The 129,578-nt window shown below is 37.6% G+C and overlaps 1 protein-coding gene across 4 annotated transcripts; it reads right to left on the bottom strand.

Annotated features, from left to right (window-relative positions):
• Window positions 1-24,726: 24,726 nt before the first annotated feature.
• Window positions 24,727-98,393, bottom strand: LOC119806703 (solute carrier organic anion transporter family member 1A5-like). 4 transcript variants are annotated; one of them, XM_038318606.1, is made up of 15 exons: window positions 98,331-98,393; window positions 83,699-83,808; window positions 80,241-80,382; window positions 77,063-77,195; window positions 64,921-65,027; window positions 60,405-60,551; window positions 56,564-56,662; window positions 53,232-53,453; window positions 48,873-49,037; window positions 43,752-43,953; window positions 41,973-42,138; window positions 36,726-36,898; window positions 33,540-33,604; window positions 32,377-32,494; window positions 24,727-25,795 (listed from the first exon to the last, which is right to left on the bottom strand). In XM_038318606.1, exons 2-15 carry the CDS (start codon window positions 83,756-83,758, stop codon window positions 25,576-25,578), a joined length of 2,019 nt encoding a protein of 672 aa, XP_038174534.1. In that variant the 5' UTR covers window positions 83,759-83,808; window positions 98,331-98,393; the 3' UTR covers window positions 24,727-25,575. The 4 variants fall into 4 exon arrangements, with proteins under 4 accessions (XP_038174534.1, XP_038174536.1, XP_038174535.1 ...); XM_038318608.1 differs by having other exon boundaries at window positions 43,752-43,785; XM_038318607.1 differs by having other exon boundaries at window positions 83,699-83,804; window positions 98,331-98,391.
• Window positions 98,394-129,578: the final 31,185 nt, after the last annotated feature.

Raw genomic sequence — 129,578 nt, 5'->3', positions numbered from 1 at the left:
AAGGCAGTCCATTGCCATCGGGAAATGCAATGGGGGGCCTCTCAAAGGTCCCCATGGCGAATGTGGTCCAGTCATTTTCCATTACTACACAGAACTTGCCTCATCAGGAAAATTAGAAAGCCCCACGCCTGCTGTTAAAAGCAAAAATGGTCTGAAAGATGAGTTATGTGTATTTTGGCAAACTTCTATAAGTGATCAAAGACCAAAGTTAAGAGTGTGTATAAATGGTATTTTCATTACTGGTCTGCTGGACACAGGTGCGGATGTATCATTACTCCAGAATCTTGGCATCTGTATTGGCCTCTTCAGGAAGTAAATGTTCAGTTCCTGGGAACTGGAACCCTATCTCAAGTAAGGCAAAGCAAGAGATGGGTTAAATGCATAGGGGCAGAAGGACAAATAGGAAAATTAAGGCCATATATAGCTAATATTGCAGTGAATTTATGAGGCCGTGAACTATTGCAGCAATGGAATATCCAAATTAACATTCCTGCTACATCTAGAGCCTATATTTCTGAGGAAAATATTAAAAGATATTACAGACGGCAAAAACCAGCCATTTGGGCTGTACAAGAACACAAAGCAATTGACGCCCCTTCAGAGACACCAACAGCCCTGCCTCTAAAATGGTTGACTGAGAAACCAATATGGACAAAGCAATGGCCTTTAGCTGAGGAAAAGTTGCAGGCTTTAGAACAGCAGGTACAAGAGCAACTGGATGCTCAACATATAGAAGAATCTATCAGCACTTGGAATTCTCCTGTATTTGTTGTTAAGAAAAAATCTGGTAAATGGAGAACAGTGACAGATCTTAGGGCTATCAACAAGGTTATTCTACTTATTGGCCCACTGCAATCTGGAATTCCTCTGCCCTCTCTATTACCAAAATGATGGCCTCTCATAGTTATTTATTTAATGGATTGTTTCTTCACTATACCTTTACAAGAAAAAGATAGAAAAAAGTTTGCCTTCACCATGCCTACTTACAATAACTCTCAACCTACCAGGAGATACCAGTGGACCGTCTTCCCACAGGGCATGTTTAACTCTCCCACCCTGTGCCAATACTTTGTAAATCAACCATTACAAATGATGAGCAAGCAATTTCCAAAGTCTATAATTTTTCATTATATGGACAACATCCTGTTATCTGATTCAAACATGAATACCTTAGAAAAACTGAAGAAGTAAAAATAATTTTACCTAAATGGGGATTGCAGATTGCCCCTGAAAAAATTCAGAGAGGAGATTAAGTTGATTATCTACGTTATAAAATAGGTTTGCAAAAATTTAAGACACAAAAGGCACAAATTAGGAGAGATAGACTATGGACTCTTAATGACTTTCAAAGGTTGTTGGGAGACATTTCCAGCCTTTGACAGGCTGTTGGGATAACACCTGATATGATAATTCATTTAAATAAAAACTTAGATGGTGAAAAAACTTAAACAGTCCCAGAGAATTAATAGCTGAAGCATAAAAAGAACTGACAATGGTTGAAGAAAAATTATAGGAGGCACATGAGCATAGGGTGAATCCAGAACTCAGTTGTATTCTCATCATATTGCCTTCAAAAATTTCTCCTACAGGAATTTTAATGCAAAGAGATGATATTATCTTAGAGTGGATCTTTCTACCACATAAACCAATAAGAAAATAAAAATTTATGTGGAAAAAGTTTCTGAATTAATTATAAAAGGTAAATTGAGTCTTCGTCAACTAGCAAGCATGGATCCAGCAGAAATTATAGTGCTTTTCACTGCTGATGAGATTAAAAATTATGGGAAGACAATGAACCATGGCAAAGAGCTTGTGCTAACTTTTTGGGATAAATTAATAACAACTATCCAAAAAGCAAGAGGCTTAACTTTATAAAGAGAACTTCCTGGATTCTTCCTTGAATCATCCGTGATGCTCCAATAACTGGAGCCCGTACATTTTATAATGATGCTAGTAAAGCAGGGAAGGCAGGTTACAAATCAGAAGACTTGAGTAAGGTGGAACAAAGTCCTTATGATTCTGTCTAAAAGGCAGAATTATATGCAATTCTTATGGTGCTAAGAGACTTTAAAGAAGCTCTTAATATAGTTACTGACTCACAATATGGAGAAAGAGTTATTTTGCATATTGAAACTGCTGAATTTATACCTGATGATACAGAGCTAACATCATTATTTATCCAGGTACAAGTTATGATCAGGAACAGGCTTTGCCCTATGTATATAACACACATCTGATCCCATAGGGGTCTGCCAGGTCCTCTAGCACAAGGTAATGCAGATATTGATCAATTGTTAATTGGTAGTATACTGCAGGCCTCTAAATTTTATAAAATACATCACATCAAGAGCAGAGGTTTGAAGAAAGAGTTTTCTATTACATGGCAACAAGCTAAGGAGATTGTAAAGAAATGCCCTACCTGCTCTTTCTATAACCAAATACCACTGCCTGCAGGGGCTAATCCAAAGGGTATTCAAAGGAATGAAATCTAGCAGATTGATGTGTTCCACTTTGCAGAATTTGGCAAATTAAAATATGTACACCACACCATTGACACTTATTCAGGTTTTTAATGGGCAACTGCTTTAAGTTCAGAAAAAGCTGATTCAGTAATCCCTCATTTATTAGAAGTTATGGCCATCATGGGTATACCTATACAAATAAAGACGGATAATGGTCCAGCTTATGTCTCTAGAAAAATGAAACGATTTTTTGCCTATTATAATATCAAGCTTGTTACAGGTATACCCTACAATCCTACGGGTCGAGCAGTCATAGAAAGATCAAATAGAACTATACAGGATATGTTAAACAAACAGAAAGGCATGGAAAATACCCCCAGAAATAGGTTACATAATGCTTTATTAACCTTGAATTAACTCAATGCTAATGAGAAGGGGACAATGGCTACAGAAAGACATTGGATAATGGAAAAGTCTGCTGAATTAAATCAACCAATTTATTTCAAGGATGTGCTGACCTCTCAATGGAAGCCAGGGGATTGCTGCGTTGGGGAAGGGGTTTTGCTCTTGTCTACACAGGAGAAGGAAAAATGTGGATACCATCAAAATTAATAAAGGTTCTGTATGAAGAAGAGAAGCCCCTTGGAAAAGAAAAATAACAATTCATACACAAGGATGATGATCATACTGATGGTAAGAGAAACATAGGTAGGGGGCAGGGTTCTTTTATTATCTCCACAGGAAAACACTCATCTTCAAAGAATTTAAGGGACTCTGGATATTTAAATACTGATGCATGAAAACCAGTTACGACCCACTAAGGATCAGCAATAATACTAAATAAGCTCCGTGAGTATGAAAACAATTTTTAATGTGTCTCAATGTACTTTTTTTTGTTTTTTGAGAAAGGGTTTCTCTGCAGCTTTAGAGCCTGTCCTGAGGCTAGCTCTTGTAGACCACGCTGGTCTCGAACTCTCAGAGATCTGCCTACCTCTGCCTCCCGAGTGCTGGGATTAAAGGATTGCGCCACCACCACCAGGCCTTTTCAATGTACATTTCTTTATAAATATTTAGAGCTGGTTTTTGGAGTTGGACTCTGGCCCAGTCCCTCTTCAATTCCAAGCCTGTTGATAAGAGATATCTCAGAGTTTCTGTCTCAGGTCAGGATTCATGTTATGGGACAAAATAATAATAATAATAATGATGATGATGATGATGATGATGATGATGATGATGATATATTTGATAAACTTTCTTTGCCTTCCCTCATATTTGTGTCTGTCTTTAATACACCTTTCATTGAATATATATATATACATGTCTGTATATGTCTTTGTAGATAATGTTTACCTTTTCCGTAACAAACAACAAATTTTTCTTCAGTAATCTTTGAAGTTTCCAGGATAAAGATGGGGCCTCACAACCTGAACTCCAGCTGGTTTTTATGACGTCATGATTTTAATAGCGCTAAAATTAGATCTGTTTTTTGGTACCAACTGCACAGGACACATTTGAATGGTGCACATTTTTGACAACATTTTGGCCGGATCTCCTCAAAACATTCAGAGACTAGATATATTTTTCTTAGATCAAATGTTACCCTGGGTATTTTACCATCATTTGCTTTCACAGAACCCCCTGAGAAGAACGTCACCCTCATGTCAGCTGGAAGCAATCTTAGAGGACGACACCCCCTCTCCCAACAGAGTCTGCCCTCAGGTTTAGGGACACTAATTGGTGGTTGGTATAGGGTCGAGGGGATGGGGAAGGTATTATATGGACTCAGGGGTGTATATATTGAAAAAAAGGAGGGATTAGCTGGTCTGATAGGATGATTGATATTTGTGAGTTATTGTTATTAGAAAACTGTATTGGTGCTGATACTTGTATATTGATATATTGAACATTGTATGAGAGTATGCTTCTACCTCTGTTTAAAACAATTGTTTTATTGAGATATTTACCATATTGCAATGTACATTTCTACCTCTGATATTATTTATGTAATGACATTGTTTACATTTGGAAATCATTGTCTTCATTTATTGCACAGTTGTTTATTCTCTTGGTCTTCAGGTTAGATAGGTATTGATAATTATATGTTTGTCATATTTATATTTAGGATAATCAGGTTTTTAGATACGTAGAGACTATATTTAGTATAAATAGTATAATCTTCTACCTCATTGAAGAGCTGTAGAACATGGCCTATAATCTAACCTAGAGTTTTGTAATTATGAGACACAATCACTCCTGGCAACACTGCTCTACTCCTGAGAGAATGTTGAGCGAGCACCAAAGGCACTCCACTGGAAACTTGTCTTCTTCTTGGCAGAACTGGGCTTTGGGCAAAGAAAAGCCCATACCCCGACTACTGACAAAGATACAGAATATCCATAAATGGATAAAACAGGATTGTCTTATCTTGCCAAGATAGGGTAGGATAGTTCTAGTAGAGATTACTTGCCTTTGAAAAATGGTATGTCGGTTGTGTTAGGACTTAGCCAAAGTTGGTTGCCTCAACATTGCTAACGAGACTTTGTGTGATTGCCCAGGTAGTCAGTTGTCTCTGTCATCTGTTGCACATTTTGGAAGTTTCTCATTTGTACTTCCTGATTGCTTAAGTAATATTACTTCCCTTCTCAGATCTTTGATGGGGTTGAAGATTAGATAATTGTAACTACCCTCTACAATATTTAGAGTCCTTGAAGTAGAATGCTTAGTAAAACTTCTGTTATATGTTCTTTGCTTAATATTGTTTGCTTCTTGTAATTTTATATTATCTGTTCCCATTGTATATAGTTGTATTTGGTTTTGAATCTGTCTTATTTAGACAAAATGGGGAGATGATGGGGTAGCTGACCAGTCCCTTGTCTGAGGGGCATGACCCCTCCAGGGCACAAAATACCTTTAAAACATCCGTGTTTTGGTAAGCCCCTTCCTCTTGGTTCCCTGCTCTTTGCTGGAACCCTGGCTCTGTAAATATCTCCCATTTCCTCCCTTTATTAAAGATGATTATTTCAGATAAGGCTAGTTTGGTTATTTCCTATTGCCGGCCGACCACGTTCACTACATCTTGGCATCCAACTGGGGCATTCTCTGTTCAGTTCAGTGTCCCATTTTTTTTTTATTTGGTTTTTCGAGACAGGGTTTCTCTGTGGCTTTGGAGCCTGTCCTGGAACTAGCTCTTGTAAACCAGGCTGGTCTCGAACTCACAGAGATCCGCCTGCCTCTGCCTCCCGAGTGCTGGGATTAAAGGCGTGCGCCACCACCGTCCGGCAGTGTCCCATTTTTTTAATTGGGTTAATTAGAATTTTAAAGTCTAGTTTCTAAAGTTCTTTATATATTTTGGAGATCAGACCTTTTACTGATGCAGGGTTGTTAAAGATTTTCTCCCATTCAGTAGAATGCCTTTTTGTCTTAATGACAGTGTCCTTTGCTTTACAGAAGCTTCTCAGTTTCAGGAGGTCCCATTTATTCAATGTTACTGTTACTGTCTGTGCTACTGGGGTTATATGTAGGAAGTGGTCTCCTGTGCCTATGTGTTGCAGACTACTTCCCACTTTCTCTTCTATCAGGTTCAATGTGGTCAGATTTATATTGAGGTCTTTAATCCATTTGGACTTGAGTTTTGTGCATGGTGATAGATATGGATCAGTCTTCTAAAGGCTGACATGCAGTTCTGCCAGCACCATTTGATGAAGACGCTTTTTTTCTTGCATTGTATACTTTTAGCTCCTTTGTCAAAAATCAGGTGTTCGTAGATTTTTGGGTTAACATCTGGGTCTTCTATTCTATTCCATTGGTTGAATTCTCTGTTTTTATGCCAATACAAAGCTGTTTTCATTACTGTAGCTCTATAATAGAGTTTGAAGTCAGGGATGGTAATGCCTCCGGAAGTACTTTTATTGTACAGGATTGTATTGGCTATCCTGGGTCTTTTGTTTTTCCATATAAAATTGATTGTTGTTCTCTCAAGATCTGTGAAGAATTTTGTTGGGATTTTAACGGGTATTGCATTGGATTTATAGATTGCCTTTGGTAGATTTGCCATTTTTACTATGTTGATCCTACCCATCCAAGAGCATAGGAGATCCTTCCATTTTCTGGTATCCTCTTCAATTTCTTTCTTCAATGCCTTAAAGTTCTTGTCAAATAGATCTTTCACTTCCTTGGTTAGAGTTACCCCAAGATACTTTATGCTATTTGTGGGTATCGTAAAAAGATTTCCCTCTCTGCTTCTCTATCCTTTGTGTATAGGAGGGCTACTGATTTTTTGAGTTGATCTTGTATCCTGCCACATCACTGAAGGTATTTATCAGCTGTAGGAGTTCTTTGGTAGAGTTTCTTGGGTCACTAATGTACACTATCATATCATCTGCAAATAATGAAAGTTTGACTTCTTCCTTTCCAATTCGAATCCTCTTTATCTCTTTATGTTGTCTTATTGCTATTGCTAGAACTTCAAGTACTATGTTGAAGGTATATGGTGAGAGTGGACAGCCTTGACTTGTTCTTGATTTTAGTGGGATGGCTTTGAGTTTCTCTCCATTTAATTTGTTATTAGCTGTTGGCTTGCTATGTACTGCTTTATATCACATTTAGGTATGATCCTTGTATCCCTAACCTCTCCAAAACCTTTATCATAAAGGGGTGTTGAATTTTGTCAAATTTTTTTAGCATCTAATTAAATAATCATATTTTTTCTTTTAGTTTATTTATATGATGGATTACATTGATAGATTTTTATATGTTGAACTATCCCTGCATCTCTGGGATGAAGCTTACTTGATCATAATGGATAATTTTTTTGATGTATTCTTGGATTATGTTTAACAGAATTTTGTTGAAAATTTTTGCATCGATGTTCATCAGTGAGATTGGTCTGTAATTCTCTTTCTTGGTAGGGTCTTTGTGTGGTTTTATTATCAGAGTGAATGTAGCTTCATAAAAAGTTTGGCAATGACTCTTCTGTTTCTATTATGTGAAACACATTAAGAAGTATAGGTATCAGCTCTTCTTGGAAGTTCTGATAAAATTCTGCATCTGGTCCTGAGCTTTTTTTGATTGGGAGTTTTTTTTTTTTTTTTTTTTTTTTTTTTTTTGTTTTTTTTTTTTTATGACAGCTTCTATTTCCTCACTACTTAGAGGTCTATTTAAATTGTTCACCTGGTCTTGATTTAATTTTGATAAATGGTATTTTTCTAAAAACAAGTCCATTACTTTTACATTTTCCAATTGTGGCATATAAGCTTTTGTAGTAAGACCTAATGTTTCTCTGAATTTCCTCAGTGTCTGTTCTTATGTCCCCCCTTTCATTTCTGATCTTGTTAATTTGTGTGTTCTCTCTCTGCCTTTTGATTTGTTTGGATAAACGTTTGTCAATTTTGTTGACTTTCTCAAGGAACCAGCTCTTTGTTTCATTGATTCTTTGGATTGTTTTCTGTGTTTCTATTTTGTTGATTTCAGCCCTCAGTTTGATTATTTCCAGTCTTCTACTCCTCCTGGGTGAGTCTGCTTCTTTTTTTTTTTTTCTAGAGCTTTCACCTATGCTGTTAATTCTCTAATGTGAGCTTTCTCTCTCTCTTTTTTTTTTTAATGTGAGCACGTAGAGCTATGAACTTTCCTCTTAGCACTGCTTTTATAGTGTCCCATAGGTTTGGGTATGATGTGTCTTTATTTTCGTTGAATTCAAGGAAGATTTTAATGATGGGGAACTTCAGACAATCACATTTTGTTTAGGGGGTGTCCCCCTGAGACCACAGAAAACAAATAACAGATCCTGGTTCACTTTCTCCTTCCTCTCTTTCTTCCATGCACTCCTGGTGTTCACGGGATCTTTGGTCGTGTAAGTTTTCCCCCTTTCCCCAGTTATTAAAAAGTAAATCTTTTTTATTGATCTGGTCTGGTTAATTATCGATTGACTTCGCCTTTCATTTTGGTGCTCCAACACTTAGCACTTTGGAGCCTTTAAGGCTCTAGCCCCGGGTGCCCACGCCTTGGCTGCCAAGGTGCTAGCACCTGTGCACACTGAGCTTTATCTTCCCGCAGCCCCGTGCCCTCCCCACCTGAGCACCGTAAGCCCGCCACAGCCCTGGCCCTGGCCCTGCTCCAGCCCCGATCCCCCACTGTACATGCCCGCAGCGCAGTGGCTTATTAGCCCAAAACACCCAGTGTCCGCAGTTTTTCTGGCACCCGTGCTGCTGTCTTCCTGGCGGCTGCACCGGCTCCCGCTGCTTGGCTGCAGTTAAATAACACACACAGCACACAGTCTGTGAGTTTAACCTCTGGATTCGAGTATATATATATTTCAGAATTTTTTTCCGGTTCTGACTCCCTGTGAAAGGTGGATTCAGGTGCCCCCTGCTACCTACTGGCAGGCAACGGTCATTACAGGTAAGATTTCTTTTGATAAATAAATAAATAAATAAATAAATAAATAAATAAATAATAAATAAATAAATAAAATAATTACAGGTTTTATTGAAAATGTCTGATAACATTACCATTCAAGGTTTTCATAGCTTTTTTAATTACACCATCTGTGAGGTTTTACACGATGTCTACGATATTCCACTTGTTTTGCCATTCCTGGGGCTTTTCATTTTATTTGTTTTTGGCTACTTCTTTATAATATGGTTTGATAATAGAAAAATGATGCAGTCCTTACAGTCTGAACCCAGGATTCTTAGGAAGGAAGTTGAAATATTAAGGAAGGGCACGACCGTATTGGACAATAAGTTTTAGTCGGTTGAGGTAATTTCAAAAACAAGTCAGACTGACACCAACATACTCAAGAAAGAGTTTGGAGTTCTCAAGGAGGATAATAGATCTTTGTCTGAAATGACTCGGTCAACTGACCAAAATTTTGAGAAGGTGCATTCTAATATTGATTCATGTAAAGAGAGCTTCACTGTTCTTGAGTAGGGAACAGCTGATTTGACTCATAAACTTCAGTCCCTGTCTGTAGGTGCTGAAACATTATCTGAGAGGATTCAAACTGCTGAATGTATTAATTGGACTTTATCAAAGGGGTATGAAAAATTATTGGACAGAATTTCCATACAAGAAGGCACAATCCATGCCATGAGGATTATGTCCAAGTATGAGATATTATCTCTAAGGGAGAAACTTCATACCTTAGAATCCTCAATGAATGCTTTGGAGCATAATACTGGACAGGAGATTCAGGCCTTACAGAAGGCAATGGTAAACATTTAAAAAGATTGAGGAAAATATAGACTCTGATGAACAGGAGCAAAAGGTGGAAAGGTAAAATTTAACTCTGCCAGTGAGTAAAACTCTCCAGGATAGTTTCCCCAGAGGTCTACCTGCCTTTCCAGTAATAACATCAGAAAAAGTGACTGGCTCCAAAAACCCTAGGGTCATCAAGGAACTGGGAGCCCATCTGTGTGAGTGATCTGAAAGAAATTAAACAAGCAATTGTGAATTATGGACCACATTTGTCATTTGTTAGAGAGATGCTCAAAAGCTGAGCTCTCAGTAACAAAGCAACATCTCAAGACTGGGTTCAATTGACATCAGCTGTCTTAGAGAGCAGACATTTATTACACTGGAAATGTCTTTTAAAACAAGAGGCCAGACTTTTAGTACAGAAGGAAAGAGTGAAAAGAACTGAGATTTCCCTAGATCAAATTCTAGGTAAAGGACTTTACTCTGATCCTCAGGAACAAGCTCTTAATGATGACCACATCTTATCCATATGTGCCACAGCAGCTGTAAAGGCTTGTGACAGAGTTCAAGACCCAGGACAGAGAGTGGAATCATATATCATGGTAAAACAGGGTCAGAGAGAACCCTTTAGTGACTTTTTACAAAGATTAACTAAGGCTGTACAAATAGGGATACCTGACCCAGAAGAAAGACATATAATAATTGAATCTTTGGCTTATGAGAATGCCAATGTAGAGTGCAAAAGGATCCTGGTGCCTTTAAAGATCAAATCAGTGCCCTTGGACAAATGGGTCTTGCATACAATGAATGTTGATACATTTGACTATGGCACTGAAGCATGGGTAGAAGAAGCAATTTCTAATGGTAAAAGAAGGCATCAATTTACCAAATCTTTTAATTGTGATAAAATGGGACATATGAAAATGAAAAGGAATTGCAGACAATGGATCTCCAGAAATAATAATAATGCCTCTTCTAGAAATAATAGGAATAGAAGGACTCAGCCTTCAAGTTTATGTAGGAGATGTGGCAAAGGCAGGCACTAGACTAATGAGTGTAGATCAACAAGAGATAGACAAGTCAACCTGTTACCATTGGAAAACACAATGGGGGGCCTCTCTCAGGTCCCCATGGTGAATGAGGTCCAGTCATTTCTGGTTACTGCAGAGAACATGCCTTTTCAGGATTAGAAAGCCCCATGCCTGCTGTTAAAAGTGGTAACAGCCTGAAGGATATGTTAAATGTAGAGAATGAGTCAAGAAATCTGGTAGGACAGAGGAAACATATATTCTGGCAGACTTCTATAAATGAACAAAGACCAAAGCTAAGAGTGTGTGCAAATGGCATTTTTATTACTGGCTTACTGGACACAGGTGCGGATGTAAGTATCATTACTCCAGAATCTTGGCATCCAAATTGGCCTCTTCAGAAGGTAAATATTCAGTTCCTGGGAAACCCTATCTTGAGTAAGACAAAGTACAAGATGAGTTGAATGCATAGGGCCAGAAGGGCAAATAGGAAAACTAAGACCATATGTAGCCAATATTGCAGTGAACTTATGGAGCCGTGATCTATTGCAGCAATGGAATACCCAAATTAACATTCCTGCTGCTTCTAGAGCCTAGGTTTCTGAGGAAAATATTAAAAGATATTACAGAAGGCAGAAACCAGCCATTTGGGCTGTAGAAGAACACAAAGCAATTGATGTCCCTTCAGAGATACCAACAGACCTGCTTTAAAATGGTTGACTGAGAAACCAATATGGACAAAGCAATGGCCTTTAGCTGAGGAAAAGTTGCAGGCTTTAGAACAGCTGGTACAAGAGTAATTAGATACTCGACATATAGAAGAATCTATCAGCCCTTGGAATTCTCCTGTATTTGTTGTTAAGAAAAAATGTGGTAAATGGAGAACAGTGACAGATCTCAGGGCTATCAACAAGGTTATTCAACTTATGGGCCCACTGCAAACTGGACTTCCTTTGCCTTCTCTATTACCAAAGGGATGGCCTCTCATAGTTATTGATTTAAAGGATTGTTTCTTCACTATACCTTTATAAGAAAAAGATAGAAAAAAGTTTGCCTTCACAGTGCCTACTTCTAACAACTCTCAGCCTTCTAGGAGGTACCAGTGGACTATCCTCCCACATGGCATGTTAAACAGTTCTACCTTGTGTCAATATTTTGTAAGTCAGCCATTGGAAATAATACACACTTTCCTAAGTCTATCATTTACCATTACATGGATGATATTCTGTTGTCTGATTCAAACATAGATACCTTAGAAAGACTGTTTGAAGAAGTAAAGATAGTTTTACCTAAATGGGGATTGCAGATTGCTCCTGAAAAAAATACAGAGAGGAGATTCTGTCAATTGTCTAGGTTATAAAATAGGTTTACAAAAAATTAGGACACAAAAGGCACATATTAGGCTATGGACTCTTAATGATATTCAAAGGTTGTTAGGAGACATTTCCAGCCTATGACCAGCTGTTTGGATAACACCTGATCAAATAATTCATTTAAACAAAACCTTGGATGGTGATAAAGACTTAAACAGTGCCAGAGAATTAACAGCTAAAGCATAAAAGGAACTGACAATGGTTGAGGAAAAATTACAGGAGGCACAGGTGGATAGGGTGAATCCAAAGCTCAGTTGTATTCTTGTCATATTGCCTTCCAGAATCTCTCCTATAGGAATTCCAATGCAGAGAGATGATATTATCTTAGAATGGATCTTTTTACAAATTAAACCGAGTAAGAAATTAAAAACCTATGTGGAAAAAGTCTCTGAACTAATTATAAAAGGTAAATGAGAGTTCGTCAATTAACAGGCATAGATCCAGCAGAAATTATAGTGCCTTTCACTGTTGATGAGATAAAAAAGTTATGGGAAGACAATGAGCCATGGCAAAGAGCTTGTGCTAATTTTTTGGGAGAAATTAATAACAACTATCCCAAAAGCAATAGGCTTGAATTTATAAATAGAACTTCTTGGATTCTTCCTCGAATCTCCATGATGCTCCAATAACCAGAGCCCAGTCATTTTATACTAATGCTAATAAGTCAGGGAAGGCAGGTTATAAATCAGAAGACTTGAGAAATGTGGAACAAAGTCCCTATGATTCTGTCCAGAAGGCAAAATTATATGCAATTCTTATGGTGCTAAGAGACTTTAAAGAAGCTCTTAATATAGTTACTGACTCACAATATGGAGAAAGAGTTATTTTGCACATTGAAACTGCTGAATTTATACCTGATGATACAGAACTAACCTCATTATTTATCCAGGTACAAGTTATGATCAGGAACAGGCTTTGCCCTATGTATATAACACACATCTGATCCCATAGGGGTCTGCCAGGTCCTCTAGCACAAGGTAATGCAGATATTGATCAATTGTTGATTGGTAGTATACTTCAGGCTTCTGAATTTTATAAAAAACATCACATCAAGAGCAAAGGTTTGAAGAAAGAGTTTTCTATTACATAGCAACAAGCTAAGGAGATTGTAAAGAAATGCCCTACCTGCTCTTTCTATAACCAAATATCACTGCCTGCAGGGGCTAATCCAAAGGGTATTCAAAGGAATGAAACCTGGCAGATTGATGTGTTCCACTTTGCAGAATTTGGCAAATTAAAATATGTACACCACACCATTAACACTTATTCAGGTTTCCAATGGGCAACTGCTTTAAGTTCAGAAAAAGCTGATTCAGTAATCACTCATTTATTAGAAGTTATGGTCATCATGCGTATACCTATAAAAATAAAGACGGATAATGGTCCAGTTTATGTTTCTAGGAAAATTAAACGATTTTTTGCTTATTACAATATCAAGCATGTTACAGGTATACCATACAATCCTACAGGTCAAGCAGTCATAGAAAGATCAAATAGAACTATACAGGATATGTTAAACAAACAGAAAGGCATGGAAAATACCCCCAGAAATAGGTTACATAATGCTTTATTAACCTTGAATTATCTCAACGCTAATGAGAAGGGGACAACAGCTGCAGAAAGACATTGGATAATGGAAAAGTCTGTTGTATTAAATCAACCAGTTTATTTCAAGGATGTACTGACCTCTCAATGGAAACCAGGAGATGTGCTGCATTGGAGAAGGGGTTTTGCTCTTGTTTCCACAGAAGAGGAAAAATGTGGATACCATCAAAATTAATAAAAGTTCTGTATGAAGAGGAGAAATGCCTTGGAAAAGATAAATAACACTCCATTCACAATGATATTAATTATACTGATGGTAAGAAAAACATATAGGCTGGGGGCAGGGTTCTTTTATTATCTCTACAGGAAAACACTCATCTTCAAATAATTTAAAGGACCCTGGATATATAAATACTGATGGATGGAAAATAGTTATGATCCACTAAGTATCAGCAATAAAACTAAATAGGTTCTGTATGTATAATTTTTTAAATATGTATTAATGAATATTTCTTTAAAATATGTAGATCTGATTTTGAAGTTGGACCCTGACTCAGTCCCTCTTCAATTCCAAGCCTGTTGATAAGTGATATCTCAGAGTTTCTATCTCAGGTCAGGAGCCATGGTATGGGACAGAATAATAATAATAATAATAATAATAATAATAATAATAATAATAATAATAATATACTTGATAATACTTGATAAACTTTCTTTGCCTTTCCTCATATCTGTTTCTCTCTTTATTACACCTTTCATTGAATATATATATATATATATATATATATATATATGTCTGTATATGTCTTTGAAGATAATGTTTAACTTTTCCATAACAAACAACAAATTTTCCTTCAGTAATCTTTGAAGTTTTCAGGATGAAAATGGGGCCTCACAATATCAATTCTACCTGGTTATTATTATGAAGTCATGATATTGATAGCACTAATATTAGACCTGATTTTTGTTACCAATTGTACAAGACAGTTTCGAATGATGTACATTTTTTTACAACACTCTGGCCAGATCTCCTCAAAACACTCAGAGACTATTTGTAACTTTCTCAGACAAAATGTTAATCTGGGAATTTTCCCATTATTTGTGTTTCACAGGACCCCCTAAGAAGAACGTTGCCCCCATGTCAGCTGGAAGCAATCTTAAAGGACAATGTCCCCTCTCACAACAGAGTTTGCCCTCAGATTTAGGGACATCATTTAGTGGTTGGTATAGGGTTGAGGGGATGGTGGAGGTATTATATGGACTCAGGGGTGTTTACTGATAAAAAGGGGGAATTAGATGGTTTGATGAGATAACGTATTTGTGAGTTATTGTTTTTAAAAAATCATATTGGTGCTGATTCTTGTATATTGATATATTGAATATTGTATGTGAGTATGCTTCTACCTCTATTTATTGTATGAGGGTATGCTTCTACATCTGTTTAAAATAATTGTTTTATGTATGTACATTTATATGTAAAATTGATATATTTATCATATTTCAGTGTACATTTCAACCTCTGATATTATTTATGTAATGACATTGTTTACATTTTGAGATCATTGTCCTCATTTATTGCACAGTTGTTTCTTCTTTTAGTCTTCAAGTTAGATAGGTATCCAGAATTATAAATCAATAGTCATATATGTTTGTCATATTTATATTTAGGATAATCAGGTTTTTTAGATACATAGAGATTACATTTAGTATAGATAGTATAATCTTCAACCTCTTTGAAGAGCTGTAGAAAATGGCCTTTAATCTAACCTAGAGTTTCGTACTAATGAGAAACAATCACTCCTGGCAACACTGTTCTATTCCCTAGAGAACATTGAGCACCAAAGACACTCCACTTGGAGCTTGTCTTCTTCTTGGCAGAACTGGCCTTTGGGCAAAGAAAAAGCCCATACCTGGCACCACTGACAGAGTTTCAGAGTATCCGTAAATGGATTAAAACAGGATTGCCTTATCTTGCCAAGACAGGGTAGGATAGTTCTAAAAAAAAGTTTCTTGCCTTTGAAAATGGTATGTCAGTTATGTTAGGCCTTAGCCAAAGTTGGTTGCCTCAACATTGCAAATGAGACTTTGGGTGATTGCCTAGGTACTCATTTGTCTCTGTCATCTGTTGCACATTTTGGAAGTTTCTCGTTTGTACTTCCTGGTTGCTTAAGTAATATTATTTCCCTTCTCAGATCTTTGATGGAGTTGAAGATTAGATAATTGTAGTTACCCTGTACATTATTTAGACTCCTTGAAATAGAATGCTTAGTAAAACTTTTTATTGTTTGTTGTTTGTAATTTTATATTTATTATCTATTTCTACTGTATATAGTTGTATTTGGTTTTGTTCTGTCTTATTTAGACAAAAGGCAGAGATGATGGGGAAGCTCAGCCAAACACCTTGTTTGTGGGGTGTGTCCCCCCCATCCCCAGGATCCCAAATAGCATATAAACCATCATTGTTTTTTCCTCTTTGGTTTCCTGTGCTCCTGGCGTTCGTTGGATCTTTGGTCATGTAAGTTTTCCCTCAATTATTGAAATCATTTGAATAGAGCTGGTCTGGTTATTTATTAATTAACCTAGCCCCCTACAGAAGTGGACTGGCCTCAGTTCAAGTAATAGAAACAGTAAACTTAACACTCCCATTGACTGACTGGTTTCTTCAGATATTTGTAATATTGTGCCTTCCTTTAATCTGCTATTACATGTAGATAGTCTCACTGTGTATAAACAAACACAGCTCAACTTTGCTTCCTGCCGCAGGAGCTCCTTCTGCTCCTTCAGCCAATAGCCTTTGAGATACCAGCCCACTGGAGCATGGTCTCTTTCACTTTAAAAAGCAGTGGCAGCCCTCCATTCGCTCTCTTGCTTAGGACTCTGGTTCCAGTGACTAGCCTCCTCTCCTGGCTGTCATGTAGGATGATGTTCCGTTCGTTTTTTTTCCCCTCAAATAAATAACATTTTAAATAATAAGTCCAAACTGGTGTGGGGTTGTTTCGCGAATTATCTGGTACCCACCATTTGGTTTTGGAACCACCTCCTCATCCCCCCAGCCTGGCGGCCTGCCACAAACTCCCATGCTGCCTGCTGCCAGCTCAGCTTGGCATGAGCCCTCCCTCAGCCATGGCCTGTGCATGGAGTCAGAAGTTAAAAACTCCATGCCTCCCAGGATCTATGGGCCTGGACAGTCTGAGAAGCTTTTAAGCTCTGCGCTGGGGCAGCATGAGTAAGAGAACAAGCCATTGCCACACTCAGTGGAAGCACTGTTTGGATTTCCCATCACAGTGTTTGCCTTAGCACAGTGACCCTTTGTCCCAAGCAAGCAGCATAGGTATGATGGGCGGGCAGTCAGCCATTCTTTCAACAACTGTGTTACGACCCCCTACATTGGGTTGGAGCAGGGTGGGCACGCGGGGTGAGCTGGAAGCTCCCTGGATTTTTGTTCTTTGTGCCTGGACTCTGGGTTTTCTTTCTCTGTGTACATCTAACTTCTTGAGTACCATAGAATCAATCCTGACACCGTTCCATTGATTTGGGTTGCGACTCAGAAACAGCGCCATCTGCTTGTTACCAGGTAAAATGGCAGGTTTTGTTTTTAATGGGACTCTAGACGTGGTTTTTGCTGAAATCATATGAGGCCTCTATGACCTTGGATGTACTTCAATTTTCTGGTTATTTGGTTTCAGTTTTCTTCTCCATCTTATGTCATTATGGAGGTACATGACATTAATGGTAGGATTAATACCATGATAGGCAAAATTGAATCCATATCTAAGGGTTCTAGGAAATTATCTGAAAGGTCCAGGCTGTTGAATTTGACTTTCAGAAGTTATCACAGAGTTTTGAAAAGGTAACAGTCAGAATATACCTCCAGGATGGCAACTTACATGATATCTGGGGGCAGTTCAAAGAGAAGATGTTATCTCTGAAAGGAAACATTAAGACCTTCGAATCACAGGTGCAAAATGAGGACGAGAAAATTAGTAGCATGGGGAAATCATTAGAAATCTTTGCAGGTCAGGAGATTCAGGGCTTCTGTGTGACAATGATTAAGAAATTTGAAATGATTGAGTAAATTATTGGAGCTGATGAAAAAAGTGAGAAAATACAAGGGCAGGATACAATGCCACCACCAGCTGTCAGAACTGGTTTACCCAGGGTTCTAGTGACATGCCCTGAAATTTATTCTGACAAAACAACTACTTCTAAAAGCTCAAATGAAGCCAACGAAGGTAGATGGATGCCAATGGGACTGAATAATCTGAAGGAAATTAAACATGCCGTCATTACTTATGGCTTGCACTCTACATTTGTTAAGGAAATGATAAGGACTTGGGCTTCTAATTTCAGGGCTATTCCCCATGATTTCTCACAGTTAGCATCCACAGTGTTGGAAGATGGACCTTCCTTGATGTTTGGAGTTTATTTCAGAGAAGAATCCAAACATATGGAACAGCAAGGAAGAGCAAAAGGTGTGGAGGTTTTTCAGGATCAAATTCTTGGCATAGGAGCACACACTGATCCACAGGTCCAAGGTCTTTGTGATGAAGAACTATTTTCCCTATGCCACAAAGCAGCCTTGAATGTCTGGGATAGAATATCAGATTCAGAGAAAAAGTTAGAGTCATATACCAGGGTTAGGCAGGGACAAGGAGAACCCTATACTGACTTTTTGCAAAGATTAATTAAGGCTCTGAACACAGGAGTAACAGACCCAGAAGCTAGATGACAAATTCTTGAATTGCTAGCTTTTAAAAATTCAAACGTAGACTGCAAAAAGATAATTGGGCCTTTAAGGTCTAGATCAGAACCTATGGATGAGTGGGTCCAGCATACCATGAATTTTCAGAACTTTAACTATGATGATGAATCTTGGGTAGGAGAAGTGATTTCCAAAGTGATGAGGGGACATCAACTTGTCAAATGTTTTAATTGTGGTAAATTAGGAAACCTGAAAAGGGATTGCAGGCAAAGAACTTCTAGGTATAACATTTCATCTGGAAATGGCAGGAATAGGAAAACTCACCATTCAGGTATATGTAGTAGGTGTGGTAAAGGACAACATTGAACTAATGAGTGCAGATCAACAACAGACAGACAAGGCAACCGGATACCTTCGGGAAACTCCTTGAAGGGCCTCTCACAGGCTCCCATGCCAAAAGTGGCCCATTAGTTCCCAGTAACCATGGAAGACATGTCGCACCAGGAAAATTAAAAACTCTAGAACCTTCTGTGCAAGATCATAAGGTTCTAAATGATGGCTCAAATTTGGAGGATAAGTCAGAAATTCACATATGAAATAAGAAGTGTATATTTTGGCAAACGTCTATAAATGATCAGAGACCAAAGCTGAGAGTATGTACAAATGGAATTGTGATTTTTGGCTTTATAGACACTGGAGTGGATGTGAGTATCATCACTCCAGAATCTTGGCATCCAAATTGGCCTCTTCAAGAAGCAGATGTTCAATTACTAGGAATTGGAACCATATCTTAATTTAAACAATGCATGAGATGGGTTAACTATATTGGGCCATAAGGTCAAAGGTAAATCTAAGACATTATGTAGCTGATATTGCAATAAAGTTATGAGGCCATGACCTGCTACAGCAATGGAATACCCGGATTAACATTCCTGCAGTCCCAGGAACTCATAATTCTGGGAAGGATGTAATAAGGTACTATGCACTAAGGTCACTAGCCATTCAGGCTGTACAAGAACATAAAGCAACTAACAAACCGTTAGAGGTACCAATAGCCCTACCTTTAACATGCCTAACTGAGAAGCCAATATGGGTTAAGCAATGGCCTCGAACTGAAGATAAATTGCAGGCTTTAGAACAATTGGTACAGGAACAATTAGATGCTCAACATATTGAGGAGTCAACTAGCCCTTGTAATTCTCCCGTGTTTGTTGTAAAAAAAAAAAAGAAATCTGGTAAATTGAGAATGGTGACAGACCTAGGGGCTATCAACAAGGTAATTCATCCTATGGGCCCTCTACAATCTGGAATTCCTCTGCCTTCTCTGTTACCAGAAGGATGGCCCCTCAAAGTTATTGATCTGAAGGATTGCTTCTACACTATACCTTTACAAGAAAAGGATAGAGAAAAATTTGCCTTCACATTGCCTATTTCTAATAATTCCCAGCCTACTTGGGGATTACCAAGTAGGACTACCAGTGGACTATCCTACCCCACAGGGAATGCTCAATAGCCCCAGCCTGTGAAAATACTCTGGAAGTCAGCCATTGGAAATCATATGTAAACAATTCCCTAAGTCTATAATTTACCATTAAATGGATGACATTTTGCTATCTGATTCAAACAGATACTTTAGAAAGAATGTTTGAGAAAGTAAAGTTTTGCCTAAATGAGGATTACAAATTGCTCCTGAAAAGATTCAAAGAGGAGATTTTGTTAATTACATAAGCTACAGAATAGGTTTACAGAAAATTAGGACACAAAAGGCATAAATTTGGAGAGACCTTTTATGGACTCTTAATGATTTTCAAAGATTGTTAGGAGGCATTTCCAGTCTATGACCGCCTGTTGGGATGACACCTGATCTAATAATTCATTTAAACAAAACCTTAGATGGTGACAAAGATTTAAATTGTTCCAGAGTATTAACAGGTGAAGCAGAAAAGAAACTGTCAATGTTTGAGGCAAAATTACAGGAGGCATATGTGGATAGGATGGATCCAAATCTTAGTTATATTCTAGTCATATTGTCTTCCAGAACTTCTCCTATGGGAATTTTAATGTAGAGGGAAGATACTATTTTAGCATGGATCTTTTTACAACACAAACCAAGTAAAAAATTAAAAAAATGTGTAGAAAAAGTATCTGAATTAATCATAAAATGTAAACTGAGACTTCATCAACTAACAAGTAAAGACCCAGCAGAAATAATAGAGCCCTTCACTACTGAAATAAAAAGGCTATGGGAGACAATGAACTGTGGCAAAGGGCTTGTGCTATTTTGGGGGAGAAATTAATAGCAACTATCCCAAAAGCAGTAGACTTAACCTTATAAAGAGAACTTCTTGGATTCTTCCTTGAATTGTACTTATGCTCCAATAACCGGAGCCCATACATTTTGTACTGATGGTAATAAACAGGGAATGCAGGTTACAAATCAAACAAATTGAGTAAGGGCGAACAAAGCCCTTATAATTCCATCCAGAAGTCAGAATTATATGCCATTCTTATGATGCTAAGGGATTTTAAAAAACCTCTTAATGTAGTTATTGATTCACAATATGCAAAAAGAGTAATCTTACATATTGAAACTACTGAATTTATAACAGATGATACAGAATTGACTTCACTGGTTATCCAGGTACAAGACATAATTGGGAATAGACTGTGTCCTATGTACTTAACACACATCCAATCCCATATTGATCTGCCTGGTCCTCTAGCACAAGGGAATGCAGAAACTGATCAATTTTTGATTGGAAATGTGTTACAGGCCTCAGAATTTCATAAAATTCATCATGTCAATAGCAAAGGTTTAAAGAAAGAGTTTTCCATTACGTAGCAACCAGCTAAGGAAATTATAAAGAGATGTCCTACTTGCTCTTTATATAACCAAATACTGTTACCTACAGGGAATAACCCGAAGGGTACTCAAAGAAATGAAATCTGGAAGATGGATATGTTCCACTTTGCAGAATTTTGAAAATTAAAACATGTACATCACACCATTGACACTTATTCAGGCTTTCAGTTGGCAACTGCTGGAAGACTAGACTCCTTTCCTGGTTGTGTAGCATGGTGTTCTGTAAGTTTTCCCCCCTCAAATAAATAACCTTTTTAATAATAAGTCCAAACAGGTGTGGGATTATTTTACACATTACCTTCCTTCATCCTCCTTGTCTTTAGAGATTTATGTGATTTTTGTATTGAGTTTCATTACCAAAGGAAGAAATATGATGAGCAGAAACAAATATTAGATTTCTGAAATGACAGACAGGTTTGTTGTTCCTTGATATCTCTTCATTCTTTACCAAACACAAAATAAGATGATTTCTGTATCAATTACTTTTCAGTGCTGTAATAAAACACCACAAAAAAACCGAAGAAGAAAAAGAATGTTTTTTTCTTATGATTCTATAGGGATGAAAGAATGATGGAGGAGGGTCATCTGTCTATGTGTTACTTTCATTGGTTAATAAAGAAACTGCCTTGGCCCTTTAATAGGACAGAAAATTAGGTAGGTGGAGTAGATAGGACAGAATTGTGGGAGAAAGAAAGCAGAGTGAGGCAGATGCCTCAGGCAGACGCCATAGTTCTCCTCTCTGATATGTATGCATGGTAAGACCCCATGTTGAACTGTGCTTACCTCAGTCAGAAACTATTGTTATTATCATAATAACAGCACAGTTAAGGTTTAGACTGGGCAGGAAACAGGCAGTACCATATAACTTCTACATGGTGCAACTTAAGTTTTTAAGAAGTGCTTAGCATTTTAAGAACTGCTCCTGGAAAGTAAAGAATTACAGATTCACAATAGGACAGATTCAGACATAAAAGACCTTTAAATGGGTCACAGTGTTGGATGAGTGTACATATGCTTGGGAGAGAGAAGAAAAAGAATATATAGAATAAATTTAATGCCTTAAAGAAAAAGGGGTAAAGTCTTTAAAGAGACAGAGTATAGATTAAAAGAAATAAAGAAAAATAAGCCACATAAAAATGGAAAATTCTCAGAGAGTCTGGATTCTTCATATTATTGTGTTTTCTTTAAAATTTTTGACTGTGAAGGAGCTAAGTACAGAGAGACATTTCATTATATGGGCTACCAAGCTAGACTAGAATGCATATCATAAGGGCATGACTTCAGAATTTGGATCTAAGAACATGATACTTTGGAAAAGAGGGTCTTCTTTTGTTTTCACAGAGGATGAGACCCTGTGTATTGCTTCTATTCCAATATGGTATAATAGACCACACCCTCCTGAAAGGTTGCTCTGAACACCCTCAAAAAATGACTTTACTTAACTGCTGACTGAGATGAACATGGGACACAAGTTATATATACCATGAAAAACTAAATAACAGTGCCTCCATACAGCAGGAAGTAGTTTGGAGAGAAATAACTGCACCCATATTCCCAAATACATTTAAAGGGGGATATGATACAGGTATGAATAAATTGCATTGGTATGTATCTTGACTCTTTGATACAAGTTCAAGGTCAATTTTGTTATATGTATATGTATTTCTGATCTTGATTATGATATTGTGATTGTGTAGTCCATTTTAAAAATGAAATGTATATTAGGAAATATAGGTTGTTAATGGATAATCATCAATAATAGTCAAGCTTGTAGTCATGTAGCTTAGATTTTCTAGATATATAGAGATATATTTTAGTTAGGTAGGCATTCTTCATATCTTTAAAAGATTACAGAACATGGCATTTAAGACATTTTAATAACTTAGGGCTTTTCATGACAATGAGACACATCTGATCCTGGCAGCACCAATCTACTTCAAGAGGAAGATGGGCATTAAAAAGGCTCCTTATGGAGTTTGATAGCCATTTGGGCAAGAAACTGCTCTTGCCTGCACTGTTGCATGAACTGGACACAAAGAACCCACAGAGAGAGGACTGCTAAACTTGCTTAAGGGTGAGATGGTCTTTTGGGGTTCCTGATTCATGAAAGAGTCTGCGAGACATTCAGCAGGACAGAGCAGAAAGTGATTGAATTGTCTTTGAATTTTCCTGGTTCATGGAAATGTCTGCTGGATACTATGGGCCTGTAGGATAAAGATGGATGCCCCAACTGTACAAAAGAACTTTGGGTGACTGTACAGGCAGTGAGATATCTCTGTCATTTCTAGAGTTTTGGAAGTTGCTTACTTATTGTTTACTTAGGGAATATTATATTTTTCTGGAGTCTTTGATGGAGTTGAAGAATAGATAGATAGTTATAGTTTTCCATTGTTATGATGATAAAATAGATATAAATATTTTAACTGTAATTCTTGCTTTATAACTGTTTTGTTATATGTAATTTTACTATGTTAAAATTAAATCCTTTCTTTTTTGTTTAAACAGAAAAAGGGGAAATGTGGAAGATGGTCTGCTGTCTATGCGTTACTTTCATTTGTTAATAAAGACACTAGCTTGGCCTTATATTAGGACAGAAAATTAGGTAGGCAGAGTAGACAGAACAGGATCGTGGGAGAAAGAAAGCAGAGTGAGGCAAATGCCTCAGGCAGATGCCATAGCTTTCGTCTATGAAATGGACACAGGCTAAGATCCTTCCTGGTAAGACACCACCTTGTGGTGCTACACAGATTACTAAATATGAGTTAAAGCAAGATGTGAGTATTAGCCAATAAGAGGCTGAAACTCATGGGTCAGGCAGTGTTTAAATTAATATAGTTTCTGTGTAATTATTTTGGGTGTAAAGCTAGCCAGGTGGCAGGAAGCAGCCCACAGCACCTTCTACAGAAGCCATTCAAAGCAAGGAGGCATGACAGGGAGCAACAGGCATGGTGAGTGGAGCAGGAAGCTGATATCTCACTTCTTCAACCAAAGCGCAAAGCAGAGAGTGAACTGAAAGTAGGCAATGCTTTAACTCTCAACATCTAGCTCAATGGTGCACTTCTTCCATTAAGGATGGATCCCTAATTATTCACAAACAGTTATCAACTGGAATGCAGACGTCTAATGGCCTGAGCCTAGGACAGACATTTCTCACTCAAATTACCACAATGTGATTTTGTTTTTAATGTGTGCTTTCAACATTATTAATTTGAGTTTTATACAACAAGTCACTCTTTAAACATTTATAATTTTTTCATCTTTTTATTAATTTATTTATTTACAGGTGGGGCATGTACACCACAGTACAGAAGTAGATGACATGGGACAACTTGCAAGACATGGTTCTCTCCTTCCACTATGTGGATCCTGGGGTCAAACCCATCTTGTTAGGTTTGGTGGCAAACTTTCCTTTCCACTGAGCCATCTAACTGATCTCTTTTTAAATTTTTAACACTAAGACTATTTTGAAAATTAATGGATATCAGTGTATCTAAGGACACATGAGTAAAATGAATTCTGGGTCAAAGAAGCCACCTGAATATGAGATACTAGTCTTTTGAGAATATCTGATGCTGCATCTAGCATTTATTGATTTTATTTTCAGTCATTTGCTCTACTTTGACGTTGAACCCAGAGTCTCACATGTACTAGACAATCACTGTACCACTGACATACAACCTCTTCTATCTGAAGGCCTATGCAAGTATAGGCTTCCTCAAATTCTTGCTTTTAAGAGTGAGTTTTATGACCAGCTTTGAATTCCTAAGGAAAAATGTTCCAAAGATCTTTGCTTCATAATTTTATGAAAACATGATTTAAATTTTCAGTGCTCTAAGTAATCAAATGTGTGACATGAGTAATAAAATAGAGATTGAAAGCAACAGATGACATTTAATAAGAAGTCTAATTTTAGAAGCATCATACCTAGAATAAAAAAGAGAATTAAGAACTCCTAACTAGTCAAAGAAGTATGCCAATATTTTGCATATAGAAAGGATAAATTTAAACAAATTATTTCAATGTAACACAACCAAGATGAAAATGTTCTACTCTAAATAAATGTACCATCCAAACATAATTCCATGAAATCAAATAGTGTTTCATCATGGAAAAGTATTAAAGCTTTTTTGCAGATAGGTAAGAAAGGTGCACTTGCTCTGACTGAGTTAAAAGAGAAAATGCTGTGTGACAATAAAAGCAGCTGTGAAGTTCATTGTGGTGGGGTAACCATAGTCTTCCTGGGAAAACCTTTAGTGCCACTCTAATGCTTCTAAGATATCAGTAAATATTTTTTATCATGTTTTGAAATAACTTTTAGGGTCAAGAATAAGAAAAGAGCTCCCATAGTTCTTCTCATAATTCAAAATGCACACTGTCCATGCACTTGGGTAGGTCAACAGAAATTTCATTACAGCCTCGTTTTCAGTTCTCGGTTGTTCTCAAACTCAGGACTTCTGGGCACATCCATGTACTTGCTTTCCTTCTCTGTGAGCTTCATCTCTACAAATTCAGTCTCTGAAGAGTCAGTTTTGTCAGGGAGTTGGAACTTCCTCAAAAGTATTATAATGCAGATTGCTGGGAGGAAGCTTGATCCTCTTAATGCTGCTGGCAACCAAAGGAAAATGCTCCTATAGAAAACAATTAATCTGCATTAAATCTTAACATGATCAGTGAAATCTAATTTTGTATACTCTTACTGATCATTTATTCTTCAAATAAAAACATCAGGTGATTATTTTGTCCATGCACTTTATATAAGTTACTTTTCTAAGTTATTAGTATTAACAAAAATTTATTTAACAAAAAGTATTTTTTTGTTAAAATGTAAAAAAATTTCCAACATAAAAGTTTGAATATATTTCTTCAGTTTGGTGATGCCTAGTTTCCTTTGTCAACTTGACTTGATTTAGTATCATTATAGAAAGACATCTCTTGGTTTGCTATGAGAATGTTTTCATAAATGTTTAGCTGAAGATGAAGTTCATTATACCATGAACTTAGCTTGAAGCTCTCAACATTTCCTGTCAGAGCAAGTAACATGACCAGCCTCCTTGCCAATCCCTGTCTGAAATTACCTCACACTAAGTCACTATGCTTAACCCTGCCATTATTGCCTGTTTTCTTATATATTGAGAGAATAATATCCCTGTCAGTTTAAGGGAGATCATCTGTCTTGTTTGCTCAGAGTTTGATCACACATGAATAAAACACAATAAAGTCATTTTTCAAGATTTCTCTCCTATTAAGAATTTGTGTGTTATACCAATAGGTTTTTGTGACATGCAAATTTTTCTATATCTACAATAAATCCTATTAGTCACTTTATATAGTAATAGCTTTAAATTGTTAATTTTCATGTATAATTTTGCATGTATAAAGACAAATTTACTTTTTATTTTTTTACTATGTCTATGTGTTGCGTCTCTCTGTGTGCATTTTTCCAGGAATCCTGGATGTCTTGCAATTGGAGTACAGGAAGTTTTGAGCTGCTACTGTGGGTTATGGGAATTGAACTCATGTTCTCTGCAAGAGCAATATGTGCTCTTAACCCCTGAGCTATATGTTTAGCCCCAAATTCTTTACATTTGCTGAACTTGTCCAGTTTAAGCATGAAGACTATGGATGCTTCCTAAAAAGAATTAGGTAATTTTTCTTGTCACCATTTCTGAGAATATCTTTTTTACTATCATAAGCATTTTTCTTTATAAATTTGATAAATTTTATAATTTGATAAATATGCCTTAAGATTTATGGAAGTCATGTGTATAGAAAATAGGTATTTTTATATGCACATTTCTAAATAACCATGAAAGCATTCTTTCATGTTCTCAACATATTTGTAGGAAAATCTGGTGTGATGGTTAGTGTTGTCAAATAAACACACCTAGAATCTCCTGAGAAGAAAGTTTCAGTGAAAGCCTGTATGGATTTTGTTGACCTGTGAATAGAGTCATGTGATATAGGTGGGTCTTCTTTCTATGTGTTGCTTTCATTGGTTAATTAATAAAGAAACTGCTTGGACTGATAGGTCAGAACAAATTAGGTTGAGTAGACAGAATAGAATGCTGGGAAGAAGGCAATGAGTCAGTCACCATGCTTCTCCAACCCAAGACAGACGTACGCTAGAATCTTTCCTGGTAAGCCACTACCTCGTGGTACTACACAGCTTACTAAATAAGTGTTAAAGCAAGATGTGAGAATTAGCCAATAAGAGGCTGAAACTAATGGCCAGGCAGTGTTTAAATGGATACAGTTTCCGTGTAATTATTTCAGAGCATAAGCTAGCCAGGCAGCTGGGAGCTGGGTGACAGGAATGCAGCCTGCTGCCCATTCTGTAGATTGGTGCCCAATGTGGTAACTAAATCCAGTTAAAAAGTGAGAAGGCTTAAAAATAAAGGAGAGATAGAGAGAGTTTAACACAGCTTTTTGCTGTTTGCCTGAGTGTGCTGCAGAGAAATTTTCCTAACTCAGCCTCAGCAGGAAAAAAGCTACCTGGTTTTAAAATGCAGCTTCCTGGGCCATGCCACCAGTACAAACTCTGGTTTTAAAGCATTTCAATGGCTTTTATTGGACTGGATGTTTGTGTTCCCGCTTGGGATTGGGAAGAAAGTATTCTGAGACCATGCCAATGGTTCAGAACTCCCCACCTGCACCTGGTCAGACTGTGGGATCAGGCTTAGGCAGATGGGAGAGCATGGCGGATTTCTGCCGCCAGAGAGATGTTTCTAAGCTGCACAGTGCTCTGCCTGTCAGATTTGGCTATAACTTGGATGAAAAGTGTTTCTGTGCCACACACTCAGTCTCAGAGTTAAACTGCTGAGTGCGGCTCTTACCTGGAGGCTCCAGAGCTAGTAGAAAATGGTATGTCCTCCATTTTGAAATTGGAAAGAGGTGGAGCCAACATCCAGAGCAGCCCACTACTCTGTAGCTCAGAGGCTCAACTGATTTAGTCACAAGTGGCTCTGCCATGTTTGACTGGGCAGAGCAAGCTCACAGTACCTGTTTTTGACCTAGGAATGTCACAGCTTAGATTCTTAAGCACTTAGTGATTTAAAGGCAGAAATCAAAAGTGCTCCTGGACAGTAAAAAAAATGACAGATTCACAATGGGACAGATTCAGACATAAAAGACCTCTAAATGGGTCACAATGTTGGATGAGTGTACGTAAGCTTGGGAGAGAGAAAAAAAAGAATATAGAGAATAAAGTTAATGTCTTTAAAAAAGGGTAAAGCCTTTAAAGAGATGAGTAAAGATAGTTATAGATTAAAAGAAATAAAGAAAAATAAGCCACGTAAAAATTGAAAATTCACAGAAAGTTTGGATTCTGTATATTGTATTTTCTTTGAACTTTTTGACTGTGAAGGAGTTAAATGCAGAGAGACATTTCATTGTGTGGGTTGCTAAGCTGATCCAACATGGATGTTCTAAAGATTTCTTGACTTCAAAATTTCAGTCTAAGGATATGATGCTTTGGAGAAGGTTTTCTTTTGTTTTCACAGAGAATGAGACCCTGTGGATTGCTTCTATCCCAATATGGTATGACAGACCACGTCTCTTGAAAGGTTGCTGTAACATCTTCAAAAAATTACTTCACTCAACTGCTGACTGAGATGAATCTAACACACAGTTTATACCATGACATGTCTGATTAACAGCACCCCCATTCAGCAGGAAGCAGTTTGGAGAGGAAAAAACTGCACCCACATTCCCAAATATTGTTTATAAATGTTCTTTTACATTTAAAGGGGGATATGATATAGATATGAATAATTTACATTGGTATAACTTTTACTCTATTGATATAAATTTAAGGTCAATTTTGTTATATGTATATGTATTTCTGCTCTTGAGTGAGGTATTGTGATGTGTCGTTCATTTAAAAATGTAATGTATATTAAGAAATATAGGTTGTTAATGGATAATCATTGATAATAGTCAAGCTTGTAGTCATGTTAGTTTTTCTAGATATATAGAGATATATTTCAGTTAGGTAGGCATTCTTCATATCTTTCAAAGACTAAAGAATATGGCATTTAAGTGTTTTAATAGCTTAGGGCTTTTCATGACAATGAGACTCGTCTGCTGGTAGCACCAAGCTACTTCAAGAGGAAGATGGGCATTGAAGAGGCTCCTTATGGATTTTGATAGCCATTTGGGCAAGAAACTGCTCTTGCCTGGACTGTTGCATAAACTGGACACAAAGAACCCGCAGAGAGAGTACTCCTGAACTTGCCTAAAGGTGCGATGATCCTTCAGAGTTCCCCCTTCATGAAAGAGTCTGTAAGACATTCTAGAGGGCAAAAAAGAAAGTAACTGAACTGTCTGGAATTTCCTGCTTCAAGGAAATGTTTTCTGGATACTATGGGCCTGTAGGCTGAAGATGGTTGCCCCAACAGTACAAAAGAACTTTGGGTGACTGTACAGGCAGCGAGATATCTCTGTCATTTCTAGAGTTTTGGAAGTTGCTTATTTATTGTTTACTTAGGGAATATTATATCCTTCTGGAGTCTTTGATGGAGTTGAAGAACAGATAGATAGTTATAGTTTTCCATTGCTATGATAACAGATAAAATAGATATAAATATTGTAACTGTAATTCTTACTTGATAACTGTTTTGTTATATGTAATTTTACTATGTTAAAGTGAAAGCTTTTCTTTTTTAAACAGAAAAGGGGGAAATGATATAGGTGGGTCTTCTTTCTATGTGTTGCTTTCATTGGTTAATTAATAAAGAAACTGCTTGGCCTGATAGGTCAGAACAAACTGGGTGGAGTAGACAGAACAGAATGCTGGGAAGAAGGCAATGAGTCAGTCGCCATGCTTCTCCAACCCAAGACAGACGTACGCTAGAATCTTTCCTGGTAAGCCACCACCTCATGGTGCTACACAGATTACTAAATAAGTGTTAAAGCAAGATGTGAGAATTAGCCAATGAGAGGCTGAAACTAATGGGCCAGGCAGTGTTTAAATGAATACAGTTTCGATGTAATTATTTCGGGGCATAAGCTAGCCAGGTGACTGGGAGCTGGATGGCAGGAACGCATCTCACTACTTTTTCTACAGTCATGGGACAGGATCATTCCTTAGACAGGATACCCAAGACCATGAAAGGATAGAGAAATTAAATCTTACCTACTTTTACAGTGTTAAAACATAAAGATACTATCTATGTGTAGATGCCTAAGACTTCAAATATAACAATTCAGAAATAATTTTTCTAAAGGGATAATAGATTAAAAAGTATCAGTTTATGTTTCTTTCACTTTTATAAAAGACCCTAATAATAATCAACTTAAAGGAAGTAGGGGTCAATTTAGTTCACAAATCTAGGTTACTTGCCAGTGTTATGGGATACCAAGGTAAATGGAATTTTAAACACACAGATACACTAACAGAAGTAATTGAGATCTTCCACACTGTTAACTATGGATATACCAGCCTGGGAATGGCATGTCAGCTAATCAGAGCAGACATGCTTCAGGACAGGTCAGTACTTTTCTTTCCTAGAATTTGAGGATATTGCTCAAATATTTTCTAGCAAGAAGGAGCCCAGTGCAGTCTGTAGCAAGCAAATCTTCTCTGTGAGTTTTCTTAGACATGTTGGCCTTTAAGATCAGCAAGGTAACAAACTAAGTCTGGTTCAAGATCAGCCTAGAATAACCTCTGGAAGTGAGGCAGCAGTAAACCCAAAACTATTTCACTATACAGTTAGTGGCAGGTGCCTGCGTAGCACTGAATCATGAGTACCATGTAGGTACTGCTTGTAGTTGAAGCCATAGCATAAAAGAGCACAACTGGATGCACCTGGATCTCAGAGGCCAGGCTCCCTGGTCTGCTGGATCTTTATGGTAATGGTTTCAGTTATTTCTATGTGTGGCAACATGCTCCTGCTTTGTGACACTCCCCGCTGCTTTGAACCACACTCCTCTACTGAGCCACCTTTTGTTAATGAGACAGCCAACCACTAAGTGCAGTGGAGCATGTCTAAGTTTTCAGAGTTGAAACCATCAGTCAAATTCAGTTAGCAGGTCCCTTCTTGTAGTGATAAGCTGCAGGCAGGCCTGCTTTTTGTCCCACCTGACTCCCAGTCACCTGGCTAGCTTATGCCACAAAATAATTACACAGAAACTGTATTCATTTAAACACTGCCTGGTCCATTAGCTCTAGCCTCTTACTGGCTACTTGGTTAACCCATATCTAATAATCTGTGTAGCACCACAAAGTGGTGCCTTACTGGGAAGATTCTAGCATATGTCCATCTTGGGCCGGAGCTTCATAGCGTTTGGCTCAGAGAAGAGAGGCATGGCATCTGACTAACTTCCCAGCTTCTGTTCTGTCTACTCCACCTACCTAAGGGCCGGTCTATCAAATGAGCCAGGCAGTTTCTTTATTAACCAATGAAATCAACTCAAACAGAAGACCCACCCACATCACCTTCTCAAGATAGCCCCTGGCTAAGGCACCTGACATGTTCTATTAAACTGCAAAGGCAGCACACAGATTTGGGGTTCTTAGTATATCAGGGTGCAAGCATGAGAAAGTTGTTTATATTCCAGAGTCTAGAATGTCAGGATCCTTGCTGCTTGAATGTGTTGGGACTGTCATCCTGTCCCTTGCAAAAGGGAAGAGTTTTCCTCTTATACATAGGTATGTGGTAGTAGGAGCTGGGAGATTTTTTCCAATCTACTGTTTCATTTTCCCTGGTCTCTAGATTTTGCTTTCCTGTTTATCACTGGCATTTTGCCATGCTGGCTCACCTCAAGATGCAGCTTTATCCCTACTGCTTCAGAGTGTCCATGTCTACAACCTGTTCCCTTTTGAAAATATTTCGAAGGGTTAGGTTAAGAAGCCCACTCACATTTATATGCATCAACTACTTTAGAAATAATTGTAATATATTAAAATACATAAATAGGAAGTTATAACACTTATGTGCATTCTAAAAATGAAACAAATATTATCTTACCACTCAAAATGTTACATATGAATAGGAACTTTTTTTTTTTTTTTGGTTTTTCGAGACAGGGTTTCTCTGTAGCTTTGGAGCCTGTCCTGGAACTAGCTCTTGTAGACCAGGCTGGTCTCGAACTCACAGAGATCCGCCTGCCTCTGCCTCCCGAGTGCTGGGATTAAAGGCATGCGCCACCACCGCCCGGCTGAATAGGAACTTTTTTGTACTAAAATCATATGTCACAAAATTATTATTACCTGAAGTTATTTATATCATATATCCTGCAAGCCCCTGGCTTTCCACATTTCTGATTTCCCCAGTGTAAACAGGTTCTGTCTATCAAGGCACCAAAGTAAACAGGTGTTGGAATACCCGCTGCAATGAGAAGAGAAAAAAATAACCAGCCCATTGAAAAGAAGAAAGCAAAGAGAAATATGTTATTTGGAAGTATTTCTGCTTTTCTATTTAAAAAAAAATAAAATAATGAATAAATGTCTCTATGTTTACGTTAAGGAATTATCAGTTAATGTAAAATTTCTAGATCAAAACATATTAAAATTATGTATAAAATGCTAAAGAAGTATGTACTGAATTCATAAATATGAACCTCATTTATTTTCTGAAATGTCTTTTTCAGTTTTCTGTACATCTAAAAAACAAAACTGTTTCCTTCCCATATTATTATTGAATCTACTAAAAGATGAAAAATGTAATTAAAATGAGGTAAGTTCTTTAAAGACAAAGGGAAACACTTTTCATCTCTGCAGTTACTTCATTCTCAGACTAATTTACAGTAGCCATTTCTAACTATAGGGGCTTCAAAGTGAACTTAAGAGTAACATGGGCAGGGCAAACCTATGTTAGAGATGCCATGAGGTCTTTGGACTTCCTGGATATGCACAGCTGGGATCATACAGATCCAGAGACCAATTACTATTTTCACTCTTCTTTTGTCATTCATTGCTCCATCCCTGTGTCTGACCATATATCCATGCATCTATCACATGAAGCCTTTGTGGATGTATTCAGTTAACAGGAAGCTATCCTACAGTCACCCAAACACTGAGGATGCAGGCAAACAGCATCTGAGCCTCCAGTACAGAATTCTATTCTGTGCTGTCTCCAACCTACTGGACATCCCCCTAGATATGTTTGAGAAGCTCCTTATTCAAGATCTGGGTATTCTCCAACTATAAACATCACTAACAGTCATCATGTTGAAACTTGATACTTGGATGGTCTAAATCTCTGTTGTCTTTATGGTGATGCTTGTTTGGTTTCAAATTAAAGCCTTTTATTCCCTTTAGGGTGAGTGTTGTTTTGTATTAAAAATATAGCTGCTGTCTTTTTCTTCAGAAAAATTTGAATTGGCTCACTAAGCCTTTGATATTGATCTGATATTTGGGAAAATTGTTCATACCAAATACTCTTATGAAAAATGCATGTAATCCAACTCCAAGAGACTTTGCTTCAGGCTTGATACACCTAAAAAACAATACATAAATAAAAGTACATCACACAAACAAATGTCTGTCCTAGCATCCTCCCAATAACAATCTCAGTTCATGAACCTAATGGTTAAGCTTTTATGCATGAAGAGAAGACAATACAACTCTATCAGAGAGTAATGACTTCTGAGAGCTCTACTGTGACATCCACATATTTGATTGAGGGTGAAACCCTTTAACAGTTGAACATTGACTGCTAACCTAGATAACCTAAGTAACCATGGTGACTAGCATGCAGTACCCTTGTACCCAAAACAAGGGACCCAAACCTTTGAAACCACAAACCAAATAAGTCTTTTAAATTTGTTTGGCAGCAGTTGTTCTGATGATAAAAAATCTAACACATATTATATAAAAATTCAAATTATATTAATGTGATCCCACATAAACAGAGAAAGACTGCATCATGTTGGCTATGACATTAAGATAAGGCTTTTTTATATGGATGTAAAAACATTAGATATTTGTCTTTCCTGTACCACCCACAAAATTAGATAAGATGTTTTTGAGAATTACATACAAAGAGGAGGCTTATAAAACAGTCAGAATAAAATCTGAAAAATATTCTTCTAAATTATGAAAAGAGAAGTCCTTTTAAAATGCAGTCTTTCCTCATCAAATATACCCCTGTGTAAGAAATGCAGCTGCTGAGATTTCATTTGGGGAGTGATTTCGTGGAAGAATTCAAGAAAACATAACAGAAGAGTAACAATAGTGTGCAGACACTGGTACTATGCCATTTATTATTTATATTGCAAAATAGAGCAAAGAAGTATGAAAATTTTTATTTGAATAGACCTTAACCTCATTACATCAGAAAGCCATACATTAGGATATACAAGATAGCTCAGTGGGTACAGTTACTTGTCATCAAGATTGTAAAACTGAGTTCAATAATGGGAATTTACATAGTGGCATGAGAACCAACTCCTGCAAGGTGTCATCTCCTTTCAACATGCATGACACTGCATGCAAACACACATAGAAAATACATACATACACACACATGCAGAGAGAGAGAGAGAGAGAGAGAGAGAGAGAGAGACAGAGAGAGAGAGATAGAGAGAGAGAGAGAGAGAGAGAGAGAGAGAGAGAGAGAGAGAGAGAGAGAGAGAGAGAGAGGCTAAATTTTTTTAAAAAATCACACATTAAAACATGTATGGAACACAGATTTTTACATCCAGTTGAAGAGTCAACTTCAGAAATGAGGACAATTGAAAAACTGATAGGGACATGAAAATGGGAACAGGGAATGTGTATAAAGTATCAGCTACTCATATTCCCTTTACCTAGGACCATCCTCTATGAGAAGTACTTATCCTTATCAACTGAGCATGCTGATTTGGAACAAAGGCACCTGAAGTATTGATGAAGAAAGCAGACACTGTGTAGCCACATCAGCGGAATCAGCCTGAAACATGATGGGGTGACAGATGCCACAGCCAAATCTCACTCACTAGCAACAATAAGTCTACAGAACTAATAGTATTTGGTGTGTTTATCTGTCTATGAACTAAAACAAGGCATATACCACATCTCCATTTGTGTGAATATAAAAATATCACATCTTACCTTGGAAAATGAATACATAAAAACATATATCTAGTCTATTTCAGTGAGTGCTATGGTGGGTAGAAGTAGAGGGAAAAAGGACCAAGGTCAAGGAATAGAAAGGTAGGGGAGAGGGGGAAGGGAGAAAATCAGGGAAGAGGAGAAGAGAGAAGACAAAAGGTGAGGAATGGAAAGGAGAGGAGAGGAGAAAAGAGGAGAGGAGAGGAGAGGAGAGGAGAGGAGAGGAGAGGAGAGGAGAGGAGAGGAGAGGAGAGGAGAGGAGAGGAGAGGAGAGGAGAGAAGAAGGAGAGGAGAGGAGAGGCATCATGTCAGAGGGCATCAAATTGAGGGAAAAGTAATGGGAAAGGGATCTGGAAAAGGAGAAGGAGGAGAGGAGAGGATGAAAAAGGAATCTGGGCAAAGACTGAGAAAAACACAGTTGCCCATAAGGGAGAACTGAGAACATTGGTCCATTCTATTGGGATAAAATATTTTGAATGACACATTGTAACTAACAACTTTGCTTCTGAATTCCATTAAGACAAGAAAAGGGTTGAACAGTCTTCCCATTGTAGGTGTCTGTTAAGTTTGCAAGACTAGAAAGAACATGTGGAAGAAGAAAATAACAAGAAACTTGGCTCTGTAACTTCCTCACTTTATATTAAAGATTAGGGTATCTACTATTGTATTCTTATTTCTTCCCATTAGAGAGCATCCACTAATGTATTCATGTTCCTCTGGTCAGACAATATTTAAGTTATGCTTTTGATAAAAACAGATTGAGCTCAAGATGTCAAGGGATCCTGGTCACTTTTACAAAGAGATATTCACATTTTGTCAGTCACTTAACTGAGCATAGGAAATGGGTGTAGGCAAATACTATCTCCCTCCAAAACAAGATGTCTCTTAATGTAGGCTTAAGACATAAAGGGAGAAAATACAAATGGACCGGAAGAAAAAATCCAGCAAACTTTACATTACTCTCAAATATAGCAATGCTATTTCTGTATTAATAATCTTAATAAAGGTAACTCAGAATATTTAGGTTCTGGGAACCATTACTCCAAGGGTCTTTCTTGGGAAAAGGAATTTTAATAAGTGACCAAAAAAATCTAAATGACATTGGTAGGGTATTCTTTGTGTAAAGGTGCTTGCCACAAGGCTAGATGACCTGAGTTCAACAACCAGAACCCAGAGACATATGTAAAGAAATAAAAATATCAAAGCCCAGTTCAGTGGCATGCATCTGCAAACCCAGTATTCCTATAGTGAAACAGGAGAAAACAGAATTATTTAGAACTTGAAGGCCAGGTAGGCTGGAGTACTCAGCCAGCATGGCAGCGGAAATAAAACAACCCTACCTCAGAAGAAAGATAAATGGAGAGAACTGAGCCCCAACATTGGCCTTTGATCTTCCCCTGCTCTCACTGGCACACAGCAGCCAGCCAGCCACACACACACATACACACAAACACAATCATACACTCATTATGCACACACTGCTATGAGGAAGAGAGACAAAGATAAATGAAGAAGTTACTTATTACCTCAGAAAAACCATATACCCAGGAATTGCTGATAGTGCATAGATGAAACTGCCAATTCCTGCCCTGATGAGAAAGTACTGCAGCTTTATAGTACAGTCGGGGCCCTTTTTACACAGCCCAAGGACTGCAGATGAGTTTCCTGAAGACTGAATACAGCTGCAATTTTGAAACACCTGTAAAAAAATCAAAATGAAACAAACAAATAAACAAAAAACAATGTCCTATTTGTAGAAGAAAACTATTGGATATAAATGATCAGTATTTGCAACATAGCCAGTTAGAGAAAATGGAAAGTGTTGAGGAAAATGATACGACTCAGAGAAAGAGCACTGATCTATCATGAATGAGTTGGAACACAGGCACGATTAAATAATCACTAAATAATTAAAATGGAGGTTTTTTTCCCCTTTATTTCCATCTCTGTTTTTTGCATCTGATAATTTATTTTAAAATATAAAGGGGCATGCTGTAGAGTTCATGTTCATTGCCATTGTCCTTGGATTCTCAGTCCTCCTCCACCGTCAGCCACATTCAGAGAGTCCGGTTTGGTCCCCTGTTCCATCAGTCCCACTCTGACTGGACTTGGTGGTCTCCCGTTAAAGGACCTTGGACTGAACATGGTGAAGGGAACCCTGATGGCTCTTTGTCTTTGGAGAGGGGTGGAGTGGGGGTGTGGGTGGAGGGGAGGGGAGGGAGGGGGGAGGAGAAGGGGAGGAGATGGAAATCTTGAATAAAAAAATGAGAAAAAAAAATATAAAGGTTCATTTTTTTAAAAGGTATTGAAATTTTTTCTAAATGAATGATGTACATTTGCAAAATTTCAATTATCCTGAATGCATATATGCACACTTAATATTTTTGTATCTATTTGCTTGTTTCATATATGTGTGTGTGTGTGTGTGTGCGTGTGTGTGTGTGTGTGTGTGTGTGCATGCCTATGTATGTGTGTATCTATGGGTGGACATGAGTATGCCATGGAATTGAAATAGAAGTCAAAGATAAGTTATGGGAGTTATTTCTCTTCTTCTTTCATATGGGGCCCAAGGATGTAGCTCTGGTCGTACTGTTTGGGGAAAAATATCTTTACCCACTGAGCCAACTTTCTAACCTGCACATACTTTTTAAAAAAATTAAACAAATATTGTTTTGTTTTGGCCCAGTACTAAGTACAAAAACAAAATGTGTTTCAGAATGGTGATAGAAAACAAACAAGTTGCATGCTTACTAATGTAGTCTCCAAGAAAAGTTTATTTTAAGAAAAGTTATTAAGAAAAATATTAAGAAAATATTAAGAAAAATATTTTAAAGTTTATTTTAAGAAAAAAGTTGATTCTTTATTGAATTATGTGTCTGGGTATGATTAACAATCAAAATTTATATTTTATTTTGACTACCAACCAACTCTGTAAGTATTATAAGATGTAAAAGACAGAGAAAAATGCTTAACTCTTCATCAGCTGGGCTATCATTATGTGGGCTGGGGAGATGGCAGAGTCTGTAAAGTCCTGTACAGGCATGAGGACCTGAGTTCACATCCCCAGCACACATGTGAAAGATGCATGTGTAGAGAAAGTGCCCTCAACACTGGTGCTCTAAAGGACAAAACAGGTGACTCCCTGGGGCTCACTTGCCAGGCAGGCTAATAGAATCAGCAAATTCCAGTCCAAGTGGATGGGACCTGAGAGTCCACAGCAGAGGTTGTCTTCTGACCTCCATATGCACATGCACATGCACATGCACCTGCACACACACACACACACACACACACACACACACACACACACACACACACACATGGTGTGGAAGGTCCTTCTGTCTATCTGTTGTTTTTATTTGTTAACAAATACTAAAACTGCCTTGGCCTGTTGATAGGGAAAAACTTACATAGGTAGGTGGGGAAAACTGGTATGGATGCTGGGAGAAGTAAGGGAGAGAGAGAGAGAGAGAGAGAGAGAGAGAGAGAGAGAGAGAGAGAGAGAGAGAGAGAGAAGCCATGGAGCTGCTGTGGGTGATAGATCTGCTAAAACTTTGCTGGTAGGCTACAGCCTCATGACAACACACAGATTAACAGGAATGTGTTAGGTTAATTTAAGAGTTAGGCAAAGAAGCTGAAGCTAATGGGCCAAGCAATGCTTTAATTAATATACTTTCTATGTGGTTATTTTGGTTCTTGGTGGCCAGGAAAAACAAGTGGCCTCACTCCTCCAACAGATTCATGCCAACATGGATAACTTCATCCATGCAAAACCTAAGAAAGCATAAAAAGGAATCCTAGACCCAAAAGAATGGAGCTAAGCATAGTTTGGTTACAGCATATTCTTGGGTAGGCTCTGTTTGATAGAAGCAAGCAGAGGCATGTCTCCTTTGATAGAGGATTTCCTTCTATCAAAGAAGAAAGGCCATGCCATTTTGAAATGCAGGCTTTCTGAGACCTGCTGCTATCATGACCTCTGGCTCTTTCAGAAGACCAAGTATTTGGATGCAGTTTGTGAGAAGCATGCTATGGCTTGCTTAATGGCAATGCAGACAGGCTATGTGCATAGAAGTGGGGCTATGTGTGTGGCTGTTAGAAGCAGCGAGCAGTGCCCATGTTGGAATGGGCACAGCAAGCAGGAAGTACCCTATGTAGCCTAGTAATGTCACAGCTTATATTCTTAAGTGCTTAGCATTTTTAGAAGTGCTTCTGGTCAGAAAATAATTATAAATATGCAATAAAGACAAATCCAGATTACTCATAGTGTTGTATATATGTATGCAGGCTTGCAAGAGAGAAGAAAAAGAGTATTAGGAGTCATAAAAGTTAATGCTTAAAAAGGGGTAAATTCTTTAAAGAGGCAGAGTACAGATAGACATAGATTAAAAGAAGTAAAAAAATAAGCAATGTAAAGATGAAAAATTCACAGACAGTCTGGATTATGTATATTATTGTGTTTTCTTTGAATTTTTGACTGTGAAAGAGCTAAGTTATTACATTATATGGGCTGCTAAGTTAAACCAACACAAAGGTATCTTGATTACAAAAGTTGAGTCTAAACACATGCTGTTTTGGAAAAGAGGTTCTTTTCGTGTTCTCACAGAAGACGAGAACCTGTGGATTGCTTTCTGATTAATATGGCTTCAAAGAACATGAGCCACTGTGAACACCCTCAAAAAATTACTTCCCCAACTGCTGACTGAGATGAACCTAGCACACAGGATACAGTATGAAAGACCTGAATAACAGGACCCAGATACAGTTGTAAGCAGTATAGACAGAACTATGCCTATATTTCCAAATATTGTTTCTAATTGTTTGTTTACATTTAAAGCAGGATATGCTATAGTGATGAATAATTTGCATTGGTATGGAGCTTGATTTATTGATACAAATTTAATGTCAATTTTGTTATATGTATATGTATTTCTGATCTTGATTAAGGTATTGTGTTTGTGTAGCTCCTTTAAAATGTAGTGTATAATTAAGAAATATAAGTTAATAGATACTCATCTATAATAGTCAAACTTGTAGTTATTTAAGTTAGATTTTCTAGATAGATAAAGATATATTTCAGTTAGCTAGGTATTCTTAAAATAATTCAGAGACCTTCTGAATATGTCATTTAAAATATTTAAGACCTTAAGGTTTTTCATGATAGTGGGACACATCTGCTCCTGGTAACACCATCTACTTCCAGAGGATGATGGGCATTGAAGAGGCTCCTTAGAGAGTTGGATAGCCATTTGGGCAAGAAACTATTGCTGCCTGGAATGATGAACTTGACATGCAGGACCCACAGAGAAATGACTACTGAACTTGCCTAAAGGTGAGATGGTCCTTCGGGTTTCCTGCCACATAAAAAATATCTGTGAGACGTTCTTCAGGAAACAGGAAAAAGTTACTGACAAACTGCTGTTATAGGTGGAACTGTCTTTGAAATTTCCTTCTTTTTGGAAAAGTCTGCTGGATACTATGGCCCAGTGGGCTAAAGATAAATGCCCAATGATACAAAAGAACTTTGGGTGACTTTCCAGGTTGCAAGATGTCTCTGTCAATTCTTGAGTTTTGAAAGTTGCTTGCAATGCACTTCCTGTTTACTTAGGTAATAGTATATCTTTCTGGAGTCTTTGATGGAGTTAAGGAATAGTTTCCCTTAGTTATGATAAAAGATAAAATAGATATTAATATTTTAACTGTATTTCTTGCTTCATAACATTTTTGTTATATGTAATTTTACTATGTTAAAGCCTTCCTTTTTGTTTAAACAGAAAAGGGGAAATCGTATAAGAGGTCCTTCTGTTTATGTGTTGCTTTTATAGGTAAATGAATAAAGAAACTGCCTTGGCCTGTTGATAGGGCAGAACTTAGGTTGGTGAGGGAAAACTGGACTCAGTGCTGGGAGAAGGAAGGAGGAGAGAGAGATTCCATGGAGTCACCACCAGATATAGATGTGCTGAATCTTTGTTGGTAGGCCACAAACTCATGACAATTGCAGATTAATAGAAATTGGTTAAATTAATAAAAGAGTTAGCCAATAAGAAGCTAGAGCAAATGGGCCAAGCAGTGTTTTAATTAATATAGTTTCTGAGTGGTTATTTTAGTTCTGGATGGCCAGAACAAACAAAAAACCTCACTCCTCCAACACATATATACACACAAAAAACCCACAACTGCAATAAATGAATAAATGAGACAAGTTTGTAATTGAAAAGATAAGATTTCTGCCTTCCTAAACTGCACAACTTGTTTGAGTCTAGCTCGAATTCATGAGTCACTATCACAAAAATGGTCAGTTTACATTTTACAGCTTTAGTTTTAATGTTTATGTGTGTGCTTCTCTATCTGTGTGTATTAAAGCAGGTGCATGTGACGCCTAAGGAGAGTCAGATTGAGTTTCAGATTGCCTGGAGCTGGAGTTGTGAGCTGTCCCTGTTGGTGCTGGGAACCAAACAAGTTTACTGAATGAGCAGCTCTTACTGATAAGCTAGCTCTACCACCCATTCTTCAGATTTTAAGTCTAATAATTTGAAAAATGGTACCAATTGCTCTTAAATCAAAAATAATTCTCAGACTCTGTCAAGGCTTTACATGATGTCTGGAACTGTAAGTTCAAATATGCATATACAAAGCAAAGTGAGTTGTTCACAAAAAATTCATATCTATATTAATCATGAACTAATTTTTGCCTTTTAGAAGATATAGAATTAGATCATAGCACATATTAATGCCGTGAACAAAATATCAGCTTCCAACACTGAAAAGATGTTTACCATGTTAATTCCCGTTCCAAAAGATTTCTCACAGCCTGCAAGGCAGGCTGACATGTATGTTATTCCATTGTCTCCACACACTGGATCCCATATTTTGGTTAAACAGTTACATCTCATGTTGCAGTTAGCAAGAATTTTATTCTCCATGTATAATGGCTCCTGAACTCTGAAATGATTAAAGATAATGTTACAGATAGTGAAGAACCACCAAGATATTTATTTTCTTCTCCCCATCTCAGCCTGTGTGTGTGCAAACAGAAAATGAAACAGGTTGAACCAGTAAATTTTCACAAAATGTTCTCAATAATACCTAATTAGAATTATACATATAACTCCATCTCTAGTCATGACTACTTCACACTGAGTTTGAGTGATAGGATTTAAATTTAGTTCCAAGAATCCCATGTTACCCTCTTTCAAACCCATTATAAAATTTGGTGTATGTGCTTTCTATTGCAGAAGAGCATGTCTGATTACTCAAACCACTGTTTTTGGGGGGTTTAATGAAGCATCGATTTTATAAATGGAAATTGCTGATTTTGCTCATTTTTTCCCATTGTGAAAATAAATAACAGATTAGACTCCTTATTTTTAGCTTTAATAGTACAGCATTTTCTTACATGGTAAACAATCAATGTTTATTTTTAAAGTGATTTTAAAAACAGCCATGTAGATGATTTGTATGCCAATGTCATGGTCCAGAGATCACAAATTGATATTTGGGTCTTTTCTGGTTTTGTTCTGGAGGAGGAGATGAATTGTATTTCTTTCCCTCCACCCCATTTCTTTCTTCTCCCTTCCTGTGTCTCTCTCCCTCTCTCTCTTGGGTTCGTGTGTGTGTGTGTGTGTGTGTGTGTGTGTGTGTGTGTATAGGCACATGTACAACATCATACATGTGAAGAACAGAAGATAATCTTCCACCTTGTTAGATATAGAGTCCCCTGTTGTTCACTGATGCATATGCCAAACTAGCAGACCTAGGGACTTTCAGGTTTTCCTGACCATGCCTCTCAACTCACAGTATGAATGCTGGGACTACAGATAGCATGTCAAGCTCTACATGCATTCTGGGGATCTGAACTCAGGTCCTTCTACCTGTTTGGTAAATACTTACCAATGAGTTGTCTCCCCAGAACCTTGAAAGGAATACTCATGTATATGATTTATTGCATTTTAACTGATTGGATGATTATGTAACTCTGCCCTAAACTAAGCTTTACATTTCCTAGGCTAATACAGAATATGACCAGGTAATCCTTAAAATACAAAGTCAAAGACTACAAAGTATATGAGATATAATTATACTGGTGACATAAATAAGTATGTTCATGCATCGACTTACCATATATTAGACTCAACTATGCAGAATTTATGCCCATTGCAGAAATCTATGAAGGTTTCTTGGCCTGTACAGTTTAATTTTAAAGCTATCTGTTGTTATATAGTCAACTTTTAAAGTAATCTGGAGCATAAAATACATGGATAATTTATGTTACAAAGATCTAGGTTATTTTCTTCACTATACTTTAAAGCAGACTAGGATATCATTATGGCAACCACTCATATGTACATAGAATTATAAATTTACTCATTGGTATTCCCTAGGCCTCTTCAGTAGGCTCACACTTGTTTATGATTGAAGCATCAAAGAAAAATAAAGGATAACTATGGATGATTGTCTTTATGTTGTAATAAAATGACCTGGTTATATACAGTGCTTAAAGAAAAAGAGATTATCAATAGTGAAAATATTATGATCTTATTTAGGAAATAACATACCGTTCATGCTCATAAGATGTAGTTAAGCCAGCAACTGGGAAATTATCACAGGTCCACATAAAGTTTAAGAAAAATAAAAGCCACTCAGTCAGGGATAAGCAGAAAGCTATGTATGCAGCTTTCTTGATAGTAAACTTGAACTTTTTCATAACCAAACCACCAATTAAATAACCAAAAACTACTGGAGGTAAGTTATAAATACCTATAAATGAAAATAGAATAGGATTTATAAAACACAGCCGAGAAATAAATGTTATCAAATTTTTTCAAGACAGGGTTTCCCTGTAGTTTCTAGTTTCTAGAGCCTGTCCTGGAACTAGCTCTTGTAGACCAGGCTGACCTCGAACTCAGAATGTTATCAATTTTTTAAAATATCTTACTTAGGAAATTATTTAACTTTAATATACAGTTCATCCTAACCCCTACTCATTCACATATTTCAAATGTCCCATAATGTCCCTTTAAAAAACAACTGTCTTTTGCTTAATTATTTAAAACAAGTTATAAACATATTGTAACCCTCTCACACACAGATGCATGCACACATTTAGGTATTTTAGGTATGTCTTTCATCTCTGTAATTTTGAAGGTCACTACTCTACCCATGTTTATCACATATAGAACATTCTGTGCACTGCTTATGTTGCCCACAAGTCTTTCTTCCTGACTCTAATTCCACTGTTTAAAATAATCAAAGAAAAATAAGAAAAGGATGATAAAATCCTGTCTAGGTTGCATTCATGTAACATCAGCCCCAATCTCAGAATTTATGCTTCCTTTTCAACTCTATACCATTACATTTAATTTTATTCACCTGAGAGTAGGCATTGGGATTTGGACTTTTAGAGAATTCTACATAATGTTGATCCTGCCAGCTTATGATTGAAAATTTTCAAGACCAAACGTGCTGTGAATAATGCACTATGAATATGTATTACTCTCATTGGTCTAATAAAAAGCCTACTGGCCAATAGCTGAACAAGATAGAAATAGGCAGGAAAGCCAAACTGAGAATGAAGGGAACAAAAAGGGTAGAGTTGGAAGAGTAGCCTGCATATTCTGAGGGAGCAGGAGATGAACGTGCCATGCTAATAAAGGTACCCTCATGTGTTAAATCATAAATAAAGAATATGGGTTAATTTATAAGACAATAATAAGCCTGAGCTATTGACTGAGCATTTACAATTTATATAAATTTCACTGAGTTTATTTAAGACCACAAAAATGTAGTCAGGAGCACCTTATTGATAATTGCTTTTTCTCTGGTATGTTCGGTTTGCTGGCAATAAACAGAGGTAGAACTACTTTAGAAGACAGCTTCCTGGCATGGTAAAAAAATGGCCATCTCTCTTGAGAGGTGCTGCTACTAAACTGATATATGGTATATATGAATGGTAGATGAGAACTACTTGGTGGCTGTGTAAACCCAGAAACTTCCCAGAGTTAGGGTGGTAGCATAGATTCCAGATATGTGATAAACAGACCTCAGCCATGAGACAAGGGTCTCAGGGAACCAAGCAAATATAGTCAGCCATGTGTCCTACCAGTGAAAAGCCATGTAGCAGTTTAAATTTGACTTGTGTGGTCAGTAAAGGACAGAGATACACAATAAAAAGAGAACCAGATTGAAAAATAATGTGTAAATGTGCTATGGTGTTTAAAAATATATAAACTTAAGAAAGAAAATAAACTGAGAAAGAATAGATTAAAATATTAAAGTCTTTAAAGAGAAAAGTGCAATAATAAAAAATAAGCCATGCAGAATTGAGGTTTACATAGGGAGTCTGGGTAAGGAATGTTACTGTATTGATTTTGAAATTTTTGAATTCCAATGAGCAAAAGACTGTTGCTAGGAGACATGGAATTGTAAACAGGACTGCTAATTTTAACTTTAGGGCTATCACAAATTTAAAAATGAAATAAAAATGTACTTGTCAAACAAAAACCAAAAATGTTTTGGAGAAGAGTGTTTACTTTTGTTGCCATAGGAAACAAGAATCTGTGCATTCCTTAACAATAATATTTATCAGGTTTGATCATGGGAGACTTCATGAATCTTGCAGATGATATCTCTAAGTTTATTGCTTATCTTCCTAGCACTTGGTCATTATCTCAAAAATTTTCAGGCACTCTAAAGATGCCTTCACCAACAGACATCAAAAAGCAGGTTGGAGAACATAATGCCTGTATTCCTAAAAGATGTGGGGGATGCTTTTGGTTATTTGACGGCCTGTGGATGTTTTCAATCAATTAGGGGAATATAGTATATTGATGTAAATTTAAAGTTAATTTGTGTGTAGTGAGGATATACGGGCTGTGTTCCCGCAGCTCCGCTCCCGGCCACCTGGCTAGCTTATGCCCTGAAATAATAACACACAAACTGTATTCTTTTTTCTTTTCTTTTTTTTTTTTTTTTGAGACAGGGTTTCCCTGTAGTTTCTAGAGCCTATCCTGGAACTAGCTCTTGTAGACCAGGCTGGTCTCGAACTCAGAGATCCGCCTGCCTCTGCCTCCCGAGTGCTGGGATTAAAGGCGTGCGCCACCACCGCCCGGCTCAAACTGTATTCTTTTAAACACTGCCTGGCCCATTAGTTTCAGCCTCTTACTCACATCTTGATTAACCCATATCTAATAATCTGTGTAGCATCACGAAGAGGTGCCTTACTGGGAGTATTCTAGCTTACATCCATCTTGAACCGGAGCTTCATCATGTCTGTCTCCCTGAGGAGAGGCGCGGCATCTGTCTCACTTAGGAGAGGCGTGGCATCTGACTGAGCCATCTACCTCACTTCTTTCTTCCTGTTCTGTCTACTCCACTCACCTAAGGGCTGGCCCATTAAATGAGCCAAGGCAGTTTCTTTATTAACGAATGAAATTAACAGAAACAGAAGACTCTACAATATCATTTGTGTCATTGAATATGTATTTCTACTGTTGTTTAAGTTGTTATACTTTGCAGTTCATTAAAAAATAAAAGTTAAAGTTCTAGTTTTTGAAAGTTATTATAAAATATTTAGGGCAATCAACAAATACAAGTTTGTAGTTAGTCACTTACAACAATCATACTTGTTGATATATTAGGTATATTTTCAAGATCATGTAGAGATATATTTTAGATAGATCAACGATTTTCAAGCACATCAAAGATCTATAGGATATGACATATGAAATGTTTTGATAACATAAGATTTTTCATGACAATGAGATACATCTTCTCTTAATAGCACCAATTTACTTCAGAGAAGATAATATGCATCAACTCAACTCTGTAGACATTTGCTCTCTTTGTAGCAAGATTTGTCATTTTGGTAAGAAACTACTTTTGCCTTGAACCTTCATTGCATGCTTAATATACTGGACATGCCAGACCCATAGGAAAAGATTGCTGAACTTGGCCAAAACAAGGGAGGACAGTCTTTCAAGATTCCTGCTTTATAGAAATATCTGCCAGACATTCTGCAGAACATATTGGAAAATGATTGATAAACTTTTCCAATAGAAGGCATGATAGTCCTTTAAGATTCCTCCTTCATGAAAGAATCTGTCAGACATTCTTCAGGGCACACACACAAAAAAACAATTGATGAACTTTGCTAATACAAGACAGGAAGGTCCTTCAAATTTCCTGCATCACAGAAAAGTCTGCCAGATACTTCTAAGCTGATAGACTTCGATGAAGATGGATTCCCCAATGTTAAATCAAACTTTGACTGACTGTCAAGGCAGCAAGATGTCCTATCCTTAAGTAATATTTCATCCTTCTAAGGTCTTTGATGGAGTTGTAGATTAGATAGTAATAATTATAACTTTCCTCAGTTACAATCAATAAATTAAGTATAAAATTTTGGAATCACCAAGATAAAATAGATGATAGAATATGTTTCTAATTTTGTCAAATTGACAAGATATTGTACCTGTAATTCTTATAACTGTTTTTGTTGTTTATAATCTTACTATGTTAAAGGTAAAACCTTCCATTTTAATTAGACAAAAGTGGGAAATGTTGTGGAATAATCCTTCTGTATGCTGTAAATAAGTATTATTCTCATTGATTTAATAAAGAAGTTGATTGACTAATAGCTGAACAAGAAAGAGATAGGTGGGAGAGTGAAACTAAGAATGAGGAAAAGAAGAAGAGTGGAGTCAGAGGAATCACCAACAGAAGCTGAGGGAGCAGGAGATTAATGTGCCATGCTAATAAAGATGCCACCTCCTGGCAGAATGTAATAAGGATTATGCGTTAATTTAAAATGTTTGAGCTGGTTAGCCAAAAACCTGAGCTATTGACTGAGGATTTGTAAATAATATAAGCCTTGTTGTGTTTACTTGGGAGTTTCTAGAAGGACTGAAACTTCCATCTATATATTAGAACCCAGGAAAAATTCAAAGTTAGGAAGAATCACTAGGTTTAGTGTACTAACAAGAAAAGCAGATGTGACTCCACAAACTCCACAAAAAATTACAGAACAAAGCAACTGAATTAGGAGTAATGTGAAAGGCAAGTCTTGAAGCTCAGAAGTAAACTCTGGGAGTAAAATATAGAATCCCATCTTTATTAGCATGGCACATTAGTCTCCTGCTCCCTCAGCTTCTGCTGGTGATTCCTCTGACTCTAGTCTTCTTTTCCTCTTTCTTAGTTTTGCTTTCCCACCTATCTCTTTCTTGTTCAGCCATTAGTCAATCAACTTCATTATTAAATCAATGCGAGTAATACATATTTACAGTGCACAAAAGGATTATTCCACAGCAATTCCCACATTTGTCTAATTAAAATGGAAGGTTTTACCTTTAATATAGTATATTCCTTTTTAAATTAATATGTTGCCTATCTGAAAATTGACTAATATGAACATCCCTAAAGATCTTCATAATGATGGTAATTTCATTATGATTAGAGAGAGAACAGATGGGGTATTTCTGACCTCTTCCTTTCTTTATCAATTCTTGATTTATCTTCCTGGAGACTAGAAAGAAGATATTTACAAACCTGCTAACAGACATCAATTTCCTTGTAGTTTCTGACTCATATTATCATGTTGTTTAGCATGTCTTTGGAGACACATTTTATCATGTCATTGAGGAAAGGGAAAGTTCTAATAAAGAAATAATAAAAATACATACCCATGAGAAATACTATCTCTGCAGTTGATTTTCCAAATTGTTGTTCCAGGTATTTAGGTGTGAAGACAAATGTTACGGCAAGTGAACTGATCTGAAGCACACTTACAAGGATGAAAAGCACATAAATCGGGTTACAGAAGAGGCTCTTCATGAATGGCAAGAAATCTGAAACAAGAGAGTATCAATATCATCAAGATACCCAGTCTTGCATTTTGAGTCTGGTAAACTGAAATCTTCTCACAGATTCTATAGTATTATAGAAATGCTTTTGATAAATCTTTACCCCTCTGGGCTAAGCTCTATATAAACTTTTAAGGAGTCTTTAAAAGTTAATAACCATGACCTCAGTGACTCCCTGAGACTCAGACATGGACTTCACAAAGCAGATCAAGAGCATCTCCCTGACAGAGAAAACAATTGCAACAATCAGGATCCCAGAGACATAGACACCACCTATAAGTATTGGACCAAGATGCAAAGATACTGCCTTAATCAATTCCAGGAAGTCTTGGATAGGCACCAAAGAAATAATACATTCAAAAACCTAAAGAGCAATATGGCAACAATAAAACTTAGTATCCTAACACAGAAAAAATATAACTTATGAAGATGATAGAGATTCTTAAAGAGGAAATGAAAAAAATTCCTTAAATATATGGAGGAAAGGACCAACAAAAATTGGAAGAAATCTATAAATCTCTTAAACAAAATTAGGAACAAACAATTAAAGAGGTATAGTGAACAGTTTAAGACTCAGAAAATGAAATTGAGGCAATAATAAAAACAGAAAAAGGAAGCATATTAAGAGATGTAAGGGAAAAGGTCAAGTAATATATAAAAGAAGACCTATCAAAATTAAACCCAATTCTTAATGGAAACTCTGAAAGCCAGTTTATCCTGGACAGATAGGCTGAAACACTATGAAACTATGGATTCAAGACCAGGATATTATTCTTGGCAAAGCTTTCAATCACCATTGATGGAAAAGAACAAGATATTCTATGACAAAACCATATTTAAACAACACCTATCCAAAAATCTAGCCTTACGAAAAATAATATAAGAAAAACTCCATTTTTGCCTGGAAATCTTGTCTACTTCCAATATCCAGGAGGATAACTACATGGTTTTTTTGGTGGGGGGTTCACCTTCCTATTTAGCTTCTCTAGGATCATGAATTATAGACTCAATGTCCTTCATTTGTGGCTAGAATCCACTAATGAGTGAGGACATACCAGGACATACCATATTCATCTTTTTGGGTCTGGGTTACCCCACTCAGGATAGTGTTCTCTATTTCCATCCATTTGCATGCAAAATACAAGATGTCATTGTGTTTTTCCACTGAGTAGTAATCTAATGTGTGTGTGTGTGTGTGTGTGTGTAAATATATATATATTCCACACTTTCTTTATCCATTCTTCCATTGAGGGGCATCTAGGTTGTTTCCAGGTTCTGGCTATTACAAATAATGCTGCTATGAACACAGTTGAACAAATGCTTTTGAAGTATGCTGGGGCATCTCTTGGGTATATTCCCAGGAGTGGTATTGTTGGATCCTGGGGTAGGTTGATCCTGAATTTCTTAAGAAACTGCCAGACTGATTTCAAAGTGGTTGCAGAAGTTTGCATTCCCAACAGCAATGGATGAGTGTTCCCCTTACTCCGCATCCACCCCAGCAAAGGCTATCATTGGTGTTTACTATTTTAGCAATTCTGACAGGTGTAAGATGGTATCTCAAAGTTGTTTTCATTTGGGGTGGGATGGGAGTATGGGGAGAGAGAAGTGAGAAGGGGATGATGGGAAGAACTATGGGAATGGGACAGCTGGGATGGAGGAGTGGATATGGGAGCAGGGAAGTATATATCTTAATTAAGGGAGCCATTTGAGGGTTGACAAGATACTTGACTCTACAGGGGTTCCCAGATGTCCAAGAAGATGTCCCAAGCTTGTTCCTTGAGCAGCTGAGGAGAGGGTGCCTGAACTGCCCTATACTATAGCCACTTTGATGAATATCTTATATACCACCATAGAACTTTCATCTGGCGATGGATGGAGATAGAGACAGAGACCCACATTCGAGCACTGAACTGAGCTCCCAAGGTCCAAATGAGGAGCAGAAGGAGAGAGAACATGAGCAAGGAAGTCAGGACCATGAGGGGTATGCCCACCTGCTGTGACAGTGGGGCTGATCTAAAGTGAACTCACCAAGGCCAGATGGACTGGGTCTAATGGAGCATGTAATCAAACCAGACTCTCTGAATGTGGCTTACATGGAGGGCTGATTGAGAAGCCAAGGACAATGGCACTGGGTTTTGATTCTACTCCATGTACTGGCTTTGTGGGAACCTAGTATGTTAGGATGCTCACCTTCCTAGACCTGGGTGGAGGGGGGAGGACCTTGAACTACCCTTAGGGCAGGGAACCCTGACTGCTCTTTGGACTGGAGAGGGAGGGGAAGGGAGTTTGGGGGAGGGGAGAGAAATGGGAGGAGGTGAGGAGGTGAAAATTTGTAATAATAATAATAAAAAGAAAAAACAACAAAAGGAAATTATCTGTACCCACAAAAACACAGACAACAAATGACCTCACACCAGCAAATCACTAAGAAAGGAAACACACAAGTATTACCACTGAAAAATAACACAAATTAACACTCACTGTTCATTAATATCTCTTAATATTAATGGACTCAACTCACCCATAAAAAGACATAGGCTAACAGAATGAATACAAAACAGGACCCATCCTTCTACTGCATACAAGAAACACACCTCAACCACAAAAACAGACATTACCTTAGAGGAAGGGTTGGGAAAGAATTTCTAATGAAATGGTCCTAAGAAACAAGCTGGTGTAGCTCTACTAATATGTAGAAAAAAAATAGACTTAAAACTAAAAGCAATCAAAATAATATAGAAAGATACTTCATACTCATCACAGGAAATCCATCAAGATGAAATCTCAACTATGCCCCAATTACAAGAGCACCCACATATGTTAAAAAATTACTAAAGCTTAAATTACACATCAAACCCCACACACTAATATTAGAGGACTTCAGCACCCCATTCTCACAAATGGACATGTCGTCAGATGGAAACTTAACAGATCAAAAGAGAACTAATAGATGTGATTATTCAAATGGACCTAACAGACATCTACAGCATATTTAACCTAAACACAAAAGAGTATACTTTCTTCTCAACACCTTATGGAACATTTCTAAAATTGACCACATGGTCAGTAACAAAGCAAACCTCAACAGATACAAAATAATTGGAATAACCTCCTACATCTTATCAGATCACTATGGCTTAAAGTCAGAATTCAACAACAACACTAATTGCAGAAACCCTACAGAGTCATTGAAATTGAACAATTCTCAACTAAATCAACCCTAGGTAAAAAAAAGAAAGAAAGAAAAAAAAATTAAAGACTTCTTAGAATTCAACAAAAATGAATGCACAAGATACCCAAACCCATGGGAAACTATGACAGCAGTGCTAAGAGGAAAGTTCATCACACTAAGTGCCTATATAAAGATAAAGAAGCAATCTCATACTAGTAACTTAACAGCACACCAAATTTCTATGTAAGAAAAAGAAGCAGTCTCACGCAGGAGGAACAGATGACAAGAAACAATAAAATTGGGAGCTGAAATCAATAAAATAGAAACAAATGAAACAATACAAAAAAATCAATGAAACAAAGAACTGGTTCAAAAAAAATAAACAAAATTGACAAACCTTTATCCAAATGAACCAAAGTCAGAGAAAGAATATTAAAATTTAAAAAAAAATTAGAAATAAAAAGGGGGATATAACAACAGACACTGAGGAAATCCAGAAGATCATTAGCTCATGATTTGAAAACCTATATTCCACAAAATTTGAAAAAAATATAGAAGAAATGGACAAATTTCTTGATAGATGCTGCAAATCAAAAATACATAAACAATTTAAATAGACCTATAACCCTTAAAGAAATAGAATCTGTCATCAAAAGTCTCTTCTCAGTCCTCCCCTCCAAAAAAGCCCAGTGCTGGTGGGTTTCAATGTAGAATTTTGTCAGAACTTCAAAGAAGAGCTAATACCTATACTCTTCAAATTGTTCCACACAATAGAAAAAACGGAACTTTACCAAACACTTTTATACAAGCTATAGGTACCCTGATACCCTGATGCACTGTTTACAAATTATGTGAGTTGTTTCCAAGCAATAACTTGGGAAGAAATTTAACGCATCTGAGTAGGGACCCTTAGTGACAAACCATCTTAACGCAGCACAGCAGACACATGCTCCACTACCTGCAGACCCATCTAAACCAAATACAGGGGTTAAGGTTTGTCTGTTTGCCTTTAGTGATTCCCCGTTTTTCCTTTTTGGCTTTTCTTTGGTGCTTCTCTTCTTTGTTGCTGTTAGTCACATCTGCATTATCCTCTAGTCCTTCCTTTGGGAGCGTGTTGGGAAGAAAGAAAAAGGGGATGCTTGTCAGGACATTCACTCCTGCACAGATCAAAAAGCCGAGCCACCAAGCACCGACCCAGCGCGTATCAGTGGGAGTTATGGTCAGGTCATCTGTGGAGAAATACAGATATTTTGTTAGCTTGATTCATTCTTTCTGGTGTAAATTGTAGAAAATTGTTAACAATCATACTCCCATCTAAACACAACATTTGTGTATTGTTTATAAATTATTCACATTTGTTCTTGTTGAGGTTATTTACTGTGAAACCTGCCTCTACTCCTAAATGCTATGATTACAAATATCAGCCATCCCTTTGGGAAAATTCAGACCTGCAGAAAAACTGTCTGAGTTTGATCAACTGGGAGGAGATAAAATTATTTAAGAAAGAAAGGTTCTGAGTTTCTATAAAGTAAAGTAGTTAAAACTTTATTTCAAAATGACATAAAAATGATTTTAGGCATTAAAAAACAGTTTTAACTAGATGTGTTCATTTATCAAAGCATCACATTGAGTGAGAATGGGGAGTGGAGAGACAGTTCAGTGACTAAGAGAGGCCCTGGTTCTATTCCCAGGACACGCATGGAAACTTACTATAGTCTGTAACTCTGATTTTACATCTGAAACCCTGTTTCAAACTCTCTAGGCACATATACACATAGTACAAAGATGTACACATGTATGGAAATTAAGGTAATAAAACATCATGTGACAAGCAATTATTTTTGTTTTTTGTATTCATTAAGAAAATTAACCAGATTGATCTAGACCTACATGGTGATATATTGCCAGAGGCCATGTCATAAGAGCAGCAGACAGAAATGAATCTTATGGAATATAGCCCAGAGGATGACAAAGCTACCTGGGTAAATACTAGAGAGGCAGAACTCCTGGAATATTGTTTCCAGAATGCCATTTATATTGCTGCTGCCGTATTTCTGCTGTATTTGTCACGGTACAATTTGTAAGGGACATCACTGTAATTAGTATAGAGTGATTGTTCCTTGAAAAAAAAAATCCCACTCTTCACTGGTCAATTCATTTGTAGGTAATAATAAAGATGATTTTCATAAGGGTAATGGTGCTTAGTTAAATCAATAATTTGACTGGACTTTCTGAGTAAGTATAAAGATGCAGGTAGTTAGGACTATTAGTAAACATTATTAGGGACATGGTTTAAGTTATGCTACCAGTTGCTCCAATAACACATAAAAAAGTGCAAATGTAGTCTAGTAGCTACCTAGCTTTTTGTTAGATAAGAGATTTTCAGAAGACGGAAAATAAGAGCAGGAAATCTTCATAAATTATAGACCTATGAATTCTTCCTGTGTAAAAACAGATGATTAAAGAAAATAATTATGTCCCTGCATACAAAGTTAGGCTAGGTTTCTTGGTAATTAAGTTACAGAATGAATCATAGGCCCCATTGCACCTTGAAAACACAAAATTGTGAAATGAAACAAATTGACCCAATTGTGTAAAGAAAAATAGATGGTTAGCTGATATCTCATTTAAAGTTTCTTCAGAGTAGAGTTAAAAATAGAAATTCATTACACTGAAACTGCTAATAGGAGCCTGACAGTATAAATGGAACTAGCTGAAATACTCTATCGGCTCAATTTCCTTTGTTTATGGCTAGAGTCCATTCTGACTAGGTCCTTAGAAAGCAGGAGAGTGTCTGAACTGGCCTTTTCCCATAATCACACTGATGAATATCTCGAACGTCACCATAGAACCTTCATTCAGTGATGGATGGAGATAAAGACAGAAACCCACAACAAAGCACTGGACTGAGCTCCCAAGGTCCAGTTGAAGAGCAGAAGTAGGGAGAAGATGAGCAAGGAAGTCAGGACCACACATGGTTGTTCCACCCACTGAGACAGTGTGCCTGATCTAATGGGAGCTCACCAAATCCAGCTGGACTGGGACTAAACGAGGATGTGATCAAACCAGACAATCTAAATATGGCTGAATGGGGGCTGACTGAGAAGTCATTTATAATGGCACTGGGACTTGTTTCTACTGCATGTACTCGCTTTTTGGGACCCTAGTCTATTTGGATGCACAGCTTCCTAGGACTGAATGGAGAGGGGAGGGCCTTGGACTTCCCACAGGGGGAGCCAGAGGGTATTTTGAATGGAAATGTGTGTGTGTGTGTGTGTGTGTGTGTGTGTGTGTGTGTGTGGTTAGCTGACAGCTCATTTAAAGATTCTCCAGAGTAGAGTTAAAAATAGAAATTCACTACACTGAAACCACAAACAGGAGCCTGACAGTATAAAAGGTACTAGCTGAAAGATGCTTAACTTGCTTAAATGTTAGTTATTCCAAAATAAAAATGTCATTGCTTTGGGGTGAACATGTTCTGATAGGAAAATTAATACAAAGAAAATTGTTTAGTTGTGGGCTTCTGATGAAAACTTGTAACTTGTGATCTTAATATAATTTATTCTGTAAATAATTTGATTAGGTTTTAGAAAATATGTGACAGGTGGTTAGTGAGGTAATCTTTCCTTGCATGGATATCCTTTTTATTATGAGGTATAAATTGGATAACAAAAACATAAGACATAGGAGAAAGGGACACATAGAAGGAAAAGCATCAGGAAAGAGAAGGAAAACATCAGGGAATAAATAAATGTGTAACAGAAGGAAAGATACAGCAGGAGAACACCTGAAAGAGTAAGTAAAAAAAATATAACAGGGTAAAAGAACTTAACAGACATATAACTGAGTCAGAGCAACCAGCAGATAGAAAAACAAAAAACTAAGCTTTAGTTTTCAGAAAAAGTGCCCATGGGTGTCTGTGTGTATGTCCAGTAGATCACATCCTCTATAACTCCCTGGCAGTTTCTCTGATCTTCTGGGGGCTAAGCCCCTTGCAGAAATATATTTGTTAGCAGTTAATGAATCTGTTATGTAAAACCTTTTAAATTGGTGCTTATAACAGAAATATATGTTTCATTATCCACAGTGACTGCCTCATTGAGAAAAATCTATGTGAGTAAATCCTCTGATACCAAAGGTGCAGCTGCAATGTGGTGGGAGAATGGTGTATTCTTGATTAGAAGGTGACATTTTATCCTTACCTCTGCTCCTCTGAGATCTGCAGACTGTGAGCAGTGCTAATATGCCTAACTAAGGATCAAAAGAGCCAGCAGTATAGCAATCTGGAGCAGTCTCCTACACTCGAGAGACTGTACACTAGCAATAAAATGTATTTTACCTGTATTCACAGACCCAATGTCTACATAGATGTTTGCACAGTAAGATGCCAACAAAAGTCCAATAAAAGGGCCAACCATATTTCCTGCTTCTAAAATCCCTGGAAGTAAACAAAAATAGGAAGTTACACAACCACACAAAATTTCCTTGAACAATAAAAAGAAGCCTTGAGAATGAATTATTTTTAACATTAGATTACTTTTCCTTCCTTTGTAGAGCTTGGTATCAAATCTGGCAAAATTGATAAGTGCTGTGGCACAATGGACTTGTACCTTGTAAAGATTTGTCACTTGTATTACTTTAATAAAACACGATTGGCCAGTAACTAGTCAAGAAGTATAGGTGGGGTGAACAGGCATGATACATAGGCAGATTGAACTGAATGGGAGAATTCTGGGAAGAGGAAAGGTTCAGTCTGCAGTCGTCACCCAAACAAAGAGGAAGCAAGATGAGAATGCCTCACTGATAAAATTTACCAAGCCTCAGAGCTAACACAGACAAGAATTATGGGGTAATTTAGGATCTATGAGTTAGTTAATAAAAAGCCTGAGTCAATAGGCCAACCATTTTATAATTAATTTAAGCCTTTTTGTGGCTGCAGAACTAGGTAGGACAGAAGCCTCTGTCAACAGATAAGTGCTGTACAACTCAGTTATACCCTACTATTTCAGATATTCTTATATATTCAACATATTAAAAATTAAACTGTATGTATATGTACATATATTTGCATGTACATATGTGTGTTGCATGTACATGCACTGGTTTCTATAATATTAAGAAGGAAGTTCTAATTGCTTCAATATAGAATGTTTCCCAGAAGCTCATGTGTGACAGACTTGTTTCCCAGGGGGCACCACTGGAGTCTGATGGGACCCTACTTAGGCACGGAATGGATTTGGGTCTTCAGGTCATCTGGAGTACAACCATCACCTTTTCCTCATTCTACTTTGCTTGCTTCCTAGTATCAAGATGAATGGTTTCACTCCACCCATCCTTACATCATAATGAACTGCCTCATGACAGGCTTCTAAAACACACAATCCAGCATCATAGACCAAAATTTCCAGAACTATGAGCCAAACAAATCCTTTCTATTTATCGACCATTATATCAGGGGTTTATTCAAGTTATAAAAAACAGACTGACACAGAAGTTTTTATTACTTAAAGCCACATTTCAAATTCTTGTTTATTTTGAGTTAAGGTCAAAGGCTGCACTATCACACGCAGTCCCATCTAAGCCATAGTGCTAGCAAATGCCTTTTGATGCTTCCATAGCCATGTTTTGAAAGGGACTCTGTGATGGTTATCTTTTATTGTCAACTTGATACAACCTAGAACTCCCTAGAAGAGAATATTAATGAGATATTGTCTATACTGGTTTTTTGTAGACATGTCCATAGAAGACTGTCTTAATTAAGTTAATCGATGTGAGAAGACCCAGCCCACAGTGGGCACCACCATTCCCTAGGTAGGGAGTCATCAGCTGTGCAAGAGTAGAAAAAGAGCTGAGTACAACCATACAAACAAAGACATAAGCATGCATAGATTTATAATATCTGCTACTGAATGTGTGACCAGTGGATTCAAGATCCTGCTACTTTTCTATTGTGATTGAATTATAAGACAAATAGATTATAAGTCCTCTCTCCAAGGTTGCATTTCCTCACAGAAGTAGAAATGAAACTACCCCCATCTCAAAAACTCTGTGCTGTGATGGATTTCTTGTAAAGTGTCTTCATCACAGGCCTTCACTCGAAACTTCCTTCCAAAGAAAGAATGTGTCCTCATAATGGAACTTGTCTTTGATGCTTTCCTGATCAACTTTCTTTTCTTCTTATTATTTTCATTCTCTTTGTCTCTTTTAATCTCACCTGGTTTCTTTGATTCCACCAACAGCATCTTTCAACTTTTCTGAGCCATCCCTACTCACAGAAAAAACAGATATGAACTTCAGCTTCCCTATATTTCCATACTTTACATTTTTGTTTTCCTCTGTCTATGAGGATCAATGGGTTAGTACCCCTATATTTGACTGATCTCTCAATACCAAACTCTTCTATTTTTTTCTTGTTCTGTCAAACACTCCCTGCTCTTTGATGTCCTATAAGTAATGATTCCTATAAGATCTCCAACCTCCATTCTCCCTTCCTGCCCTTCATGACGCTCCATGACTCCTCAACTCTCATTGTGATCATGTGTTTCCTGATTTTAAGATACTTTCTTGGCATCTGTGACCTCTGTCATGGATAACTTTTTCCAGTTTTGATCTTTATTCTCATAACTTATTTGACATTGTTGGCCAACTTGTCATCTGTCTGCCTCCTCCTAACACCTACTCCAAACTGTTTATTGTTCACTTAATTCCCTTGGAGAAACTGTTTGACTTTCCTTCCTCTCACTCTACACAGTAGGGAGAAGAATCTGCCAGTGTTCTGCTCTATGGATTCTCAGTACATATATGTCTTCCTAAGGCAATGCCATTTATTCTTGATTTAACTTATTGTCTACCATAGATAACTCTCAAATTTAACATTTGGCTTCTATATCTCTTGTGCTACAGATTCACAATGCATCTATATTTATGTTTTTGTTTGATAGTTAATTGATTGTGCTTAAGCATTCATATATAATACTCATATACTTAAATAGATATTGATTTATAAAACTAGGCTATGTGTGTTCTAATATACATGAGTCATGACTCTTAGTCACATCAATATAGTTATTATATGAATATATTTTTCATATTTATATGTAATTAGTCTCTAGAATTTTGAGAACAAGATCCATAATCTAAATATTTATTGCACAAACCTTACTATCTTATTTTCCTTAGATAGCTGTAAAGGTATCTGAAAAGAATAACTAGTTTTACAAGAAACGAGTATAGCTAAATTAATAAGTCTCCAAAGAGTAATGTTATTTTTAATTGAATTAATCTTGATTAATTCTAACCACATTCCTATCTTCTCTTATGCACTTTTATTTTTGTTCATTAGTTTAAGTAATATGTGTACACAAATTGAAAAAAATTCTAAATACAAAGTTATAGACTAATAATCAACTACAGATGGATTGACTTAAGATCATAAGCAAATTATTCCCAATAAACTAAGATAATGTATTAGCAAATGTAAGAAGGTATATACTAAGTTGACACTTAATGATATATTAATTTCATAGTGAGGCAGGGTACAGAACATCATATAGTAAAAGAGAGCGGAGAGTAAATAAAAAAATTGATGAACATGGTAGACATGATTGAAATAGGGCTTGGTATTTCAATCTCAAGTCCAACTCTCAATATCTGTATTAGGACCACCACACTGTCAAGAAAATGCGCACGTGCACACATACACACACACAAACACACATGCACATACACAGAGTTGAGAGAGACAAAGACAGAGAGACAGAGACAGAGAAGAGAAAGTAAAGCTATTTTAAAGTAGTACAGACATAAAATAGCAAATAATGAATTTGTAATAACTTACAGAAGAAAGAATAATAAACTAAGAAGAAAAATAGAAAAAATGTATCCTAGAACATTTTTCCAGGATATATTGGTGAATCTCTAAGGGTTTAGAGATAGTGTGGTAGCATCAGAGGAGTGTAGGATCAGCAGATTAGAAGGATCTCCAATTTGAGAAGCTGCTTGCTGAACCTGCTTGTCTGGAACTGCTGCTTAATTCCCCCACTGAACAATTTTACCCCCATTGGTGCCATGGCACTCTGTTCATGGTTCTGGAAACCACAAGTATTCAAATCAATAACATTTTTCAACCATCCTAGAACTTGCTTATTAAGCATGATCCCAAGTATTATTTTCAAACTTACCAATATATAAAGGGGAGTTTTCAGATTTGGCAAAATCTTCTATGTAGGAAATGCCCAAGGGCACGATTGGAGTTTCACCAATTCCACGAATAAGATTTCCTACCATTACACATATCCACATTAAGGATTTAATTTCTTTTTCACAGTCTATATTAAAACAACAGAAAATAACATGAGCATTTTGACAGTCAAGTGTTACTGACAGTTAATTTAAATTTGTTTTTGTTTCTTGAGGCCAAAAACCTATGATGACCATCAAGTAACTTACATAACTATGCTAGCTATGAATCATTGAGTCTCCCCTATTTCATATTTTGAAATACTTATCTATGCTAATTACCACTTTACAGGAGAGATGACTTTACATCTCTTTCCAAATCAGTGTTTAGTGATAACGCATTGGTTATAAGAATTTACACCGAAATAAAGCAAGCAGTAAAACCTAGGATTTTGTTCACCTCTAGGGACTCAGCTTTCCACCAACTAGTAGTCCCAGTTAATTTATATTACACTGCATAATATCCATACAGATTTGAGGATGGAAAAAGAATCACACATGTGCTTATGTCTGTAACAATTCATGATGTAGTGATATAATACAGAGAATATTGATGGATGTTTGAATTCCCCACAGCTTCAATTACTTTGTAGAAAATAAATATTTACCTTAATAGTAAACACATTTTTCCTATAGATTTTATCTTTTACTATCAACATAATGATCCAACAATTGGTGAAAACTGGAATAACATAAACAAGGCCAAAGGGACTGGAAAGGTCAAAGGTGAAATCATTGAGTGCATGCATGCACCTTCTACATTTGTTTTAAGCTAACTGAACTGACACTCTGTAGGGAAGCTTGACTTGTTGTTTTCAGGGAAGTAGACAAAGTACTCTCTCCTTTGGATTGATCACTGAATGTCCATAAATATCCTAAGCACAATTGGGTCCTAAGCTCTAACTCTTACTTATTCCTTATTAAATTAAAATCCATTTCCATCTCTATGCATTCAAATTCTTATCTTTGATAATCATGATGATTTCTGTCTAGAGATCACAAGATAACTCTCAGCCCTCTTATAGGGAAGAACTAAAGTATCAGACATTGAAAGCTCAAGTGATTTCCTGTGGCACAAACTCCACATTGAAGATTTTAACTTATCCACCAAAATGCAAGGAACACAATCGCTGGATTTTCAAAGGTCAGTTCAGGAGAAGATAATAAGCTAACATTGGGGTAACTATTTCACCTTGCTTTGCTTAGAAGATTTCTGTAGCTTAGAGCTTCAGAGATGGCTGCTCTTTGACTCTCAAGTTATTTTGATCTCCACATAATCCCTGGGAACAGTGACATGACCTCTGTGTGGTTTTCTTTGGGGATAAATGGCTGTGGGAACTGGTGGAAGGACAGAAACCAGGTGGGATGTGAATTCCCAACAAACAGGCCCTTATCTTACAATATTCCAAGCCTTGGAGTGGTGTGGGACAATTGTCTGTATTATATTTTAAATAAAGACTGATTGGCCAGGGAAGAAGTATAGGTGGGTCAACCAGACAAGAAGTAGAGGCAGGATGATGAGAACAGGAGAATTTGGGGAAGGAGAAAGCCCATTCCTCCCACTCCGGCTCAGACCACTGAAGAAGCAGCATGTAACCTACTCAGCTGGGAAAAGGTACCGAGCCATGTGGCTAACATAGATAAGAGCAATGTGTTAATATAAGCTACAAGAGCTAATAAGTCACCTGAGCTAATGGGCCAATCAGTTTATAATCTTATGGAGGCCTACGTGTGATTTTCTTTGGGGCTTGCCAATGTGGGTTAACGGGTGGAAGAGAAACCCCAACAAACAGGCCCCTCATGTTACATTGGAGACTCCTGCAAATTCTGTGGCATTGATCTAGCATAAGAGGGAGAAGTTTTGGCCTGAGGCGTTCCTGCTGAGACAGTATCAGACTATGTATGTGTCTATGAGATGTGTTGGGTCTTTTAGCAAATATGACTTTAAAAATACTCCATAAAATGTGTTACCTTAAAGAGCATATGTGCACCATGTGTGTGCAGATGCCCAAGAAGGACAGAAGAAGGCACCCAATTCCCCAGAACTGGAATGACAGGGGTTTGAGAAAAATCTGATTACTGTGCTGGGAATAAATCAGGTCCTCTGTAAGCATGCTGTGGTCCTCTGAATGGAAATAACCCCCCTTAGGGGCTTGGGTATTAAATACTTAGTCTCTAGTAAGTGGAATTTAGGGAGGTGGAGGAAGAATGTCGCTGGAGATAGCCTTAAAGGGTTTGGAGCCTCACTCTTCTCTAGTTTGTAACATTTCCCTTATATTTATAGTTGAGATGTGAAATCCTGATTTCATGCTCCCACTGCCACTTTCCCTGCTATGATTGATTCTCATTCCTCTGGTGATGTGGGAGTCCCCTCTGTGTGCTGTCATTATCATTAATGAATAAAAAAACTGTCTTGGCCTGTTGATAGGGCAGTACTTAGCTAGGTGGGGAGGACTGGATTGAATGCTGGGAGAAAGAAGAATGGAGTCAGAGAGACACCATGGAACTTCCAGAGTCAGACATGCTGAATCTTTGCCAGTAAGCCACTGCCATGTGGCGATATACAGGTTAATAGAAATGGGTTAAATTAATATGTGTTAGCCAATAAGAAGCTAGAGCTAATGGTTCAAGCAGTGCTTTAATGAATATGGTTTCTGTGTGATTATTTCTGTTCTGGGCAACCAGGACAAACAAGCAGCATTCCTCCTACAAATTACATTCTATACCTGTGGGTTGTGACTCTTTTGGGGATAACCCTTTCACAGGGGTGAAGACTACTTGACTATATCTATCTATCTATCTATCTATCTATCTATCTATCTATCTGTCTGTCTGTCTGTCTGTCTGTCTGTCTGTCTATCTATCTAATATCTATCTATCTATATGCATACAGTTCATAAATGTAGCAAAATTACAGCTGTGAAGGAGTAACAAAACAATTTTATGGTTGGTGGTCCCCACTTTTAAAGGGTTGAGGTATTAGGAATATTGAAACCACTGCCCATGGAAGTCTATCAAACTAAAAGAAAAGTAACTAATTCATGCAATAAATACTTTAATATGGCATCTGGCTGTGTCTATGGGGCATGTATAGACACTGTTCACCATGACTCTGACATAATCATTGGATCGATCTGTTAAAAGAGTCATAAGATCTGTTGATGGAGTCATAAGACTTTCAGTATTGAGAAGGACTGACAGGTAAGAGGTGCTGTCAATTGAAGGAAGTTGGTCATCATGTTGGTATGTCTACAGAGGTTATATGTCACCAATTCCTGTATCTTGTTTACCATTCTTTCTGCCCACCGAGAAGTGAAGAACAGCATGAACCAAAGCTCATCTCACCATGAAATTCTGCTTATAAACATGGGGAAAGTGACCATAAAATGAAGCCCCCAAAACAGTAAGTAAAAACACACTTGTCCTCCCTTGAGTTGTTTGGAATTTTGATCACAGTGGAGTGAAAGTTACTAAAACAGCTTACAAATGGCAGAAGCCAGGACCACAGTGCATGAGTTCATAGGAAGTAAGGGAACCATGGCTGTTTGGTTGAACTGTAAAGCCATGCTTCTCTTAAAGAGGGAAAAGAGACTGAAAGACAAGTTCCTGTGTAGTCAATGAGTTGTGAACAGTGACAATGCACCTGCTTTTCCACGGTGCTTCAGGCGCACAGTACAGATCTGGGAAAGTTTCTGTCTGTATATCTTATTGTATAATCAATGTGATGGCTAATTTTTATCAACTTGACACAAATCTAGATATACCTGAAAGAAGGTATCTCAATTGAGGAAGTGAGAAGGAACTCAGTTGGCCTGTGGGCATGTGAATGAAACATTTTCTTCCTGGCTAATTGATGTGAGATTTCACAGAACACTGTGGGTGGTACCATCCTTGGGCAGCTGGGTCTAGGCTGTATGAGAGAGAAATCTGAGCGAGGCAGAGGACATAGCCAGTATGAAGCACTGCTTAGTGCTCTCTGCTTTGTTCTCTCCCTCAAGGTTACTGCCTTAGCTTTCCTCATGATTGGGTACAATTTGTAAGCTAGACAACCTCTTTCCTACCTCGGTTGGTTTTAGTCCATGTTTTATTACAGCAACAGAAATCCATACTAGACGAATCACATAGATCATATCATAATTCTAGATTTGTCCTTATAAATCATTTTCCCTTGTGGGACTAATTCTACAATGGTGCTTGAGTAGGTATTTTTTGCTTTTTTTTTTTTTAAAATACCCACATTAAGAAACAAAAAAGTCTTATTGAATATATTCAAACTAAGGGAGCAGAGTATTTCATGTATTTCATGTTATTGCACAGCTCACGTCCATGAGGAGGGAAATAGAGATTGTTCATTTGTCTTAGGTGCCTACTAAACCCAGTATCACATTCAAAGTCCTTCTTAAAAGAGGGTACAGTGCCTGAGTCTCTGAGAAGAAAGCAATAAGAAGTACTCATCACCTTCTGGGTCTCGTGTTGGTGTCAAGGTCTGACTTCTGTTTCCTGAACACAAGAAGCTATTTGAAGACAAGTTACTTGAAGATGAGATCATTTTCTCATATTCGTATCTGTGTGGACACAGAAAACATTCACCATGAGGACTTGAGGGCAATGAGAGCATTTACAAACCAGGGACTCCTGCTTCCTTACAAACACAGTATCCAGAGGCCATGCAGACATGTGTTCACAGCAGTCATTCTGACCATCATGAATGCCATTGCTGGGCCAGAGAGACTCAGCAGGTAAAGAAATCACTGCACAGCCTGATGACCTGAGCTCATTCCTGGAAATTACATAAAGGTGGAGGGAGAAGAGTGACTCCATAAGGTACTCCTCTGATCACCACATGTGAATACTATACCCACCATATATCCTCAGACACAGGCACATACAGGCACACAAACACACAAATAAGTAAATAAAAACAAAAATTTGTATTATGAAGCTGGGCATGTAGTTGCAGGGATGAACTCCATAGTGCATTATCAGGGTGTGGTGGTCCTTGCCTGCCATCCTAGCACTGGAGAGGAGGAAGCTAAAGTTCCCCTCAGCTATGTAGCTACTTTGAGGTGAGATTGGGCTTCATAAGAGCCTATCTGAATTAAAAACAAAACACAAGAAAACAAGCAAACAAAAAGCACAACCCAATTTAAAAACTTGAATGAATAAAAATAATAAATATTTACTAATATAAATAATTTTATATAATTGTATATTTAAGTAATATTTAAATAACAAATATTAATAAACATTTAAATAATAATTATCATCAAAAGAAATTGATTATCACCAAAGAAGTGCCCCTTCTTTATAGCTAGCTCTCAAGCCTCTACATGTAGATGAAATAGTTTTCAAGTTCTCTAATACCAACACTCTGTGAATTCTAAATGACTATTTTCTAGAAATCAGTGGGGAGATATAAAGAAAAAAAGCAAGAAAGAGAAAGAGACTCACTAAAGTATCATTGAGAAGATAAATGCTTTAGAGAGACACAAAACAACGCAACAAAATTGTTGCTCTGCATTTTCTGAGCTGTGGTCATATTCTCCCTTTCTGAGAATTCCAACATTTACTCTCATAATGCACTCATTAATTTCAACAGGAAAAAGAGTTCATACGTCACAACAAGAGGTGATAGAATTTATTTCATGACAAGGCTGTGTCATGAGAAAGAAAAAGTGCTAATGAACTTTGGTCAGAAAATGACAGACTGCAAGAGTAGAGGAGATGTGTCCAGCTAAGACTCTTCCGATTGTATGTATGCTGGATTTCCTTTGTTTCTTTTTATTTATTTATTTAGATATAAGTGTTCAACATTCTAATTTTTAAGCTGCATACTATAGAACAGAAGTCAGAACCGCTATCCCCAGAAGTGCTGCCTGGATGTCCCCACATTGCTTTCCAATGAAGTGTGGACAGGAGCCTGTGTCTCACTTCTCATGACCCAGTGAGGACAGGTCATCTTCAAAGAATTACCACCTTTGGCAGAAGGTGGGAAAACTTAATAATAGTCAAATATTTCTTGACATTAATTTGAATAACATAGAAAGTAAAAAATAATTTTAATTCCATGTGCATACATTCAGTTCCCCACAAAAATCACTGAGAGGCAAAAATATCCTTCATTTTATTCATTATCCACTCAATGTGCAGTTGTGCATTCAGCATCTATTTATTCCAAACTGACAATAAAATGGCAGAAAAAAGTCAAAATAAAAAAAGGAAATGGCCATTTCCTCAATGCAGATGGAACAGCGGGCTGTGTCCTGCCACCTGGCTCTTGCATGGTTAGCTTTACACCCAAAATAATTACACATAAACTGTATTCATTTAAACACTGCCTGACCCATTAGTTTCAGCCTCTTATTGGTTAATACTCAAATCTTGCTTTAACCCATATTTGGTAATCTGTGTAGCACCATGAGGTGGTGTCTTAACAGGAAGGATCTTATCCTGCATCCATCTCGGAGAGGAGAGATATGGTGTCTGTTTATGGTAACTGCCTGAAGCGTCTTCCTAACTTCCCTTCTTCCCAGCATTCTGTTCTGTCTACTCCACCTATCTAAATCCTGCCCTATCAAAAAGCCAAGGCAGTTTCTTATTAACCAATGAGAGTCCTCTATCAGAACCTAAAATTTAATCAAAGGCTGGAATACTTGCCGTCCCATCAGGAAATGAGGTAGTGATATTAAGAAACACCCTAGGCCCATAACCAGACAACCAGTACCAATCATGATAGGCCTGTGCAGTTTTGTTCCCAAAATACCTCACAAATATTATCAAAAAGCAGAATGTTGGATCCTGATTTTGTATCCATTCTCTTAACCTGTGACTTTTTATAGGTTAATTGAGTCTATTGATATTAAGTGATATTAATGACCATTGGTTGTTAACTCCAGTTAATTTTTTTGGTGGTAGAGTTTGTGTGTTTCCCTTCTTTGAGTTGTGCTGGTGGAGGGTTGTCAGATGCTTGTGTTATTATGGGTGTTGTTGGCTTCCTTGGTTTGTGATTTTCCTTCTAGTATTTTCTATAAGGGTGGATTGTTGGCAACGTATTGTTTAAATTTGTGTTTGTCCTGGAATATCTTTTTTTCTCCATCAATAGTGGATGCAAACTTTGCTGGGCTTGCATCCATGTTCTCTTAGTGTCTGCAGCCCATCTATCAAAGACCTTCTTGCTTTCATGGTTTCCATTGAAAAGTCAGGTGTAAGTCTGATAGGTTTCCCTTTATATGTTACTTGACCATTTTCCTTTGTTCTTTATTCTGTATGTTTTGTGTTTTGATTATTATATGGCACTGGGATGCTTTCTTTTGATCCAGTCTTTTTGGTGTTCTGTATGCTTCTTGTACCTTCATACGAATATATTTCTTTAGGTTGGGAAAGTTTTCTTTTCTAGTTTTGTTGAATATATTTTGTGGGCCTTTGAGCTTTAATTCTTCTCCTTCTTCTACCCCTATTATTCTTAAGTTTCGTCTTCTCATGGTGTCCTAGATTTCCTGGATATTTTGTGTTAAGAATTTGTTGGATTTGTGTTTTTTTTCTTTTATCAGTGAGTTTATTTCCTCTATAGTATCTTCAGTGTCTGAGATTCTTTCTTCTATCTCTTGTATTATATTGGTAATACTTGTCTCTGTAGTTCCTGTTCCTTTACCCAGAATTTCCATATCCAGTCTTCCCTCGGTTTTTGTTTTCTTCATTACCTTCATTTCATTTTTCAAGTCTTGAACTGTTTCCCTTACCTGTTTAATTGCTTTGTCTTGTTTTTCTTGGGTATCTTAGAGAGATTTATTTATTTCATCTACCTTTTTGTTTGTCATCTCCATTTCTTTTTTTTTTTTTGAACAGGGTTTCTCTGCAGCTTTTTTAGAGCCTGGCCTGGAAATAGCTCTTGTAGACCAGGCTGGCCTCGAACTCACAGAGATCCGCCTGCCTCTGCCTCCCGAGTGCTGGGATTTAAGGAGTGCACCACCACCGCCCGGCTCATCTCCATTTCTTTAATGCAGTTTTTCACCTCCTGTTTAAGGTCCTCTATTATTTTCGTAAAGTTCCATTTAAAGTCAATTTCTTCTATTTCTTCTGGAATAGGGTGTTCAATTCTTCTTGTTTCAGGATCCATGGATTCTGGTGATGTCATGTTGCCTTTCAGGTTGTTGGAGGAATTCTTGCATTGGCGCCTGCCCATCTCTTCCTTCAAATGGAGCCAGGAGAGTCTAGGTGTCTTGATCCAGTCGTTGCTGTGATTGAATCTCTGGGTGGATCTCCTCAGGGCAGGAGCAAGAACTGTTCCTGTCTGAATGGAACTCCTCAACATTGAAACAGGGATGCCTGGTAGCCCAAGGGCACCATGGACAAAAGGCGAATGTGGGGGCAGGGTGGTGTCGAGTAGAACACAGAAGACCCTGCAGCACAAGCTGAAGGAGCCTGTTCCTTTTGTGGGGGCTTTCAGGCCTGCCTGGCAGGCAGACACTCACCCCTCTGGGTGGATAGCCTTAGTGCAGGAGCAGGAAACTGTTCCTGAGCAAAGGACATTGCAGGCAATAGGGCAGGCTTGGGGGAGGCAGGGTTGTGTGTAACAAAGAAACCCTGTAGCAGGAGCTGGAGGAGGGAGGCTATGCTCTCTTCCAGGATAGTCCACCCAGGGATAGTACACACTCACCCAACCATATGGAACTCCTCAGCACTGAAACAGCGATACCTGCTAGCCCAGGGACACTGGGGATAGAAGGGCAAATGTGAGGTCAGGGCGGGGTTGAGTAGAACACAGAGGACCCTGCAGCATAAGCTGAAGGAGTCCACACTCTCTTGTGGGCCTGTGAATATCTTAAATGAAATGCTCTATGCCTCGACCATAAACACTGACCAAATAACTACTGATAAACATAATTGCAGGAAGGCAGATCTCTCAGTTTACCTAGAAGAGAGGAACAAGGCCTGGTAGTGGGAAACTATTCTGAACTAGGGAATTAATTCCCAAATATGTAATAGAAAGGGAAGTCAGATACAAAGAAAAATTTACAGCAAAAGACAGTTATTCATTTACAAAGCAATTCCTTTTGATTTAAAAAAAATCTTTATCAAAACCCTTGGCTTTGATAAGTCACTCATGAAAAGATGGCTGAGCAATTACTGTATAATGTTGCAGCTTGTAATCTCAGTGGTGCATGGCTTTAACCCCAGAACTAGATGATTATAAGACTAGAGGAGAAAGTTCTCAGACACAGTCTCATTCTGAGGATTCCTGGAAGCAGGATCACCATTTTGGACTGAGGTAGAGGTAAGAGACAGTGATTGGCTGTTTTGCTTTTCTGACCTTCAGGTTGAACCCTAATTTCTGTCTCTGAGTTTTTACTAATTGTGCTTCAACTGGCCATTCAGATTATACATAAAACAAAGTTATTGATGTATCAAATGTATCAACATCTCTTCCTTTAAAAGGGTTAAATGACAACCATCTCCAGCTGGAACAATGGACTTTGACATCAGAAAAATTACAGGCTTTAAAGCAGTGAGTACAAGTGCAACTAAATGCGCGACATATTAAAGAATTGACTCACCCTTGGAATTCTCCTATATTTATCACTAAAATGAAATCTGGGGAAATGGAGAATGTTAACAGATTTGAGAGTCATAAATACCATAATTCACCTAATGAGCCATCTATAGCCTGGAATTTCTCCTGTCTTCTCTGTTACTGAAAGAATGGTCTATTAGAGTGATTGATTTAAAAAACTGTTACTTCATCATTTCTTTAAAAGAACATGAAAAAGAAAAGTCTGTCTTTACAGTGCCTACTTAAAATAATCTGCACCCTGTTAAAAAATATCAGGGGATGTTCTCCCACAAGAGATGTTAAACTGCCAAACCCTGTGGCAGAATTTTGCACAACCACCATTGGAAACAACTTGTAAACAGTTTACTCAATCTATAATTTTCCATATTGTGGACATTATCTAACTAGATGATTCAATATAAATAACTTAGGGTATATGTTTGAATAAGTAAAGAATATTTTGCCTTATTGGTGTATTATAAATTTGTCCATAAAAATACAAAAACCATATTCTATTAGCAGGACATAAGAAAGTTTACAAAAAATTGAAGCCCAAAAAGTACAAATTAGAAGATATCAGTTGTGAATTCTTAATAACTTTTGACTTTATTGGGAGACATTAACTAGTTATGGTCAACAATTGGCATATATTAAGTAATTAAGTAATTAATTTTAAACCTTCCAATGTGACAAGGACTTAAATAGTCTTAGAAAATTATCTGATGAAGCTGAGGGATAATTATCTCTGGTAGAAAAGAAATTAAAAAATGCTCATGTGGATTGTTTGGATCCAGAGCTTGATTGTATTCGGATTATTTTACCTTCTATGATTTGTCCTTTAGCAATTTTAATTCAGAGAGAAGATCATGTCTTAGAATGGATATTTTACCATACAAAAGAGTCAAAAAATTAAAGAACTATGTAGAAAATGTTTCTGAGTTGATTCTGAGGGGAAAAATTAAGGCTTTGTCAATTAGGAATAGACCCATCAGAAATTGGAGGATCTTTTACTAAAGATGCAATTTCCTCTTTGGGGGCAGAAAATAGACATTGACAAAGAGCTTGCAGTGATTTTATATAGAGATTAGTAACAAGTAATACAAAAGCAAGAGAACTCAATTAACAAAAAGAAATAATTGGACAGTTCTCTACAATGTATGGGAACACAATTTCTGGAACCACTACATTCTATGCTGATGCAAAAAATCAGGAAAACAATTTACAAATCAGAAAATTTAAGCACAGTTGTTCAAATCTTGATGATTCTACTCAAAAGTCAGAATCATAGCCTATTTTCAAGATAATTGGATTTTTTTCAGAACCTCTTAATATAGATACTGACTCTCAATATGCAAAAAGAGTTGTTTTACATAGTAAAACTGCTGAATTTATTCTGTATAATTCAGAACTGACTTTGTTATTTATTTACTTACAAGAAATAGAAATCATCCTTGTAGCTGCAAATATTCTCCATTCCACTGGTCCCCTAGACCAGGTTTTCTCTGCCTACCCATTCCGAAAGATGAAATAACAAGTCTGAAGCTTAATATTAATTATATACACTTGAGGACACCATGTAGTTGCCAAAGGAGAAAGATGCCAACCAACCACCAAGGAAACAAGCCATGTGGAAAATGCGGCAAACCCATGGCCTCATGGCGATACACAGATTAATAGGAATGGGTTAATTTAAGATGTAAGAACTAGCTAATACATACTTCAGAGCTATTAGCCAGTGTTGCAACTAATATAGTTTGTTTGCGATTATTCAGGTCTCTGTGGCTGAGAAATGAACGGACACTCTCCTTTTACAAACCCTTATGTATAATGCATATCAGGTCTCATACAGGCCTATCAGGCATTTGAAGGGCCTGATAATTTTGCAAAATAATGAAGCAAGGGTTTTTAAAAAAAGAATTTTTCCATCACTTGGCAACAAGACAAGAAATATACAAGGCAATGTCTTACTTGTTCATTTTAGAATCAAGCAGTTCTCCCTGGAAGAAGTAACCCAAAGGCTATTCAAAGAAATGAAATTTGGCAAATGGAAGTGTTTCATTTGGTAAAATTTGGAAAATCAGTATACACCATACCATAGATACATATTCAGGTTTTCAAAGGCCAAATGCTTTGAATTCTAAAATAGCTGATTTTGTAATTATACATACGTTAGAATTTATGTCCATCATGGGGATGCCTATAAGAACTAAGACTGACAATGCATGTTTGAAGTAAAGTGAAACAGGTTTTTGCATATTAAAATGTAAAGCATATTACAGGTACACCACACTATTCTACAGGGCAAAGAATTATAGAAATATCTAATCAAACTCTAAACGATGTGCTTAGTAAAGAGAATGGGGCACTAAAGACCTCCCCAGAGACAGAATGCACAATGCTTTATTAACTTTAAAATTTCTAAATTCTAATAAGAAAGGAAAAACAGCTATAGATGACATTAGATAATGCAAAAAACTACTACTGTACTACATCAAACTCTATACATTAAAGATGTGTTGACCTCAGAATGTAAACTAGGGTATGCATTATGTTGGGGAAGAGGTTTCGCTTTCATTTCCACAGGAGAAGAAAAGCTATGGAAACCATCAAAATTGATTTAAAAAATTAGATTCAAACAAGAAAGACCTCTTGATTAGAAGAGGCAATAGTTCATCAAGCAGCATGACCATTCAATCTAAACTAACTTATAAGTCTAACAAATTCTTTTCACTTGATCAGATATAACTACCAAAAGGGAAACTCCCAAAAGTTAGGGTTGAAGCCAGGTTTTGTTCTTATCTCTCAGGAGAATGAAGACATTCAAATAAGGAATCTGAAGACTGCTGGACAAATAAGACTGCTCAAGAGAAAAGGATGAATCATGCAAAGAAAATGTCCCAATAAGAAAAAGTAGCATGGCCTATTGGTATATCACATTTTCAACAGGATAATTTTTATATAAAAAATTCCAAATGTTTGTTTCTGTTGTTCTTTACAGACATAAAATGCATTTCATTGTAGTTCCATTTCAATTAAAATTAAAGCTGACTCTGAAGTTGGAGCATGGCTGTCTCCTTCTATAACCCAAGAATGCTTTTTAAAAAAAAATCTAAAATCTCTGTATCATATCAGAAGAGCCACCTGATATGAGACGGAAGAAAAACCAAACTTACAGGCTATTTTATTGCCACTAATGTCATAAGTCTTTGGCTTTATTTAGACTCCTTAAAACTTTTATTAGCTATGGATATTATTTGTAAATTTATTAAAGTAATGGATATATGTATATATATTAAACTTTTGTCATATTAACGGTCAAAGAAAATACCGATTCTAGAAAAAGGCTTCATCTAACATCCTGTAGATAATTTGGGGTTTGAATGTCTGTTGGGTACTAGAATTTAAGTTTTTGTACTCTAGATGAACATAACATATTATGGCCCTTTAACTTCTTTGAGAACTGACATATATGACATTTAAAATGTTTACATTTTCTGCAGTAAGCCATGACTCTTCCTAACAGAGACTTTTTTGAAGTATCTGAAAGAAGAATGGAGCCCCACAGCTGTAGTGATGGGAGCGGCGGGCTGCTTCCCGCCACCAGGCTAACTTTACCCGAAATAATTACACAGAAATTCTATTCTTTTAAACACTGTCTGGCCCATTAGTTTCAGCCTGTTATTGGCTAATTCTCACATCTTGCTTTAACCCATATTTAGTAATCTATGTAGCACCACAAGAGGTGGCTTACCAAAAGAGATCTTAACCTGCCTGTCTCTAAGAGGAGAGGCATGGCAACTGCCTGAGGCATCTGTCTGACTCTGCTTTCTTTCTCCCAATTTCTGTTCTTTCTACTCTGCCTACCTAATTTTCTGTCCTATTAAGGGACAAGGCAGTTTTTTATTAACCAATGAAAGTAACACATAGACAGATGACCCTTCTCCATCATTTCCCCTTTTTCTGTTTAAACAAAAAAGAAAGGCTTTAATTTTAACATAGTAAAATTGCAAATAACAAAACAGTTATCAAGCAAGAACTACAGTTACAATATTTATATCTACTTTATCTTTTATCATAATTAAGGAAAACTATAACTATATATCTATTCTCCATCTCCATCAAAGACTCCAGAAGGATATAATATTACCTAAGCCAACAAGAAATAAGCAACTTCCAAACTCTAGAAATGACAGAGATATCTCGTTGTCTGGACAGTCACCCAAAGTTCTTTTGTACCATTGGGGCATCCATCTTCAGCCTACAGGCCCATAGTATCCAGCAGACATTTCCATGAAGCAGGAAATTCCAAAAACAGTTCTGTCAGTATCTTCTGTGTCCTGCAGAATGTCTCATAGGCTCTTTCATAAATCAGGAACCCCGAAAGACCATCTCACTTTTAGGCAAGTTTAGCAGTCCTCTCTCTGTGGGTTCTTTGTGTCCAGTTTATGCAACAGTCCAGGCAAGAGCAGTTTCTTGCCCAAATGGTTAACAAATTCTATAAGGAGCCTCTTCAATGCCCATCTTCCTCTTGAAGTAGCTATTGCTGCCAGGAGCAGATGTGTCTCATTGTCATGAAAAGCCTTAAGTTATTAAAACATTTAAAATGCCATATTCTGTAGTCTTTGAAAGCTATGAAGAATGCCTATCTGAAATATATCTATGCCCATCTAGAAAATCTAACATGACTACAAACTTGACTATTATAGATGATTATCTATTAACCTATATTTCTTAATTATACATTACATTTTTAAATAAACTATACAATCACAATAGCTTAATTAAGATCAGAAATACATATACATATCATAAAATTTACCTTAAATTTATATCATTAAGGCAAAATTTATACCAATGTAAATTATTTATATCTATATCATATCCCCCTTTAAATGTAAAAGAACATTTATAAACAATATTTGGGAATATGGATGCAGTTATTTCTTTCCAAATTGCTTCCTGCTCTATGGGGGCACTGTTATTTAAGTCTTCCATGGTATATATAACCTGTGTGCCAGGTTCATCTCAGTTGGCAGTAGAGTGAAGTAATTTTTTGAGGGTGTTCACAGCAACCTTTCAGGAGGGCATGGTCTATCATACCATATTGGGATAGAAGCAATCCACAGGGTCCCATCCTCTGTGAAAGCAAAAGCAGAAACTCTTTTCCAAAACATGATATCCTTAGCTCCAAATTCTGAGGTCAAGATACCTTTAGAACATATATGCAGGTTAGGCTTAACAGCCCATTTAATAAAATGGGATTTTTTTTTGTACTTAGCTCTTTACAGTCAAAAAATTCAAAGAAAACACAATAAAACACATTATTCAGACCCTCTGTGAATTTTCCATTTTTTCGTGGCTTATTTTTACTTTATCACTTTACTTTATTCTGTCTCCTCAAAGACTTTACCCTTTTTTTTATAAACCATTAACTTTATTTTCTATATTATTTTTCTTCTCTCTCCCAAGCCTATGTATACTCATCCAACTCTGTGACCCATTTAAAGGTCTTTTATGTCTGAATCTGTCCTGAATCTGTAATTCTAATATAATCTAATGTGAATCTGTAATTCTTTAGTATCCAGGAGCATTTCTTAAAATGCTAAGCATTTCTTAAAATCTTAAGTTACGCCAAGTAGAGTTAATACGGTACTGCCTGCTTCCTGTCCAGTCTAAACCTTAACTGCACTGTTAATATGGTAATTATGATAGTCCACCTGAGGTCAGCACAGTTCACCATGGCAGAGCAGAGCCAGAGCCACTTGTGACTGAATCAGTTGTGGCTCTAGGCTGCAGAGTGGCGGGCTGTTCTGGATGTTGGCTCCACATCTCTCCAATTTCAAAATGGAGGATGTATCATTTTCTACTAACTCTGGGGCCACCACGTAGGAGCTGCACTCAGCATTTTATGAGCTTTCTATCTCTATTACAGCCTAATTTGTTAGGCAGACCACTGTACAGCCTGGAAACATCTTTGTGTATGACAGCGGGAGTCTGCCATGCTTTCCCTCTGTGTGTGCCTAGTAAACCTGATCCAGCTGTCTGCCCAGGTGCAGGCAGAGAGCACTGAGCCATTGACATGGTCTCATAGTACTTTCTTCCCGATCCTGAGAGGGCACACAAACATCAGTCCCATAAAAGCCATTGAAATGCTTTATAGCCAGGAGAGAGGAAGGAGGTATAGGTGGAATAACCAGACAGGAAGTAGAGGCTGGTCAATGAGAATAGGAGAATTCTGGGAAAAAGGAAGCCCATTCTCTGAAGTCCTGACTGGACCACAGAAGCAAGATGTGACTGCATTGCTGAAAAACTTACTGAGCCATGTGGCTAATGAAGATGAGAATAATGGGCAAATATAAATTATAAGAGTTAAGAAGAAGCATGAGCTAATGCGCCAGTCAGTTTATAATTAATGTAGCCCTCTGTGTGATTTCTTTGGGACTTAACAATTGCAGGAACCGAGCAGGACAAAAATTCTGACAACAAAAAAGAGTAGAGGGGAGGCAGGAGGAAGAAGAATGAGGTAAGGAAGCTAAATAAATTCATTCTGACACCTAGGCAAGCAAAAGAAAGAACTGAAAACTATCCCTAGAAAGCAGAAATAGTTGAACATAATTTAAATTTTAAAATGTTCTGTGTAAGACACTTTGCTAAACATGAAAATAAAATTAATATTTACATTACTCTATCTCTTCCTCATCTGTGCTTATACCAAACAGTAGAATCCTTGTAACTGGAGTGTCTAAAGAGTCCTGATGAATGATGCAGCACAAGTTTAGGCAGATTCAGAGAATCCATTCAGGTGTCTCAACTTCCTGAAAGCAGTGTTTCAAATTCCCACTTCATAATGAACTGGATTGGATCTTAAGGAGACTGAAGGTCAAAAGATTCACAAATCATATTGGTAGAGTTGAGACCATATCTTCTAATTTCCATTTTAGCATTCCATACTTTGGGGGAGCATTGCTCTTTCCAGGGAGGAAATTCTGAGCCTCATTTCATGTAGGGAAGAGTTGAACCTAAAATTTAATCAAAGCCTGGAATACTCACCGTCCCACCAGGAAATGAGGTAGTGATATTAAGAAACACCCTAGGCCCATAATCACACAACCAGTGCCGATCATGATGGGCCTGTGCAGTTTTGTTCCGAAATAACTCACGAATACAATCAACAAAAGGTTTCCTAGGAGAATGGTATGAGAATGTAGTTTCAGTAAAGTCTTAGCAGATCATAATCAACAGCCTCTCCATTGTTCAAATAATCACATTAAGCATTCACTATACATATTTATGTATATATGTATATATATTCACTTTATAATATGTATATTTATTTGTTTATCAGTTGTGACCCTGATGAAAAGTTCTCTTCCATTCTGAAGAATACTAAATGCTCTCTTCATGAGTATGCAGCTCTTAGTAAAGCATAAAAAAGCAGGTGTCATCCTACACATCACCTCTGACCTCTTTTCTCATGCCTACTCTAACTCTATGCAGAATCAAATGGATTCATGTTTTTTTTTAACTCGGTATTCAGCTCCTTAGTTGTTTAACATGGCCATCATGATGTCTGCTTATACTGTCACATCCTTCCTTAGACCAGGCAACACTGTTAACAGAAAGGTCAGAGTCCTAACCTCCAACTGCATCTTAGGTCTAGATTGCAGGAGTCAAAACTTCAAACCAAAAATTCATCTCTGTGGTCTAGGAGAAAGCTTAGGTTTAAAACTCAGTTGGAAACCACATTCTGACTTAGAGGCCTTTGATAAACGTGCTTAAGAAATCACAGACCTACCATCCCCAGTCACAGTGGGTGGTAAGACAGTAAGACTGAAAGACCAAAGGTTGACTGGGCTGCAGACTGAGTGCAAAACCAGTCTGGGAATCTTACTGTGAACTTCCTAAAAATAAAAAGTAAATAAAGGGCTAGGCATCAATTGGTCGAATGTTTTGCCTAATATATGTGAGACTAAGGTTCATTTAATCAGTATTATTCACAGAAGAAAGAGGAATTAAAAAGAAACAAATATATAAATAAGCTCTCTACATACCTTATACTTCTAGTTTGGTAAATATTTACCATGCTCATAGTATATATACGGGAACAATCAGAAAACTCAAACACACTTTTTAATGGCTTAGAAAATATTTCAGTGATCGTAAATATCTCAAAGATATTTGAAGACTGTTTTTCTTTCAATTCTATTTCTCTCTAGTTTGCTATCTACTTAGAAGAGATGGTGCATTATTTTGAATGGTATGTGCCCTACCTATATATATTTATTATGCTGGCTCCAAGATCTGTCATTGAGATCATCATGCAGAAGGTAATGTTCCAGGACACCAATTGTTTGAACTCTGAGAATCTTTCTAGTCTATTGATGAACAACCATTAATGCACATAATCTTGTCTGAAATCTCTATTGTTTGAAAGGAAAAGCCTCCCTGCTTCACATTAGGCTTAGATGGCCTTTACATTACCTTGTAATCCCCATCAAATAATTTGTGGGAAGTTATGTGGGACAAGGTAAGGTGCTGTCTATGCCCTGGGAAGGTTGCTTGCAAAACTACCAAAACTATCATTTGGTAGGGAAAAGCCTACCAAATGCTGCATTCACTGGTCAATGATTACATTTAAGACTTCCCTTAAATCACCTGCCAGCCTGTTTTGGTATCATCATTTTCTACTTTAATTAGGACATTTTTACCTTTTGTTTAAAAACCACTAATTTCACAGAAATAAGAACTTTCCATTAACTTGGGTAGGAATTGTTTTCAATAATTATTAATTGGACATTAGCATTTGTGTTCTTGGTAGAAAACAAACTTGGTGTGTAGAAAATAATAGTGACTTGAGGGGTCATCATTCTGTCTCCAAAAGGCTTATAACCTTGTGGTTGTTGTAAATACTGCAAAAGGCGGCCATGCAACAAATAATTAATAGAAAATCAGATGTAGATAATCTTTGCCTTGTTGAAATGCATAATATTCCTTCCTGACAGGATGTTTAAAAGTTCTGATAATTATACTTCAGTGTAACTGCATTCCATTGAACTATATAGTTTCATTTTGTGCATTTAAAATATCCTAAAATCAGGTGGTATTGGCTTTTTAATAGAAGTCCTTAGCATAGAAAGATCATGACCCTCTTCCAACCCCATCCTGGTTCTCTGCCACCAGAGGGGTAAAAGACATACTCCTGAGCAAGCCACAGTCTCTACCCAATTTTTGATCCTGTACACTTCTCTAGGTTCATGTTCTAACAACTTCCACCTTCCCATAACTAAGGGCAGACTTGATCCAAACACAAACTATTTGATGGTTCACCCCTGTACACATCTCCCCATCACATTTACCTGTCTGTTTCTCCTCCCGGATCACCTTTACCCCTTCAGGATACTATCTTCCCTAGCACAATGTCTTCCACGGGATCTTGGATAATGAATGGACAGCACTTGCTGCATCTAACACACTAGAACATGACTGAATCTTTAAGAAGTCTATGTAAGACATTCATTCTGAGTGCACTGGGAAAACCCGGGACACATGTAAGACATTTTATCCTGGGAGACAAGATGGAACAACCTCAATGTGGGTTAGTTACTTCACAGTCCTGATTTTCATGGCTGTTTTGGTTGAATACATTAAAAACAATTTCACTTTGAAGGAAATAAAAACTAAGAACAAAAGGCTTCCAAGTCACTTTGTTTAAAGAAGGCATCTTTCCCTCCTTCATCCTCTCTACTGTCATATTCCAGTTCATTACCCTCATTACCCAAATCTTTGGAATTGTGTCTTACACAATGTAGACACAGGAAAGCATCCTCATCTTCCTCAGTATCTACAAGTGGAGAGCTGCCAACCTCACAAGCACAGTGGGGGCAGAGAAGCATTTGCTCCTTCCTCCAGAACACCAGTTCCTCCACGCTCCCGCAGCAACCTTCTAAAATGCTGTGAAAAGGCCTTAGTGTATGCCTGAGGTATCTAGTAATGGAATTAAATATTAATACTCTAAATCTTATTTTAATCATCAGAAAAAAGAGGCTATATCAGGGTATATGGTAAAGAATACATATTATCATGGGGACATTTAAATAAATGGTTACTACACACCCAGACCAGGCCTTTCAATCACATCAGAAAGCAAGTAATTCAGTCAGTTTAGAAAATCTTATGTAGGAAATTAGGAGAGAATATCAATAAACAATAATAAGTAAATGTAACTCACCAATCTCAAAACTCCCATTGATAAATCCAACTACAGATGTGGGGATATTGAATTGCCTCTCTATGTGTGTGAGCATGGAAATCATATAATTTGTGGATATTGTTTTGGCTAGATATGCCACTGTTAAAGTCAACAGAAACATCTAGGAAGAAAAACATTTAAGAAAAAGTGAGAACTTTGTTTTCCAATTATATATCTGCCACCTACTGACAAAACAGCCTCTACCATGACGTTTCTTTCCAAATTAAACAATTCTTGAGCATTCAAGAAACTTTAAAATGTAATCTCTCCTCTACCACAGTGTTCTCACTCTGCAAATGCAGTTAGAATAGTAGGTTTGCAGCGGTTAGTTGTGTAGAAAGGTATGTCTGCCTTTTATTTTAATCAGTGTACCTTATTCATATAGAAAGATGTGGAGCTATTCAATTTAAGACATGGTCCTTGATGGGTCTTCAGCATTATCAGGTTATCTCCAAGACAAGTGCTGTCCACTTTAAGGAAGGTAAGATGCAGAACACAGAATTAAACCAAAGCATATTCTGTTCATGTTTTCAGGAATGACTAATCTCTGGATGTCCTTGACTATAGTGATATCTTGTATGTAATATAATAAAAAAGTTTTCCAGAATATCAGAGTGCAGAATTAAGCCACTAGTCAGTCATACAGACCATGCAGTCATGGAACACACCTTTTATCCCAGCACTTGGGAGACAGAGGCAGACAGATCTCTGTGAGTTCAAGGCTATCTGGGTTATATGAGATTGTATCTATCCAAAAGAAATTTAGAGCTTACACAAAGGTAATGCCATCAGTTAAGATCACATGTCTTTAATCCCAGCACTAGGGAGGTAGAGACAGAAGTGATAAGGTTAGGTGAAAAATATTATAAGGCAGGAGGAGACAGGAGTTTAGGATCAGTCTGAGGCTTCAGAGAGGTAGATGCAGTTTGAGTTTTCAGTCAGAGCATGCAGCCTGAGGATTCATAGAGAGAATTCAATGTGAGGACTCATGGAAACAGCATCACACTTCAGTGTGAGGAATTGTTAGAGGAAAAATATCTCTCTGGTGGCTGGCTGCACTGCTTCTCTGATCTCTCAGCTTTCACCCTAATATCTGACTCAGGAATTTTATTATTAAAAATAACAAGAGTTTGTGCTATATACTTTTGGAATTAGGAAATAGCTGCTTGCCCATGGTTTTGCAACCACCAGCATAGGCTGCAGTTACACACAGCCAGAGTCACCACCTCACCGACTAGGTTTTCCTTTCTTCTCTCCTGGTTGATTTTCTGGACACCCCTTCTCTGACCACTGCTTGAACCTGCTCAGGCTTCTACTGTGCTATGCAGCAACAGTCAGCCTCACCGTTCACCATCATCTGAATTCTCATTGGTGGCTGATTTGTTGAGACAATTGGGTTCCTTAAAGGAAGAATTTGTTAAAAGGGATAGCTTTTTCCCACATTAAAAGTGGAAACACTATTACGATAGGAAAGTTAGATCTCTGTATGAGTATGCAATGCATGATTTAAAACTGGAACAATTAGGTGAAGGGAGGAGAAAAGAGCTTAGTGTCAGTCTGAGGTTTCAGAGAGGCAGATGCAGTTTGAGGATTCCATCAGAGGATGCAGTTGAGGCTTGTAGATGGGGCATTCAGGACCGCACTTCAGTCTGACAATTTGGTTGAGCTAAGGTCTCTCTAGTAGCTAGCTGCACTGCTTCTCTGCTCTCTTAGCTTTCACCCCTTAATAGATATCTGACTCTGGGTTTTTATTATAAGAATGATTAGAATTTGTGCTGTCCTTGACTAGTTCAACATTTTGTCCTCCTTATATTCTTGAGAAAAACAAGCTACAGTCTCACTCCTGGAGGCAATAGTTGCAGCAAAGTGACGTGTTTTATTTTTCTTGCTGGGGCAATATGCACAAAACGCTTTATAACAGTAGTCTAAGTAGTGTTAAAAACGATCTGTATCTTCAGTTCCAGGGAATTCAACACCTTCTTCTAACCTCCAAGGATGCAAGACACACAAGTGGTACACCAACATACATGGGGGCAAAACAACCATATACATAAAAAAACATAAATTGAAAGTAATTAAGATATTTAACAGTGGAGAAGGAGTTATAGATTAGGGATAAAAGATTTGCCCATTGTTTTGAGCATCTGGGTCTAATTCCCCATCCCACTAAATAGGATGGCATTGAATGGTGAGCACTCACAGACATACAGAAACAGACACAGAGAGGGATACACATACAAACAGGTCTCAGAATGATGGTTTTGTCTTAAAATGTAGGACTACCACTATCCTTTTGAGATGAAGTACAAACATGTTGCACAAATTGTTCAAAGTGACACATCTGGTAGACATCTTTCAAAGGTTAAGATCCATGGGCCCTGGGCTCTTCAGAATGTGAGAACTGAAGGATAACATGAGGGGTTGGGTTTCAATAATTCACGCATCACTGCAGGTAAAACACACTTCCCAGGGCTGAGTCTGAGGCCTCCTCTCATTTATTATTGTATTAATTATGTGTGGAGTTCACTACAGGTGAATAAGGTAAATGAGCTTGTGATTGGATAACTTGGGAGGCAGCAGCTTAGAGAGGAGCCTGGGAGGGGCTCTGCAGAGACTAGGCAGTGCTCAGATACCTTGGATTAATACATGTTTACTTTTGGTGATCACACAAACATGTCTTTAGAACTGTGAGGACAACTCTCTTAAAAACTACTGAAAACCACTCAAATAGTAAACAGAATGGATATTTTGTCTTACAAAATGATTGCAATATTGTCAAAACTCATAGAATATATTAATCTGACTAGACCATGAGCTCATCATTACATATTAATAAACACAGCACTTCTACTTGGGAACTGTTCCTAGCTGTGACCCCTGATCTTTTGTCAAAAACCCCTGAGAACTGAGCACTGGCTGGACCTCTGATCTCAGGCCAAATTCCAGCGCAGTATAATACACATATGAAACATTATAAGCCTCATGCTCCTTTAAGACCCCCTAAAACAGTGATTCTCAATTTTCCTAATGATGCACCCTTTAATACAGTTCCTCATGTTCATGAAATTATTTTTATTTGCTACTTCATAGCTTTAATTTTTCTACTGTTATGAATTGTAAAGTAAACAGTTGTGGTTTCCAATGATCCTAGGTGACTCCTGTGAAAGGGTCTTCAACCCCTAAAGGGTCTCAGATCATAGGTTGAGAATCTGTACTCTAGTTATTCTGAAAAATCTTTCTAGTTAAATAATCCTAGTTAGACAACCATAATAATAAAGTCAACTTCTTTAAGGCAATCAATTAAGAACACATTAGATAAAATAGTTTTTATGATGGAAAACTTCATATAAGCTGAACAATGATCCAAGGATTTTCAGTGTTTGCTTTAAAAAATTGTCATGCATATATACATGCACATATATCTAAACAATTCATACCTTCATTTTTGAAAAACATGTCACCCCATGGGTTGCAACACTTTTTCCAGGTTCTCCCATGTTCTTCTAATGGTTTCCAGATTTTTATATTTTAAATGTCTTACTTCTTCCTTTTCAAAAAAGCAAACAATTGTTAATTAAATTATTTACTGAGCTGTAATAAATCATTCTAAAATTTAAAAATAAAAGCTTTCATAGTACCTTCACCTGGCATTAGATGGAGAAAATGACAGAGCCCCACATAGGAGCACCGGACTGAGATCCCAAGATCCCGATGAGGAGCAAAAGGAGGGAAATCATGAGCAAGGAAGTCAGGACCGTGAGGAGTGCGTGTACCCATTGAGACGGTGGGACAGATCTAACAGGAGACCACCAAGTCCAGTTGGAATGGAACTGATGGAACAGGGGACCAAACCGGGCTCTCTGAATGTGGCTGACGGTGGAGGAGGACTGAGAAACCAAGGACAACGGCAATGAACATGAACTCTACAGCATGGATGGGCTCACTGTGAGCCTTGTCAGTTTGGTTGCTCACCTTCCTGGACTTAGGGGGAGCTGGGAGGACCTTGGACTTAACATAGTGAAGGGAACCCTGATGGCTCTTTGTCTTGGAGAGGGGTGGAGTGGGGGTATGGGTGGAAGGGAGCAGAGGGAAGGGGGAGGAGATAGAAATCTTTAATAAAAAAATGAGAAAAAAAAGCTTTCATAGTTCTCTTAGTCATGATTGCTATTGTTGTGATAAAATACCAAGACAAATCAACTTAAGTGGAAAGGTTTTATTTTAACTTACAATGTTAACAGTTCATCACTGTTGAAAGTCAGGGTAGAAACTCATGGCAGCACCCTGAATACAGGTGCAGGTGCAGAGGCCATGGAGAAACACTGTTTCCTGTTTTGTTCCTCATGGCTTGCACTGCCTGCTTTCTTAGACAACCCAGAACTGCCTTCCCAGATATGGTCCACCCACAGTGAGCTGGGCCTTCCCACATTAATCTTCAATCAAGTAAATGCACCACAGAAAAGACCATGACTCCTTGGGACAGTTTTTCAATTAATAGTTCCCCTTCCCAGATGTCCCTAGCCTGTGTCAAGTTGATAAAAAAAAAATGCTTCAGCACAGCTGTGAAGGTGGTTCAGTTGGTAACGTGTTTGATTCCTATGACTGAGGACCTCAGTTTAAATTCTTAGCAAACAAGTAACCTTCTGAGAAACTGCCTGTAACCCCAACACTGGGAGGACCCAGATGGCAGGATCACTGTAGTGTGCCGATCTGGTACTCTAACCAAATGAACAACCGACAAATTTGTGAAAAAACTCTATTATAAAACCTAAAGTAGAGGAAAACATTCAGTATTGACTCATCTGTATATGTGCACCTTCATCTGCATACATGCTTGCATATCCATACATATCCATATGTACATATTCACTGCATTCACATACATGTACACATAACCATTTGAATAGGAACAATTTAACTAATACCTTGAATATTATAAAATTACCTAGGAAGTTTTTATTCTGACGGATCTTGAAAATAATGCTATAAGAGAAATTTTTGTTTGCTATTGAAACTCCTTCAGTCAATAGCCTTCAAGATATCAGCTCACATGGGCATGGTCTCTTATATTATAAATGTAGCAATAATTGATTCTCTCTCTCTCTTTTGCTCTCTCAGCTGCTGGATTCAGTTCCTGTTCACTGCTTGTGCAGTGGACTGTGATCTTTGAGTCTACACCTTTATTATATTCAACTCTGAGCTAGTGTGTGCCTACGTTATAGTGTCAATCTACATTTGTTTGTTGAATTCTACTGAAAAAGTCAATGCAAATTACTTTAATTAGACTTTGGTGTTATTAAAGCATGTCTCAAAGCTTGTTAGGCTCTGATGTTAAGCTAATGAAAATGTGGTTAAAATAAAACTTTTCAATTATTTAGCAAAGCAAAAGAAATGCAGATGGTGCCCTTTGAACTTGCTTGAAGGCTACTGCCTTTAAGAACTCAAAGATATCTCTTGTGTTTGTTCTCAACCTCTGCCTAATTGTGTTCACAAAGACTGCTTTCAAGGGTTCCTTCTTGAAGTCTTTACATTCCAAACTTTCCTGGAGTCTCAATATGAGAAAAAGTATTTGAGGCACTTTGACTCATGGAAACCTAGGGAGACATAAAACTTTAATCAAGAAAACGATATAAATATAAACAACAGATACATCTAAAACTTCAAAGTTTTAAATTGTAGAGATATGAAAATACCAGAAACCTGAAGAGACATCTTGCATGGTTGTTTATCACCATCATCTTATGTATGGACAAACATGCACCTCTCTGTATAGGTTTTACACAGGTACAAGTATTAATATGCAATGAAGAAAGGTGACTTGGGGTCTATTTAACTGTATCAGTCTCATCAAACTATTTTGTGTCTTAAAAGTAGGATATTTTCATCACCATTTTAATTTTATACTATTCTAGAAAGTCCATTTCAACATGCTAGTATTATTTCTCACCCATATCGACAAAACTAATTTATAAAAGTCCTCTGAACAGCATTCATTCAGCATGCAATTCAGAATGATGCTAGGTTTATAAAACATTTAAACCATTTGCCAGAGTTTGAAATCCCTTTCACAACTGAATAATTATGTATGACACTAGTTCTCTTTGCTGCCTTGAAGTTATGACAAATATTTACTAAACCTGTACTATGCTCATGCAGCATCAAGACTGAACAAAGAACAAGACAAACTTGCTACTTTATAGAGGAGTGAAGTTGTCTGAGACACCTCAGTCACCAGAGTAAGTTGTTTGTCTCAAATGCCTAGGAACCTAGGCTTCTCCTGAAAAAGATACAATTTCTTTAAAAAAAAATAGAGGTACACTGGGATGGAATGGGGTCATATAGGCTGAGGTATAACTTCATTACTGTGTAAATAAGAAAGAAAATTCATAGGATCTAGATGAAAATTATAGCGACTCTCTTGGCAGTTATGAACAGATATAGGAATGATATCTTAGACTCAAGGCTCCCACATAAAACTTCAGGTCCATTAACTTTCTGAGAAGACCTAATACTGATTGAAAAAAAATTACAGAAAGTGGAAATATTCAGTAGAAAAAAAATCATTATTTAAATCTATACCAAATACAAATGAAACATCAACCTCTGGAGTCTCCTCCCTGCCTCTTCTCCCCATTCTTAATGCAATCTCTTATCAATCTTTTCTAGCTTCTCTGCCTTCTTGCCCTTCTGATTCCAGAATTGTCTCCCTGCACATCACTAAGAGAGCTTACTCCTCTCCCATATCAAAGCTGTCTTCTCTTTCCTTAGTGTCTTTAAATGTAATTTATCTCAATATCTACTTTTCATTCTTATAGCCAAGAGGAAATGGAGTTGTCACCCAGATCTTTGGATGGCTGTTCCCACACACACTAAGTAAACATTGAGGTATTTTTTTATCACCACCTTGAGATTCCTTTTTAAATGCTTTTGCTCTGTCAGAGAAGTTCTACATACATGTGTCTTGATGATGTAGGAGGGTCATCTGTCTATTTGTTACTTTCATTGGTTAATAAAGAAAATTCCTTGGCTTTTGATAGGACAGCAGCTTAGATAGGTGGAGGAGACAGAACAGAATGCTGGGAGGAAGAAGGCAGTGAGGCAGATGCCGCAGGCAGACGCCATAGCTCTCCTCTCCGAGATGGATGCAGACTAAGATTCTTCCCAGTAAGAAACCACCTTGTGGTGCTACACAGATTACAAAATATGGATTAAAGAAAGATATGAGAATTAGCCAATAAGAGGCTAAAACTAATGGGCCAGGCAGTGTTTAAAAGAATAGAGTTTCCATGTAATTATTTCAGGTATAGCTAGTCTGGTGGCGGGAAGCAGCCCGCTCCCATCACTACATCTTGACTGTAAATAAAGTGTGTAAAGCTAAGCTCTTGAAAACAGATTCAATATAAATAGACTAACACAGACCTGCCTCTACTGTGACAATTCTGTCTGTGAAAAACATTGTGTCTTCTCAGATGTATTTTCAAAATGTCCATAGAAGAAATGAAGCAAAGCAAACATGTTTCATTTATTTAATGAAACCCAATACTGAATCATGTCACATTCCCCTGTTGTGCACACTGAACCAAAATGAGAAATGTGCACTGAGTAAGTGGCAGTCACATGAATAGTGTGACTTTGTTATCTCAGAATTGTTTAAACAATGCTTCTGTTCTTAAGATCATGCAATATCACAGACAAATATGTATCACTCATCAGTGCTTATGAAAGCAGAATGTTACACTTTTATTAAGCAGAGAACAGTGTTAATTTTCCCATTCTTTAGCACCCAAATAAACATAGGAACACACTACTGTTGTTATTAAGAAAAAGAATGTACAGCTCTTAATGATTTTGCATTGTTTGTTTCATTCTAAAGTGTATGACATAACGTCTGCTCTCTCAAACATTTTAAGAGCACAGTGCAGAATTGATGAGTCAGTGGGTGAGCATACTACATAGTAGATCTCTAGAACAGTAACTACCCTACAGTACTGACACTCTATACACACTGAATAGGAACCCTAGTAGTGGGAACCCTTTGGTTGATGGTCCTTAATGGCATCTCTATCCCAGGAGAATGTAACTCTGTACAAGATGAATAAACACACTCACTCATGCTCGTATCCAAACAGTTTGTGGTTATCAGTACATATATGCTGTTCATTCCACCTTACTCTATGCTATTAAATAAATGAATCAAAAGATTTGTTTTACTATGACAAAGCAAATAATACATACATTAAGAAGCTTTAGGAGATGGTCCTCTCTCTGGTGAGAAAAATAAAAAAAGTCACACCAGCCAATATCTTATGAAATCACCATTCCTTGAAATCCTCAAATAGCCTTTGACTGATAGAAAGAGCCTATTGGGTGTTGTCCAACTGAAATACTTTCAACCAATACCAAACCAAGAAAGGGAATGAAGAATCAACAATGACTTGTTTGAGTCCAAGAAAATTATTTTACCTTGGTCAGTTATTCTAGTCAGAAATAAAATAAAACACTACTGAATTCTAATTATTGAGCCTGGCATATACAGGTACACTTTTATATCCTACATTCAAGATATCTGGAATGTACTGCTCTAGAGAAACCTTAACATCTAGCACATTACCCATTCATGTGATTCTACCATGCAAAAAGAAGTCTGGAACATGGACAAACCCTTCACATGCAATCCTTACAGTTTGTGACTTTGGATGTGTTATAAGACTGGGAAACAGAATTAGAAATTCAAAACTGCCTTTATTTCTGCTGTTAGCAGAACCAGTTTTGAATGTTATCAGTGTCACTTCTTGAAGGAAACATCTAGAGATGAAGAGATGATTGTAGGAATTGGTACCCACATTTGCTTTGACCTAGGTCTCACAAGGCAACTTCAAGTTCGCTAAGACACAGTCCTGTGGAACCTTGTGCTTTCCATTTAAAGCAGGAATCAGGCTAAGTCACTGTACAGAGGCTCTCTTTATTTAACAACACATTTTACATGATTCTCTGAGAGTTTCACATCAAGCACCCCGTCACAATCCCTTACCAGTTTTCCCATGTCCACACACTCAAAAGGAATTAAAAATAAGAAAAATAAAAAGGTCCACTTTGTGTTATCTATATGCAGTAGAGCATGGTCAAATTCATAATGGTCTGCTCTTTAAATTGAACTGAGTTGTGCCTCTCTGTTGGAGGAGAGAGGCAACTTGTTGTTTCCCGGTTGCATGGCTAGCTCAGTCTGTAGAGCATGAGACTCTTAATCTCAAGGTCATGGATGCAAGCCCCACATTGAGCAACAATTTGTTTGAGGAAGCTGCTTGTTGGTTCTTGGCTGCCCTAAAATAATCACACAGAAACTGTGTTATTTATAACACTGCTTAGCCCATTAGCTCTAGCTTCTTATTGGCTAACTCTTACATCTTAATTTAACCCATTTCTAGTAATCTGTGTTTGTCCTCATGGCTGTGACTCACCGGGTAAAGATTTTTCCAGCTCCAGCAGTGATACATGGCATGTATCTTACTCTGCTTTCTTCCTCCCAGCATTCCATTTAGTTTTCCCCACCTAACTCGTTTCTACTCTATCAGGCAAAGCTAGTTTCCTTATTGATTAACCATTAAAAACAACACATAGACAGAAGGACCTCTCACACCATCCCTCCAATCCTTTGACAGAATCCATCAATTGTGAGAAATTACTCTTCTACATTTCGATAATACTTATTAAGAGTTCTCTTTGATGCTTCCTGTATAGACTGTTACTTTTGGGAGGTGCAGTTAGCATGCTACAGATTGTAACAGAAGCCTTCCATGTCTCTTCCTCTCAACTGTGCATCTGCAGTCATCAATATCATATAGCAATACTCTCCTTGCTCTTCAGTCAGTGAGAACACAGGTCATGGGCCTCCACATGGTATCTAGCTACAACATAAACCATGAACATGCCCCCTAACCTCAGTAAGCCCACAGACCTATACAATGCTCTTGAAATCTGTCCATTTCATGGATACAAACATGACTTCAGAAGGCAGAGCTGTCTACCCACATCAACATGGCCCCCATAGTGGCAGCATGTTCTACAAAAATCAACATGGATTCTGGCTAAAGCACAATCATGGACATCCCCATGGCCTATTGTGGCAACACAGACCCTGGACATAAATCAGATGCCAGCCTCAGTAGGACCCAAACACAGCTCTCTGCAGCAGTAAAGTCCCAGACATCACCATGACCTTAGGTGGCACTTCAGGTGTCTCAGATCAGTATGGTGTATGGGGGTAGAATGGACCACAGACAACTATGTGGAATGAAGATGCAGTACAGACCAAGGACATATTTCTAACCCTTGTTAAAAGCATATACAAAAGACTTCATCCAAGCCCTCATCAGCATACAATTAGGTGTCATGTAGGAATCATGAACCCTGCCTCTTTTAACACACACACATGATATATATATATATATATGTACACACACACACACACACACACACACACACACACACACACACACACATATATATATATATATATATATATATATATATATATATATATATATATATATATATATATCAGATATCCACTTGCTTCTTTGGTAAATTTCTGCCTCCCCTCTTCATCACCAGTAAGGATTGTCTTAGAAAGCAGTAAAACAGCTGGCATGATGTTTCCTCTCAATGATATCCCTCCACCCTCCTTTTCTGTAAGTCCCCAATGATCTCCACTGAATCCTGAACTGTACCCAGTCTAGACTGAAGCATTTCCCACAATTGCTGTAGTTCCCGAAGAAAGCTTGCCTTTTCTGCTCACTATTTAATACTGGTTTTTCTCAGAGAGCAATGCAGTGAAAATTATAATTTTTATAGAGTCTCAGTTATTCTCCTCTTTTTTTATCTGCACAGGCAGAGTTCGAGGAACAAACAAAAGAAAGTAGATATCTAATCTTGTGGAAGAAAATAGTTGAACATTTTTTCTCATATAAAAAAGTTTACATCTTTTCAGGCACCCCCATATCTGAAAATACAGCAAAACCCCAGGGTTTACCCCTAATCCATTTATGTGTGCATTTTCTCATTGACATCTTAAAAAGGAGGAGATAACTGGAGAGTTTCAGGTGTGAAACACCATTGTGACTTTAATCCCAGATGTGTTGACTTGCCTATATGAAATTTTTACATGTTTATATGAAGAACAGGAATATTTATGTCTATCATGCAAGACTGTTATGAAGAATGAACTGCATATCTCCCATCAACACCTTCACTGAGGGCTGAAATTAAATAATCACCCTGTCAATATCAGTGAATATTATTCATTCACTCCACAAATTATTATTTAAGGCTTTACTAAATTCTGAGAACAAATTACTAAAATTTACTAAAAATTTACTAAATTTTTGGTGTCAGGGATCTGAAGATGAAGAAGAGGAAGCTTGTTCTTACTCTCAAGAAGTCTCAGAAGCTATGGGAGAGACAGATCATAAATTGCTAAAGGGTAGCTATTGCCATGACTCAGTCAGTGTCAGAGGGAAAAAAGATTAATGAGAACCATTCTCATGCCTGTGTCATCTGAATGCAGTATAATAGCTCAGCTGCTTCTGCTTTGAAATAATTACAAGCTTGAAGATCTCTTTGCAAACTACCTGCACGTTTGGGACAGATCACTCAGTTTCTCTAACCACAAAGAAAAACAGCATCTATTTTCCTCAAAGTACAGAGAGGAAAACTGAGTTTATAACCAAAACCAAAAGAATTTAATGTGAGAAAAAAGTCACAAAGGTGCAAGAAGTGTTAAAAAGTCAAACTGGGAAGCAGGTTAAATCAGGAAGTGAAGGAGGTGAGATGCACAGGCTGGAGATCTCAAAGTCAGAAAGCCACCACTGGAAACTAGGAAAGCCCTGGCATTTCTCCCTTCTCCAAAATCACATTGCCACATAAATATTTACCAGTAACACATACTAGCAGAGTCTAATATACAGGGAACCTTAGTCTTCAGTCTGAAATATAGAATAAATAGAGAATGGGAGATAATGGATGTGAAAACAGATGAATGCTACCCAAAGCAACCATAATCCTCACTGCCAAATTAAATATCTTAACACATATTATAAAATGACCACACAAGCAAGAGTTAGACAATGGTAGTTGTTTGCTGCTGCAGAATAGATTTAACAGCCGGGCGGTGGTGGCGCACGCCTTTAATCCCAGCACTAGGGAGGCAGAGGCAGGCAGATCTCTGTGAGTTCGAGGCCAGCCTGGTCTACAAGAGCTAGTTCCAGGACAGGCTCTAAAAAAGCTGCAGAGAAACCCTATCTCGAAAAACCAAAAAATAAAAAAACGGGAAAAAAAAGAATAGATTTAACGTCTACAGTGCTGTTACAACTGGGTCAGGAGACAGTTCCTTGAATATTTCAGTAGGACTCACTTCCTATACTCACATTTCTGAGCCAAAGTAAATACAAGGCTTGCCATCAAGTCAACTGATTTCTTTATTGACTCAAATGCATGGGATTATCCCTTCTCCATCATTGCAAAAAGAGCCATAATCACTAGGTCTTAACAGAGTATGGTGTGTCCACGAGGAGATAACCAACTATTTGGAGGCTTACTGACAGAAAGTCCATTTGCCAACAGAGACAAGCCACCACATTCTGAAATATCTGCTTATTTAGTGTTCAGTGATATTTTGGACTCCATATGTGATATAGGTATGAATAATTTGCATTGATATAAATCTTGACTTATGGATACAAGTTTAAAGTCAACTTTGTTATATGTGTATGTATTTTTTATCTTGATTAAGGTATTGTGATTGTGTGGCTCATTTAAAAATGTAATATATAATTAGGAATTATAGATTGTTAATGGATAATCATCAATAACAGTCAAGCTTGTGGTCATGTTAGTTAGATTTTCTAGATATATAGAGATATATTTCAGCTAGATAGACATTCTTCATATCTTTCAAAGACTATAGAATATGGCCTTTTAAATGTTTTAAGAACTTAGGGCTTTTCATGACAATGAGACACATATGCTCCTGTCAGCATCAGCTACTTCAAGAGGAAGATGGGCATCAAAGATGCTTCTTATGAAGTTTGATAACCATTTGGGCAAGAAACTGCTCTTGCCTGGACTGTTGCATAAACTGGACATGAAGAACCCACAAAGAGAGGACTGCTGAACTTACCTAAAGGTGAGATGGTCCTTCAGGGTTTCTGCTTCATGAAAGGGTCTGTGGGACATTCTGCAGGACACAGCAGAAAGTAACTGAACTGTTTTTGGAATTTTTTACTTCATGGAAATGTCTGCTGGATGCTATGGGCCTGAATGCTGAATATGGATGCCCCAATGGTACAGAAAAGCTTTAGGTGACTGTCCAGGCAGTGAGATGTCTCTGTCATTTCTAGAGTTTTAGAAGATGCTTACTTCTTGTTTTCTTAGGTAATATTATATCCTTCTGGAGTCCTTGATGGAGTTAAAGAATAGATAGATAATTACAGTTTTTCATTGTTATGATATAAGATAAAATAGATATAAATATTATATCTGTAATTCTTGCTTGATAACTGTTTTTATATGTAATTTTTTTATGTAAAAGTGAAAACATTTCTTTTTTGTTTAAACAGAAAAAGGGGAAATGGTGTAAGATGTTCTTCTGTTTATGTGTTGCTTTCATTGGTTGAATAAAGTGTCTGCCTTGGCCTTTTAATAGGGCAGAATTTAGATAGGTGGAGTAGACCAAACAGGATGCTGGGAAGAAGGACAAACAGGAAGACGCCATGATTCTCCTGCCTGAGACAGACACTGGTTAGACTCATGCTGGTAAGCCACAGTCAAGTGACAATACACATTAATGGAGATGGGTTAATCAAGATGTGAGAAATATCCAATAACAGGCTAGAGCTAATTGGCCAGGCAGTAATTTAATTAATAAAATTTCTGTGTGGTTATTTTGGGGGTTAAGTTAACCGGGCAGCGGGATGCAGCACTCTCCTCCTTACTACACATGTGTGATGTGTGTTCTTCAGTTGAGTGACAGCATGTAAGAAAAATTTTAGAGTCTTCATTCCTGAAGAACTGCTACTACAATGGAAGGTATGAGTCTGGTACCATTTAGATAACATGCTATCCTAACAAAATTGAATATCCTTGGAGACTACAGACAATAAATAATAAACATCCACAGATTTTAAGCATTGTTCTTAGAAACCTGTGACATTAGTGTTTTCAGTTCTGATAAAATCTTATAGCATAAATACTGTCATCCCAACTTTAAAAGGTACAGGATTTAAAGTAAAGGGGAATCAAACAACTATCTAACGTCACAGAGGTCATAAGTGGTAAAGTTAATTTTTATCCCTTTAGACTATTGCCAATTGGAGCCAGTTGCCCCTTTTAGGGGCATGTGTCTCTGTGTATGACCTATCCCAGAATCTTCTGCCTTTTGAATGAGTTTACAACAGACTTTGTTTTTAAAATCCTGTTAATTTTTATACAATTTCTAGAACTATTATTGGAAATATTTTTCTAGTTAAAAATGGAAATGAAACTCTTAGGAGCACTTGCACATTGTGTAGAGGACATTGGTTACATTAGATCCTAGCACCTGGAGTAGACAGCCGTTAAATCCCTGAAGTTGAGCAGAAAATGCCAAAATACCAAGAAGTGGCAGTAACTCTATCAGACATGTTCATGTGACATTTATGCTAATGCCTTTTCTTCATCTTTGGCTTTGTGTTTATGTATGTATACATGGATGTACACATGTCTGTGTGTGAGCACATGTACACATGTGGGTGCATATATATGTAGTGTGTCCATGTGTGATGTGGGGGGTGCATGCAAGTGTGTGTGCGTTTGCACACAAATAATCATGCATGTACATGCACATACCCATTTATACAGGTACACATGTGGATGTCAGAGAAAAACCTCAGGTATTGCTCCTCATCTTTCATTTGACTGAGACAGGGATCCTTCTCTTTGCTGTTCCCTTCTGAGATCCACTGTCTTGTGAGCTTCCCAGGTTTCTTCATGCTCTGACTCCCATCTCTCTGTGCGAATGCTAGAATTTTAGACTCGTCCAACTATACTTGGGTTCTGGGGATCTGAACTCAGATCCTTATGCTTTCATGGCAAAGAGACTGCTCTCTAAGCAGTTGTCCCAGCTTCCCATCTTAGAGCTTCTTGCAACATAGTTTCATGTGATATATTGTAAAACACATCACCAGAGATGCTTTTCTTCTGGAAGATATGTTCTGTTGCTAGAACATCATTACCAAAGGGTACTCAGCCTCCAGAGTTCCACTGTGCATCACACAGGAGATAAATTTATCTTTCCCACTCCATTTTGCAATTGCCACAGTTTTGAGATTCTTTAATACATTACTAAGTTTGAGGGCATTTGTACTTAGGTATTCCTGGTAATGATCTTCTCTGTTGTTAACATAGTAAGTAGACTCGAATGCATCTGAGTTCATATGATAAATGCATTGCATATCATGAAGGCATGATGTGTATGTGAGTAGATTAATTTTGTGATTCTGGCATCTTTCTCTGTATTTAATTACAAAACATTCAAGCAGCTGAATCAATAATCTCATTTCAATGCATCATCAGCACATATTTGAAGACCAAAATCCAAATTGTGAGTTCCTTCGAAAGCTACCACAAAACAAAAACCCAAAAGCCCCTAACTGAATGGACCATTAAGACACAAAGTTGAAAGTAAAAATTAATTAGTGGACTCAGTGCATCTAACTCTTTTGAAATGGCTTGCTTTAAGAAGTGCCAGAATCTGGAAACAACCTAGATGTCCTTCAGTGGAAGAATGGATGAGGAAACTGTGGAATATATACATATTAGAATAGTACTCAGCGATAAAAAACAATGACATCTTGAATTTTTCATGCAAATGGATAGAAATAGAACACACTATTCTGAGTGAGGTAACCCAGACCCAAAAAGATGAACATGGGATGTACTCACTCATAATCGGTTTCTAGCCATAAATAAAGGACATCGAGCCTATAATTCGTGATCCTTGAGAAGATAATAAGAAGGTGAACCCAAAGAAAAACATATAGTTATCCTCCTGGATATTGGAAGTAGACAAGATTGCTGGGCAAAAATTGGGAACTTGGGGGTGGGGTGGGATGGGGGCAAGGGGAGATGGGGAGAGAAAAGCGTGAAGGGGAGGATGGGGAGAGCTTGGTGGAATGGGATGCTTGGGATATAGGAAGGGTGGATATGGGATCAGGGAAGCATATATCCTAATTAAGGGAATAATCTTAGGGTTGTTAAGAGACTTGACTCTAGAGGGGTTCCTAGGTATCCAGGGAGATGTTGCCAGCTAGTTCCTTGGGCAGCTGAGGAGAGGGAGCTGGAAAAGGCCAGATCCTATAGCCATACTGATGAATATCTTGCATATCACCATAGAACCTTCACCTGGCGATGGATGGAGATAGAGACAGAGCCCCACCTTGGAGCACCGGACTGCGCTCCCAAGGTCCTGATGAGGAGCAAAAGGAGGGAGAAAATGAGAAAGTCAGGACCATGAGGGAACCTTCATCTGGCGATGGATGGAGATAGAGACAGAGCCACACATTGGTGCATTGGACTGAGCTCCCAAGGTCCAAATGAGGAGCAGAAGGAGGGAGAACGTGAGCAAGGAAGTCTGGACTGCTAGGCTTGCTCCCATCCACTGAGATGGTGGGGCTGATCTATTTGGAGCTTACCAAGGCCAGCTGGACTGGGACTGAAAAAGCATGGGATAAAACCGGACTCCCTGAATATGGCAAACAATGAGGGCTGCTGAGAAGCCAAGGACAATGACACTGGATTTGGATCCTACTATTCATACTGGCTTTGGGGGGCCTAGCCTGTTTGGATGCTCACCTTCCCTGACCTGGATGGAGGGGGTAGGAACTTGGACTTCCCACAGGGCAGGGAACCCTTACTGCTCTTTGGACAGGAGAGGGAGGAGGAGTGGAGGGGGGAGGGGCGTTAATGGGAGGTGGGGAGGAGGCAGAAATTTTTAATAAAAATAAATAAATAAATAAACAAGCAAAAAAGAGAAGTGTTAGCCGGGCGGTGGTGGCACATGCCTTTAATCCCAGCACTCGGGAGGCAGAGGCAGGCGGGGATCTCTGTGAGTTCGAGACCAGCCTGGTCTACAAGAGCTAGTTCCAGGACAGGCTCCAAAGCTACAGAGAAACCCTGTCTCGAAAAACCAAAAAAAAAAAAAAAAAAAAAAAAAAAAAGAGAAGTGTTTACAGGTCAAAAGGAATTGACTGCTTTGGTTCAATTACAATCTCCTTTTGTACCATTGAAGCACCAATACTTTAGCAGTCCTTGCATAGAGAGATCTACTAGAGTTCTCCAACACACACATTAAAAAGTAAAATTCCTGTTCTTTTAGAAGGTGCATGTATTCACAGTCTAGTTGAATGCTTGCCTTTATGCCTATTTACAAAGGACCATAAGACACAATTTGGCACAGATAACTTTGTGAACACAGAATTTATATAAAGAGCTCTCTTTAAACTGTTTTAGACACCAGTGTTGTTTCCTAATTTTTTATTTTGATCATTAAAATCTTAGATTTAACATTAATTTAATATCAAATACATGATAAACTTTTTATATGCCATTTAGACCCATTGTACTAAAAATACTTTTTCTAATTTTTCGAAAAAAGTCACATTTATTTTGTGTGTGCATATGTGTGTGTGTTGAATTTGTGCATAGGTCAGAAGAAATCTTGCAGGAGTCAGTACTCTCCTTCTACCACATGGGTTTGGGGGATGTGATTCAGGTGTAGGTCCAAGGCAACAGCTGACTTTTACACACTGAACCGTTGAAAAGCCTCCTTAACAGGTTATCTAGCACTGTTCCAAGATCCAATCTGTTGTTGGAGGCCACTTGTTCATTTCCAGACTGCCCTGACTTGAAATAATCACACAGAAACTATATTATTTGCAATACTGTTTGGCCAATAACTTAAGCATATTTCTGGCTCACTCATATATCTTAAATTAACCCATTTCCATTATTTCATATTTTACCATGAGGCTTGTGACCTACCAGCAAAGTTCCAGTTAGCAGCTTGTATCTTTCTCCTCTGACAGCTGCACGGCTTCTCACAACTCTGCCTTCTTTCTCTCAGTATTCAGTTTAGTTTTCCCCACCTAGTTGTACTCTGCCCTATCATAGGCCAACCCAGATTCTTTATTCATTAACCAATAAAAACAGCACATATACAGAAGGACTTTCCATACCACAAATCCAATCTCAGACATTGTGTTTAGGTGATTATCTGTACTTTATGGATAAGAAGCAGTGTCTTGGCTTTTTCTTGGCAAGAGGGGGATTCTTGACCATTTACAGAGAACATCATGGGGCTGAGAGATGTTGGTTGAGAGCACTTGGTGCTCTTCCCAGAGCACACATCAGGTGGTTCAGAACTACCTGTAACTCCAGCTCAAGGGGATTCAACACCCTCTTTTAACCTCCTTTGGCACTAAAACCCATGTGACAGACACACATACTCACATACATCAATTTTTTAATTATAATTTCTAGGAATGCCAGCTGTTCAAAATACCTCCCAGTATCAATCTATTTTAAGCCCCTCAATGTATGTCTATACTCTTGTTTGGAGTATGTGTTTATTAGGTTCATTTAAGAATGTAATATATAATTCAGAAATACAGATTATTAGTAATATTGCTATATAATTTGACTCTATAATAATCAAACTTGTAGTCATATTAGGTATGTTTTCAAGGTTAAACAGATATATTTTACATAAATAGGTGACTGTCAAATGCTTCAGAGACCTACAGAAAATAACATTTATGATGTTCAATAACCTAGGTCTTTTCATGACAATGAGAAATATCTGCTTCTGAAGCAGCAATCTACTTAGTAAAGGGTGATAGACATCAAAGAAAATCCATATGGAGTTTGCTTTCATTGTGGCAAAGCTATCTATTTGGGCAAGAATCTATCCTGAATTTAACTGGTGACAGTATTCCATCCAAATTGGACAAGTAGGATACAAATGAAAAAGGCAGCAGAACAACTTTACCAAGACAGGTGGTATAGTCATTTAAAATTCCTGCTTCATAGAAAATTCTGCCAGATATGCTTGGCCTGTATGGTATAGCTGGATGTCCCAACATTACAAAGGAAATTTGGGTGGCACTCCAGGCAGCCAGGTGTCTCTGTCAATTCTACAGTTTTGGAAATGGCAGTGACTTGCTCTGTACTTTCTATTAACTCAAGTAATATAAATCTTCTTGGGATATTTTATGAAGTTCAAAACTAGATAGTTATCTATACAGTTTTCCTTAATAATAATAGGTGGTGAATTAGGTACAGTACTAATCAAATAGAATAAAGAATAAAGTGTTTTCTCTCTGAACTTGTCATATATAAATATACTAGATATTATAATTATAATTCTTTACAATTTTTCTTATTGTATATTGTCTTTCTATGTTAAAGCTATAACCTGTATTTTTATTTAGACAAAAATGAATATTACTTTAATTACATAAAAATGTGTTGCATTTGTTTATGTTGTGGAATATTACTTTAACTATGTGAAGCTGTATTGAATTTGTTTATCTATGAAAAGATTGCTACATTTGTTTATGCTTCATTTGTTTAATGGTGTAAATATGTGTTACTTTGCCTGTCTAAACACCTTATCGATGAAGTAAAAAGTTGAACAGTCAATAGCAAGGCAATTGAGGGATATGCAGGGTTGTTGGACAGGCAGAATAAGTGGGAAGAAGAATTTAGACTGAAAGAGAAGAGAGACAGAAAAAGAAAGAGAGGGAGACACCTGGGTCCAGCCAAACAAGCAGCCACAGAAGAAGCAGAAAAGGTAAGAGATACAGAATAAAAGAATAGTAAAAAAGCCCTGAAGCAAAACATAGATGAAGAGGAAGAGGTTAAGGTAAGATATAAGAGCTAGTGTTAAAAACTAAGATACGACCGAACATTCATAATGAATAAAAAAGTCTCTGTGTGATGATTTGGTGGTGAACAGTTCAAGATCAAGCTATGACAGATATAATCTATATAAGAAAGAAATTATTTTGTCTCATAACTTGAGAGTGCAGTCCATCATGGCAGAGAGGGAAGGGTAAGAGTGTTGAGATGTGTCTTATTGTAGCCACTATTGAAAAGCTAATGTTTGCTCAGTTCCTCTTTTTGACTTAGTCTGGAAGACCCAAGCCCATAAGGTAGTGACACCCATACTTTTCCCACCTCAGTTAAACATTCTGCATATTGACCCATAAGTACAGTACACGTTTCCATGGAATTTTTAAATCCAGTCAAGTTGACAATGAAAATTAACCATTACTATACCAAAGTCATGTTCAATTTTCTTTCTAGTAGATGTTATGTCAATCTAAGTCCAGCATGTAAAGGAGCCCTTGTGAATGATGCTGGCCATTCTAATATTCTTATATCACTTTGAAAGTTGCTATTACCATCTTCTTGTTTATTTTTGTTCCTATTGATGGTTACTTCTTCATTTTCTATCTCCATCCTGGCAGCTTCTACATTTCATATCATGAGATGATCTAGGTTTATTTATTTATTCTTACTTTCCCCAGCAGAGCTGTCAAGTCAAACTTTCCTCCATAAAATTGATTTCCATTACTAAAAATTAATATATAGGAACTAAGACATAGACAGAGATATAGAGATGGTCATACACAGATAGGAAATAGATGTATGTGTCCATATATACTTACATAAAAATAAAAATAATAAAAGTGAGGACACACTGATGCTTCCAGTTCTGGTCCAGTAGTGGTCTTTCTTTCTGTACTTGTAGACTTCATTTTCATCATAGTAAATAGATACCCATTATCAGCAATCTCTATGCTTATCTATTCCAGCATATGATACACAGGTAAGGATTTTTAGAATTGCTGGTATCCATCATCTTCAGTTGCTAACATAGTAGCAATTCAACATTTGCTTGTAGCTTGTCATGTAATGAAACATAAATTGTTAAGTATAGCATCCAATGAAATACACCTGTGCAGCTCACAATCCTCTCAATGTACAGAAAATTTACCTCTTGATAGACAGATTTCCTATGGACAATCTGATTTTGAATGCTAATATCATTTTCATCTTAGTGCATATCTTAAATAATATGAAGGAAATTAATTACCACTTTAGAAAAATAATAAGCTAAGAATGACTGTATGTGGCTCTGTGATCAGAGTTTGAGTCCCAGAACCCACGTAAAGGAGAGGATGTACCCCAAACATTTGCGCCCAACCCACATACGCTCACTCATACTATGAATCACATACCATGTAAGACACACACAAAACAAACCACACACTATACATATCAGTACCCTTCCATACAATAAAGAGAATAAATTTTAAAAAGTCATAGCACACTACAAGTATACATTCAATTAGTTGTAAACTGTTTACAAGATTAAGATGGCAATTTCACAGAAAAAAGTAGAGTATCAATGACTCTAAGATTGTTTCACTCATCTACCTGTCTCCATGAATCACAATTATCTGCATTAGAATATTTTGCATTACAGAAAATACTTTCTATTTATTATCAAACGTGGGTAACTTTTAAAAATCTGACTTACTTCCATATCTTAATTTCTTCTAATGTGTTTGACTGAAATCTAAAACAGTACCAGATTATTATTGTTCTTGCATCAATCAATATTGTGACATCTCTGAGTTCATTGAAGTAAACCTGAACTTCTGACTGAATTTTTGCCACATATTTTTTCTTTGCCAAGGACAGCACTTATTTGCATTTGTGATTGCCTTGGGGTTTGATTCTGTTTATCTCCTTTGAGAACTTTACCCTCTGGCTACTTGATTTTGTGTTTGCTAGAATATAGCAATGGAAAAAAATATCTTTTAACTTATCGCTTGATACCTATTTGTTTGTGGGTTATTGTCTTTTCATTTGACCAAAACTTTCGCTAGATTGAGATCAATAAAATACTGTCCTTCCACTAGTAGAAACATGGAAACTCTTGTGTGCTCACCAAGGATTTCAACACCTATTCTGGGAACATCTGGGATAGTTTGTTGTTTATCTCTTTCACCTGTTAGTAAGATATGCTGTACATGTACATTTTTATCCTGTTTGGTGTGCATAGTCCTTGTATAAGAAGGGATAGTGGACTATGTTAGAGAAAGGAAAGGTGGGGGCTAGAGAGATAACTCAGAAGTTATCTGTTAAAAGCTTACCTGTTATTACATAGGACACATGTTCAATTCGCAATACCTCAGTTCATTACTAACCTTAACTCCAGTTCCAGGTATCCAACACACTCTTCTGTCTTTTGAGTTTTCTATATTCACATGGCACAGAGAAATAAAAGCAGGCCAACTGCCAACACATATAAAATAAATAATAATTTTTAAAAAGATAAGTAGGTGTAAATTGAAGAAATTTTGAGTTAAAAGGATGTAATAGAACATGTATGTGGCCATGATTCATTCACTGAAGGAAACAAAGGGACCTACAGAAACCAAAGTGATCAAGGCATCTTGGACGGCCCAAGTAGAACAAAACACTAAATATGATCTCAGTGATGACTAAAAACAGAAGTTACAAAGAAGTGAGTGAAGAATATATGACTCCACATTATTTTCTACTCTGAGAATATGAATGAGAGGTACCTGCAAAGAAGTTAATCAAAATCCAATCTTCAACAAATGACTTAGGTTCTAAAAATTATTTATGCTAGTTTTGAGGAGGAGTTGTCATACATCAATAATATGGAAAGAAGCATAATGCCACAGATTTATACACCACTCCATAAACTACAGTGTTTCTGAGCATTTGAGACACAGTGCCCTCCACCTTACCCACTGTGTATAGCCTTTCCTGTTATGATATACTCTAGCTGCAAGCAAGATCACCTAATCAGTAAATTCTAAATAATATACCTCTAATTTTTAAATTTTGTGTTTCTTTGTTTTTTCTCTTTTTATAAATAAAATGACTGGTGTTGTAGTGGGGCTGCATGTTTTCCTTGCTGCCTGGCTAGCTTAGCCCTGAAAGAATCACACAGGAGCTATATTAATTAAAATACTGTTTGGCCCATTAGCTCTAGCTTCTTTTTGTCTAACTCTTACATCTTAATTTAACCCATCTCCATTTATCTGTGTATCACCATGTGGAAGTGGCTTACCAGAAAAATTTCAGCATGTTTGACTCTGGCAGAGGCTCCATTGCATCTGTCTCTCTGCCTTCCTTCTCCCAGGATTCAGTCCAAGTTTCCCTGCCTAACTAAGTTCTGTCCTATCAACATTCCAAGGCAGTTTCTTTATTCATTAAACAATAAGAGCAAATCATAGACAGAAAGACCTCACATACCATTTCCCCTTTTCTGTTTAAACTAAAAGGAAGGCTTTCACTTTAACATAGTAAAATTACAAATAACAAAACAGGTATCAAATAAGAATTATACTCACAATATTTTATCAACTTTATGTTTTATCATAGCTAAGAAAAACTATAACTATAAATTCTTCAACTCCATCAAAGAATCCAGAAAAATATAATATTTTTAGCTCATCTAACAAACTCTATAAGGAGCTTCTTCAGTGCCCATCTTCCTCTTGAAATACATTGGTGCTGCCAAGTGCACATGTGTCTTACTGTCATAAAAAATCCTAAAATTTAAATCATTTTAAATACCATATTCTGAAAGATTTGGAGAATACCTAACTAAATAAACAAAAAGTACATTATAAGTAACTTCCAAAACTCTAAAATTGACAGAGACATCTTGCTGCCTGGACAGTCATTCAAAGTTCTTCTGTACCATTGGGGCACCCATCTTCAGCCTACAGGCCCATATAATCTGGTAGACTTTTTCTTGAATCAGGAAATTTCAAAGTCAGTTCCACCTGTATTGGAAATTTGTCCATCACATTTTTCTGTGTCCTAACAGACTCATGCAGCAGGAACCCAACAAAAACCATCTCACCGTAAAGCAAGTTAAGCAGTCATTTCTCTGTGGGTCATGCATGTCCAGCTCATCTAACAAACTCCATAAGGAGCTTCTTCAGTGCCCATCTTCCTCTTGAAATACATTGGTGCTGCCAAGTGCACATGTGTCTCACTGTCATAAAAAATCCTAAAATTTAAATCATTTTAAATACCATATTCTGAAAGATTTGGAGAATACCTAACTAAATGAAATATATCTCTATATATTTAGAAAATCTAACTAAGATGATTACAAGCTTGACTATTATAGATTATCTATTAACCTATATTTCTTAATTATATAATACATTTTAAATGAACTATACATACAACAACTTAATCAAGAACAGAAATATACATATAACAAGATTAGCCTTAAATGTGTATCACTAAATCAAAATATATACCAATGCAAATTATTCATATCTATATCATATCCCCCTTTGAATATAAACAAACAGTTATAAACAAAATTTGGGAATATGCATGTAGTTTTATGCATACTGTTTCCTGCTGTTTGTGGGTACTGTTAGTCAGGTTTTTCATCATGTATGCTGTGTGCTAGGTTCATCTCAGTCAGCAGGTGGGTGAAGTAATATTTTGAGGGTGTTCATTATGACCTTTCAGGGGATTTTACTCTATCAAACCATATTAGCTTGGAATGAATCCACAGGTTCTCATCCTCTGTAAAAACAAGTAAAGAACCTCTTTTCCAAAGCAATATATCCTTAGACTCAAATTTTGGCATCAAGATACCTTTATAAATATACATGCTGGTTTAGCTTAGCCGCCCATATCATGAAATGTCCCTCTGTACTTAGCTCATTCACAGTCAATAATTTAAGATAACATCATAATATGTATAATCCAGACTCGCTGTTAATTTTCCATTTTTATGTGGCTTATTTTTAGTACTTTTAATCTATGACTATCTGTAAAGCATTAACTTTATTTTATGACTCTCTATACTCTTTTTTCTCTCCAACCTATGTATATTTGTGCAACACAGTGACTTGTTTAGAATTCTTTTCCATCTAGATTTGTCTTTACTACATATTTGTAATTCTTTATTGTCCAGGAGAGCTTTTGAAAATGGTAAGCACTTCTTAAAAACTTAAACTACATCATTGCCAGGGGAAATACAGAAGCTCCTGCTTGCCCTGCCCAACCTAGGCTGGCAGAGCATCTCACACCACACATACCACCCCACTCTCAGGCACACAGCCAGTCCATTTTGCCATTAAACAAGCTGCAGCAGTCTGCTCACAAATCCCATCCAAATCCTCTGTAGCAGGACCTCTTGTCTGAAAGATTCAGTGTTGGAGCATGACCCAGAAAGTCAGCATTTCAAAACAGCGTGCCTTTTTTTGCTACAGCTGAATCAGGAAAACCTCTCTTAAAGGAGCTGCAGCAAACTGCCAGCTAAAAAATAGATGAAACTAAAATTGTTTCTTTGTGTCTACAATTTCTTTTCAAGCTTTCTCAGGTTTTACATGGATTTGGTCAACCACATTGGCCTGACAATTGTTTTAGTGGGGCTGCTTGTTCTTCCCAGCTACCCTGCTATTTTAGCCCCAAAGTAATCACACAGAAACTATATTAATTAGAACACTGCATGCATGGCCCATTAGCTCTATCTTCTTATTGGCTAACTCTTAGATTTCAGTTTAAGCCAACTCCATTAATCTATATATTGCCACGTGACAGTGGCTTACAGGCAAGGTTTTAGCATGTCTGACTCTAGCAGTGGCTCCATGGCATCTCTCTCTCTGCCTTCCTTCTCCCAGCATTCAGTCCAGTTTTTCCCACTTAACTAAGTTCTGCCCTATCAATAGGCCAAGGCAGTTTCCTTATTCATTAACCAATAAAAGTGATACTTAGACAGAAAAATGTCTAATGCCAGACTGGTTTTTTTCTGTTCATAATTTTAACATACTCAAAGCCAAAGAGGTAAATATGTTAGAATTTAAATGATCTTTTGAGATCTTTCATAAAATATTACAAGTTTTTATCAAATGAATACTACAAAAAATGATTTATATAAGAATACAATGAACAGTCAATCATTAGTCACTCTATGGCAGATTCTGTGATGCACTAAATTGATTGTTTTACTTTCTTATATATAGCACACTCTCCCTGCTCAATATTCATATATACCTAAAGACAATGCTTCTTCATGGAAAGCTAATGGAGATTAAAGGTGTGCACCACTACCACTCAGATTATATGGCAAAACAGTGTAAAAAGGTGTGTGTCACCACTGCCTGTGTAAGGCTGATCAATGCAGGTATTTTACTCTCTGAATTTCTGGCTAGCTTTATTTATTAAAATACAAATAAAATATCACTACAAAATTCCTTCAAAATTCTGGCTTCACAGAAAAGTCTGTCCAATACTTTAGGCCTGAAAACTGAATATGGGTGCCCCAACATTACAGTGACTGATCAACTGTTTAGCTGGGCCAACTAAATGAAGGATGATGGGAAGAAGAAGGGTGGAGTCAGAAGACACTGGCCAGATGTAGAGAGAAGAAGATGTGTGGGAACCCACAGAAGTAGCTCCATTTGACTTTGACTAAGGTCAGAGACTTCAGACCTATTCTTTTTCCCTTAAGGTTATACAACCAGGAGGTTTGGTATATGGTGTGGCTACTAACAGGGTGTTTTTACCTAGTGTGGTTACTTGATCTTTTGGTTATTAAGAAAGCAAATACTTTGTTTGTTTTTTGTATCTTGGTAAAGAAGTCTTTTGCCTTCCCCCCTCCTGTCTGGATTGGAATATAGAAAGCCTATGAAAACTAAACACAAGGTGATTCTCAGAATTTACTAGATTCTCTCCTGACTCTATCAGTTGCCTCTTTCTATTTCTTTCTTAATCCTCATGCTTCCCACCAAGCATGAATGAATAAGCCAGACAGGACCAGTTAGTTGACATAGGATACAGAAAATGATGCCCAAAATGGGCTGTCATCATAGATGGATGTAGTGACAAGCAGCAGGCCTGCTTTTCATCCCACCTGACTCCCAGCTGCCTGGCTAGCTTATGCCCCAAAATAACAACACACATATTGTATCCTTTTAAACACTGCTTGGCGCATTAGCTTCAGCCTCTTACTGGCGAACTCTCACATTTTGATTAACCAATTTCTAATAGTCTGTGTAGCACCACAAAGTGGTGTCTTACTGGGAAAGATTCAGCATGTCTGACCTGCTGGCTGGCCTCATGGTGACTGTTTCACTGAGGAGAGGCATGGCGTCTGTCTGAGTCTTCTACCTCACTTCCTTCTTCCTGTTCTGTCTACTCCACCCACCTAAGGGCTGGCTTATTAAATGGGCCAAGGCAGTTTCTTTATTAACGAATGAAATCAACACAAACAGAAGACTCTCCCACATCAGATAGACATTCCATACTGCCACATGGCAGAGTGCAAATAAGGACAATGGGTTAACTTAAAATGTAAGAGTTATTTAATAATAAACATGAGCTATTGGTTGACAATTTAATAAGTTTTACTAAGCCACTGTCCCCAGTGTCTTTCAAACTGCATTGTAGTGAGGAGTGGCGGGCTATGTTCCTGCTGCCCAGCTCCCAGCAGCCTGGCTAGCTTATGCCCCGAAATAACAACACACAAACTGTACTCATTTAAACACTGCCTGGCCCATTAGCTCTAGCCTCTTATTATCTAATTCTCACATCTTGCTTAACCCATTTCTAATAATCTGTGTAGCACCACAAGTGGTGTCTTACTCGGAAAGATTAAGCATGTCTGACCTGACAGTTCGCTCCATCATGTCTGACCCAGAGAGGAGAGGCATGGCGATTGCCCAAGGCATCTGCCTCACTCCCAGCATCCTGTTCTGTCTACTCCTAAGGGCTGGCCTATCAAATGGGCCAAGGCAGTTTCTTTATTAACCAATGAAATCAACTCAAACAGAAGACCCTCCCACATCACTGCATGAGAAACAGATATACACTTAGAGTAAGCCTCTTAAATTTCTACTTACTGGGCTTCAGTTCAGGAGAAGGAACACTACCATTGCCTCATGGAGCAAGGAGTACAAAACAGTTCAATTTACACCAAAATTCCTATCTCCTTAAACACAAAAATCTTTTAAAATTCTTTCCTCTTTCCTTCCTTCCTTCCATTCTCCCTCCTTCCCTCCTTTTCTCCCTCCCTCCCTCCTTCCCTCCCTCTCTTTCTTCTTCTCTCATGGAGCAAAGAGCACATAGCAGTTCAATTCTCACCTAAAATTCCCATCTCTTTAAAAACAAGTGTCCTTTTTTCCTTCCTTCCTTTCTCCCTTTGTACCTCCCTCCCTCCCTTCCTTCTTTCCCTCCCTTCTCCTTCATGTGTTTATGTTGTTCAGTAGATATCCAGAGACAACTTGCAAAAATCAGTGTTTTCCTTACATCAAGATTCAAACTCTGTTCCTCAAGCTTGACAGCAAATGCATTCTCCACCTTGATTGTTCCACAAAATACATTTTGTCCACTTGCTTTGTAAGTCCATTAATAGTCTAAAATCCTGTGTTCTAACAAAGATATGTGAATATTTAGTACCACAGTGCTTCCTATGTGGGCATTAATAAGTTTAAGAAAATTCATTTTCAGCTTTCTTTAAATAAAAATACTTATAAAACAAAAGTAAAATGTTTCCAGGGTTTAGACAGCATATTTCTTTGTCTTTCAACTCTCCTTTTGCATAATTTTGTCTCCCACTTTTCAGATGAAAGGCAAATTTCTCACCTTTTTCAATATTCATTCCTTCTTTTCCCTTTATCAAAGAATTCGCTCTGCTTTTTTCCCAGGGAACATCCCACAAGTCCAGGATGTAGTATGAGCCAAATACTTTAACTTTGGAGGTAATTTTACTACAGGAGATTTCATTACATTAAACAGTATAATACCTACTTGTTTATAGAAGGAAGATAAATGTTCTACAAGGCCATTGAAGTGGCAAAACCCTAAACCTTGTTTACAAAGCTGTTTCCTTTGTTAAGATGGATACTCCTGCTCACAGGATGATAAACTCTAATTTTTTAAAACACTAATGAATCATAAAATAATGTCTCATCAATCTTGATACAAATTTTTTCCTAACCTGTTTTAATTTAATCTTGAATCTGTGTTGAAGCATATCAGAGTCTTCCAGGTTTAAAAAATTTAGGAGTTTTCAGAAGTAAATATACCTTCTTTTAACTTCTTAGGAATCAGGAAAGTTCCACATTAGACATATCCAAATAATTATTTGGTTAGAGTTGGTATCATCTAAGTGGAATAGATGTAGTCACTAACCTTTGCATAATATATTTCAAAATATTTCCCAGAAATTACAAAATACCAAATCTCTTGGAAGGGAGGTCATCTGCCACCCTGTTATCAGTACAGAACATATCAAACATGGAATTCTTAGCACAAAGGGGATTTATAACCTAGAGAGAAAGTAGGGTTGTGTTGGGGACCCTTTCCCTACTTCCTCAGTGATGGATGACCCTGGGTAGTGCCACAGAAATTGGGACACACGGGACGCAGAGTAGGAGATACAACTGCATACTTTATTGCAAAGAAAATACTCTTTTTATAATACACAAATCACGATTCAAACTAGGTTCCCATAGTACCTAAAAATAGTCTCACAAACTAGTCACTTGTTTGCAAATAATTTCAAGAGCTTTGTGCCCTAGGTAATCTAAACAAAAAGCCTGGTGTTATGGGAATAACTCTTGCTGTAATATAATATGTAAAAACACATCATCAGAAGACAAAACACAACCTAATCAGAGCCTTTTAACTACAGTGCACATCTGTGTTCTCAAGGACTGACTATTGGCAAGGCATTCTACTGATGGAAGAGGTTTGCCTCCTCCTGACTTGGTTTGACAAGCCTGTAAGTGAGAATCCCTAATGCCCCTAAACCTGCCCCACTCTCCCCAGGGGACAGAGTACTCCTCAAACAGTTAACTCCTACATCTCTTAAACCTCGATGGACAGGACCCCACACAGTCATACTCACCACCCCGTCAGCTGCCAAGCTCTTGGGACATCCATGCTGGTACCATCTCTCCAGGCTCAAGCAGGTGCCTACTCAAAATACTCAGTCTGTCCAGCAGACAAGGCCTTCCACCTTCCAGTTTTCCAAGATGCCACAATGAAGGGCCTACCTTCTCCTCATTCTGGCACACTCATCTTTGGTGATAATAGTTTTTTCCTAGACACCTGCTTTCTCACCTCACCCAAGGAACAGATGCCTGACATCTCTGGGATGACAGGTCATGGGATGCCTCTCCAGCCATACCTCTCTCTGAATGTGGACACCTATCTTAGCCTTCCGTATGTCACCCATACCCACAGGAAGTATCCAGATTTGAGTCTATGCCCCTTTTTCCAAAGAGAGCCTAAATTTTTGTCATAATTATCACTCCAATTTTCTGTCACCCCTATATCCAAAGAGTGTGGAATGTTAAGTTGGGGGCATAAGCCCCAACCCCTCGCATCTATCCCAGTCCCCAGGCCTGAGAGTTATATTGGTCTGGACTCCAAATCCCAGCAGGCCAGGGCCTGACCCCTCCTTGGAAGGGACAGGACCACTCCCACAGAGTATTTAAATGAATTCCCAAAAGAGGAACATGTGGTCTTTTTCCTTTCTCCCAGTGCTCATGTTTGTAGCCTCCCTGTTCCCCCTAGGGGCCACTCAAAAGTGTAGAACTCCCATTAAACATGGTTATTTCTTAATTTAGCTTGTTTTGATTTGACTTGATTGGGAATTTGCATTGGCAGAGAGCTCATGTTAAGAAATATTCCTAACAGCTAATATATGCAGTATAGATAAATTGTGCTTCCACTGCCAGTGGCCCCTCAGTCTGCCCCAGCCATATAACTGTCAACCACATTCAGAGGGAATAGTATGATCCTAAGCTTGTTCCTTTCCAGTCCAAGTGGAGATGGTGAGATCCCATTAACTCAGGTAAACTGTTTCAGTGGATGAGCCTTTCATGGTATTGACCTCTGTGCCCACATTCTCATTCCATCCGTTCTTCAACTGGACCTTGGGAGCTGGCTTCTGGTGTTACCATGTTGTTTTTTAGGTTGTTGGAGAAATTCTTGCATTGGTGCCTACCCATCTCTTCCTTCAAATGAGGCTAGCAGTGTCTTTGCATCTTGGTCCAATTTTTGCAGTGGATGTCTGAGTTTTGAGGAGTTTTTCTTGGTCTTCTCTGTACCATCAATGTCTGTGTCAGAAAGGCTTTGAGGTCTCTATAAGCCTGCTCTCTTGGTCTTCTCTCCTGGTTTGCTCTTTTGGTGCTCTTTCTTATTCCCCTCAGTGTTGTAGCAATCTCTTGGGCCCCTCAAGATTATAGTGCTCAGGTCTTAGGCATGGTGTTGCTTGCAGCTTGCGGGGTTCAGTAGATGGGTTTGGGTTTGGGAGGAGCCTAGCCACAGAAAACTCCCTGCTGTATGGATTGAAAAGCCTAGGGAGTTGGGGGAGTGGCCTTGGGGTTTGTCCCACTGGAGAGGACCTAGAGAGTGGGCATACCTATGTGTGGCTGTTCACTCACCTCTTAAGTCTCCTCAGTATTGGAGCAGGTTGTGTTTCAGAGTTCCTCTGAGGTTTCAGGAGGATAGGCAGGTTTGTTGGCATGGTGTGGCTAGTAGGCTGGATAGGTTTGTGATTTGGGGCAGGCTGGAAGCAGGGAACTCCCTGCTGGCTTGTTAGAAAAACCAAGGGAGTTGGGGGAGGGGTCTGGGGTTTTGTCCCACTAGGGAGGACCTAGAAAGTGGAGCTTCCTACTGTGTGCATGTTCACTCACTTGGATAAGTCCCCACAGTATTGGAGTAAGCTGTGTTTCAGTGTTCCACCAAGGTTTCAGGAGGATAGGAAAGCTAAGGAATTTTTAAGATATTCAGGTTGATGTCTTGTATCAGTCTTTTTCAGTCCATGTCTTTCAGCAACTGTTTCACTTCCCCCCTCCCAATGTTGCCATCAGGTAGCTTACATTCATCCCACACACTTTTTATGTCCATATGAGCAAAAGCAAAATCTATCTCACAGTGCTTGACTGATTAGCCTCTCTCTACCAAGGCCTGTGTGAGACTGCCAAAACCCACCACCCACTGTATACTTTAGCTCATGGCAGCTGTCAGCCAGCTCCATCTTGCAGTCCCTATGGAAATTTGAGCATCTAATGTTGGTATACCATTTGTAGTTTTAAGTTTCTCATTCCGCCCAGTCCCACAGTCACTTTTAAAATAACTACTCTGAGGCTTAATAATAATTTCAAGCTGTTTGGCCTATTATCTCAGGCTTATTATTACTTCCCAATGTGTTGCATAGACACAGTTCCAAAGAGCTGGACCAAGAGATCATGTCCTAAGACCTCTGAGAGAATGAACAACATAAGCCTTTCTTTCATGGAAGTGGACTGGCCTCAGTTCAAGTTTTGAAACTGTAAACCAAACGCTCCCATTAACCAACTGGTTCCCTCAAAGAGTTGTAAGATTGTGCCTTCCTTTATTCTGCTCTTGCATGTAGATATTCTCACTATATAAATCAAACACACTATATTAACCTCCACTCCTCAACTTTTCTTCCTTCATCTTCCTTATCTTTAGGGATTTAGCTCACTTGTTCAACCAAAGCACAAAGCAGAGAGTGAACTGAAAGGAAGTTGTGAAGACACAGAGCTGGCTTAGAGTGCAGGCTCCTCTTGGGACTGATGAGATATACCTGGGAAATTGTTGCTTGGCAAACCAAGCAGAGATGAAAGCAAACTTTCTCCGCCCATTTCTCAAATGTTCTGTCGGAATCTATACCTTGGATAAGAAAGTGGCCTTTGAGCTCAGTTCTTCATGCTCTGCCAGTTACAAAGGAGTGCTTAGCTTCTATATACTTTTTGCCTTGTTTCTATGTACTTCATTTCATTATTATTACTGTTATTAATTGAGGTATTGTTTCTTGCAAGGGGAGGCAAGAGTTTCTCATGATCATGTACATGAGTAAAGGGGGGTTTCAGAGTTAAGGTAATGCTTTTTAGTCTGGATAAAAAGCCATACAAAATAAAGCTTGTTATGCAGTTGTTCACACTCTGCATTCCCTGTGTCCTGATTCGCATGAGACCCTTACCCAGGGACCCCAATGCACTAGACGTTGACAAGTGGTGCTCCTGAAGAGGAAAAGTTAGGAAGGGTTGGAAAACATTAACCAGATAAGTCATCTTTATTACAGGGTAATGGGACAAGCTAAATCTTCTTCGTATCTTGCTATGCTAAAACATTTACTAAAAACTCATAGTGTTTCTGTTTCTTTTTCTGATTTAGAAATGTGTGTTGAAGTAATTAAGGAATATAATCCTCGGTTTCCAGAAGAAAGCACCTTAGATATAGATACTTGACAAAGAATTAAAACTAATGTTGAAAAAGCTGTAAGACAGGATGAGAAAATACCTGCCCGTTTCTGGTCTATATGGTCTATGATTTTTATTGTTTTCAAAGCTATGACAGAAGAGCAATTAGTGACAGATCTGGGAAAGGAGGTTATTCCGTCTTTAAAAAATTTGGATGTGAATCAAAAAACTAAAGAGCAAATTGTGGATGACCAAAAAAGCTTATTTGATGGGGTAGCTGACCAATCCCTTGTCTGAGGGGCATGACCCCTCCAGGGCACAAAATACCTTTTAAACATCCATGTTTGGGTAAGCCCCTCCCTCTTGGTTCCCTGCTCTTCGCGTTAACCCTGGCTCTGTAAGTTTCTCCCATTTCCTCCCTTTATTAAAGCTGATTATTTCAGATAAGGCTAGTTTGGTTATTTTCCATTGCCGACCACGCAAGCTACATTTTGGCGTCCAACTGGGGCATTTGGGAGACTTCAGCTCCTGATCCCAATGCCAGCCACAGGGCATTGGGCTTTTGTTTGACTCAGCAGTCACCCCAGTGAGCTTAACGGACTGTTGACTAGATATACCTCTTCCTTACGTGGGGCTAGCGGCTTTCCCCCCTCCCCGCCTTCACAGGAGATCTCCCATCTGATCCGACGTTGATTTTAATTCAGCGGGTCAACAGCAGGAAGTTATTTTTTCCCCAGGAGCTGCTTGCATCTGAGCTGCCTGTGTGTGTACACGCTGAGGACAGAGCCCAGGCTCGAGCTGCACCCTGTCTGAGTTGTGCCCAGTCCCATGGTCCCACCGCATGCCTGCCCAGATCTTCGGGCCACTCCCCCTCCTTGCCAGCTGCACAGATTGCAGATTACACCCTCTCAGCGCAGTTCTCTCCCCTGCCAGTCTCTCAGCACCCATGCATCGCCTCAGTTCCGGTGCCATCTTTGACTTTCTCGGTCATGTGGATCCAGGTGCACCCAGCCATCTACTGGCAGGCAACGGTCATTACAGGTAAAATTTCTTTCGATTGAAAATAAATAAATACATAAATACATAAAATAAATACAGATTCGATTGAAAATGTCTGATAATATCACCGCTGAAGGATTTTATTGCACCATGGCTGAATTATGGAGCGATGCGAATGAGGTTTCCTTTGGTTGGATATTTAGAGGGCTTGGTATCGGTACCTTACTTATTTTTATTTTTTCATTATAACATGGCTGGACAATAGGACAATGATAGAATCCTTCCTTACAGGATGATCCAGGATTCTTAAGGAAGAAATTGAAAAATTAAGGAAGGGCACGACTGTTTTGAGATACAACTTCCAAATGTTTGAGGCAATTTCAAAAACAATTCAGATTGAAAATAACCACATCAAGAAACAGGTTGAAGTTCTTGCGGAAAGGAATAGATCTTTGTCTGATATGACTCTGTCAACTGAGCAAAATTTGCAACAGGTTCAGTCTGATATTCAGAAAAAAATTCATTGCTGTGGAAGAGGGAACAGCTGATTTGAACCATAAATTTCAGTCCCTGTCTGTAGGAACTGAAACATTATCTGAGAAGATTCGAACTGTTGAATGTATTACTAAGACTTTATCAAAGGGTTATGAAAGATTAATGGACAGAATTTCAATATAAGACTGCACAATTCATGCCATGAAAATTCTATCCAAGGATGAGACATTATCTGTATTGGACAAACTTCATATCTTAGAATCCTCTATGAAAGCCTTGGAACATAATTCTGGACAAGAGATTCAGGCCTTGCAGAAGGCAATGGTAAACAGATTTGAAAAGATTGAGGAAATTATAGACTCTGATGAACAGGAGGAAATGGTAGAAAGGAAAATCTTAACCACACCAGTGAATAAAACTCTCCGGGATAATTTCCATAAATCTCTACCTGCCTTTCCAGTAATAGCAACAGAGAAGGTGACTGGTTCTAAAAACCCCAGGGTCATCAAGGAACATACAAGGGAACCTATCTGTATGAATGATCTGAAAGAAATTAAACAGGCTGTTATGAATTTTGGGATACATAGCTCCTTTGTTAAGGAGATGCTAAAAACTTGGTCTATCAGCAACAAAGTGACTCCCCATGATTGGATTCATTTGATCTCGGCGGTTCTAGAGAGCAGATCTCAATTAAATTGGAAGTTTGTGTTCAGACAAGAGGCTAGACTTTTAGAACAGCAGGAAAGAGTGAAGGGAATTGACATTACCCTAGATCAAATTCTAGGTGAAGGACCTTTTTCTGATCCTCTAGAACAAGCTAATTATGATGAACACACCTTATCAATATGTACTACAGCAGCCTTAAAGGCTTGGGACAGGGTTCAAGACCCAGAACAGAGAATGGAATCATATATCAGAGTTAAACAGGGTCAGAGAGAACCATTTAGTGACTTTTTACAAAGACTAACTAAAGCTGTACAAATAGGGATATCTGACTCAGAAGCAAGGCATATAATAATTGAGTCTTTGGCTTATGAGAATGCCAATGTGGAGTGCAAAAGGATTTTGATTTGGGGGCCTTTAAAGATCAGATCAGCACCCTTGGATTAATGGGTCTTGCATACAATGAATGTTGATACGCTTGACTATGACACTGAAGCATGGGTAGAAGAAGCAATTTCTAATGGTAAAAGAAGGCATCAAAATACCAAATGTTTTAATTGTGGCAAAATGGGACATATTAAAAGGAATTGCAGACAACGGATTTCCAGAAATCATAATAATGATGCCTATTCCAGGAATAAAATAAATAGGAGGCCTCAGCCTTCAGGTTTATGTAGGAGATGTGGAAAAGGCAGAAACTGGCCTTTTTTTCGTTTGAAGGTAGATGGACAAGAGATAGACAAGGCAATCCATTGCCATTGGGAAACGCAATGGGGGGGCCTCTCACAGGTCCCCATGGCGAATGTGGTGCAGTCATTTCCCATTACTACAGAGAACATGCCTCGTCAGGAAAATTAGAAAGCCCCATGCCTGCTGTTAAAAGCAAAAACGGCCTGAAAGATGAGTTACATGTATTTGGCAAACTTCTATAAGTGATCAAAGACCAAAGTTAAGTGTGTGTGTAAATGGCATTTTCATTACTGGCCTGCTGGACACAGGTGTGGATGTAAGTATCATTACTCCAGAATCTTGGCATCCATATTGGCCTCTTCAGGACGTAAATGTTCAGTTCCTGGGAATTGAAACCCTATCTCAAGTAAGGCAAAGCAAGAGATGGGTTGAATGCATAGGGGCAGAAGGACAAATAGGAAAATTAAGGCCATATGTAGCTAATATTGCAGTGATTTTATGGGGCTGTGACCTTTTGCAGCCTTGGAATACCCAAATTAACATTCCTGCTACATCTAGAGCCTATATATATGAGGAAAATATTAAAAGATATTACAGATGGTGAAAACCAGCCATTTGGGCTGTACAAGAACAGAAAGCAATTGATGCCCCTTCAGAGACACCAACAGCCCTGCCTCTAAAATGGTTGACTGAGAAACCAATATGGACAAAGCAATGGCCTTTAGCTGAAGAAAAGTTGCGGGCTTTAGAACAGCTGGTACAAGAGCAACTGGATGCTCAACATATAGAAGAATCTACCTGCTCTTGGAATTCTCCTGTGTTTGTGGTTAAGAAAAAATCTGGTAAATGGAGAATGATGACAGATCTCCGTGCTATCAACAAGGTTATCCAGCCTATGGGCTCTCTGCAATCTGGAATTCCTCTGTCCTCTTTATTACCAAAAGGATGGCCTCATGGTTATTTATTTAAAGGATTGTTTCTTCACTATACCTTTACAAGGAAAAAAAAAGAGAAAAGTTTGCCTTCACCATGCCTACTTACAATAACTCTCAACCTACCATGAGATACCAGTGGACCGTCCTCCCACAGGGCATGTTAAACTCTCCCACCCTGTGCCAACACTTTGTAAATATACCCTTACAAATGATAAGCAAGCAATTTCCAAAGTCTATAATTTTTCATTATATGGACGACATCCTGTTATCTGATTCAAACATGGATACCTTAGAAAGACTGAAGAAGTAAAAATAATTTTACCTAAATGGGGATTGCAGATTGCTCCTGAAAAAATTCAGAGAGGAGATTAAGTTGATTATCTAGGTTGTAAAATAGGTTTGCAAAAAATTAAGACACAAAAGGCACAAATTAGGAGAGATCGACTACGGACCCTTAATGACTTTCAAAGGTTGTTGGGAGACATTTCCAGCCTTTGACCGGCTGTTGGGATAACACCTGATATGATAATTCATTTAAATAAAACTTTAGATGGTGAAAAAACTTAAACAGTTCCAGAGAATTAATAGCTGAAGCAGAAAAAGAACTGACAATGGTTGAAGAAAAATTACAGGAGGCACATGTGTATAGGGTGAATCCAGAACTCAGTTGTATTCTCGTCATATTGCCTTCAAAAAATTCTCCTACAGGAATTTTAATGCAGAGAGATGATATTATCTTAGAGTGGATCATTCTACCACATAAACCAATAAGAAAATAAAAATTTATGTGGGAAAAGTTTCTGAATTAATTATAAAAGGCAAATTGAGTCTTCGTCAACTAGCAAGCATGGGTCCAGCAGAAATTATAGTGCCTTTCATTGCTGATGAGATAAAAAAATTATGGGAAGACAATGAACCATGGCAAAGATCTTGTGCTAACTTTTTGGGATAAATTAATAACAACTATCCAAAAAGCAAGAGGCTTAACTTTATAAAGAGAACTTCTTGGAATCTTCTTTGAATCATCCGTGACGCTTCAATAACTGGAGCCCGTACATTTTATACTGATGCTAGTAAAGCAGGGAAGGCAGGTTACAAATCAGAAGACTTGAGTAAGGTGGAATAAAGTCCTTATGATTCTGTCTAAAAGGCAGAATTATATGCCATTTTTATGGTGCTAAGGCATTTTAAAGGACCTCTTAATATAGTTACTGACTCACAATATGCAGAAAGAGTTATCTTACATATTGAAACTGCTGAATTTATACCTGATGATACAGAACTAACCTCATTGTTTATCCAGGTAAAAGACATAATCAGGAACAAGCTTTGTCCTATGTATATAAGACACATCTGATCCCATACGGGTCTGCCAGGTCCTCTAGCACAAGGTAATACAGATATTGATCAATTGTTGATTGGTAGTGTGCTGCAGGCTTCTGAATTTCATGAAAAACTTCATGTCAACAGCAAAGGCTTGAAGAAAGAGTTTTCTATTACATGGCAACAAGCTAAGGAGATTGTACAGAAATGCCCTACCTGCTCTTTCTATAACCAAATACCACTGCCTGGAGGGGCTAATCCAAATAGCACTAAAAGAGATTAACTCTGGCAGATGGATGTGTTCCACTTTGCAGAATTTGGCAAATTAAAATATGTATACCACACCATCAACCCTTATTCAGGTTTTCAATGGGCAACTGCTTTAAGTTCAGAAAAAGCTGATTCAGTAATCACTCATTTATTAGAAGTTATGGCCATCATGGGTATACCTGCACAAATAAGGACGGATAATGGTCCAGCTTATGTCTCTAGAAAAATGAAACGGTTTTTTGCTTATTACAATATTAAGCATGTTACAGGTATACCATACAATCCTACAGGTCAAGCAGTCATAGAAAGATCAAATAGAACTATACAGCATATGTTAAACAAACAGAAAGGCATAGAAAATACCCCCAGAAATAGGTTACATAATGCTTTATTAATCTTGAATTATCTCAATGCTAATGAGAAGGGGACAACGGCTGCAGAAAGACATTGGATAATGGAAAAGTGTGTTGTATTAAATCAACCAGTTTATTTCAAGGATGTGCTGACCTCTCAATGGAAGCCAGGCAATGTGCTGCATTGGAGAAGGGGTTTTGCTCTTGTTTCCACAGGAGATGAAAAATTGTAGATACCATCAAAATTAATTAAGGTTCTGTATGAAGAGGAGAAATCCTTTGGAAAAGATAAATAACAATCCACTCACAAGGATAGTAATCATACTGATGGTAAGAAAAACATATAGGCTGGGGGCAGGGTTCTTTTATTATCTCTACAGGAAAACACTCATCTTCAAATAATTTAAAGGACCCTGGATATTTAAATACTGATGGATGGAAAATAGTTATGACCCACTAAGGATCAGCAATAAAACTAAATAGGTTCCATAAGTATAATTTTTAAATATGTATTAATGAATATTTCTTTATAAATATGTAGATCTGATTTTGAAGTTGGACTCTGGCTCAGTCCCTCTTCAATTCCAAGCCTGTTGATAAGAGATATCTCAGAGTTTCTGTCTCAGGTCAGGAGCCATGATATGGGACAGAATAATAATAATAATTAATAATAATAATAATAATAATAATAATATACTTGATAAACTTTCTTTGCCTTTCCTCATATCTGTTATGTCTTTATTACACCTTTCATTGAATATATATATATATATATATATGTTTGTATATGTCTTTGTAGCTAATGTTTAACTTTTCCATAACAAACAACAAATTTTCCTTCAGTAATCTTTGAAGTTTCCAGGATGAAAATGGGGCCTCACAACATCAACTCTACCTGGTTATTATTATGAAGTTATGATATTGATAGAGCTAATATTAGACCTGATTTTTGCTACCAATTGCACAAGACAGTTTTGAATGGTGCACATTTTTTACAACACTCTGGCCAGATCTCCTCAAAACACTCAGAGACTATTTGTAACTTTCTCAGACAAAATGTTAATCTGGGAATTTTCCCATCATTTGTGTTTCACAGGACCCCCTAAGAAGAACGTTGCCCCCATGTCAGCTGGAAGCAATCTTAAAGGACAATGTCCCCTCTCACAACAGAGTTTGCCCTCAGATTTAGGGACATCATTTAGTGGTTGGTAAAGGGTTGAGGGGATGGGGGAGGTATTATATGGACTCAGGGGTGTTTACTGATAAAAAAGGGGGAATTAGATGGTTTGATGGGATAACTGGTATTTGTGAGTTATTGTTTTTAAAAACTTGTATTGGTGCTGATTCTTGTATATTGATATATTGAATATTGTATGTGAGTATGCTTCTACCTCTATTTATTGTATGAGAGTATGCTTCTACATCTGTTTAAAACAATTGTTTTATGTATGTACATATATATATATATATTATTGCTATATTTACCATATTGCAGTGTACATTTCTACCTCTGATATTATTTATATAATGACATTGTTTACATTTTGAGATCAATGTCCTCATTTATTGCACAGTTGTTTATTCTTTTAGTCTTCAAGTTAGATAGGTATCCAGAATTATAAGTATATGTTTATAAAATTATAAAAATATGTTTGTCATCTTTTTATTTAGGATAATCAGGTTTTAGATACATAGAGATTACACTTAGTATAGATAGAATAATCTTCAACCTCTTTGAAGAGCTGTAGAAAATGGCCTTTAATCTAACCTAGAGTTTCATACTAATGAGAAACAATCACTCCTGACAACACTGCTCTACTCCCGAGAGAACATTGAGCACCAAAGACACTCCACTTGGAGCTTGTCTTCTTCTTGGCAGAACTGGCCTTTGGGCAAAGAAAAAGCCCATACCTGGCACCACTGACAGAGTTTCAGAGTATCTGTAAATGGATTAAAACAGGATTGTCTTATCTTGCCAAGACAGGGTAGGATAGTTCTAAAAAAAATGTTTCTTGCCTTTGAAAATGGTATGTCAGTTATGTTAGGCCTTTGCCAAAGTTGGTTGCCTCAACATTGCAAATGAGACTTTGGGTGATTGCCTAGGTACTCAGTTGTCTCTGTCATCTGTTGCACATTTTGCATGTTTCTCGTTTCTACTTCCTGGTTGCTTAAGTAATATTATTTTCCTTCTCAGATCGTTGATGGAGTTGAAGATTAGATAATTGTAGTTACCCTCTATGTTATTTAGACTCCTTAAAATAGAATGCTTAGTAAAACTTTTTATTGTTTTTTGTTTGTAATTTTATAGTTATTATCTACTCCTATTGTAAAAAGTTGTATTTGGTTTGGTTCTGTCTTTTTTAGACAACAGGAGGAGATGATGGGGAAGCTCAGCCAATCACTTTGTTTGTGGGGTGTGTCCCCCCATCCCCAGGATCCCAAATAGCATATAAACCATTGTTCTTTCTTCTTTGGTTTCCTGTGCTCCTGGCGTTCTTTGGATCTTTGGTCATGTAAGTTTTCCCTCAATTATTAAAATCTTTTGAATAGAGCTGGTCTGGTTATTTATTAATTAACCTAGCTCCCTACAGAAGTGGACTGGCCTCAGTTCAAGTAATAGAAACTGTAAACTTAACATTCCCATTGACTGACTGGTTTCTTCAGATAGGTGTAATATTGTGCCTTCCTTTATTCTGCTCTTACCTGTAGATCGTCTCACTGTATATAAACAAACACAGCTCAACTTTGCTTCCTGCTGCAGGAGCTCCTTCTGCTCCTTCAGCCAATAGCCTTTGAGATACCAGCCCACTGGAGCATGGTCTCTTTCACTTTAAAAAGCAGTGGCAGCCTTCCACTCGCTCTCTTGCTTAGGACTCTGGTTCCAGTGACCAGCCTCCTCTCCTGGCTGTCATGTAGGATGATGTTCTGTATGTTTTTTCCCCTCAAATAAATAACCTTTTTAATAATAAGTCCAAACTGGTGTGGGGTTGTTTCGCAAATTATCTGGTACCCACCATTTGGTTTTGGAACCACCTCCTCATCCCCAGTCCACTCCCAACCTCCCAGCTCGGCTGCTTGCCACCAGCTCCCATGCTGCCTGCTGCCAGCTCAGCTTGGCATGAGCCCTCCCTCAACCATGGCCTGCATATGGAGACAGCAGTTAAAAACTCCATGCCTCCCAGGATCTATGGGCCTGGACAGTCTGAGAAGCTTTTAAGCTCTGCTCTGGGGCAGCATGAGTAAGAGCACAAGCCATTGCCACATTCAGTGGAAGCACTGTTTGCATTGCCCATTACACTGTTTGCCTTAGCACAGTGACCCTTTGTCCCAAGCAAGCAGCATAGGTATGATGGGCAGGCAGTCAGCCATTCTTGCAACAACTGTGTTACGACCCCCTACATTGGGTTGGAGCAGGGTGGGCACCAGGGGTGAGCTGTGCTGTTTATCAGCTGCTGGAAGCTCCCTGGATTTTTTTTTTTTTTTTTTTTTTTTTTGGTTTTTCAAGACAGAGTTTCTCTGTGGCTCCCTGGATTTTTGTTCTTTGTGACTGGACTCTGAGTTTTCTTCCTCTGTGTACATCTAACTTCTCGAGTACCACAGAATCTATCCTGAAACCGTTCCATTGATTTGGGTTGCGACTCAGAAACAGCGCCATCTGCTGGTTACCAGGTAAAATGGCAGGTTTTGTTTTTAATGGGACTCTAGACGCAGTTTTTGCTGAAATCACATGAGGCCTCTATGACCTTGGAGGTACTTCAATTTACTGGTTATTTTGTTTCAGTTTTCTTCTCCATATTATGTCATTATGGAAGTACATGACATTAATGGTAGGATTAATACCATGATAGGCAAAATTGAATCTATTTCTAAGGGTACTAGGAAATTATCTGAAAGGTCCAGGCTGTTGAATTTGACTTTCAGAAGTTATCACAGAGTTTTGAAAAGGTAAATGTCAGAATATACCTCCAGGATGGCAACTTACATGATATCTGGGGGCAGTTCAAAGAGAAGATGTTATCTCTGAAAGGAAACATTAAGACCTTGGGATCACAGGTGCAAAATGAGGACGAGAAAATTAGTAGCATGGGGAAATCATTAGAAATCTTTGCAGGTCAGGAGATTCAGGGCTTCCGTGTGACAATGATTAAGAAATTTGAAATGATTGAGTAAATTATTGGAGCTGATGAACCAAGTGAGAAAATACAAGGGCAGGATACAATGCCACCACCAGCTGTCAGAACTGGTTTACCCAGGGTTCTAGTGACATGCCCTAAAATTTATTCTGACAAAAACATCCACTTCTAAAAGCTCAAATAAATAACGAAGGTAGATGGACGCCAATGGGACTGAATAATCTGAAGAAAATTAAGCATGCCATCATTACTTATGGCTTGTATTATACATTTGTTAAGGAAATGATAAGGACTTGGGCTTTTAATGTCAGGGCTATTCCCCATGATTTCTCACAGTTAGCATCCACAGTGTTGGAAGATGGACCTTCCTTGATGTTTGGAGTTTATTTAAGAGAAGAATCCAAACATATGGAACAGCAAGGAAGAGCAAAAGGTGTGGAGGTTTTTCAGGATCAAATTCTTGGCATAGGAGCACACGCTGATCCACAGGTCCAAGCTCTTTGTGATGAAGAACTATTTTCCCTATGCCACAAAGCAGCCTTGAATGTCTGGGATAGAATATCAGATTCAGAGAAAAAGTTAGAGTCATATACCAGGGTTAGGCAGGGACAAGGAGAACCCTATACTGACTTTCTGCAAAGATTAATTAAGGCTCTGAACACAGGAGTAACAGACCTAGAAGCTAGATGACTAATTCTTGAATTGCTAGCTTTTAAAAATTCAAACGTAGACTGCAAAAAGATAATTTTGCCTTTAGTGTAGATCAGAACCTATGGATGAGTGGGTCCAGCATACCATGAATTTTTCAGACCTTTAACTATGATGATGAATCTTGGGTAGAGGAAGTGATTTCCAAAGTGATGAAGGGACATCAACTTGTCAAATGTTTTAATTGTGGTAAATTAGGAAACCTGAAAAGGGATTGCAGGCAAAGAACTTCTAGGTATAACATTTCATCTGGAAATGGCAGGAATAGGAAAACTCACCCTTAAGGTATATGTAGTAGGTGTGGTAAAGGACAACATTGAACTAATGAGTGCAGATCAACAACAGACAGACAAGGCAACCGGATACCTTCAGGAAACTCCTTGAAGGGCCTCTCACAGGCTCCCATGCCAAAAGTGGCCCATTAGTTCCCAGTAACCATGGAGGACATGTTGCACCAGGAAAATTAAAAACTCTAGAACCTTCTGTGCAAGATCATAAGGTTCTAAATGATGGCTCAAATTTGGAGGATACATCAGAAATTCAAATATGAAATAAGAAGTGTATATTTTGGCAAACGTCTATAAATGATCTGAGACCAAAGCTGAGAGTATGTACAAATGGAGTTGTGATTTTTGGCTTTATAGACACTGGAGTGGATTTGTGTATAATCACTCCAGAATCTTGGCATCCAAATTGGCCTCTTCAAGAAGCAGATGTTCAATTACTAGGAATTGGAACCATATCTTAATTTAAACAATGCATGAGATGGGTTAACTATATTGGGCCAGAAGGTCAAAGGTAAACCTAAGACCATATGTAGCTTATATTGCAATAAAGTTATGAGGCCATGACCTGCTACAGCAATGGAATACCCAGATTAACATTCCTGCAGTCCCAGGAACTCATAATTCTGGGAAGGATGTAATAAGGTACTATGCACTAAGGTCACTAGCCATTCAGGCTGTACAAGAACATAAAGCAACTAACAAACAGTTAGAAGTACCAATAGCCCTACCTTTAACATGCCTAACTGAGAAGCCAATATGGGTTAAGCAATGGCCTCGAACTGAAGATAAATTGCAGGATTTAGAACAATTGGTACAGGAACAATTAGATGCTCAACATATTGAGGAGTCAACTAGCCATTTTAATTCTCCTGTGTTTGTTGTAAAAAAAGAAATCTGGTAAATTGAGAATGGTGACAGACCTAGGGGCTATCAACAAGGTAATTCATCCTATGGGCCCTCTACAATCTGGAATTCCTCTGCCTTCTCTGTTACCAAAAGGATGGCCCCTCATAGTTATTGATCTGAAGGATTGCTTCTTCACTATACCTTTACAAGAAAAGGATAGAGAAAAATTTGTCTTCACAGTGCCTACTTCTAATAATTCCCAGCCTAATTGGGGATACCAGTGGACTGTCCTACCCCACAGGGAATGCTCAATAGCCCCAGCCTGTGTAAATACTCTGGAAGTCAGCCATTGGAAATCATATGTAAACAATTCCCTAAGTCTATAATTTACCATTAAATGGATGACATTTTGCTATCTGATTCAAACAGATACTTTAGAAAGAATGTTTGAGAAAGTAAAGTTTTGCCTAAATGGGGATTACAAATTGCTCCTGAAAAGATTCAAAGAGGAGATTATGTTAATTACCTAGGCTACAGAATAGGATTACAGAAAATTAGGACACAAAAGGCACAAATTTGGAGAGACCTGTTATGGACTCTTAATGATTTTCAAAGATTGTTAGGAGGCATTTCCAGTCTATGACCAGCTGTTGGGATGACACCTGATCTAATAATTCATTTAAACAAAACCTTAGATGGTGACAAAGATTTAAATTGTCCCAGAGAATTAACAGGTGAAGCAGAAAAGAAACTGTCAATGTTTGAGGAAAAATTACAGGAGGCATATGCGGATAGGATGGATCCAAATCTTAGTTGTGTTCTAGTCTTAATGCCTTCCAGAATTTTGCCTATGGGAATTTTAATGCAGATGGAAGATACTATTTTAGCATGGATCTTTTTACAACACAAACCAAGTAAAAAATTAAAAACTTGTGTAGAAAAGATCTCTGAATTAATCATAAAATGTAAACTGAGACTTCATCAACTAGCAAGTATAGACCCAGCAGAAATTATAGAACCTTTCACTACTGATGAAATAAAAAGGTTATGGGAGACAATGAACTGTGGCAAAGGGCTTGTGCTATTTTGGGGGAGAAATTAATAGCAACTATCCCAAAAGCAGTAGACTTAACCTTATAAAGAGAACTTCTTGGATTCTTCCTTGAATTGTACCTATGCTCCAATAACTGGAGCCCATACATTTTGTACTGATGGTAATAAACAGGGAAGGCAGGTTACAAATCAAACAAATTGAGTAAGGTGGAACAAAGTCCTTATAATTCCATCCAGAAGTCAGAATTATACGCCATTCTTATGATGCTAAGGGATTTTTAAAAACCTCTTAATGTAGTTACTGATTCACAATATGCAGAAAGAGTAATCTTGCATATTGAAACTGATGAATTTATATCAGATGATACAGAATTGACTTCATTGGTTATCCAGGTACAAGACATAATTGGGAATAGACTTTGTTCTATGTACTTAACACACATCCAATCCCATATTGATCTGCCTGGTCCTCTAGCACAAGGGAATGCAGAAACTGATCAATTTTTGATTGGAAGCATATTACAGGCCTCAGAATTTCATAAAAATCATCATGTCAATAGCAAAGATTTAAAGAAAGAGTTTTCCATTACATGGCAACAAGCTAAGGAGATAATAAAGAGATGTCCTACTTGCTCTTTATATAACCAAACACTGCTACCTACAGGGAATAACCCGAAGGGTACTCAAAGAAATGAAATCTGGAAGATGGATGTGTTCCACTTTGCAGAATTTTGAAAATTAAAACATGTACATCACACCATTGACACTTATTCAGGCTTTCAGTTGGCAACTGCTGGAATACTAGACTCCTTTCCTGGTTGCATAGGATGGTGTTCTATAAGTTTTCCTCCCTCAAATAAATAACCTTTTAAATAATAAATCCAAACAGGTGTGGGATTATTTTACACATTACCTTCCTTCATCCTCCTTGTCTTTAGAGATTTATGTGATTTTTGTATTAATGAGTTTCATTTCCAAAGGAAGAAATATGATTAGCAGAAACAAATAGTCCATTTCTGAAATGACAGACAGGTATGTTGTTCCTTGAAATCTCTTCATTCTTTACCAAACACAAAATAAGATGATTTCTGTATCAATTACTTTTCAGTGCTATAATAAAACACCACAAAACAACCGAAGAAGAAAAAGAATGTTTTTTTCTTATGATTCTAGAGGGATGAAAGAATGATGGAGGAGGGTCATCTGTCTATGTGTTGCTTTCATTGGTTAATAAAGAAACTGCCTTGGCCCTTTAATAGGACAGAAAATTAGGTAGGTAGAGTAGATAGGACAGAATTGTGGGAGAAAGAAAGCAGAGTGAGGCAGATGCCTCAGGCAGACACCATAGTTCTCCTCTCTGATATGGATACATGGTAAGACCCCATGTTGAACTGTGCTTACCTCAGGCAGAAACTATCATAATAACAGCACAGTTAAGGTTTAGACTGGGCAGGAAACAGGCAGTACCATATAACTTCTACATGGTGCAACTTAAGTTTTTAAGAAGTGCTTAGCATTTTAAGAACTGCTCCTGGAAAGTAAAGAATTACGGATTCACAATAGGACAGATTCAGACATAAAAGACCTTTAAATGGGTCACAGTGTTGGATGAGTGTACATATGCTTGGGAGAGAGAAGAAAAAGAATATATAGAATAAATTTAATGCCTTAAAGAAAAAGGGGTAAAGTCTTTAAAGAGACAGAGTATAGATTAAAAGAAAAAAAGAAAAATAAGCCACATAAAAATGGAAAATTCTCAGAGAGTCTGGATTCTTCATATTATTGTGTTTTCTTTAAAATTTTTGACTGTGGAGGAGCTAAGTACAGAGAGACATTTCATTATATGGGCTACCAAGCTAGACCTGAATGGATATCATAAGGACATGACTTCAGAATTTGGATCTAAGAACATGATACTTTGGAAAAGAGGGTCTTCTTTTGTTTTCACAGAGGATGAGACCCTGTGTATTGCTTCTATTCCAATATGGTATGATAGACCACACCCTCCTGAAAAGTTGTTCTGAACACCCTCAAAAAATGACTTTACTTAACTGCTGACTGAGATGAACATGGGACACAAGTTATATATACCATGAAAAACTAAATAACAGTGCCCCCATACACAAGGAAGTAGGTTGGAGAGAAATAACTGCACCCATATTCCCAAATACATTTAAAGGGGGATATGATACAGGTATGAATAAATTGCATTGGTATGTATCTTGACTTTTTGATACAAGTTCAAGGTCAATTTTGTTATATGTATATGTATTTCTGATCTTGATTATAGTATTGTGATTGTGTAGTCCATTTTAAAAATGAAATGTATATTAGGAAATATAGGTTGTTAATGGATAATCATCAATAATAGTCAAGCTTGTAGTCATGTAGCTTAGATTTTCTAGATATATAGAGATATATTTTAGTTAGGTAGGCATTCTTCATTTCTTTAAAAGATTACAGAACATGGCATTTAAGACATTTTAATAACTTAGGGCTTTTCATGACAATGAGACACATCTGATCCTGGCAGCACCAGTCAACTTCAAGAGGAAGATGGGCATTGAAAAGGCTCCTTATGGAGTTTGATAGCCATTTGAGCAAGAAACTGCTCTTGCCTGCACTGTTGCATAAACTGGACACAAAGAACCCGCAGAGAGAGGACTGCTAAACTTGCCTAAAGGTGAGATGGTCTTTTGGGGTTCCTGATTCATGAAAGAGTCTGCGAGACATTCAGCAGGACAGAGCAGAAAGTGATTGAACTGTCTTAAATTTTCCTGCTTCATGGAAATGTCTGCTGAATACTATGGGCCTGTAGGATGAAGATGGATGCCCCAATGGTACAAAAGAACTTTGGGTGACTTTACAGGCAGTGAGATATCTCTGTCATTTCTAGAGATTTGGAAGTCGCTTACTTATTGTTTACTTAGGGAATATTATATCTTTCTGGAGTCTTTGATGGAGTTGAAGAATAGATAGATAGTTATAGTTTTCCATTGTTATGATGATAAAATAGATATAAATACTGTAACTGTAATTCTTGCTTTATAACTGTTTTGTTATATGTAATTTCACTATGTTAAAGTTAAATCCTTTCTTTTTTGTTTAAACAGAAAAAGGGGAAATGTGGAAGATGGTCTGCTGTCTATGCATTACTTTCATTGGTTAATAAAGACAATGCCTTGGCCTTTTATTAGGACAGAAAATTAGGT

Source organism: Arvicola amphibius, chromosome 2 (genome assembly GCF_903992535.2).
Source record: "Arvicola amphibius chromosome 2, mArvAmp1.2, whole genome shotgun sequence".
NCBI classification, from domain to species: domain Eukaryota; kingdom Metazoa; phylum Chordata; class Mammalia; order Rodentia; family Cricetidae; genus Arvicola; species Arvicola amphibius.
The sequence above is the reverse complement of the archived record's forward strand: the minus strand, read 5'-3'. Positions and strand labels throughout refer to the sequence as shown.

Excerpts from the sequence above, each read along its gene's own strand:
- LOC119806703 (XM_038318606.1), bottom strand. The coding sequence starts at position 83,758 with ATGGGAGAACCTGGAAAAAGTGTTGCAACCCATGGGGTGACATGTTTT. Across the intron at positions 60,552-64,920 it reads ACCAACACGAGACCCAGAAG|ACTGTGAAAAAGAAATTAAA; the intron begins GTGATGAGTACT and ends GTTTTAATATAG. Across the intron at positions 36,899-41,972 it reads TTGGAACGGGAATTAACATG|GTGTTTCAAAATTGCAGCTG; the intron begins GTAAACATCTTT and ends ATTTTTTTACAG.